Below are 144179 nucleotides of genomic sequence, written 5' to 3'. Positions count from 1 at the left end.
TGGTGTGTAAATACCTCAAAAGGCAAGATGGAACCCACCAAGGTACATGCCAAGTCCCATCCCCTTGTGAGGGGAAGGAATCTCGGGAGATCATCGACCTACGACACCTGACTCTGATCTTGTGCTGGCGGAAGCCTCTCGAGCTCGAGACTAAGTCAGCATTCGTTAGGGTCTTTGCACTCCTTTGTCAATTCAGTGATCTTAAGAAGGCTACCACGGTGCCCAAGGAAAGTGGGATGAGGGGCATTGATAAACGTTGGGGCCCTCGGGTGTCGAAACTCGCCCTTGAGTTACTGTGGTCATTTCTGGTTTATGGTGCTCTTGATATGGTTAGGGTTAATTCCCAGATCTCCATTCAGTGGAATTCCCTATGCTCCAGTTGCTTGGAAAAGATCCTCCACACACACACACACACACTCGCACTCGCACTCGCATTTTACTACTACTATTATTACTCTGCAGGATTTACTTTCTGGTGGCAGATTAGTTGCCTCTTCCTATTGATCCAGCAATAGAAGTGCTAACAGGGATCCCAGTGGAGATAATAGAGCATGAGGGCACCTCATTCTCGTTGCTAGAGTTTGCTTCCATGGCTAGCTTCCAAGCAACATCCTGAATCAATTACTAGGCAGGGCCAGTTGCTTATGCTTCCTGCTCCACTGGCCAAGTGGGGCAAGAGGAAGCACCCCAGTGCTGGAGTCCTTGGCCTTCTTCCTGTAGAGGGATATGGAGAAATGAAAACAGGTGAGCCACAACTCCTTGATCCATCAATTGGTTACCTTTATAGGGTCCAGGTCCTCCAACGATAACAGCATCCTGAGTATCGAACACCACCCAACCTTGGAAGTCACTGCTGAAGAAGCCGCTTGCAGCCTCCAGTGCCCGATCTGCACCTTCAGCCGCTTCCTCATCTTGTTCTCCCCCAACCTGCCCAAGCCAGGGAGGAAGGGTATGCTAAAATCTGCATTCCCCTCTAGCTGCAACGAGTGAGGAATTGCCTGTCAAGCAATTGGGTAACGTCTCAGTAACAGCGTAGAGTTGGTTGGGGGAAGTTCTTTGTAATGGATACTTCTTTCCTTTCATCGTCTCTCATTTCGTTGAAGTTTGTATCCTACCCTCTGGACTTGCCGAAAAGCCTGGTGCTTGCATCAGAAGTCGATGCTATGAAGGAGAAGAATGCGCTTGAAGTTGTCAGAGTGTTTTCTAGGCTTCTACAGTCTGCTTTGATTGGTTGAAAAAGCGACTGGGGATGAAGACCAGTTATAGGCTTCTTTTCCCCGAACAACTTTGTTCTACAAACTTTGAATTGGATGGTGAGTGGAAGTATCGTTTATGCCGCCTTTGCAAAAAAAAATGAAAGCTTTTTGTGGACCTGAAGGATGCATATTTTCAAGTAATGATCCATTGGCCTAACATGTTTACCTCTCGCCAAGTGTTTACATTTGTTCACACTCTTCTTGCCTTGGGCCCAATCGAAAGGGATTAGTCTTCAAAGTTTCAATATCTCTATGATTGGCTGATCCAGTCATCTTCCAGGTTGTAGTTCCAGGATCAAGACTGATTGATATCCTTTAGTCAAGATCTGGTGATAGTGATCAATTGGGAGATGTAAAGTCTCAAGCCCAAGTACATAAGAAAATACCTGGTTTTGTTGATGAACGCAATCTTCCGATTATGTCTTTCCAATGGATGACCATATTGGCAGTCTCAGGGTAGCCAGCTCGACCCATTTCTGAATGATTGAAAACTTCTGGTTCAACAGTCTTAATGTCTTCTGGGAAAGCTTTGTTGTTCAAGAAACTAGTTCCTCATGAGTGCCTCTACTAGCATGCGATACAGTGGTTTCAGAGACATCACTGGTCACCAGCCACCAAACTGCCCCTACTTTGGTTTCAATGGAACAAGCAGCTCAGGAGGATCTGGTCTTGTGGCTGAATGACGAAACTCACCACCTCCAGAGATGCTGCTGTTCAGAGGTATCTAAGGAGGGGGAAGGCACACACCCCAGGAACCAGACCATTTTAGAAACGTGGTCCACGAAAGAAAAGCATCCTGCTGGAAATCAAAGCAATGCTTATAGCAGTACAAGCTTTCTGACAGTTAGATAGGACACCTGGTATTGTTGGTGAATGACCTCATTACTGTGGTAGCCTACATCAACAAGCAAATGGACAGTGTTTCATAGTTCCTCTGTGAGTTTGTAAAGCAGGTGCTCACTTGGATGTTCAACAGTGCAGTGTAGCCATCAGCTAGAGTAATACCATGCAAGAATAATCCCTCTACAGTGTTTTTGGGTCTTTGGACTGCCCAGATAATACAACATGGGATCCTTCTCTGATGACTTTCCTTTGCCTACACATACACTGAATAGTCTGGCCTATTCTTTACACGTTCTTTCCTCATACACCGAATAGTCTGAATAGTCTGGCCTATTCTTTACAAATCCTCCTTTCCTCGTATACCTTGCATCAAAGGTAACCACAAAATTCTTCACTCAGTGTTTTAACTAATGCACTGTAAATTTTCAGTAGGTACTTCCCACTTGACAAGGTTAAAGACTCTCTTTAGATATGGTGAGCAGCTCTTTTAGGAGGACACTCCAAAATCAAACCAAACCAATATTTTCTAATGTTGGGTAGTGCCATAGCCTCTGTCCCATGGTCTTCCACTATCTTGGGTTAAATTTTCCATATTTCCTTTCCTCCCTGGGCCATTTTCTGTGTTGGAGCCCTTGGGCTTATTGCTTCCTGGTTTTCCAGCTAGGGTTGTAGCTTAGCTAGTAACATTAAAGATAGTGGCCCCTACATCCCTGCCTGGCAAAAAGACTTCTTATCCAATGAGGTTTCCCATTGTCAGAGTTTTCTCCACCCAGCAGAACATGAAGCTTATAGTTTTCTGCTCTCTGGTTCCAGGACTGTATACTGTACTGGAAGATGCCCTCCAGCATCCCTGGGACATGGATGCTTATGTCTTTCTGCCCTTCTGCTTGATTCATAGATTACACAACAGACTATATTTGACATTGAACCTCGGGATGACCCTGCTGGTTGTCAAGTGGCCTCACTCTGATTGTTATTCAGACCTACTGATGCTCTTTATCGAGGTACTGAGAGAACTACCCTGATGTGCCAACCTTTTCTCAGTCCCATCTGCAGAGGTACCACAACTCGTGCATCCATGTCACGTCATGGGTTGCGACTATCCAGCATCTCCTCTGAGCGACAGTATTTTCTTGAGGCATTGCACAGAAAATGTCTGTATAGCTGTGAAGATGCTCCGCAACTGTTTACTGTGGGAAGTGGGCCATTTTATGCAATTAATATCGTAGAAGGGATACTTCTGTACTCCAGTCGGAGCCTCGCTGTAATTGATTGCTGATTTTCTTGTCTAGTTTCGTCGAGAGAAGCTCCTCTCAGTTTCCGCTGTGCTAGGGGGTTATAACCAGGTTTTCAGACTGAAGGCCGTAGACCTTTCTTCTCAGAAATTCTGAGCTCATGAGAAGCTTTGAACAGGCTTGTCCTCCCAAAGAACTCTTTCCCAGAGTAGGAAGTCACTTGAGTGGTCGGCTCTCTCATGTGGTCTCTATAAGAGCCCTTAGGAAAGTCTTCATAGGAAGCAAACCCTCAACTGTCTTTCTTGAGTTTTGATCTTGGCAAAGAGAGTAGGCAAGTTTTGTGGCATTTCTTAGGTTGGTCAAGTCATTCAGAAGGATAGAATGCAGTCTACTTCTCATATTTCAAGAGTTATTGGTCAAGAACCAGATCCCAGCTGTCCATAACTCTGTTCAAGCCCTTCATCTCTTCTCTCCAAGATGAAACTATCTGGATCAGGATGATATGCTTCTCTGTCCTGTGAGAGTGCTGCAGTGTTACCTGAAGAAAACTGCTTCAGGAGGAAGCACCAGTGTGACTTATTCAGCACTGGTAGGGTGAAAAAGATATCCAAAAACAATGTTGCTTTTTGGTTTTGTTAAACAATCAGGCATGGTTACCCTGCAACTAGTGAGTGGATGGAAGAACATCCATAATATGAGCTCGCAAAGTCTTGTATTGGATCTACACAAGCCATTAGGAAGAACCTGTCGGAATCTCAAATTTTTAAGGTAGGAGTCTGAAAATGCCAGGCAACCTTCCCTGCCCACTATCTTCAGAAGTATATCTGCAAATCATTGGAATGACCATACATTCGGACATCATATCCATAGGGAATATTGGTTTTTCTTTGAATGTGTGTTGGCCTCCTGGTAAGGACTTTTCTAACATCTTAATGCTCCTGTCATTAGGAAGTTGACAGGATTCATCACCTTCGGTCCTCAACCGAACAAAAGCGCATTTGACGTATCCTGGTTTAGCAAACCAGCGAGTTTGGATATTGGGATTTCTTGCCTTAAGTCTCCTATTAAAAGACGAGGGTTTGTGTTCATGTACGAACAAATCTCAAATTTTAAAAGGAGGTTTTATTTTTTTATAAATAAACAAACCCTAGTCCTTGAACACTGCCTGGCTCAACCACCCTGCAAGACTTAGGCTAAGGTCAAAATGAAGGTTGCTCTACCTGGCTAGTGGACGGGGCATACCCTTTGCCCACCAGCAACTTGACTTGCCTCATTAAAAGTTAAACAGCCATTTCAGCTTCGCTGAAGTCATACTCCTATTAAAGGACTCTGGTGTGTATAGTTGAGAAAAAATTAAAGTTATTTTTTAGATTCAGTTATTAAGACCTTGAAGCACTTGATAGTATTTGTAGGATGTTCACTACAGCCCAGCCCCATTATTCTTTAATAGTATTTCGTATATGACATACTATTTTCGCCAATTTTTTTTTTCTTTTCTCAGGGTAACACATTACCTCTTATGTTGTTGTGACTTTTCAGCATTAACAACTATCCTACGTTGTACTTATATTAATTTTTTATAGTAATTCTATTGGTGTGCCAGCACTTTTCCAAAGGGTATCTTTCTTGGTGTTGTTTTTTCCTCATTAATAGACGTAATTTTTATGATCAGTAATTGGGTCTGTGATCCCCTTTAATCCTACAGGGTTATTGCAAGACCTCCATTTCTTACTTGTTTTCATCCATTTTGGTGTCCAACCTCCAACCTTTACTTCATGGTGCAATTGCATTTGTGTCAAATCTAGAAATTAATTTTCTTCATATGATTTAGTTAAGGGGATGGTTTTAATGTTATGCATATGCTTTGTTTCATTTGCTTTAACTGTGCTATTTATTTGGTATTGTAGGAACGTGCTAGCAAAGGTATTTTCTTCATTAATTTGGGTACTTTAGTTCTTGCATTTACCATTTACCTAAGATTTGAATGCTGGTTGTTGGTGCAAGTTGTCTTTCATTAAATGTATTTCTTTCTTGTTTGTGTACTTTTGAAGTGGTGGTGTTGTTAGGCCCCCTGGCAATTATTTGTTAAATTTAACCTTCCTTCCTTGGCATTCCACCATATCTGTCGGGTTACCTGACATAACTTGTGGCTGGTTATAGCGATACTACTGGAATAATAACCTTTACTGGTCAATTTTGGTTAAGGCCAGCAATGTTCATTAAATATGATGAGGGACATATGCAGAGTCCTTGCGTGTGTCCTTTTCATCTGCTGCCCCTTGTCAAGGAACATGATCAAATGATGCTGCTGCTTTTGTGATGTTGCTTTTATGAGATAAGATACTGATGTTACATGGGGAATAGAAGACCATATCTCCCTCATTCAAGTTTCTTGAATGCCTTGAGTGATCTTGCTGGCTGTCAAAAGTTTGCTCTCCCTTTTAGTTTCTGCCTCTGTTGCAGTAGAGATGCCTGTATCTGCTCCCGTCTCGGTGTTCCCATCTTTGTGGCCTCCCCTGTTGCTGCTTCCACAATGTCTGCAGAATGGCATTTCTTTCTGTTTCGCATGTGTTCATGCAGTCTAGTTAGCCAGACATTGTGTGTTTTTTTTTTTTTTTTTTTTTAACGGTTTGAAAACCAATTGTGATATTCACCAAGATTGATTTTTAAAATTTTATGATGGTTTGGAACATTGAGTATTGGTTGTCAAGCCCATTGTTTTTGGTGTGTACTAATAGGTTATGTCCTCTTACCAATTGTCAACTGCATTATTGCTTTAACTTCTTTGCCATCTGTATGGGTGTTAGGTTCCTCTGGGGATGACCTTTATCTTGTTCACACTTTTCTTCATTCATCTTTCATGGTTGCAGGACTCTTCATTACTCTTATTGGAATTGCAATTGGGGCAGCGCAGGCTTAATGGGTTTGTGATGAACATTTTTTTAAAGAAATATTGTGTACTGTATTAGAAGAAAACTTGGTCATTACCCAATTCGATTCCCCCCTACAATATTTTAATTCTTGCTTAGCATCATATGAGGTTCTTGGCTAGTGGCATATAGTAGTGTTTGTCTTTCCTGATAGAACATTGAAATCAAACGCACAAGATAAGCATCTTTGTTCAGGAACAACAAGCCTGGGCACATTTGCCCAGGCATGTTCTAATACTGTACAAGCCAAATGCTGTAAACAAAAGCTCGTGGCGAGTTGAAAAATAACAGCGGCAGTCAACTAATCACAATATAGTATATCATTTGTAGATATAAAGTGTAACTCGTTGATTTAAAACACAAAAATGCGATTTTGAAAATTGGAATAAGATTAATCAAAGATTAAACCAGGAAGCAAATTTAAACCTGTATAAATCAAGTAAAAGGCTTTGACCTTAGAGTGCAAGAAGGGATATTTGAATCGACAGTAGTTGAGTATATCATTTTTTAACCTTTTAATATATGTAAAAGGAAAACTTTATGTAATCTTAATTATGTAAATTTGTAAATGTCATTTTGGCACCTATATTCAAAAGCTGATGTGCACTAATAAGATTTAATATAACACTGTAATTATCTGTAAATATTTTTTTTCAATTGCAAGTGATTAGAAAGTACATTCCTTTATTTGTCTTTTGCTGATATTAATTCAGTTATGGAAATATATTTATCAATGAACCGCCCCTGTTGTTCATATTGCTTCTCTCTCAAAGCTTGGCTTATATCACAGGAATGAAAATGCTTTCTTTTCACTGTTGGCTACAATGTGTATCTTCACGCTCTTATCAACATTTTGACCGTTTCAAATCACAAAGTGCCCACAAATGGGTAGTCAGTGTGATTCCATGAGGTCAAAAGGTACAGCAACGTGGTACTGTACCATGAGGTCAAAGGGTGTCATGTGAGGCACAGCTGTAGTTGGTAGAACCTTCCCAGCACTGGAATTTTTGGTTTGTAATCCATTGGAGAATTAGATATACAGAATTTTGGATGAAGGATTCTAAACCTGTATTAAGATAAATACTGTAAGAGAGATTTTCAAGATATAGGTATAGTACTAAAACATATACGTATGGTGAAAGTGTTGCATTTCAAGATTTTGAAGGTATTTTGATTAAGGATCTCACGGATACGAACTTTGTGACGTTCAAAGGCTAAACGCACCAAGTAATTGAAAGCTTTTGTAAAATGCAGGTTTTGTAGGATGGTAGGTTATATCTCTTTTAGCCTATATTTAGAGCTAAGAATGATATTAAGACAAAAGGTTTGCCTCAATTTTTTCATAATTCCCTTTTTAGACTAGAAGTTTTTATTTCAGAATAGATTTCTTTTTCCTTTGAGAATTGTTTAAGTATCATTTGGACAAGACTCCAGTTATTAGGAGTATGTTTCCAATTGACTTTGTGGGGTTATTTCAATTTATCCTTGGTCCAAATATATTTCCTTTCTTGTTAAAAGTTTGGTCATAGAAGCTAGCAGGGCATTGGATCAAAGTCGAATGAAAGAATCGAATGTCAGGCTTCATATTAAAAATGCAGTTAACTCAAAATTTTTGTAGGGTTCTTTCTTTGGAAAGTCTTGGCAGCAGCTGTGGCATACCAAATCAGGCTGCTTAGCATTATCTTTGAAAGAGTTTTGCTTATTGTAATTGTTGGGCTTTAAATGCTGGGGATATTCTAATATTTTTTCTAATTTAATTTTAGGACTAATTTTTCATCTGGTATACAGTGTTGGATAGTGTTTATTAGTCATTAGGATGGAGGGGTTGTTTTTGGGTATGGCATTTTGAAAATAAAGTCAAAACAAACTTATTATTTTAGGACTTTAAATTTCCTATATCTATCCTTCACTGCCCTCAGTGAGTTTGTGCAAGTCGGAATACTACTGTGATGAGAGATTCAGTGAAATAATGGAATTTTAGTAATAGAATTTTTCCTACTTGCTGGTGTTCATATGCAGTACTCACTGACTTGAGTACAAAGAGGATAGACAATTAGTTTCGACTTGAACAGAAGGACAAAGCATCAATGGTGTACCCAAACGTAGGTATTTGCCATCACTTAGATATTATCAATACTGCACTAAAGCCTCAGCCTATTGAAATGATAAAGGAAATATTTAGTTTTGGGGGTAAACATCAATATAAGCCAGGCTTCGAGAGAAAAGCAATATGAGCATCAGGCTTGTATAGAAACATTATTTTGTCTTTTGATTTTGATGCCAAATTGCTGCTTTGGATACTGCGCTATACTGTACCATATGGCCTAATTTTCATTAATCCAGTAGTGAAGTAATAAACATTAATATTTCTAGTCAGAGTAACAAACAATGAGCTACAAGGTCTGAGGCTGGAATCTTATTCTTTTGATAGTGATGTAACATGGAATTCTCAAGTAAGACATACAGCTCCAGTTGAAGTTTCGAACTAGATGGTGCATTTTATTAAATCGTGACGTCCTTGCTGTGTAGATGTTTGTTATTGGGAAGTTTAGAGTTGCAAGGATTTAGAGTAACATTTTATCTATTATAGAAAGAATAATGGAATGTACTTCATCACTGTAAATTGATCATAGTAGACAGAAATTAGCAAAATAATAATTCTGATGCTGCATAGATTATGAAGTTTACTAATATTTCCAATTTTTATATAGCTGTCCATAAATAAGGATTTTTTTAGTGTATTTTCAGGCTGTTATTACATTTTTAACTGTTGTACATGCAGTTGTTTATTATTAAGTGCCTGTTGATTTATTTTTATGGTTTTGTTTTGGTTAGATTTGTGTGATTAAACAGTGTCCTGAGACTGCTCTCCTGCGGTGCAGTGGTTAATATTTATCTTGTGGCAGAAAGGAAAATTAAAATGTTCCACTTCCTGTTACATAGGTGAAATGATGCCTGAATAAACATGTAAAGCTATTTCTTGCCTTGCTAGTTGCACAGATAGTTTAGGTAACTGCACATTTTTTAACTTGTATATTTGTAAAGTCTCGAGTCTAAAGCTTTTGTAAAATAATAATCACTGCTCTTGCTGTAGGGTGCTCTGCTTTGCACTATTAGTAGTGTTGAACAGTAGAAACTAGGAACATCCACCACATACAGGTAACAGACATTCAACAAGAAACTCGGATATTTACACTTGAAGATTCCGTTTCATCTAAGGTGTTATACTTAATAATTGTATTTTAAAGTCATATGTTTGGGGGAGCATTGGAAGTGTTGCTGAAGTGGTTTTAGATTATTGTGGTAGTAGTGACAGGACTCGAGTCTATTGCTGATGGTTGGGTTGCTGGTAATGTCTGCTAGTGCTGTCTTGAATTTGAACTGGAATAAATTTTATTTTTAGCAATGAACGAGTGTTAAAATTTTGAAAGGAATTTTTTATATTGCAGGATTTTTCAGATGAGAATTAAAAAAAAAGGTAGTCACTCAATTGTGTAACCATTATGGCGTAGTTTTGGTCGATTATAGAATAATTAATTTTTTTTTTTTAAACAGTTGAAGGTTGCTTAAACATGGAAATGTTTTTAATAGTAAATAGTTAATCATGAATTTATGTTAATGCTTGTCCTTGTCAGAACCTGATTTTTTTTATTTGATAAATGATATATTGGATTTGTCGCAGATTTAGTGTTAACTACAGCCTGGCAGGTTGGTCAGTAGGGATACCAGCACATACAATAGATAAGCAGATAGCTTTGGATCCTCTCATTTCATGAGGGTTATTTGAAATAGGTAGGCTGCACGTCATCTCGAAATTAAACCAGTTTTAGGTACATTTAACAGTTGCATAAAATGGGCTAGAATCTGGAGAATAGAAAAATAATGGGATATAACATACCACAGCTATTTAGTCTTTGGTTTAGTCAAATTATCAAGCAATGCTTTGTAGGAGAGGTAAGTTAATACAGGTTTTCTTGGGGGGGTTATGGACAAGATGAATCGTTAAGATGATTTATTCAGTATGGTAAGTCTTGTTCAAACTTTTGGTTAGTAATGATGTGCGTGGGATATTTATCTCTCTAAATTATATCTTGCTTGGTGATGGGATGTAACAGGTCGAGATGGTCGTGGAACTGTCAAGAAGAGCCTCAATCGCTTCTCCAATCTTGCTAAAAGTGGTGTGGAAGACTTCCTTGTAGGTGAGTAATATGATTAATTTTCTGTTTTTAAATTTGCTCAAGTTTAAATTTTGCATGCAGTAGTGTGTTTTATATATTGTACCATGATATGATGTTTGTACAGTGGTGCTGTATCTATACACTTAGTTTTTTTAGAAAATCCTCTTGTTATAGTTTGGTATGCCTTAACTGCATTGTATCTTATCTGGCCAGTTACCGTAAGTGCACTTTTGAAAGGGTAATTAAGATTATTTTATACACAGTTCTAGCACTGAAGTATAATTTCTTTTGAACAACAGAATCAGTCTGGTATTTCTTATGTATTCATTGGTGTTGGAAGATATTTTCTTCATTATTGTAAACCAGTCTTTGCTTATTAAAAGTTGACACTTGGGAAGCAGAACATTACAGTATCTTGAAGAGTAGTTTATCTTCAATTTTTTTTTTTCTCAAGTGTAGCAAAACCCAGTGTATTGTATATTAAGAAAATGAATGTCCCCATGTTTATATTTACCTCACTTACACCTGCTTATGCTTGCATTTAATTCATCACTTCCATTTTTTTCTACTTTTTGCGATTGCTACAGTAAGGAATTTACTAAGGTAAAAACTCTCATAGGTCAGTTGATATATGAACCTTCTTAATCGATAGCACCCTTTGCTGCTGCTGCTGTACGTGTATCCATTTTAGTCTTGTGCAATTTACTCGATTGTTTCCTCCACAGTCAAGAGTTACCCTCTTCTACTTGTTAGCTTTTACTGTAGGTAAAGTAAAGTCATATTTTTTATATACTATACATACATTGTTGTTATTCATGGTTATTTTAGTTTTATAACTAGACTTAATATAAATAACTAAGTTTTGAATTTATTTTGCATCTTAATGTTTCACTCTTATATAATTTTATTGTAAAATAAATTTGGAAGATGTTAAATGTCACAAGCTGGAGGCAAGTTTGTCATCACCAATTAAAACAATCCTTTTATGCATTACTGTAATTGATGGATTATGTAAAGTTTTTACTTGCCAGTTCCAGGATAGAAAACAAAAATGAAAATTAAGAGAAAAAGGAATTCACATGAATTTTTGAAATCTTCGTAAATAAATACAGTACTGTATGTGCTTTTCAAATAGGAGTAAGTTATTAAAGATTTACTTAATATGCAGATTACAGTAGAACCTTTGTAACTGAGGATTCACCAACTGCTTATGCTATTGAAATTTTGTGCATTCTAGATGGTAAAGATTTTGCAATTATTTTAGCATTTATTATTCATGTTTTTATAAACCTTGACATATCTCTTTCCTCCACTGGTGACACACCTCCAGTGTGTGAGTATCAGAAATATGAATTTCAGTGGAGGTTCATAGAAATGAAAACGAAAAGTACATGCCCACCTTCCTCCCTACTTGATATAAAGAGGATGGGGAATAGTTTTGCCTTTGAGACTGAAGACAAAGTAAAGATTGATTGACTCATGGCATCAGTAATTGCCATTAACTGCTTAGTTGTCTTATTACTTTACTAGAGGCATAAGTATAGTATATCGAAAAGAAAGAAACTATTTTTTTTTAGAGGGAAGAGAAGGAGTGAGTATAGAAATGACAAATTTTATTACAAACATTTGGTTCTTTTAGATGTTGTTAGTCATTTCTGGAAAGATAAGGTGAAAACTATCACTGCATCATTCTTGGTCTTTTCTCCCTTTGTGTTGTGACACACACACACACACACACACACACACACACACACACACACACACACACACACACACACACCCCTCCTCTCTCTCTCTCTCTCTCTCTCTCTCTCTCTCTCTCTCTCTCTCTCTCTCTCTCTCTCTTTCTTTTTTCTGAACAAAACAATTTACTTCACTTTCCGCTACTTTTTTTTTTATAATTTCATGTTCTTTTATCAATTTTCATATGCATCACTTTGCAATTTTTTTTTTTACTGTACAAAACAATTTGTTTAAAAATCTTTCATTCTTTCGCAATCAGGTTGTTACCTCTTATTTTATTTTATTGTTATCCATTTATTCCTACTCAGATACAAACTTCCGAGTCGTTTATATGGGGTTACTACTAATCATGTGTTCTACAACCAACCAATAGATATTTTGGTTGATTTCCTCGTGCTTTGTGCTGGATAAGCACAATGCATGCGCAAGGAGCAAGCAGGAGGTTGCTCGCCGCATCTCCTCACAACACTGCTGGTCGGGAAGTGAAGAGGTTGTTCTCACTCAATCTCTATGATCGAACCTTCGCATTCATCTCTTTTACCCTTTTTTTGTTTAGGTCTCTTGACTAGCGTTTTTTCATATTTCACAGTCCTTTGAGTGACTTCAGTAAGTGCTTATGTACAGTAAATCTTGGTATTTATTTTTTGCCCAGGACGGGACAGCAACTATTTTGGTGTCCTTTTGAGCTGGACGGACATACACGCACCCCGCGTCCATTTTGCCTAGCCAAGAGAATATCCATGTAATACTGCAAGGAGTGGACTCCCTCCCAATGGGAGAGATTGTTTTTATTATCTTAGGAAAGTTTACAAGATTTCTATGTTGTGCAGTCTCCCCCAACCTTCAGTTTTTCATATTTTTCACAACTGAAATCATCTCCTTGTTCCGGGAGTGCCTAAGGTTAAGCCTGTCCTTCCCTCTTGTACTGAGGCAGCCTTATTGGAAGATCCTAATTACCAGTCTCCAGTTCTATGCTAATGTGAGAGGCCAGCGTCATTCACCTAGGGGTCCTTGGCAGAAAACTCCTCTAAAGAGAACACGGAATGAATCTTGAGATTTGTCATCTCTCTACCAAAAGGTTGGTTGAACCGCTTTGGCTGTTTCTTCCCCCCCACTAGATAACAATGACTTCATGCTCAAAGCAGGCCTCTTCTCCAAGCCTAATTATGCTGTGAAGTAGTGTTACTATTCTTGCCCTACCAAGAATTTCTTCGAAGAATACGGTTACGCTGAATGTTCAGATTATTAAATCTGAACACTCCGCAGTATTTAAACTGGGTAACGTCAATGCTATGATCTCGGTGCGTAATGAGCACCATTCTTGCTGCGAATGAAGAATTTTTTTTCACGTGCAAGACAAGCTTACACCTCTTAATTCTTCACGCGCAACAACTTGTCCCAGGGTATTCCTTGCAAGAACTGGTCATATGCTAGCTTTGAGTGGCAACTTTCCTCCAATGCATCAACATTGAGCCATCTTCCTAAAAATTCTGGAATAACAGGATTAATGATCATAGAATGATCGTCTGCTCAGGATTTCCCTTCATGTATCTTGAAAGGTGAAGATAAGACAAGCCTTTTTCCCTACCCCTGCTATGGAATTCCAGTCTGACCAAGAGTCAACCTGACCAAGAGGCGGAGATGAAATGGGGCTTTTCAGTTAATTAGTTGTTAGCTTGTAATGTACTGGATCTGGAAAAGTACATAATTCTTCTGAACAGGTGAGATGGGAAAGAAGTTTCCTCACCTACATCCACCTCTTTATCTCGCCCGAATGTGCTTATGGCTGGAGAAAGGAAGGACTTCAAAATGAATTAGGCACTCCTTATAATCTTGACAGCTGGATTAATGCTGAACGAAAGGAAGCCACCGCTGGGAGCACTTGCACCAACCTAACAGAAATCAACCCTCTCGGAATCTCAAGCTGGAAGGATTAGGAACTTATTCTTGGCTAGATGACGCGGACATTGCCCATGCCCGTAGACGTTTTATGTGACAGAAGTTTGGTAACACTCGCTCGCTTCGTAAACTAAACTCTTGAGAGAGACTTCATTTCTCCCACCTCGCATTCAGTTGCTAGAGATGAAAGTTCTTAACCGGTAGTGAGCTGGACTACTTCCGTTCTTTTTCCACCTCCTTTTCCCGTCACAATATAAATGATGTAAGGGAAAGGAATGATGTCCGAGGAAGACTTGAGAACTCTGTTACCGTTAAAATGGAACAACCAAATTGATATCATAATTAATGACTCTCTAGGGACCCTACATGCATGCGGGTGAACTAGCTCTGCTGATGTACCCTAACCCCCTTGAGGTCCTGATCTCAAGCTCAGAAGCCTTGCACTTTAATAAGATTGTCAGCCTCGTTTGATATTTGGATAATTTGGACGAGCCTCCTCGTATGCAAACTGCTAATAGGTGGTACACCATTGACTCTTATGGTATGGGTCTCAAAGCCCCAGATACAAGTTTGATGTGGCACTCTCAAACCAGACTAGAGATATGTTAGAATTTCTGAATACAGTATGCAAGTCACGGCATCAGTGGCTCCTGCTATTAATAGATGTGTACCCGGACTTATTTGAAGATTTGTCAAGAGGGCCAAAAATCCTATACTGTAATTCCTTTTACTTCAGACCGTTCCTCTATGTGAGAACTGTGCCTTGAAAAGACCTGACATAATCTTGGCCAGATGCTCCAGGTGCTGGAGAGGCGTTAAGTCTGAGAAATTCGGATTGGTGAATTCCCCTTATCTGTTCTCCAGATAGAATTAGAGTCGGCTAGCTAAGATCATTAGATGGAAACAAACTACTTCAGGAAGAACTACTATGGCTAGTAGGACTGTTGCTCAGTGTCCACAGAGAGAATTGTGAGAGATTCAGAATGGCCCATTAATTCAAACTACTCAGACCAAGGGATCGAGTTCCTCTCCCCCTGAAGACACACAAAAAAAAAAAAAAATTCAATAGCTCCTACTAGCGGAGGAACGTGCCTGGATTTACCTTAAGTAGGTAATGGATGTTATAGTCCGGAAGGAAGTAGTAAAATTGGTCAAAGTCCACTCTCTGAACATTGAAGATAACATGTTCAGGATATAGGCCTCTCCTTTTTTCCCTTTACCTATCATAGTTAGACTAGATGCACCTCCTCTATATAGGTGTCGAGGTGGGCATCTATGGCCTTGTTAGCCCTGGTATTAGATACAGTATTCTCTTTCTCAAGAGTATTCTAATACCAGGTGTGGGCCAGGAAAAAACCTGATGCAAGTTCTCCAATTAACCCAGACTTACAGTAGGAGAGGGATTTCCTTGTATCTTCCCCCCTTCCTTTTAATTTTTGTAATTGGCATAGCAGTTAGTTGTTTGTCAGATTGTTGGTTACCCGAAATAAGTACCTCACGCAAATCCTACCAGATCAACCTCAAGGAAGATTTTCAAGCTTTTACCTTTTGAGAGGAAAAGTACCGTTTCTAGCCTATACCCTATACTCAAAGATCGTGACAGAAAGACTAATCAATGAAATATGGGCCCTCTTCCCTAACTTAGGGAAGGTAGCTGGCCCTAACCGGTGACGGCCTGATGTCTGGCTGTAAACCTTCACTACTTTTCTGTTTCAGAAAGAATTTTTATCCCCAAAACCAGAATTTAGGTGAAAGAACCCTTTCTCTTGGAAAAGATTACCCATCCTGAGAAGCAAGATCTACTCTAGTATCCGTGGTGGGAGGGATGTATAGCGTCGGTAGCGTCTGAAGACTAGAGTATGTTGAACCTCTTGCTGGTCAAAAGAAACTTTTGTTTCCCATTCCCCTTGGAGGGATGCGACGCCCTGAGAATATACCCACTGGGAAGTCGGAAGTTGCACTCCTGTTTTTTTTCCCCCTGTCCATTGGTTAAACAAGACTGGTACTTCCTTCCTATTGTAGAAAAGCTACAAGCCTCTCTAGGAAAGATAAAAATCACTCTAGGAAAAAACAAGAACATAAGAGCAGTTAATCTTCTCTAGTCCTGTCAGGAATCCTGATAAGGTTTACAAAGAGGCCTAGTCCAGTTATTCCCAAGGAGTAAAGACATCTATTGAGTAGAAGCAGTCGTGACTATGAGTATGACCAGGAGAGCTATGCTCTCCATACCTCCTAACAAAAGTTGGCTTTAAATGTTTCTCCTGCCATGAATCATTTAACTTTGCCAGATCACTTGATAATACAGTTTTCAGCCAGTACTATGGTAATGCCCAGCATCCTCCTCCCTCACCTCCGGACAATAAGACTAGGAGATACAAGGGAGTCGGACGTACATTTTCACTAATTAGGAATAAAGAAGCTCGCTCTTTGATCAGTTGCAGTGAGCTTGCTTGACACGTCTCATAGAATCCTAACTACCTTTAATGTCTTCCATGAAAAGTTATTAAACTAACGAGGGCCGTGCAGGCTAAAAGAACCCTTGCTAGGCTGATTCTAGTATGGTGAGTGTTCCAAGACCTTGTCACGTTGGCTAAGGGCTGCTTGATAATCTTGAAAACTGTTCCTTTAGCTTTCATGAAGGTTCAGATCTAGTTATACATCTTGAAGTAGGTTTTCTCTGATATTCTAGAATTTCCTGCACGAAAGAACTACAGTATCGACGTTCTTGTTACAAAGGCTTCTGGTGAACGGAACTATATCATAGGAGTAATCCTCCCTCTACTATTGAGTAGGGAAGAAGGGTTTTACATAATATCTCCAAAGATTATCCTTGCAATCCCAGTCAGAAGGGCCTAAGTCAAAAATCTAACAACCCTTTACTCCTGACTTCATCTTCCAGCTAAGTAAACAAAACTATTTGCAGGGTCTCCTTCCCCCGGCAGGCCAATGCAGAAAGGCTATATTTCCTTGAGGGTGATGATATTCTCCTTTTAGAATGAGTATGAGAAATGGGGAATTTTTTCTTTCACTTTTCTCGAGGTTGCCTCTCAAAAAGTCCTAGGTTGGACAGAGCACTTCAGCAGAGACTTGTTCACGAGCTTGTCTCTCAAGAAGCTGAGGGATGAACAGAGTGCTTCAACATCCCTGCCCAAGGATACCAAGGATGTTCTCTTGTGGATGCCCTCATTATTATTATTATTATTATTATTATTATTAGCTAAGCTACAACACTAGTTAGAAAAGGAAGATGGTATAAGCCCAAGGGCTCCAACAGGGAAGAATAGCCCAGTGAGGAAAGGAAATAAGGAAATAAATAAACGATATATGTAGTAATGAAATATTTTTTAAAAATTAACATTTTGAAAACATTAACAACATTAAAACAGATATTTCATATTTAAACTATAAAAAGACTTATGTAAGCCTGTTCAACATAAAAACATTTGTTGGGAGTTTGAACTTTTGAAGTTCTACTGATTCAACTACTGATTAGGAAGATCATACCACAACATGGTCACAGCTGGAATAAAACTTCTTGAGTACTGTGTAGTATTGAGCCTCATGATGCAGAAGGCCTGACTATTAGAATTGATTGCATACCTAGTGTAGCGAACAAGATGGAACTCTCCAGGAAGATCTGAATGTAAAGGATGGTCAGAATTATGCAACATCCATAATTAAGTAATTGAACAACGGTGCCAGAAGTAATATCTAGATTAGGAATAAGAAATTTAATAGATCATGAGTTCGTGTCCAACAGATCAAGATGAGAATCAGCAGCTGAAGACCAGACAGGAGAACAATACTCGAAAGAAGGTAAAATGAAAGAATTCAAACACTTCAGAATAGGTTGATCACCAAAAATCTTGACTTTCTCAATAAGCCAATTTTTTTGTGCAATTGAAAAGACACAAACCTAATGTTTAGAAAAAGTAAATTTGCTGTCGAGAATGTGTCTAACTTTCATACAAGTTAAAGAAACTTTATCAATGCTGAGATTTGGCTGTTGATCCGCCATGGTCCTTGAGCTACTCACAATCATACTTTTGAGTTTTGTTAGGATTCAACTTCATACCCTATAATTTGCACCATGCACTAATTTTAGCTATATCTCTAAGGGATTCAGCAACCCTAGATCTACATTCAGGGGATGGAATTGATGCAAAGAGTAGCATCATCTGCATATGCAATAAGCTTGTTTTTTTAGATCAAACCACATGTCATGTGTATATAGTATGAAAAGTAATGGGTTAAGAACACTACCCTGAGGAACACCTGATATCACATTCCTATACTCACTATGGTGCGATCTATCACTTAAAAATTCAATAATGATTCTAAGAAACGACCTACCCACGCCCAACTGTTTGAGTTTGAAAACAAGGGCCTCATGATAACATGGTCACAGGCAGTACTAAAGTCATGGCCAATCATACAAACTTCCTGACCACAATCAAGGGATTTCTGTACAGCATTGGAGATTGTAAGAAGGGGCCTCACATGCTCCAAGGCCTTTACGAAAACCAAATAGCAAACTACGGAACAGATGATTACCTTCAGCAAACCTATTAAGACATTTTGCCTAAAGACATTCAAAAACTTTAGATAATGTGGCAGTTATGGAAATTTGGTGGTAATCAGTTGGACTTCAGCTCCCACAAACACATTTTCATAGTGGAGTAACATTACCAATTCTCCAACAAGTACTAAAAGCTCCTTTTCTTGCCAAGTAATCCATGGCGATCAGATCAAAAGCAAAGTTCTTCCTGTACATGGACACCCTGTTGGCTAAGGCCTAACATGAAATTACCATCTCCAGGGAAAAAGTCGACAGGGACTCACCGGTGATAACATATCAGAAAGCTTGTCACCTTGTCCTGTCTCTGGTTCAATGAGCAATCTTGTTTCAAGCTAGAAAAGATCTCAACTCTTTCATGATCATCCGAACAACTATTTATTCTATTCTGTAGCGTTAGAGTTTCTGATAAGAGAAAAATGGCGGGGACGTATTGCTCCCCCATTTTGTTCAAGAGCTCTGGCTGCTGTGGAAGAAGGTATCTAGTGACACTTCCTTTCTCCAAGTATAAAAAATATCGGAAGAACCTATGCATCTCAGGGGAAGCGTCACTAGGGGAACCCCCCCCCTCGAGCATATGATCTAAATAGGCTTGCCACAACCACTCGATTATACTAGTCTCTAAAACTATGTTGTTTGTGAGCTTTGGAACGTTCTGTTAAAATATTTTCAGGAGCACTATCATGAGAGCCTATTTATCTCCGGGGAAGTATTGCTAGGGATCCCCCCTCAAGCACCTAATACATGTGGGTTTGCCGCAACCTGTTGGATAGAAAGAAAACCCACCCTTGGACATTTACCCTAAAGAACGCACATGAAAGTCTTTTAGACATTATCTCAATGGGCATCATGGTGACAGCACTTATATATGACCTTACTGACAGTTCTCACAGGATGTGTGCCAGTGCCAATTCCAGCCCCAGGCCTCATTACTCCGACATTCTTGGCTAGAAAAATCGCTGAGGCCGATAATGATCTTCATTGGACTTAAAGCCTGCCCTGGGGTATTTCATTCCAATGCAAGTAAGTGTGCCTCAATTTCTTTAATATTTATTGACACTAACACATTGCCCATCTGTCTAATATGTAACACTTGATGTTCATACCACTTCGCCCCTGTCGGACTACCTTTTGGGAATGAACGAGTAGCCTTGAATCGTTATGAGCCGGCTATTTCATTCCCTGGCGGTTCTCTTAGATCACTTGCTATTATTATCACTAACTATATTAGAAGTTTTTTTTTTTGTTTTTTTTATCTGGAATCGGATGTTTGGCCTAGTCTCTTTATGAGCTGATTACACTAACTTCTGAGATTCAAATTGATCTCTTACTATTGTTTCTAGTAAAGATTTCCCAGAGAAGAATGGTTTACCTCTTCACTTCACGGAGACGTCCTCCTTCCTAAGGAAGACTCCTATATAAATGACTCCGAAGTTTGTATCCGCGTAGGAATAAACTACAAATCTTATCTAAATTCTATTTTTTCTTAGCTATACAAACCAGAGTCATTTACCAAATGTCCTGCCTCAACTGCCCTGCAAGTCTTTGACCAGGTGAGTATTGTGAGATGTGGTGAGCAGCCTCCCGTTTGCTCCTTGCGCATGCACTGCATTTACCTAACGAATCATGATGCAATCAACCAGAATTTTGATTGGCCGGTCATAGAAAACATGATTAGTTGTAATCCCATATATATTACTCAGGTTTGTGTAGCTAGGAAAAATAAAAATCCCATAAAATTTATAGTATTACACTACTTTCTGTAAATATATATAGTGTAGGTTAAAATGCAAGGAATTCCAAAAGAAAAAATATAAATAAAAAAACATCTTGCAACTCTGTTATTTATTATAGCTTTACTTTAGTTACTAGATCACATTAAATATTCTCTTTTTATTGTAGAAACCCTGACAAGATTGCAGATTACTCATTACTTTTAAAACCAGGAAAGATAACTGCCTTGGTTACTGCATAAATAAATAAATCTGGTGGTTTCACCTTTGGAAATGACAAACTTACCTTGTATTGTAGTAAATTTAAAAAGATGTCGATTCTACAGGTTTTCAATTTTGAAAATTAAATCTCTTGAGACTCCTAGTCAGTACTGTATATGTTTGAGGATACATTTTCTTGCAAGAATAAAGCAAATAAAATAAACCCTCAACAACAGAAAAGGGTTTATTATTGGGTCTTCGTTGAAAAAAATGGACACAAGTTTTGTGCCTAATACGTATTTGGAAAGTAGAGTAGCAACTTTAGGAGACTAATACTGGCACAGGTAGTCACAGTCAACAGTAAACTTTACCATTAGATTTACTGTATAGGGAGGGATATTTTGTTAGCCTTTAGAACATACTCGCCTAGCATCAGTGAGGTTTATTAATGTATTTTGCTTCTATTGAAAAGTGCCCTTTTTTGATGCTTGATTTTTCAGGTGCTGGAAAGGCTTCAGTCGACGAAAAAGAAAAGGTTTTTATAGAAGATTTTGGCAATGGCCCTTGCTGGCGAGTCAATCAACATGAATTCACTTGTGCTATTTCGTCTCCAAAGAAGGAATCAAAGTTCCATGGGATGAAAAGTTTCATTGCATACACAATTATGCCTTCAGTGAGTATTGATATTCCTTTGCCTTTTTGTTTTTTTTAACACTGGTAAGAAAGTTCTTGCCCTTCCTCTTTCCAAACAATTGAATAAGAAGCTCTACATAGATGGCCATGTATATTGTACATTTTGTTTCTGTTTCAAGTTTCTCTGCATCATGTAGAAATTCAACTTGGGTATAGTTACAACCCAATGATGATTGTATTCCACATTAGTTTCATCGCGGACCAATGTTTGCGTTCACCCATCATTTGCGGTAGCAAAGTAAAGAAACATTGTGGATGTGCCAACTGGAAATTGAGGGATCTAGTCATTCAACTGCCACCCAATCTTGTTTGTGCATGCTGTTAACAGCCAAGTGGTTTTCCCCTTATTGTTTTCTATGCATACTTTGAGACATTCGTTATCTAATTTCTCATGGGCCTTTCAACTTTTTATAATTAATTCGTTATTGTTTATACTTGTTAATTTTGTTTGTTTAGGTGGTTTTTGTCTTGAAGTTGATTGATTGGTGGCTGCTTTTTGAAGTTGTTTATTTGATAATCACTTTAGATTAAAGTATAATTTTTTTATTTGTATCATCTAGATTAAAGTATAATTTTTTTATTTGTATCATCAATGATAGTAGGTTAAAGAGATTCCTATTAATTTATATACAGCTTCCCCAATGTTGGTACTATAATGCTTTACTATTGAAGCCTGGTTCTACATAGACTAAAAATGTTTATGCCTCTAGCACAGTATTGAGATAATTTGTTATGGTGATAACCTATGTTGGGGTAAGACACAGCCCCTTTTTCTGCCTCCTTGTGGTTTACAAGTATTGATTTGTGCCTCTTCCAGATTTTGTGATTCAGGTTATTAGCAACAAATATGTCCCCTGGATTTGTTAGTAATTCCTCTTAGTTGTTTAATGAAGATTTTACTGGTAGATCATGATCCTTTCCCATGCCAGAATATTTTTATTTATTTATGAAGAAAGTGATTGCTTACTCTCCTCTTATGAAGGAGTGTTTTCAGTTGGTAGATCACCATTTTAAGAATTAGGAATGTAAAAGGAAATAATGTCAAGTTAAGGAGAAAATTGATTAAGTTGAGGAGGGGGAGGATAAATGCCTTATGCCGTCAGTGAGCTTTCAGTGGTTGATAGTAATAAACCTCTTAAGATTTTACTACTTTTACTTTGTTAGTTGAATCAAAGACCAGAGACCCATTGGACAAAGAGTGATTGTAGCCTAATCTGCCCAGTTTTTAACCCTCGGCTAACTTCTCAAAATGGTGCTAGTGCACCATTCAGCAAGGGTTCTGATGGCACATGGTGCCGACTGTGCTGGTCAGCTCTACATTAGCTTCACATACTCTATTTATTTCATGTCCTGTTGCTGAAACTGTATTTCGTTATCTGGTCTGCTCTTTGACTACCAGATTCAGGGATAATAAGGCTAGAATTGAGAGACTGGGTCCTAATCTCCTGCTTGTTGAAGTAGTTGCCCATGATCAACCATTTATATTAATGATATGAAATATTGCATGGGTCCTGTAAGACTGGAAAGATGATTTTTAGATATATATTTTAAAGCTTCAGAGGGTCCTAAACAGTTTAATAATGTTCGAGACAAGTTAATGATGTTTCAGATGAGTGACTGTTTGAAGTCGGCTTGGCCACTATCGCATCTTGTTTTCCCTAGCGTCATTAACATAGGTACTATTACCTGTGCTGACTTGACTAGACCTTTGCCTCATGCAGGTGTAAAGGTTTCTGTTAGAAATAAAAAAGACAAGATAGAATGGCATTTCCGAGAGTACTCCCAAGCAAGAAAACTCTACCCAAGACAGTGGAAGACCTTCGTACAGAGGCTATGGCACTACCTAAGACTAGAGAACAATGGTTAGATTTTGGAGTGTCCTTCTAGAAGAGCTGCTTAACCATAGCTAAAGTCTCCCTACTGACCTTACCAAGAGGAAAGTAGCCAATGAACAATTACATTGCAGTAGTTAGTCCCTTGAGCAAAGAAGAGTTGTTTGGTAATCTCAGTGGTGTGTGTAAAGAATAGGCCAGACTATTCAGTGTGTGTGTGTGTGTGTGTGTGTGTGTAGGCAAAGAAAAAGTGAGCCGTAACCAGAGAAAGGGATCCAATGTAGTACTATTGGGCCAGTCAAAGGATCTAATAATTCTCTAGCAGTAGTATCTCAACTGGTGGCTGATGCCAAAATAAGTTCCTTTTAAGGTTTGATACTAAAGTCATTTCTTGGTTGTCCTATAAGATCATTTATACTTCGTTTTTCCTCATTTTTATAGATAATAAATTATTAGCTTAAAGTGCTAAGGAAAGTTTATCATTCAGTTCCCAATTATTGTTAAAACCTTTTTGTCTTCAAAATGATTTGAAGTTTTAAAAAACAAGTAGTGTAACCTTGTTATTGAATAGTTATTTCTTTAATTTACCGTTGATGTAAACAAAAGAAAATATACTTTTTTATAGCTAAATAATTAAAGAAATTTATTTTGGTGATAAAGTGGTGAAGAAACTTTTTAAATTCTTATGAAAGTGAGGTTTACAGTTTAATAATAATTTTTCATTTAGGATTGCTTATATGTTTTTTAAATCAACTATTTCAAATGGATTTTCCTAGACTCCATTAGCCTTTGTAAATTTTGTTTTTAAAGCTTCAACTCCAAACGGCACAAAGCTTGTCCATCAGACGAAAGGTTTCAAAGGCTGAGGAAGGTAGCACAGCGGTTCCTCAGGCAAGAAGAGCTCCCAGCCCAGAGCTGGTTGTGTTTGCTCGGCCATCTACTTCTCTGGGCCGTCTAGTTCCCAAGGGGCGCCACAAGACGAGAACCCTCCAGTGGCGTCTCAAATTCTAGTGGAATCGGTCCATCAATTCCCGGGATCGATCTCCTAGTCCACATAGGATGAGAGGTACAGACAAATCTCAGATGGTGACTAGCAGATGAAAATCTCTGCAAAGGAGTCTATCTTTTCGTTCCTTCCCCCGAATCGATGCTCTTTTCAGATGTATCAAAAGAAGGATGGGGGCCCACATGCTGCACCACTCCATTACCGGCCAGTGGGATAATCAAAAAGGTATCAGCATGTAAATCTTTTGAAGATGAGGGCAGTCTTCCTTGCTCTCCAACAGTTCCACTAGTAACTGGCGGGGCACTCCGTGGTATTGATGAGCGACAATACTACAGTCGTAGCTTGCCTAAACAAGCAAGGCGGCCCCTTATCGCAGCCGCTGTGCCATCTACCAGTAAAGATAATCAGATGGGCTGACAACAACCGAGTGACCCTATCTGCTCTCTTCATTCTAGGCAAATGGAATGTCGTTGCATACAATCTGAATAGAGCGACTCTGATGGTGGGGTCCAAGTGGTCTTTGAATCATCTAGTAGCCAACAAAGTCTAGATTTTGTGGGGTTCCCCAACTGTGGACCTGTTCGCAACGGCCCTGAACTAAAGGCTCCCGCCGCACAGTACTGTTCCCCAGTCCCAGTTCCCCAGGCTGTTTCGCAAGATGTATTCCAAAAACGGAGGAAGAACAGAGATTTGTACGCATTCCCCCAGTTCTGTCTGATGAGAAAAGTCCTCAACTAGGTCAAAAGAAACAGAAACCTATCAATGACCCTAATAGCTATGCTATGGCATTGTATAATGATTTCTGGAACTTCTGTAACTCCGCACAGAGATCCCAAGGGAGCTCCCTCCACATCACGACCTGCTCAAACGGCCACATGCCAACATCCACAAAGCCGTAGCTTTGCTTCGACTTCACACCTGGAGGCTGTCCAGCACCTCTTCACACAGAAGCTTTTCGTAATGAGTTGCGCAAAGAATGGCTGGCCACCTTAGAGACACTTCAGTGTTAGTTTACCAGGCGAAGTGGTCTGTTTTTTGTGGCTGGTGTCGTGGAAGGGGTATCACTCCCCTTGATGCCTCTTCCAACAATAGTGGAGTTCCTTGTACACCTTTGGAAAGAAACATTTCTCTTTGTTTCGGCAGTCAAAGGCTACCACTCGGCCTTGAGTCTCTCCTTAAAACTGAAAGTAGTAGATATTTCCTCCTCGTTGGAACTTTCCTTACTCATACGTAGTCAAGAGATTACTTGTCCCCAGTCTAAAAACTTAGACCTCCTCCTTGGTACGTGGTTTGGGATCTTAAGTCTGAAAGGTCCCCCCTACGAACCATTAGGCCAGGCAACAGATTGCTACCTTATATTGAAGACTGTTTCTACTCGTTTTGGCTTTGGCCAAGAGAGAGTGTGAGCTGCATGGTCTACTTCTGACTTCTCCCACTCATGAAGAAGGGGGAAGTAATACTCGGCTTTGTCCCTGAGTTTATTGCCAACTCAAAATCCGGGTGTGCTGGATCCTAGATTCAGTCCATTCTGGATAGAGAGTCTATGTTCTGTAACTGAAGGTCCAGGCCAACTGGTTTCTTTGTCCGGTGAGGATTCTGAGTTGTCATCTTAAAAGAACAGCAGCAGCTCGCCCCTGTGTCAGCCAGGGGTTAGGTGAAGAGGAGGGTCACAAGAATAAAATTTCCTCATAAAGAACTTTGAGCTTGTGACGTCGGGCATTGCAACGTCCCTGGAGTTGAAGAAATACTACTGTGGCACAGGTACTGCAAGCGGTCGTATGCAAGCGTCAATGACCTTCACTGCCCACTACCTGCAAAACGTAACCCACAGGAACATCCATTGGTCCTGTGGTGGCTGCACTATAAGTGGTCTAAAACACCTCAAGCTCCTTATAGAGGGTTGAGGGGTGAATGACTAAAGAATGATTGGCTTCCTTCCTCCCCTCAACCCCCCCCCCCCCACCACCACCACCCGGGAATAAAGCACCACTGCACCAAGCACAGCTGACCTCCCCTCTGTAGGTAAGATTAATTTTGCTTGTTTATCCCAAGTATAAAAATATTACTTGTTGAGTCTCCAATACCCCTGAGAGGGAAGCTATTGGGCAAAGTCTTAGTACTCTTAGATTCCTATGAATGAGATCCTATTAAAGTACTAAGACCAGCCACATTACTAGTGTCACAAACACAACTCCTGCATGCTGCCAATTGTGTGTAGCACAACTATTTTAGCGAGAGCAGGATTCCTACAACCTTTGATCTCGTATCGAAGGAGAGAGAAACCAGAGTCAAATGCCAAGCCAGTTGGTACGTCATCCCTATAAATAGCGAAGTGTTTGTATCTGTGTCGGAACAAGGTTTGTATTTTAGGAAATATATAAATTACTTGTAAATTTGTCATGTTTTTGCCCTTGTTTATTGTTCGTATTTAATTTGTGGGTTTAAATTTTTTCCTAGAGATTAGTTTTTCTTGGATATTGCTAGGTATTTTTTTCTTTCTGTCAAAGAAAATTTTATGGTACAGTATATATTATATACGTATAATTCAAGACCTTTCATATGCTCATCAAAGGAAGGAAATATAGTACAGTATTTCGATTGTCTTTCATAAAGACGAAAATCAGTAAATACTTTAGTATTGAAATTAAAAATCTCATATGGTGCCAGGCTAAATATAAATACTACTGTGTTCCTACAGATTTTAGATGTATAACTTAAATATTTTAAATGTAGCAGATTTGTAAACTTTCGAGCTCTCCAAACATTTTGATCCGAGCTTTCCTTGATTTGTGTGCCAAAATAGTGTTTTTTGTAATGAAAAGTTTACAGGTGATATTTTCTTTCTACAGTTTTCAACAAATTCTGTGTCACGAAGGTACAAGCATTTTGATTGGATACAAGCTCGTCTCAGTGATAAATTTCCATTGATACCCATACCTCCATTACCAGAAAAGCAGATATCAGGTGAGTTAGGAATATAGTACTTTTACACCTTTTGATTTTTTAAACCTCCAATGTATATTTAGTTTTGTGAGTATGTTACTATCATAGAAGCAGAGTAAGTGTAATAATAAAGCAATATTACATTTACTAAACCAATTAAAATATCAGCATCTTAACAAAAACATAAGCAGCAGCAAAGCCGGTAAAAGTATTTTATGCTTACAGACCACTGCTTAACCCTAATAGTCATAATTGTGAATGTTTCTCAGTAGGCATAAATCATTTTTAAATTTTATCTTTTTCTAGCAATTCCTTTTACAACTTGAGCCGAACCAACCAGGAAACTAAAAAAGCACTCTTGAGAGTGCAGACCTCCGCCATGGCAACTTATTTATCGAAGCTAGCTTGCCTTTCCCAGAATCAATTTAGACCGTTGACGTATTTGAAGTCTGTGTGACAATCATGTGCAAATTTGTTTTTAAGATTAGGGTTAATTTGGTCAACCTTTACCTTTGACCTTGAACTTGTCCTTTGACCTAGGACTTTCAATATTGAATCACTTCCAAGTCTCAACAATTAATCACAGTAAATTTCATTACTTTGAGTAAAATTGTGGCCAGGAAGGTGTTCACAAATAAATGGGCAAAAACATAAACTTCCAACTTTGTTGGCGGAGATAAAAATGACACTGATAGTTACCATTGCTCCTTGTATCAAGTTTGTTTTTATTTGGTGAAAATAGTTTCATAATGATTATCAGTAAGAGAAATTTTCAAGGTTGGACAAAATTTATGATGATGAATTTACTGGAGAGGAAAGAAGAAAAGATACATTTATGCTGCATTTAAGTGCAAGTATCCACTGAGATTTTCGTGCAGTACAGTGTCACAAACAGTGGTGTCATATCATTTTAGAAATGTTAACATATGAACCATAATATAGTTTGGAATGTATTCCAATTTTTGTTTTAAGGATGAGCAATTATTTTCAAATTAAATTATACTGAAATAATAGAATTGAGGAAACTTGCTCAAATGGACAGTTGTGGAATGGAAATAGTCGGTAAATACATACATACATACATATACCAAAGGCACTTCCCCCAATTTTGGGGGGTAGCCGACATCAACAAGAAACAAAAACAAAAAAAAGGGGACCTCTACTCTCTACGTTCCTCCAGCCTAACCAGGGACTCAGCCGAGTTCAGCTGGTGCTGCTAGGGTGCCACAGCCCAACCTCCCACATTTCCACCACAGATGAAGCTTCATACTGCTGAGTGCCCTACTGCTGCTACCTCCGCGGTCATCTAAGGCACCAGAGGAAGCAGCAGGGCCTACCGGAACTGCGTCACAATCGCTCGCCATTCATTCCTATTTCTAGCACGCTCTCTTGCCTCTCTCACATCTATCCTCCTATCACCCAGAGCTTTCTTCACACCATCCATCCACCCAAACCTTGGCCTTCCTCTTGTACTTCTCCCATCAACTCTTGCATTCATCACCTTCTTTAGCAGACAGCCATTTTCCATTCTCTCAACATGGCCAAACCACCTCAACACATTCATATCCACTCTAGCCGCTAACTCATTTCTTACACCCGTTCTCACCCTCACCACTTCGTTCCTAACCCTATCAACTCGAGATACACCAGCCATACTCCTCAGACACTTCATCTCAAACACATTCAATTTCTGTCTCTCCATCACTTTCATTCCCCACAACTCCGATCCATACATCACAGTTGGTACAATCACTTTCTCATATAGAACTCTCTTTACATTCATGCCCAACCCTCTATTTTTTACTACTCCCTTAACTGCCCCCAACACTTTGCAACCTTCATTGACTCTGACGTACATCTGCTTCCACTCCACCATTTGCTGCAACAACAGACCCCAAGTACTTAAACTGATCCACCTCCTCAAGTAACTCTCCATTCAACATGACATTCAACCTTGCACCACCTTCCCTTCTCGTACATCTCATAACCTTACTCTTACCCACATTAACTCTCAACTTCCTTCTCTCACACACCCTTCCAAATTCTGTCACTAGTCGGTCAAGCTTCTCTTCTGTGTCTGCTACCAGTACAGTATCATCCGCAAACAACAACTGATTTACCTCCCATTCATGATCATTCTCGCCTACCAATTTTAATCCTCGTCCAAGCACTCGAGCATTCACCTCTCTCACCACTCCATCAACATACAAGTTAAACAACCACGGCGACATCACACATCCCTGTCTCAGCCCCACTCTCACCGGAAACCAATCCCTCACTTCATTTCCTATTCTAACACATGCTTTACTACCTTTGTAGAAACTTTTCACTGCTTGCAACAACCTTCCACCAACTCCATATAACCTCATCACATTCCACATTGCTTCCCTATCAACTCTATCATATGCTTTCTCCAGATCCATAAACGCAACATACACCTCCTTACCTTTTGCTAAATATTTCTCGCATATCTGCCTAACTGTAAAAATCTGATTCATACAACTCTACCTCTTCTAAAACCACCCTGTACTTCCAAGATTGCATTCTCTGTTTTATCCTTAATCCTATTAATCAGTACTCTACCATACACTTTTCCAACTACACTCAACAAACTAATACCTCTTGAATTACAACACTCATGCACATCTCCCTTACACTTATATAGTGGTACAATACATGCACAGACCCAATCTACTGGTACCATTGACAACACAAAACACACATTAAACAATCTCACCAACCATTCAAGTACAGTCACACCCCCTTCCTTCAACATCTCAGCTTTCACACCATCCATACCAGATGCTTTTCCTACTCTCGTTTCATCTAGTGCTCTCCTCACTTCCTCTATTGTAATCTCTCTCTCATTCTCATCTCCCATCACTGGCAGTAGTGCTACATACAGTACTTTAGAATATTCTTCATGATTGGAAGAAATTTTTTTTTTATTTAATTTTCTATCTATAGTGGTATGTATATATGATATAAAAGATGATTTGTTCCTACACAAATAAGAGAGACTTGACTCTACTATGGATGTATGTCTTCAGCGAAGCTGGAATCTAGCCATAAACTTAAAATTGAGGTGTCGACAACCCTCCTCTAGTTAGGGCCAGCCCGCTCACACCCTCAGCCAGTGATATAAGTTGCTTATTGTTTTTGGCTCGGTAGAATGAATATGTGATGTCTCGCTCTCTTGTAAATCCCTTCTATTTACCTAGTGGTAAAACTACTATTAAATAACTCGGGTCTGTATGTAGTTAGGAAAGATATTGATTAACTTTTAAAAATGTATATTTTGACATTTTGTTCTGTAATTGTCATCATTGTTTTAGTTTGTGACCCAAGCTTAATTACCAAAAGCTCACGATTGACTGTTTTACTTAATAACACATTAAGCAACTACAGAGTAAGCTCATTCTTTTAAACCAGTCGGTCTGCTTTCCTGATCCTCCGAATGTGATGTGCCAGGCAATACTAAAGGGTGCGACTTGACCCCATTGAAAAGAAAAATTTTCAGGTTGCGATACTTCAAAATCGTACAATTTTTTGTTTCAACCAATTTTTTATTTAATAACTAATTGAAAGATAATTTTATATGCTAAAAGTTGTACATTGGAATTTTTTTTTTTTTATCAAAGTATAGAAGTTGCTTTAAATGGTGACACTGTTTTTCATAAATAAGCGTTTTGCTATTTCAAAGTGAATATTCAAAATTTTGAGGTATAAAATGAATTATACAGTATTTTCATGTTTTTTAATTATAAAAATTGGTCTATATTGAAAACAGGAATGTCAGTTTTTCTCTGAAAATGGCATATTTTGAGAAATGGGGCTTCAAAGTTTTATGTATAGAGAGATTCAGCATTTAGCAGTAATTTTCCTAACCTCTGGGATCATAAGGATATAATTGATAATATTTTAGTAATTTACTAGGCAGTGGTGAGCTCCTTCCCTCAAATCCAGAAATATAAATGCTACGCACACTAGTAAAGACATGGATAACATACGTAAGGTATTGTCGCCCGCTTATTTATCTAGCCAAATTTTACACTTTTGGCATAGTTATCGTATGACACTTTATGCATCTTCAGCATAGTTATGGTTTGAAAATTGTAAAGTATAAAGCAGCAGGCAAGCAACCTTATATTTAAGATTACCTCAGAAAATCTAAGAAAATTGATAATCTATTCCTAAGAAAATAATAGATAACGGTGTTACTATTGGTGAAATACAAAGGTATACTGTATATATTTCTCTGGAATTCTTGAAGGACTTTTTAGCAAAACAATTGGTTTCATTAACATTATTTTAAACTTGAAATAGACATTATCCTTGCCAAAAATTTAATCCTGGGAATTTCAAAAATACCAAGCAGAGATTGTGAGAAATGCTGGCCATATGATTTATTAATTTTGTATATCCAAGGAAAGATTTTACTTAAGAATAATTTTACTCCATACCTCTTGTGTAAATAGTGTTATTATTAAATGTAATCTAATAATGTATTAATTAAGGGCATTTGATTCTCTATTCAGGAGAGCTTAGACACCCCCCCCCCCCTGCTACTTGGTCCTGGATGAGAACCCATATACAATACTGTACTATATAAGTAAACCCCGTAGAGAAGTAATGATATTAATGAGCATCCCACTGTGACCTGTAGGCTTTACTTAGGGTCTCTGCATCATTCCTTCAGCCCCTAGCTGCACTTGCCTTATAGCCTTCTACTTAACCTTTATTCCCTCTTTTCCTTTCTTTCTTATTGTTGTCCAAGCTCTTGTAACTTTGACTTCATTGTGCAACTGAGTTTTTCCCACAGTTTTTTAGGTCATGAATGGGTTAACAAGCCCCAGTGCTGATTTTATAACCCAAAATCTTAAATCAAATCCAATATGGATAAATACATATGAAAAAAATCTAGTTTCTACAGAATTAAACTAATTTCTAAACTCTATAAAACAAAATAATGCATAAAAATAAATAAAAACTCTCCAAAATTTGCCAGCTCTTTACTTTGCAGCTTAAAAAGATTCTATAGTTTGAATAATTAATAGTATCATAGTACATATTAGCATAGACACACCTCCCTGAACATTAGTTAAAGTTAGTTTTGGGGTGTTTGAATGTGCGTGGATGTAGTACGATAGAGAGTAAAAGATGTGAGATTGGAAGTATGTTTAGAAGTAGAAGGATGGATGTATTGGCCTTGTGTGAGACAAAGATGAAAGGAAAGGGTGAAGTGATGTTTGGTGAAATGTCTGGTAGAGTGTCTGGGATTGAAAGGGGAAGAGCGAGAGAGGGTGTGGCTTTATTGTTGAGTGAATGGATGACAGGCAAAGTAGTGGAATGGAAGGAGATATCATCTAGGTTAATGTGGGTAAGGGTTAGGTTGGGTAGGGAATGTTGGGCGTTTGTCAGTGCGTATGGGCCAGGTAGTGAGAAAAGTGAAGAAGAGCGGAATGAGTTCTGGAATGAATTAACTAGGTGTGTAGAAGGACTGGGTAGAAGGAATTATGTAGTTGTTATGGGTGACTTAAATGCTAGAGTGGGTGCTGGAGAGGTAGAAGGTGTCATTGGGAAATATGGCGTACCAGGTGAAAATGAGAGTGGTGAGAGACTGGTAGATATGTGTGTTGAACAAGAGATGGTAATAAGTGCTAGCTTTTTTAAAAAGAAAGATAAAAATAAGTATACATGGGTAAGAGTGGCAAATGGAAGAGTAGTAGAAAGGGCATTAATGGATTATGTGTTGATAACTAAAAGAATGTTTGGAAGATTGAAAGACGTGCACGTGTTTAGGGGTATGGCTAACGGTATGTCTGATCATTTTTTGGTGGAAGGAAAATTAGTTGTAGCAAAAGAGTGGGGGAATAGAGTAGGTGGATGTAAAAGGGAGCTAGTGAGGGTTGAAGAGCTAATAAAACCGAGGGTAAAAAGTAAATATCAGGAAAGGTTGAAAATGGCATATGACGAGGTGAGAGTAAGAGAAACTGGTAATTTAGAGGAGGAGTGGAAGTTAGCAAAAGAAAATTTTGTTGGGATTGCAAGTGATGTATGTGGCAAGAAGGTTGTTGGAGGCAGCATGAGGAAGGGCAGTGAATGGTGGAATGAAGGAGTGAAGGTAAAAGTGGAAGAGAAAAAGAGGGCTTTCGAAGAATGGCTGCAGAGTAATAGTATAGAGAAGTATGAAAAATATAGAGAGAAAAAGGTGGAAGTAAAGCGCAAGGTACGTGAGGCAAAGAGGGCAGCTGACCTGAGGTGGGGTCAGGGACTGGGTCAGTCATATGAAGAGAATAAGAAGAAGTTTTGGAAAGAAGTGAAGAGAGTAAGGAAGGCCGGCGCAAGAATTGAAGAGACAGTGAAAGATGGAAATGGAAGGTTGTTAAAAGGAGAGGAGGCAAGGAAAAGGTGGGCGGAATATTTTGAAAGTTTGCTGAATGTTGAGGATGATAGGGAGGCAGATATAATTGCGGTTCCAGGTGTTGAGGTGCCAGTGATGGGAGATGAGAATGAGAGAGAGATTACAATAGAGGAAGTGAGGAGAGCACTAGATGAAACGAGAGTAGGAAAAGCATCGGGTATGGATGGTGTGAAAGCTGAGATGTTGAAGGAAGGGGGTGTGACTGTACTTGAATGGTTGGTGAGATTGTTTAATGTGTGTTTTGTGTTGTCAATGGTACCAGTAGATTGGGTCTGTGCATGTATTGTACCACTATATAAGGGTAAGGGAGATGTGCATGAGTGTTGTAATTCAAGAGGTATTAGTTTGTTGAGTGTAGTTGGAAAAGTGTATGGTAGAATACTGATTAATAGGATTAAGGATAAAACAGAGAATGCAATCTTGGAAGTACAGGGTGGTTTTAGAAGAGGTAGGGGTTGTATGAATCAGATTTTTACAGTTAGGCAGATATGCGAGAAATATTTAGCAAAAGGTAAGGAGGTGTATGTTGCGTTTATGGATCTGGAGAAAGCATATGATAGAGTTGATAGGGAAGCAATGTGGAATGTGATGAGGTTATATGGAGTTGGTGGAAGGTTGTTGCAAGCAGTGAAAAGTTTCTACACAGGTAGTAAAGCATGTGTTAGAATAGGAAAGGAGGTGAGCGATTGGTTTCCGGTGAGAGTGGGGCTGAGACAGGGATGTGTGATGTCGCCGTGGTTGTTTAACTTGTATGTTGATGGAATGGTGAGAGAGGTGAATGCTCGAGTGCTTGGACGAGGATTAAAACTGTTAGGCGAGAATGATCATGAATGGGAGGTAAATCAGTTGTTGTTTGCGGATGATACTGTACTGGTAGCAGACACAGAAGAGAAGCTTGACGGACTAGTGACAGAATTTGGAAGGGTGTGTGAGAGAAGGAAGTTGAGAGTTAATGTGGGTAAGAGTAAGGTTATGAGATGTACGAGAAGGGAAGGTGGTGCAAGGTTGAATGTCATGTTGAATGGAGAGTTACTTGAGGAGGTGGATCAGTTTAAGTACTTGGGGTCTGTTGTTGCAGCAAATGGTGGAGTGGAAGCAGATGTACGTCAGAGAGTGAATGAAGGTTGCAAAGTGTTGGGGGCAGTTAAGGGAGTAGTAAAAAATAGAGGATTGGGCATGAATGTAAAGAGAGTTCTATATGAGAAAGTGATTGTACCAACTGTGATGTATGGATCGGAGTTGTGGGGAATGAAAGTGATGGAGAGACAGAAATTGAATGTGTTTGAGATGAAGTGTCTGAGGAGTATGGCTGGTGTATCTCGAGTAGATAGGGTTAGGAACGAAGTGGTGAGGGTGAGAACGGGTGTAAGAAATGAGTTAGCGGCTAGAGTGGATATGAATGTGTTGAGGTGGTTTGGCCATGTTGAGAGAATGGAAAATGGCTGTCTGCTAAAGAAGGTGATGAATGCAAGAGTTGATGGGAGAAGTACAAGAGGAAGGCCAAGGTTTGGGTGGATGGATGGTGTGAAGAAAGCTCTGGGTGATAGGAGGATAGATGTGAGAGAGGCAAGAGAGCGTGCTAGAAATAGGAATGAATGGCGAGCGATTGTGACGCAGTTCCGGTAGGCCCTGCTGCTTCCTCCGGTGCCTTAGATGACCGCGGAGGTAGCAGCAGTAGGGGACTCAGCAGTATGAAGCTTCATCTGTGGTGGAAATGTGGGAGGTTGGGCTGTGGCACCCTAGCAGTACCAGCTGAACTCGGCTGAGTCCCTGGTTAGGCTGGAGGAACGTAGAGAGTAGAGGTCCCCTTTTTGTTTTGTTTCTTGTTGTTGTCGGCTAACCCCCAAAATTGGGGGAAGTGCCTTTGGTATATGTATGTAGTAATGGTCACTTAGACTTTTTCTTCTTCTTGGGTTACCCGTATCCTTGTTACCCTGGAGCTCTGCATCATGGACAACCCACCATTCAGTCATTACCAGGTCTTACTATAGTCCTTACACCCTTAGCTATTACCAGAATACATACATAGGCATCCATGAGAGAGTGGTCCACATGAAGAATCTTGGTACCAGCTAAATAATAGATTGTTTCACTAGAATCTTAGTGTTAGTTAGATTCAGCTTCAAGTTAGTGTCAAATGCATGACCTATTGATCAAATAGGGTATAATTCAACATGAGAACCAACACAAATTTCTTCCTGATCAGTACATGTAGTAGTCTTAAGAATAAAATCTTTGACAACGTACATCCTGGTTCTCTCTTCATTTGTACTGATGCCTGCAGGCAGGAAAATTTCTTTCATTAGTACTGGGCATAATAGACTAATAGGTTTAATTTACTTGTACTGTACATGTATACTGGCACCCTAACCTGAGAACATGAATTGGGAAGTCATTTATTTTCATACACATTTAGTGTCTTTTGTGTCTGGTACAATGGTGTACATGACAACGTACCTGGGACATTATTTACAAATATAAACCCTATGGATGCTCTCATTTGTTTATCCTATCAGAGTACTACACATGATCATATCTAGTAATAGCTACTGAGGGGAATTTGGGTGCCTTGTAGTGAAGGAATTAATATGCATTTGATCCTTTCTCCAATGGAGACTGCAACACATGCTTAACTACCCCTTTATCCGATCCTTGGATATAGACAACTTATAATGTATTATACAGTACCATCCTTTTTGGACAAAGTCCCCAAGAGTAGGAAAGTAATAAAATTTTATGAACAAGAAAAAAAAAAATCATAATGTCTCGTCTGTCAATGAAGGACCAGACGAAACCCCTCCGCAAAGTTTGAAACTTCAATATTTACAATATACCAGGTAAACTTATCAAATCCTATAAGGTAGAATGTGTAAAAAATTATTTTCTCCTTGCTTGAAAGGAACGGAACTTTAACATTCTTATTTTATTAAATTGGAAATATGTTTTTTGGTTATTTTATGAAATTGGAAATGTTTATGAAACTAGTGTTATCTTACTGATCATCATTGTCATGAGTTTTGCTTTTGTGCAGGTCGTTTTGAAGATGATCTAATAGAGTACCGAATGACAATGCTGCAGTCCTGGATAGATAGAATATGTCGACATCCTGTTATATCGCAAAGTGAAGTTTTCCACCACTTTGTCACCTGTCCTAATGATGAGAAAAAGTGGAAAGCAGGTAAAAGAAGGGCAGAGAGTGACAAGCTTGTCGGAGCAAACTTCTACCTAGCTATTGAACGACCAGACCCGTCACTGGACGTAATACAGACGTAAGTGTTGAGCTCCTTTACTTTACGGGTGTTCTTTTTGCATACCAGGCATATTATAATACTTAACAAACTTCATCTCTGGGACCTCAATCTTGCCTTATAGCATCGATATTGAATAATTAATTAATATAGTGATAACACAATTAAACCTAAAACCTTCCTTAGAAGAACTGTAAAATTATTATTATTTTTTTTTTTTTTTTTAAAGTAGTACCACTTTGAATCATTGCATTGACCACTCATATGCTACCTTGTTGCTTTCAAAAATATATACTGTATATTTTTATTTTTCCTATGTATTTTTTAATTCATAGTTGCTTATATTAGTTTCTTTGTATTGATTTTAGGGAAGCTAAACTGGAAGGCTATAGCCGCTTCTTCAATAATTTAGATGAAGCTGTCAAGTTGCTTCAGAACACTTGCATTGACCAAGGAAAGAAACATCAAACAGCCTACAAACGAGAGTTCAACAAAATTAGTCATTCCTTTTCAAAGTTGAGTCGAGCATTTGATACTGATCCAGCTAATTGTAAGTTAACAATATTATCTTTATACTCTTTGGGATCTTGATAATCCTTAGAGATGGTCCTGTGTCTAACTGAACAGGTTTAGATATTTGAAGGAATAACTTTGCTAACTAATTTTGACAACTTTGCTCTTAAATGTAATAGTTTGTTTTGACTAGTAGTTATACATTGTGAAATAAATGGTCCGAATAATTGGTAATTTATAGTTAGGAGACTACTAGGAATAGGTAATTACAATTGTTTTTTTTTTTTTTTTCTTTTTTTTAGGTGCTCCTGAATTGACAGAAGCTATACACCGTGTCAGTGAAGCTTACTCTGACATAGGTACTGTGTATGATGAAGAGCCAAAACATGATTGGGACCCTCTATGTCATCTTCTCTTTGAATATAGAGGACTCATTGATGGATTTCCAAATGTAATCTCTGCTACAAAGGTGTGTTCATGTTTGCTTTTGTAAACCTATTATAGACCATATTGTACTGTCCTCAGAACATCTGAATTTCTCTTATTCTTATGGTATTGGTAAATAACTTTATCTTTGGGAATTTAGAGTCTTGTTAACATTTTTAACTCAATGGAAGGGGGGAGGGGCATACTAAAGCAATAAACCTGTTGGCCTTGGTAAGGAAAAGAAATGCATTTGCACTTGATTTAGGGCTGTTATAGAAATTTGATGTTCATGTGACGTCAGGATAATTAAATGCCAAGCTAAGAGATGGAGATTTTTATCAAAATTTTTACCTCCAATTCTGAATTAGTATGAAAGTTATTCATAAATACATAAGAAGATAATTGTCAAATGCCATTGGTATGACCCTGACATTTGAATATTTGCATCCTTTCTACTTGCCTAAAAAAATTGTTGCTTTAGTTTTAAAGCAATTTCTTCATATATCAAAATACCTCATTTAAAAGTAATTTGTATTTTTCCTAGCTATACAAACCAGTTCTGGTGAAAGCTGAAAACAGCTAATGAAGAATTATAGAGGTTCTGGCAACAGTGCTCAGAGCCTTCATTTTGAATCTGCCCAAGACTTGTGGGGTGGGTGTGGCGGGAAGTAAAACCTAAAGGACTTGGATTTACATAGCTAGTAGAAATACAAATTTTATTATTTATTTCTTCCTACACAGAAACAAACCTTTGTCCTTTAGTAAGGGAGTCATCCGTAGGAGGGAAAAAGTCCTGCTCCCCAACTGGCTGGCTATCATCCTGGTATTGTGATGCTCAGTCTAGTGAAAGGCAAAGCAAAGGATCCTTACATCCCTTATCTCAGGGTTGAATAACCTACAGTGCCACAGCCTAGAGTTTTTCATACAGAACCTATCTTTTCCTATCTTCAGTGGGAACAATGATCCTATTGAGGACTAATATAACTACAGTAATACCTCTGTATTTGACCATATTCAATCCAAAAAGCTTGTCGAGCACCGATTCGTTAGAATACCAAATCATTATTTGCAGTTACAAAATAGTATAGATCTGAATAATGAATTACAAGACCCAGTTGATCTGCAAGTAGTGTGACATATTAGCATAAAAAGTGGTTCTTAGGTTTTACACAAACATTATAAATTCTCTCTCTCTCTCTCTCTCTCTCTCTCTCTCTCTCTCTCTCTCTCGAGCTAGTTGATACCTTGGATAATTCGCCGTCATTGAATAAGTGTCATCTTATCAACCATGCCAATTCTTGGCCGATGTATTTGATATGAACCGCTATCTAGTTTCTTGATAATGGCTACTTTCAGTTCCATTAGGCTTGCCATTATTTTACACTTCTACTGCTATCATCACTAATCTTCAGCCATAGTTGTTATTGAAATAGCAAACCCCATTGATTTTGAATGAAGCGGGTTGGTGCTGAACAGCCTAGGTGGTGGCGGCGGCATTGGAAGCCAGTCAGGAATTGCGCTAATTTCAAAATTATAACTCGCAGTTTGAGCATATTATTGACCTGCCGTAACTTGCATTCATAAAGCTGAAAGTTCGCAAATTGGATGGTCGTACCTTTAGGACTGTATAGATGCAAATGAGGAAACTTTTTCTATTTACATTTGACTTCTTGAAGGGATAATTCTAATTATACTTTGTATCCTTGCTTTCCTGTTTATTTTTTCTCTTGCGTTATTTCTCACAGACATTAAGGGGCACAAATGATAGCAGCAGACTCAAGAATTTCCCCTCTTGTGTGGGCATTGCTAGTGACACAGTACTTGGAAAACTTCATAGAACTTATCCCTGTTGTAAAGTTTAGAGACTTTTTACACTTAAATATATTTGTAATGCAACCAGTCTGAAACAAACTTTCTATTGCTCACCAGTCCCAGATCCAGCGTCTTTTATCAAGGACACATTGCAACTCCCCCTGGGACAGGAGGGACGCATGTCTTTCCTTAGTTTTGTTTGATGAGAAGTCCTCAACAGGGTTCTTGCCACACCAAATAACTGGGTAACCCTAATGGCACCAAAGTTGTCCTACTTTGATTGGTACCAAGACCTAATTTCCCTCGTCGTGGAGGAACCTTCAGAGTTACCTATGAGGCTAGATCATCTGTGTCAACCTCATGTGAAAGAATACCACAACTGCTGTCATCCCTGTCTCTTTATCGGTCAGTACTATCCATGCCCTTCTCGGAAAGAAGGGATTTTCGAAAAGAGCTGCAAGAGAGATTGTATATTGCCTCAGTCAGAAAACAATCCTCCATTGCAGTCTACCAGGCCAAGTGGGCAGTAGGGAAAGGACATTTCTCTAGTCTTGGGACTGTGTGTGTGATAGCAGACTTACTGATTTTTTGCCGTATGGACAATTTATCAGTGGCAGCAGTAAAAGGCTACCTGGCAGCGCTAGATCAAGTCTTTCAGATGAAGAGACTTGACCTTGGGGTCTCTAGGGAGATACCCATGCTTATGAGGAGTTTTGAGCAGTCTTGCCACCCAGACAGGTATACTTCTGCCATTCCTCAAAAAGTACTTGTTCGAACCTCAATGGGAAGATACAGACAGGAATCTGACCCTCAAGGCGGTTTTTCTCCTGGGACTGGGGTCGGCCAAAAATGGTATTTCCTACTGTATCTTGCACTCATTGGGTTTGATGGAGATGAGTTTTTCTCTCCTATTAAGTACACATGGTCTTATCACACTGGCAAGAAGAATACCATTTGAGTCTTATGAAGAAGTGGAGAAAGTCATTCAGAGGGATCAGTTAACTCGCTGAGGGATAAGATAGGCTTGACAAACCTATCACTTTAAGCCTAGAAGGATGACCACTCCTTTTCAAAGCCACTCCTCTTGAGGGGAAGCTTGTGTGGAGCAACATCTAGTTCACGCTTCCCTCCTATAGATCTGTCGGCAGATTGGGTTTTTCCAGGAGTTTTTCTCAAGCTAGGTTTAGGTAGTTTCTTCCCTCCTAGCTGTGAGTCACCTACTAGAAGAATGAAGGTTTATACTTAAGGTTTCTTCCTTCCTAGCTGCGAGTCACCTACTTAAATTATGAGGGTTTATATTTGTATTGGAACAAATAAATGTTGGTACTAATTTGTACATACATATACCAAGGCACTTCCCCAATTTTGGGGGGTAGCTGACATCAAACAAATGAAACAAAAAAGGTCTCTCTTCTCTACGTTCCTCCCAGCCTGACAAGGGACTCAACCGAGTTTGGCTTGTACTGCTAGGGTGCCATAGCCCACCCTTCCCCGTTATCCACCACAGATGAAGCTTCATAACTGCTGCTACCTCCGCGGTCATCCAAGCCACCGGAGGAAACAGCAGGGCTTACCGGAACTGCGTCATAATCACTCGCCATTCACTCCTATTTCTAGCACGCTCTCTTGCCCCCCTCTCATCTATCCTCCTATCGCCCAGAGCTTCCTTCACTCCATCCATCCACCCAACCCTTGGCCTTCCTCTTGTACTTCTCCCATCAACTCTTGCATTCATCACCTTTAGCAGACAGCCATTTTCCATTCTCTCAACATAGGCAAACCACCTCAACACATTCATTTCCACTCTGCTAACTCATTTCTTACACCCGTTCTCACCCTCACTATTTCGTTCCTAACCCTATCTACTCGAGATACACCAACCATACTCATTAGGAACTTCATCTCAAACATATACAATTTCTCTCTCTCCGTCACTTTCATTCCCCACAACTCTGATCCATACATCACAGTTGATACAATCACTTTCTCATACAGAACTCTTTACATTCATGCCCAACCCTCTATTTTTTTACTACTCCTTCAACTGCCCCCAGCACTTTGCATCCTTCATTCACTCTCTTGACGTACATCTGCCTCCACTCCACCATTTGCTGCAACAACAGACCCCAAGTACTTAAACTGATCCACCTCCATAAGTAACTCTCCATTCAACATGACATTCAACCTCGCATCACCTTCCCTTCTCGTACATCTCATAACATTACTCTTACCCACATTAACTCCCAACTTCCTTCTCTCACACATCCTTCCAAATTCTATCACTAATCGTCCAAGCTTCTCTTCTGTGTCTGCAACCAGTACAGTATCATCCGCAAACAACATCCGATTTAAGTCCCATTTATGGTCATTCTCGTCTACCAGTTTCAATCCTCGTCCAAGCACTCGAGCATTCACTAAGCATACTAATTTGTATTTTTGCCAATTATACACACCTGAGTCCTTTAAGGTTTACTACCCATATTGCCTCCCCACAAACCCTAGGGCTGGGACCTTGAAGAAGGGCAATTTTTGCCATAGGGGGATCTGATTAATCCTCTTTTTCTCCCTTGCAGTCCCTCTAGTCCTGCACACAGGATGTGTTTGTTTTCCCAGCCTAGTTAGTGAGGCTGTTGTTTACTCCTACTTGAAGGACTCTGGTTTGTATAGATAGGAAAAATCCGAAATACTAAAAATTTATATTCCCTTGGGCTTTGATAGATTCAGCTCTTAGAATTAATTTTTATGATAACTTATACCCCATAATGCCTTTTTGACTGTCATCGACTCAATAGCCTTAAAATATTTAAGGTATTTTCTTGATAGCATGCATAATTGTTATTACTAGTTAAGTTACAACCTTAGTTGGAAAAGCAGCATGCTATAAGTCCAAGGGCTCTAACAGGAAAAAAATAGCCCAGTAAGGAAAGAAAATAAATTACAAGAGAAGTAATGAACGCTTAAAATAAAGTATTGTAAGAACTGTAACAACAATAAAACAGATCTTTTGTATATAAACTATAAAAACTTATGTCTGTCATTTAAACAAAAATATTTGCTGCAAGTTTGAACTTTTTGAAGCTCTACCTATTCAACTACCCTATTAGAGAGATCATTCTACAACTTGGTCACAGCTGGAATGAAACTTCTGGAATACTGTGTAATATTGAGCCTCAATGGAAAAAGCTTGACTGTTAGAATTAACTGCATACCTAGTATTATGAACATTGGTACACTCTGGGAAGATGTGAATGCAAAGGATGGTCAGAATTATGAAAAATCTTAAAGCAACATGTATAATGAGGTAATTGAACAATAGTGCCAGAGATTAATGCTGTATCTAGATCAGTGTCCAACAGATTAAGATGAGAATCAGCAGCTGAGGACCAGATAGGAGAACAATGCTCGAAATAAGGTAGAATGAAAGAATTAAAACTTAAGAATAAATTGATCTCTGAAAATCTTGAAAGACTTTCTCAATAAGGCAATTTTTTGTGCAATGGAAGAAGACAGACCTAATGCATTTTTCAAAAGTAAATTGTTGTCGAGAATCTTGGCTAAAATTTTGACTTGTACAGAGTTAAAGAAACATTATCAATGCCGAGTTCTGGATGCAGAGGAGCAATTGTCCTTGACCTACTTTCAGTCATACTTTGAGTTTTGTTAGGATTCAACTTCATGGCCCATAATTTGTACCATGCACCAATTTTAGCTAGATTTCTATTAAAGGATTCAGCCATCCGAGCTCTACATTTGGGAGATGGAATTGATGCAAAGCGTAGCATCATCTGCATATGCAACAAGCTTGTTTTTTAGGCCAAACCACATTTCTTGTAAATAGTATAAAAAGTAATGGGCCAAGAACACTACCCTGAGGAACACCAGATATCACATTAGTATACTATGGTCCCCATCAACAACTCTTTGCAACCTATTACTTTGAAATTTAGTAATGATGTTAATAAAAGACCCACCCACTCCCAACAGTTTTGAGTTTGAAAACAAGGGTCTCATGATTAACATGGTTAAAGGCAGCACTAAAATCAAGGCCAATGAAATAAACTTCCTGACAACAATCAAGAGATTTCTGTACAGCATTGGAGATTAAGAAGGGCATAACATGCTATAATGCCTTTACAAAATACAGATTGCAAACTAGGGAACAGACGATTATCTTCAACAAACCTATTTAAATGGTATGTATAAAGAAAAAATTAAGAATACTCTTACTAAAGCTGGGTAGGAAAAAAAAAATTAAACTAGATCGCCAGGGATATAGATCATTACTATTTTAATTTTATAATAAACATGTAAATTTGACCATACTATGACAAAGAAAAGGATAAGTCAATAACATCATAACAAAACTATGAGCACCAGCTCTTTAAACAAAAAAGTTGCTCAACTCTTTCTCATAAATTAACCCTTGATGATGGTCCCCTCTAAGCTTTGATTTTATATGGATTCTTTAATAATTTTATTTTTGAAGTCAAAATGATGGATAGGATTGTAACAATAAGAAAAAGAAGACTAATATTCTTTTCTTTTTTTAATAGGGAGCTATTGCTAAGAGGAGACAAGTTGAAAAGGAAGCTAATGAAGGTAGGTTAGACCACGATCAAGTTCCACCAATGATCAAGCGTTCTGATACAATTGCTTATGCTTTACATGCAGAAGTGGCTCACTTCCATCATGAACGAACCAGGGACTTCAAGAAAGCAATGGTCTCCTTCCTGACTGAACAAATTAATTTTTATCAAAAGGTATGTTTTTATATAGTTTTAGTAAGAACTGTCCATTCCTTTGAAGAAATCTGACTTTGTTACAGGTTATTTTTTTCACCAGTATGTTATGAGTTCTGTGTGGAATATATATAATCTCTGATGAGAGAGAGAGAGAGAGAGAGAGAGAGAGAGAGAGAGAGAGAGAGAGAGAGAGAGAGAGAGAGAGAGAGAGAGAGAGAGAGAGAGAGAGAGAGCTTGCCTGTATGATATAAAGGTTTTCCTTATGTAGACACTTATATAAACTTGATTTTATTGATTTTAGTTGGGTTTTTCTTTAAATAATCTCTTAGGTTATAATTAAAATATTTAATTTGGATATTCAATCTTGTTTTACCAGATTACTGACCGATTACGAGAAAGTTTGGAATCCTTCAACGACGTATAATCGATCATCATTTTAGAATGTGACAATTGGAGAAGGAGTCTAATAGCTTCTACTGCTACACAATACCAAGATTTCTTTTGTTGAGGTCTTTGATAACCATTGTTGTTTAATTTTTTTTAAATTGTTGTTAAACAGTAAATGAGTATGGATACTTCACACACAGAATTAATGGGCTTTACTCGAGTTTAGATAGTGTGTTTGCTGATTGATTCGGAATTCATTAAAGTATAATTTTTCCTCAATTTCAATACTAAGTAATTATTGAATTTAATTTTATATTGGTATGTTTCTTGATAAAAAAAAATTAATTCAAGCCATTGAATTGGTTTTTATCTTAATTTTGAAAAATCTGCTGTGTGAAGGTCATTTTCATGGCTGTATATGCTCAATATTTATAATTTTGATGATTGGGCTTCATAGGTATGATTTGTGATTATATCTTTGAAAAGTGTCATTAAACAAGAGAAAGGTGCTGTTCATAAAAAGCTCCCTACATTACTGTACTTGGTCAGCTAAAAGTTATTGTAGGTGTGTTGTGAACCAGTTTGAAGTTTTTAAAATCAAATTCTGTGATGCCGAGTGTCAGTAGCTCAGCTTAATGTTCTCTGAAAAGAAACATGCAAAGCAAAGGAAATTTATTAGGTTCCTCAACAGGAACTGTTGACAAATGATGCAACAAGTTTCCAATCCTAACTTAAATAATACTGTAACCTGATTTGGTTGAGTACTTCATAGAAATTAAATTAAATATATTCGATATTCTATTTTATCACTTCTGAATTCAAGTTGTACAAATCTTATGACTTTTAACCATACCAAGCATTTCTTTTAACAGTAAGAATTTATACTTGTATAAAATAAGGGATAAGGATGTAGATTCCAAATAAGATCATTGGAATTAACAAGAACTTGAATACATTTATACTTGTAATGAGTCATTGGGAGGAAATGAGCCATAGCAATTAGTGTGATTAGTCCTTGAAGTTACTGTTAAGGTGTAAAATAACTTGTTACTACTGAATCCCATCCAAAATGGACATCGAGTTACTTATGCATTTGGTAACAGCAACTTGTTGTTTTCATTGTCTTCTTTATCATAGAAGAAACTCAATTAGTCCTTGAATCTTACAAGTGTGCTATGGTAAGAAGTGCGACTACGAGTGTACCACCCACATTCCTCCATTGACGTGCTCAGCAAATGTTTTGCTCCACTTACTTTATCCCTATGTATATCTAGTCTGAAGATGGGTTAGTTCATGTGCAGCATGCAACATATTAGAACTTTGAGCTTGTCTTGAACATAAACTAAGACACTGTAAATGAAAAATACTCTGCTGGTACCCAGTACTTTAGAAAAACTAACTTGAGGAGGATGTCTCCTATCCAGTCATTTCATATAAGTAGAGATGTGTGGTGGACTGGAGTGTTTTCACTACTTTGGTTTAGTATTTTCAGTATAGAAGAGCTAATTTTAGCATAGTTATCAAGCTAATACCCAATTCACATAAGTGGTGATAGCAACATTGGTCAATGAGAGTAAAAAATAAATTGACATACTTTAGTGCCCAATTTTACTTTTAAATTTGATAAATCTAATCGAAATATTGTTGTCATTCAAGACTTGTGTGGATCAAGTGTTGATTATGATAGTTTTGTGGAAATAAACAAGAATTTTGACATACATGGGACTTGAAAAATGTGAAGGAATTGATTAAGGAACTGTGATTTGTGCAAACATGTGACCTGTCTTAAGAGTTATGATCAGATTTACTTTTTCATTATTATAAATCCTTGTTGAAATAAAAGAAAAATGCACTGTTCCAACAACGTGGTAAATAGTTAATCTTGACATTCAAAGTAATTCTAATAAAGTATTACTATTGTCCCAAATAATCTCATAATTCTGTAGTTTAAGTGTTTGAATTTTACCAGCTTCACAAAGAAGCTTACGACATTTATTTCACATGAAATTGCTCATTTCAGAGAGGAGAAAATAAAGATTATAGAAAAACCGGTGAAAAAATAATTTAATATGAATTTGTACAGTATACAGATTAATGAGGCTTACATTGTTAGGTCATAGAATAGGTATGTGAACCAAAGATGTGTGTGATAACATTCTGAAAATCTTTTATAAAATTAACGGTAGATATTTTAAGCTATTAAAAACATGCCTTAAGCAAATTATTAGAAAATTTTCTAGGAAGTTGTATTGCAAGTCATGTTAGTATTTTGCTGGGCACCCACTTCTAATTCCTGTAATTTTAGATTTGCATATTGAGATTTTGTTTATTGGTTTTAAAACTTCATTCTCTCTATTGTGTTAGTTTTTCTTAATCAACTTTCCCAATTCTGATTTCCATGTGTAGTTGTAGAAACACTTCCTATATACCTTTATGCAGTATTGTATGTCTTGTGAAGTATAGATTTTAGTCAAGTGCCTTAATATTTATATACTTAGCTTTTTTATACAGTCATGAAACTTTCCAGAATGGCTAAGCTTGTGAAAATCTAGTGAGGCTTATATTTATCAGTATTTTATTTTATCTAAATCTGTGCAATCTATAACTGGTTTTTAATTGCAGTACAGTATCTTAATACTTTTAATTTTTTTCACTTGAATCTTAATGGTGGCAAAAGATCTACTGGAGAATTTGGTGTGACATATTTAGGTGTACTGTATTTATTTTACTTTAATGACTGTTGCAGATGGTAGGAAGTTTCTTGATCTTCTGCTGTATTCCTAATGTCATTAAAGAGGTTTTATTATGTTTAACCAGTGTTTATAAGCTGGACAATATTACCTTTGTGATTTTGCTTTGCACCATTTTGTTTCACCTTTTTACTTTTTAGCAATATCTAGTTTATTTCATATTGTACTATATTTAGTGCTGTATAGTGTATGGATGGATATTTAGGGGCCAAGTTCTTTTATAAGGAGTTTAAGGTTGACTTAGTTGATCCATACAGTAACCATACCATGGTTTAACAAAGCTTAATTTTTTATTAATTAGTTATCAGTATCTGTGAGCGTTCCGCAATTACCCGTTGTCAAATATTTTTCACTTGACATTTAGTCTCATGCTAGTTGTAATTGAGCATTTCTTGGCCGAATCTTTATTGTAATATTCCTCACCATATCCTGCAAGGTGAATTTACTGTTGCTGTTATCTTTGAAATTCAGATAACTGATGTGAGTGAAAGTTGGCACATAAACATTTGTTATAGTTTATTAGCCAATATCTCAAATTATTTGGTTTGCTGGCAAGTTCATAATCTTTGAGCAGTACATGCATGACTAGATGAGTTTGGGAAGTCGTGGTGCTATGAAATATACTGTATATATTAGGAATTATCAGTTTATCAAATATCATGGCTACTGTATACAGTACATTAATGCTAAGTAATATGAAAGTTTTCCATCAAAAGCTAGGTTGTATCTATTCTTTATCATTATTTCAAGTACTGTAGTCTTAATTTTTGTCATAGTACGAAAATGAATAGTGTTCTTGAGTCTGTGGCAAATAAGTATAATACAGTACAGTAGTATAAGAATTTATATTTTGGGGTCTTAATTATCTACGATTATTTGCTAGCTTTGAAGTTATGAATTTCAAGGCAATTGATTTTTTTAAAATTAAATACTGAATTTTCCCTCTGGTGACATTTCAACAATCAAGGTGATATGATAATGAAGTTTTCATTCCTCTCGCATTTTTTCATTCCTTCTGTTCTTTTATTAGACAGTACATTATATTGAAATTAATTTTAGACTGTATTATAGATACCTTGGGTGTATTTCCCCCTACACAAGTGTGACTTTTAAGAATAAAAAATGTCGGGTTTTCTTAGCTCTCTCAATTATATTTTTGTGCCTTTCTAGCTGTGTCTTTTACTTGAGCTAAAATGAATTTTCTGTTGCTTTCCTATTTAGTGGGAACACTGTAAAATTTTGTTATTTAGAGACCAAAGCATTGTAGTACAAATCCATTGTTAGAAGCAGTGGGCTAGTCCTTAGTACCTACTTTGTACTGGTCCTAAGTATAAGATTGGTATTTAAATTCACCATCATCAATTTTGCTATGTAAAAAAAAAAAAAAAAAAAAAAAACTACACTATGCAGTTAATGTATGTTAAATATAAATGCGAGAGTTGGGTTTGGACATTTTGTTAGTTAAATGTGCCAGTATGACTTAAGAAATCAACAATGCTTTGTAGTTCTAAGATTGTAAATCTGATTTTTTTTCAGTTATTTAAATTTTAGTATGTACATAATTATATACAATTTTAGTATCAAATTGCTTAGCTTCCCAACCCTTCCATATATTTTCACTTATCTCTTAAAACAATTCAGTGATGATCATTGCAGACCTTCAGGTATGTTTGCCATTTGTAGTTTCCAACCCATTGTTCCTTAGCACTTAAAGGATTATTAAGAATCTTATGAAGATCAGTGCTTGTTTTGACTTTGAAAAAATTGTATGGAAAGTATATATAACAACATTGCGCAGCTAACTGCTCCATTAAAGTTTAATGCCACAAACTTTTAGAATTGATGTAAGTTTAATTCTTTCCAGAATTTGATGTGACCAAAACTTTGCTCATAACACTTGGTATAGTTTGTGGATAATAGTTAAAAACTATAAAGTCTTTGCAATTGTAATATATCAGTGCTTTCTGAATGTTGTGATGCAGGTTGTTAATGGAAATATGCACCATTATATTTGATTCAGTATGAATTCAAGACTTTCTATAATGAATAGCTTCAAATTGTAGGGTTGCTGTAGGCATTGAGTTAAACTATATGCTTTGTTTAATGCGTGCAATTTCTTGTTTGGCTAATTTAGAGCCTGAGAATGCCTTTTTATTATTAAATTTTTTGAAACTATTGAATGTTGGAATACGAATGGTTTTGGTCTGTTTAGCTATGTATATTGCAGAGGGTGTGCACTAGGCTTGTTTTCAACAATTTATGTAAATTCTGTTGATTACCAAGCCACAGTGACTAGTAAGAGCTTTACTGTGATGAAAGAAACCTGAAGATGTACTGAATGAGTCTGTCCAGCACAAACCAGTACATGGTGGTCAAGCAGCTTTTCCATTTTAATAGATGAAATATTTGTGTCAGTAAGACTGCAGCTTTTATAGCTATATATTTTTTTAAAGCAACAATACAGGTTAGAATTTTGATAGCACTATAGATCTTCCAGTCATGTTAATGGTAAGTCTGTTAGATTGCAAAAGAGCTGTGCTGTAAATTATGTAATTAATTTCATCTGTTATATAAGTATGTACTGAGTAAGGATAAAATATTATGCTTCAAAATGTGAATATATGTAATAAAGTTTTGTCACTATATTTTGTCCAAAAGTGTATTTGTGGACCTTTCTAACCATTTTCAATATAATTTCTTCTAAACTTTTGTGGTCATGTGATTTATGGCACAGAAAATATGAAATGTTCAAGTGATTTATGGCACAGAAAATGAAATGTTTCAAGTTTATTATTAACTGATTAGTTTATTTTACTAGCAAGACAAAGAAAGCATTTGTTCTTTAATCATGAGAAGGAGGGAGCCATAGTAATGAATCCTGGCAACTTCTCAAGAACCTAGGCGTAGAGATGTCACGGTTACTAGGCTAATTGGGTACCAGGTGATTAGTAGGTTAGGGAAGAACCCAAATATTTGTCTATGATATACAGTCTGAATGTAAAGTCATTTGAGAAAGGGGGTTGTATTATCCATCCTTTCCTTGTCTGGTAGGATAAAGGGTTGCTTTTAAACAAAACTCGTCTGTAAATAAACGTTGCTCAATCGCAGGCCGCTTACCTGCAGCTAGTATCCTATGTACAACTAATAAACACCCAAAAGAGAAGGAAAAAGGCCAGACATTCTTACCTCAAATTATAAGACATTCGTTGTGACCACTATCTTGAATATTCGAGATGCTACACTGCACAACCTGTTGAACAGCTACCATCAGACAAAGGGTAAAGGCACCCCTGTGGGGGTATATACTGCATACTTACATAAGTAAAAACCTGTCAAGGCTGTATGTCGTTTCCAAACCCCTGCTTTCAAGACTTGTGCCACTGATAATTGCTCACTGAATGCCAGGTTAATTCAGATACCCAACTTCATTTGCATGAGCTCTCTATAGTGCTGACGTTCTGTTACTGGTTGCAGGACAAGTAAATCGTGTAGCCTCTGGTGCCGAGAAATTCTGTTACTCTGGTCTGAAGCTCTCGAGTCCTCTTCAAGTAGGGCCCTAACAGGACAAAGAAGGAAGTCGCCCTCATCTCTGCTGGTTACCACATGCAAGAGGTGGCGAATGACAGGTTATGAACAGTTGGGTTCCATGTCTTGCTATGAACTCCCGAATAAAGAGTGAAAGCCCTTCTTCCACCCTTTGATATATGATCTGTGACATAAAAAATGCTGAAACTCTCCCCATTCTGCAGAGGGCAAGGCTTGAAAGAAGGGAGAGTTTTGAAGATCCAATCCCTTTTTGAAGTCAAGTCTTCTCAAGGGCTCTTATGAAGCCCACTTACATACTCGAGACTCGAGCAATGTCGCGGGATGGTAGGCCGAGTTCCCTGGGAAGAGACATAAAATGACTAATTTTTATGTTTTTATTTTTCTTTCTTGATACAAATCTAAAGCTCTTTATAAGGAATATACTTTCAGAAAAGCTGAAAACTAGCTATAAAACTTTTAATTGGGTACAACCAACCACCACTAGTTAGTGGGGAGGGGTGCACCCCCACCCTTGTGCTATACAGCCAACTTTGATTAAAGGGGGATAAGTGATGGCGGAATGAATCTGTTTAAAAGAGTTCAAGGTTTCTATCGTAAGAAAAACACCAATTGCTTCAAAGTTAGTCATTTGTTCCGACAAACTAAACAAATCCTTTCACTCTTTATAGGGAAAGACTTGCCCTTAAGCAGGTGGAAGTCCTAACCAACTGGCTGATATTTGACCCGGAGTACTCGTTTCTCCATGCTTTGCCCAAGCTTTATAGAGAAACGCCCTGACACAACGCCAAATTCTCCTATGTCTGTGCAAGTTACGACCTGGGCAATCGGTGTGATTGTATGATAAATAAGCAATGTGACTTGTCCAGGCAAGGATTCTTGGAGTAGAAGGGCTCCATTGAACTAACCATTGGACATTGCCTGATTCCCACCTCGCTAGAGGAATGGGGATGCCCCAAATATATATAAACATCAGGTTACAAAAGGGAAATGGTTCGTACCTGCAGAAGGAAGAGGTCAGCTTGCAGCATACCGAAGGTGCCATACCCCCAAGAGAGGAGAAGGAAAGAGGGCAGTCACTCATCATTCATCCCAGATTAATCCCGGGTAATGTCTGCCTTCAACCGCTTGCTACTTGTCCAGCAAGGGAGCTTGAGGTGTTAAGACCACATGTTGAGTAGCCACCACAGGACCAATGGAGGAGGTCTCCGTGTTCCTGTGGGTTACGTCTTGCAGGTAGTGGACTGTGAAGGTCGTCTGACACGTCCACATTCTCACTTGAAGTACCTGCGCCACAGATGAGTTCTTTTTAAGTACTAGGGACTTCCTGATGCCTCTAACATCGTGAACTCTGGGGTTTGTGCCCCTGTGACTCTAACAAACTTTCTGTTAACTTAAGGGCAAGCTCTTTTAGTTCATTTGAGGTAACATCTTGGTGCCCTTACTGAGCAGAATAACAGTTGATCTGGGTCATTGGTTACAAAATGAAGACACTCGGTCCAGAAGGGCCCAGATCTAAGATCTGCTACAGCCGGATTTTGAGTCTTGACAACAAACTCAGGGATGAAACTGAGCACTACCTGTCCCCATCTCCTTGAATGGGCGTCATTGTAGGAAAGACAATGTAACACTAACTTGCCAGGGCAAGCAGGAAAACAGTCTCAAAAGTTGAGTAAAGATCCGATGCAATGCCCAAAGCAGCGGTTCGTAAAGCGCTCCTATCAGGGACTGTAACGCGAACTATGTTTCAGGGAGGCGGTCTATCTTCCGGCTGAAGACAGGTACAGTTAGAATTGTATGAGGAGAGGGAATTACCACGAATAGAAATATCAACTCTTCAGTCTAAAGGCGAGGCTCAGGTATGAGCGGTAGCCTTTTATCGCCGAGATTATAAGAGTTTTTCCTCCCGAAGGTATAACAAATTACGCTATCACTTAAATGAAGGCGTTGAGAGGATCGATACCACTTAAACGACACCAACTACAAAAGATTGCCACTTAGCCTTGTAGACAGCAAAAGATGACTTCCGGAGGTATCCAGATATTCTCTTGCAACTGCCTGCGAAAAGCCTCTTTTCGAAAGGAGATGCTGGATAACCTCCACCTCCAGGCATGAAGTCGTAGGGATTCCATGGCTTTGTGATAAATCCTTGTGCGGGACGTGAAGGGAGCTCCCTTTGCACATCTTTGTGAGCAGATGTAGAAGGTCTGGGAACCATTCTGCATGGTACTGTGAGGGTCATCGATAGACATTCGGAGGCCATCACTTTGTTCGGTATTCTTATCACCCAGGAAAAGGGGGGAATACATTGACATTGAAGTTATTCCACTGGTGTTGGAAAGCATCTTGCTAAAGAGCTTGCGGATCTGGTACTGGGGAGCAGTACATTGGAAGTTTCTTGTTGAGAGGTATCATTAACAGGTCTAGTGTCGGAATACCTCACAAAGTCAGGATTTTATTGACTACATGACAATCCGAAGATTACTTAGTCAACTAACTGAGTCGCTCTGCTCAGATTGTCTTACAGAATGATTCTCCTGCCTGGGGTGAAATGAGCTGATAGAACTACTGGGTTGCCTCCCATTTATCTTAGCATTTCTACAGCTAGTCGACATAGGTGCTGTGAAAAGGTACATCTTTGTTTGTTTATACAGTACTGTATATGCCACTACTGTGACAACAACACCACAGTGTCGTGAAAAGAGCCGTTGGAACTGCTAGAGGGCCATAAAGGCTGCCCTCACTTCCAGGAGGTTCATGTGGAAATGTTGCTCGGACTCTGACCATTCAGAGTCAGGAGGCTGTGTGCTGCAACATATGAGGGAGGCTCCCCTCCCCTTCTTTTAATGCACTCTGGGAGAGGAGAGAGATATACTCCCATGAGGTAGTTGGCATCTGATACCTACCACCTCAGGTCTCTGTTTTGCACGGGTCCCACTTAAACCTGAAAGTTCGGGGGATCCTTGTGCTGAGCCCAGCTGGACCTTCAGCTGCCACTGGAGAGACCGGATACGTAAGCACCCATTAGTCACCAGGTGTTCCAAAGAGGTTCGGTGTCCTATTAGACGAAGCCTCTGAAGGGCCGGAAATGGGTCTTGTAACATGAAGGGCTGTGCTGCCCTCTTCAGTCTCTATTCTGCTTTCAGACAGAATAGTTGGGTGTCTATGAGCATCCCTAGGTATGTCGCAGCTTATCACATCCCCAGATCGCGGCAAAATTCGAGAATCCTGTCTCAGTGTAGGAGAAGGGTCGCTCCCAAGTCTGCTAGAATCAACCAGTCATCTAGGTGTCTTAATAGACCAAAGTTGTTCTTGTGTGCCCAGGATGACACAAAGGAGAATACCCTTGAGGAAAACGTAGGGTGCTGTGGACAGGCCAAAGCACACCACCTCGAACTAGTATAGCTGATCATCCATGATGATTCTTGGTTACTCTTTTAATGACGGATGGATTATGATCTGAGAGAAGCATCCTTTAAATCCAGTGTTATCATGAACTCTTTGGGTCTTGATGCCTGTCTGCCATCTCCATCCTGAATGGGGTTTATTGAACACTTTATCAGGGAGAAGTCGATGACTGATCTCCACCTACAAACGCCTTGTCTAGAAGAAAGAGTCGACTGTAGAAGCGTGTAGACCTTTCTAAAATCTCTTGGAGAGCCCAAAGGGCCTGTCCATTTATGGATCCCTTTGTTTATGACTAATGATGTGTCTGGGTGACAAGTCAAAGGAGGAAAAGAGAGAGTGAACGAGATGTGGTATCCTACTCGGAGTGCAGAGACTGTCCGAGGTTCAGACCTTTGTGCCAACAACCTCTGCTACCGTCTCTGTAGGCATCCACCCACCGGTGGACAGGCACAGGCAGAAAAAATGCCCTCCCTAGTAGGATTGTCCACATTTACCTCCTCTTTGTCCTCTGCCTTTCTTGCCCTGACCTCTGGCATGATAAGGCTTCCTACGGGTCTGTTTCGTTGCACAGGAACCTTTCGATTTCTCCAGAGGTCTTCCTGGGGGAGGTCTCTGTGCTGGTGTGACTTGTGTAGGAACGAGCTGCCATTACCCTCTAGAGAAGGGAGTCCTGGCTTGGCTACTGCTTCAATGTCCTCAACATTAAAGAGAAAGGGTCCTTCCATTGACGAGTTGCGTAGTTTGAGAGCTCCCTTCCTCAGCAACTGTCTGTGGAACATATCGATGACCGAGTCCCGTCTCTGTAGGACCCAGTTTAACCACAAGTTGACCATCAGGTGGGACAGGAACTCAACTGTCCTGATCCCAGAGAGCAAGAAGGTCGACATAGTGGGGTACAATTTAGCCCAACTACAAAATAGTCTCCATTGTGTACTGTACTTACCCTCTCCATGTTTACAGTATCACTTGCCGAGAACGTGATAGGTGGTGCTGTCAGTTTTTGGAGTGGTATATTACGTCTAAATGACAGTATCGCTAGGTCAAGTGGTAGAAAAGACGAGGCCTCTTCCCCTGTTTTATATATGGCAGAGGAAGTAGTTATGATGAGCCTCCGGTGCGCAGGGATTGGAAAACTCCTGCGACTTGCGCATATGCCCTCTTTCTGCCACCTTTAACCCCCCTAGACCAGGGCAAAGTTGAGTTCGTCTTGGCAGATCTCTGAGTGACATAGAGCAGGCCCAGGACGGTGTCTTTCCCTTCCGGGGGAGCACGATTTGGATTATCTGATGCGCTAATTGCTCTAATATAAACAAAAACCTGCAAAAAGGCATAATTTTCTTCTCTCTGCTCTAAGGCCAAGATTTTAGGGCTTGCCACCCAGGCAGTATATCTTAATGAACTGAGTAGGGATCGGGGGAATCTTTCACCCACGAGCTCGCACCCATAGTAGTTCGAGGTGGGTCGTAGATGTGGTCGGTGCGTATAGCATTCTCTAGAACTCAAGGGAGATCCCTTTCCTCTGGTCTTTCCAAGGGTCGGGCTGAACTAGGAATCCTCTTTCCTTGGTCCAGCGCTCCAGCTCTCAAGGACAAGTTCTTCAGGATGGTTTTTATACCCTTCCTTTTTTTTCCAAAGAGATGCAAAACTAGTGAGCAGTGAGCTCTTCCTCGTGGTCTCCTTTGGTTTGGAAGACTGGTGGTACGAGAAGGGACCGGTCAGATGGAGCAGCCTGTTCGGCTTGGATGATCTCGATTGGTGCAGAGTGTCACTCAGGGGAGGTGTTCCTTGTCTTGCCACCGCTTCTTTTGAGTCATCAATGGAGCCATCTTCAGCTTGTCCCATTCCAGTTCTAACTCATTGGGTTTAGGATGTAAGCGATCCCAATCCCTGGATGACTGATAGGCAAAACAGTAAGAGGCACAGAAGTCTGTCTAGGAACAGCGCTCCTACATCTCGGGTCGGTTGGGGGAGAGACGTTCACTGAGGAACTAATATTAATCGAGTGTTCACTATCGGTACAACTGGAGTTGTTCGACCTACTGATGGTAATTGGCTAGAACCAATAACTTCTTGCTGGACTGCCTTGATATGTCTATGAAACCATGGAGTGTCCCTTTAGAAAGGACTCTCACAAGGGCACCGTGGGAGTGCTCGGGAGATTCCCTGGGAGAAATGCGTTAGGCATGGAAAAAATCGTAAGCTCTGGCTTGACCAATCAGAAAAAGTTTTGCTGTGTCCTACAGACAACGGTGAGGGACTGAGATTGAACACAGCCTTCGGACCACCTTATCGTCTTGCTCCAAAGAGCCATGCTCCAACAGGCTAGAAAGAGGCATGGTGAAATTGAACACTTTTCCTCGCACCGCGTGGAGGTTACCACTCAGTGGGAAGATCTTACTTACAAACGAGAGAGGTGCTCAACCTTGAGAGGGGCAGCTAAATACATCAAACTTCACAGACCCTCATCATCTTGTTGAGCACACTCAGGCTGAGGGAAAGCATCGTAATCCGCAAGCTAAGGAGCAGGACCAAAGTCAAGCTCTGGGTTGGCTGCATTTAGCCTTCCTGACTGATTCTGGCAGTGCATTACCTTCAGAGTCTCTGGGAGGAGGACCGAAGTTAACAACAGATAAGGCAGGTGTGCACTTCCTCTGTGCCCCTAACTGGATCAGCTCCATCACCCATTCCTTAGAAGGAGGACCCAAAATCCCTAAGGAAGGCCACAGTTGACGGATATCGTCAACGGACAGAGACTTTCCTTCGGCAGACGGCGGCGCCACTTCGCTAGGGAAAAGCTCTAACACGAATGTTCTCTTTGGGAGACCAAATGAGCAGAGTTACAATGAAGGAATCGAGGCAACAAAAAAGGAAGCTGGGGTTTCTTTGCCTTCGAGGAAGACCCGGAGGAGAGGAATCGCTTTTGGACTACTACTTACGCCATCTGCCAAATCTCACCCACTGGCAGGATGGCCATTCCCAACATTCTTTACAAAGTGATCACTTCCTGCTTACAAGAGTTACCTCTGCAACCAGGACACAGGGAATGATGATAAACATTTATGGCAGACATGAAGGTGTCGCATTGGCACCTTTCAGGCCCAGAACAAGTCCTCATAACGATCCACAAGAGAATATAACCACACCTGAAAAAAAGAAAAAAAAACAAGTTAGTCAAATAGCCAGTTATTATTTTTGGTAAAGAGATAGCCTACTATGTCTGCACTCCACTGAGCCAAAAGCAAAAGTGGCAGTAAAGCACAGGTGTGTGTCTGAGGGGGGGTAGCTGTTGCTTCCTACCAACCCCGCTAACGAGCGCAGTGGTTGTACCTTATTACTGTACACGTCTTATGGCTGGTTTCCAAATTCGCCAAATGTATATTTCCTATTGAGAGCAAAATGGCTAGTATAGTGTGTCGAAAAAATTCCAAGTTCTTCATGAGCATAGAAAATTTGGAAGTATGGTCTTAGCCATGGCTTTAGGGTGTGCGATAACCTTTCACTGTGGAGACTGAGATGAGCTCCAAAGGTAGACAAATTGGCAATCCATTGTAGAGAGGCATTGAAGGGTGCCCCTGGCTTATAGTATTCTGCTTTTCCAATTAGGGTTGTAGCTTAGCAAGTAATAATAGTAATATGACAATAATTGCAGATTACCCCCTTCTCCTTTCCTCTGGTATATAGTTGCAGAGGCTCTTCACAGGTAGCCAGACATTAGTGAAGTGTCTCACAAAAAGCCTTATGCTTCGGGGATATACTGGATAATTGCCATGCATAAAGAGTAACGAAAACTATGGAGGAGCATTAGCTATAAGGGTAATTCTCTTAGTACCTCTATGAGAAGCATCAGAAGATATTTATACTATTCGATACATGATCACTTTAGAGCTTCCAGTGTCATCCTGAGAAAGGCATACAGATTCAAATTGTTCCAGAGGTTTTAAAAGTATTCCTCTAATGTTGCAGACTGGTCTGGAACTGGCCAGTAAAATACTGTCTCCTCTTAGGGTGGGTTGGAGAAGAAGAGAACAAGGATCTGACTTTTCCAAGGGAATCCTAGGTGTTGAAGCCACTGCTGACTTCTGCCTGGAAGGCTGTGCTGGAGGGACAAACTTCTGTCCCTGCTGAATCGTATCCACAACAGCCTAACAGACAGCCTTGACCAAGGTGTTAAACCACGATAATGGTTTCCAACAGTCGACAGGTCCGGAGTGTCCTTGGGGAGGCCTGTGGGTGGATGCAGTACCTGGAACTGAGGAGAGGACTGCTTACCTTGGTCAATCAGAACAGGCATCTGAAGATCCTCTTGTGTGATCTTCTGGGGACAGTCTGGAGTGATAGGGACACCAGCAAACCTATTTGGAGATTCCGAGTATGAGAATGGCAAGGAGATCATTGGTCTCTGGAGCTGAAGGTCTGTTTCCTGATGGAGGGCAAGGGCGAACATCTGGACGAGCTCAAGGGACTATGGTTCCTAGAGGACGAAGACATCCTAGAATGGTGATTGTTCCCATCATCAGCAGAAGGTTAGCGTTAGGATGGTGAGCAGACGCACTGGTTTCATCAGCACATAGGACTAGCAGACGCAGGAGAAGGCCTTACAGACAGCAAGAGCGTCAGTCACTGCACCAGCTGGTGAAAGGACTTCCACTTAAGAATACCTCTCTGGGCCCCGCCCTGCAGAAGTTCCACCAACACGTCCTTTGAAGGTGGCCTTGCAATACCCAGCGACAGTCAAACCTGCAAAATATCAGAAAGAGAGGACTCTCCCGAGAGCAGGGACAAAGCTGCTTCTCTAAGGTAAGCAGCAACATCCCCGAATCCTCAAGGTTTCCCTGGAGTTAGCTGGTCTACGCTCCTACTTGACCGACCCTCGAAAGAGGTCAAGCGAGCAGAAGCTTCAGGAAGAGACTGGGGGGTCAAGGAAGATGTCTGAGGCTTCTTCGCCCTCGGGAAAGACCCTGAAGGTGAAGAATCCGTCCTGGACTTCTTGCACTGACGCCCAAATCTCTTCCACTGGGAGGCAGACCACTCCTCGCAAGTGTTACCCTGGTCACAATGCCATCCCCTGCAGGTCGGACACAACAAATGGGGGTCAGTCTCGACAAAGGACATGAAGGTTCCACAAAACTTCTTGCAAGCCCCAGGCAAGTCCACATGAGGACGGAAGAAGGCACACACATCTGAAAGAGAAAAAGAATCTGAAAGTCAATGGCCAAAAGTCTTTTGAGAGAGCAGAGAGCGGATATGTCCGATCTCCTCAAAGCCAAGAGAAAAAGTGGCTTGAATACACTGGTGTGTGAGTGAGAGGGGTAGCTGGCAATCCCACTACCCTTCACTAAGCCCTCGCCCCTTCCCGCTGATTAGCGGGTTGGGTAGTTGCCACCTCGTTTTAAAGTCTTGATGGGTAGTCTTCCAGCTTTGCCAAAAGATAATCCCTAATAAATGGCGTAGGGTTTGTAGTAGTGTTGGAACAACATATTTTTACAACAATTTAGAGATATCATAGATGACGGAAAAGACCAAAATACTAGCCAGATATGATATAGTCAACACGTTACTTCTGGAATCGTGGTTACATTAACTTTCGTAATCCTGAAAAGTAGCGTTCCTGAACTACGAATACAACAGTAGTCTAAGGTTTTTTCCCAATGGTGTTCTCGCTTTTAACGTCACCATTTCCGCTTTCCATGTTCAGATGTGTAGAATATGCACCCTTAGTAAAGATGGGAAATTACTAAAGATGAAACTGGAGAAATTAAAACTGAAAACAAGCACAGGAACAATGGAGTCTGAATTCTGAAAAGCGGCTGAGTAAAAAGAATGAATGGGTAGAGATTGGTATATTAAAAAACTAATAACAACCTAATGCAAGTGGTTAAAAATGGCCCTTTGAGTAGATAAGAACAATGTAAAAGGGCAGACCCCACACTTGATGAAGAGCATCTGAAGATCCTGCTATCCATTACTTCAGTATATCATATGAACACCTGTTTAAGGAAGCCAAGATCAAACATAGATGGAAAAAAGGTCTTGCATTAATAGTATACAAAGGTAAACGAGATACTAGTGTGTGAAAATCACAGGGTAATTGAACCTAATCTTTGTGCTAAAGGAAAGGCTCATAAATATCGTATAAATTGATAGCTTTCAGTCCTGTTTTGTGACACCATTGAAACAACATTTGTGGTGTGGTGTGGCAATTACAGAAAAAAAACATTCAGAGAAAATAATTTGAGAGCATATAATATTTGTGAATCTTGAGAAGGTTTTCGACAATGTACTAGCAAATAATTATAAGGGCAGTGGATACCAAAAAGACATTTCAGATTGGGATGTTGTGGTACCAGCGCAGTATGTTCATAGTGATGGTAGTGAAAGTATCAGAATAAAAGCAGTGTGTTTATAGTGAGGGTAGTGAAAGTATCAGAATAAAATAAACAGAGTCCATCAACGGTCAGCACTGATGCCTTTACTACTGTATACATATATAGAAGAAACTAAAATAAAAAAGAGCACGGGTGGTGGAGGGAGCTTTTGTAAGCAGATAATCTAGTGTTAACAGCAGAATCCAAGGCGTTCTGCTAGAGATCGAGTCCCACTTAAACTCGAAAGTAGTGTTTGCATCCTCACCATTCTTGTGAGCTAAGGTTTGACGAAGCCTATAGGTCTACCTGCTGAGTCATAAGGAGCCATTGCCTGGCTCTTTCTGGTCCTACCCTGGGGGAAGAGGGGGGGCTCTGGTGCTGATCATATGGATATATGGTCAGTCTCTATGGCACTGTCTAGTTGGGGCACTGTCACTGTCCCTTGTCTCTGCTATTCATATGCGACATTTAAACCTTTAAAGGTAGAAATGAGAGGAGAGAACTGAAAAACGTTATAGGTACATGGAAGCTTATGATGACTGGAATGGAAGCAAAGGAAAACGTTGAATTGGGAAACTGTTATGATGTTGCGGAAAAGGTGTTTGTGTGAACTCTGCACTCTAAGCTGAACACGACTTGCTGAGAGATTCTAGATGCCTGAAAGGTATACTGTAAAACAAAGCAAATGGGAAAGATGAAGGAGTTAAGAGTCCTGTTCTGATTGATGGGAAGTTAAAGAGGTACGTGTGGCTGATAACTCGACAACAGAGATAGTTGGACCGTATGATGAGGAACAGTTAGAAAAGGTGAATATGGAAGAGCCAGGACAAAGAACCGTAAGGGAAAAAAAAACGCCAAATTACGGGAAATGGTGATTAAAGGAGCCTTGGGCCCTCATGGGAGTCCACAAAGACAGGGTACATTATATGATGGGAGAGACTGAAGATATCAATTAATGTCAAGCCTCGGACAGGGAAGTTCTGATGAAAAAAGAAACGGGCAAGATGATCAACGCTTACAAGAAATGAGTGATAAAAATTGTAGAGGATTTCTATACATTGCTATATAACAGTAATATAAGAAGTAACTTTGCTAATAGAACTAATGAAACATCTGAGCCAGTACCAATAGTAACAGTAGGAGAAGTAAAGAAATAATTAAAAGGAATGAAAAGAGGCAAAACAGTAGAAGAAGATGACCTAACAACTGATTTATTAGTATATGGAGAAAATTACATAGTAAAACTCGCTGGACTTTACAGAAAATGTCTGTAAAAATGCTTTACACCTACAGCTAGGAACATTTTTATCATTATACTATTTCATATAAAGGGAGACACGAAAGGCCTGAATAAAAGTTTACTCAGTATTATATAATATATTAAAAAAATCATGCTAGGTGGAATAGAAAGACAGCTAATAGGCCTTTACAGTATTTTGTCTTAAATACTGAAATAAACTCTTTTATTCTACTACTGCGAAGTCAGCAATAATTACATCATGCATATATGTAATGTCATATAAATAATTTGCTATTCCCATTAGAGGGTAACTTGAAAATAGAGGCGGTAGCTTGAAACCGGTTTCAAACTACCTCCCCGGTAATCTGAAACCTTTACACCGGTGATGAAGTGTTTCCCTGCGACCATCTTTTTTTTTTTCTTTTCCTTTTTGAGGGGGGGGGGTGATTTTCTAGTTTCATATTTTTGTATTTTAGATCTAGTTCTGAGGAATCTTCTTCAGAGAATACAGCATACTAAAAAAGGTCAGACATGTTTGTTCTGCCTTTGTCCACCTGACAAAGAAACAGTACAAGTGAATCTTCATCAAGTAACAAAGCATACTAATGCCAGTCAGACTTCTTCCCACTGCCGAGTCCATTTTGTGGAATATCCCGTTGGTATTCAAAATAGATTGGGAACAGTCGCCATCTTGTTTCCGTGCTGCCATTTTTTTTTCTTTCTTTTTTTGATTTTCTAGTTTCATATATTTTTTTGTGTTTTCTATATAATTTTGGTGAATCTTCTTCAGAGAACATAACATACCAAAAGAAGTCAGACTTGTTTCTTCTGCATTTGTCCACCTGACAAAGAAACAGTACAGGTGAATCTTCATCAAGTAACTAAGCTTACTAGAGCAAGTCTGACTTCTTCCATCTGCTTAGTCCCTCGTGTGGAATATCCTTCAGGTATCCAGAATAGATTGGGAACAGTTGCCATCTTGTTGTTTCCCTGCGTCCATCTTCTTCTTCTTCTTCTTCTTCTTCTTTTTTTTTTTTTTTTTTTTTTTTTTTTTTTTGAGGGGGGGGGGAATTTTCTAGTTTCATATTTTTGAATTTTCGATCTAGTTTTGGGGAATCTTCTCCAGAGAATACAGCATACTAAAAAAGGTCAGACATGTTTGTTCTGCCTTTGTCCACCTGACAAAGAAACAGTACAAGTGAATCTTCATCAAGTAACAAAGCATACTTATGCAAGTCAGACCTCTTCCCTCTGCTGAGCCCATTTTCTAGAATATCCTTTAGATATCGAGAATAGATTGGGAACAGTCGAAATCTTGTTGTTTCCCTGAGGCCATCTTCTCCATAATTCTTTTGGATTTGCTAATTTCAAATGTTTTTTTTTTTTTTTTTTTTTTATGGATTTTTTAGCTTTCATATATTTCCTTTTTACTTTTTTATATTTTTTTTCCTGGATATTTGTAGTCTTGAAGGAGCCCATAGACTAAATCTGTTTATTCTGACTTTTCATATTTCAGTATTTAATTGTATTCTGGATAAAGCTGCTTCCTTAGCATCTCTTTTTAGAACCTCTCTCAGTGCCACAGATTCTTCCACATCCATCAGTCTGATATTCACATTTTCTGTGATGTTTCTAGTTCTCTCAAAAAGCTCTATTAGTTCTTCAACTTGACCTTTTTGAACTTTTACAGTGCCCTTTTTCTTCTTCCATATTCCTTTTTCTTTTTTTTTAACTTATTCTCGTACTTTTGAACGAGTTCATCAACTGTTCCTCTCACGTGTGATCTCTCGTATTCCAAAATTCCTTTATTCTAGCTAAGGCTGAGTCCTTTGCATCTCTTTTCAGAATTGCTCTCAGTACCACATCCATCAGTTTGATATTCATATTCTCAGTGATATCTCCAGTTCCCTCAAAAAGCTCTATAAGTTCTTCCACTTGGCCTTTTTGAGCTTCTACTGGACTTTTCTTCTTCCATATTCCTTCTTTTTTTATCTTATTCTCGTACTTTTGAACGAGTTCATCGACTGTTCCTGTAACATGTGATCTCTTGTATTCTAATATTTCCTTTATTCTAGCTAAGGCTGAGTCCTTTGCATCTATTTTCAGAATTTCTCTCAGTACCACATCCATCAGTTTGATATTCATATTCTCAGTGATATCCCCAGTTCCCTCAAAAAGCTCTATCAGTTCTTCCACTTGGCCTTTTTGAGCTTCTACTGGACTTTTCTTCTTCCATATTCCTTCTTTTTTTATCTTATTCTCGTACTTTTGAACGAGTTCATCGACTGTTCCTGTAACGTGTGATCTCTTGTATTCTAATATTTCCTTGATTCTAGCTAAGGCTGAGTCCTTTGCATCTATTTTCAGAATTTCTCTCAGTACCACATCCATCAGTTTGATATTCATATTCTCAGTGATATCCCCAGTTCCCTCAAAAAGCTCTATCAGTTCTTCCACTTGGCCTTTTTGAGCTTCTACTGGACTTTTCTTCTTCCATATTCCTTCTTTTTTTATCTTATTCTCGTACTTTTGAACGAGTTCATCGACTGTTCCTGTAACGTGTGATCTCTTGTATTCTAATATTTCCTTGATTCTAGCTAAGGCTGAGTCCTTTGCATCTATTTTCAGAATTTCTCTCAGTACCACATCCATCAGTTTGATATTCATATTCTCAGTGATATCTCCAGTTCCCTCAAAAAGCTCTATAAGTTCTTTCACTTGGCCTTTGTGAACTTCTACTGGGCTTTTTTTCTTCTCCCATGTTGCTTTTTCTTCTTTTATCTTATTCTCGTACTTTTGAACGAGTTCATCAACTGTTCCTTTCACGTGTGATCTCTCGTATTCCAAAATTTCATCTATTTTAGCTAAGGCTGAGTCCTTAGCGTCTCTTTTCAGAATTTCTCGCAATGTCGCATATTCTTCCACATCAAGTTTGTTATTATTAGTTTGATGTCCGACGACATTAGGTTTTCCTTCGAATTCTTCAGCCATTTTTTTTACTCTATCTTTTTTTTCTTGTATAGGAATTCTCTTTTTCTTCCATGTTTCTTCATGGCTTTTCAAAATAGATTCGTATTTTTCAAGCAAACCTACAACAGTCTTGTTTCTATTATAGGGTTTTCTCTCTTCCACCAAATCTTTTTCTAGTCCTTCCTTTTGGGCGTTATAAGATCGTGATTCTTTCTGGGATATTCCTCTCGCATTTGAAATAAATGTTCCGGAATCCAAGATGGAACAATAGTAACAGCATAAAAGCTTCCTTTCTGAAGCTCCAATAAGATCCTGAAGATTTTGTTCCATTCCAGAAACAACTTTAGCATCCAAACCTGCACAATAACAATTACGTGTAAAACTATCCATATTCAAACTAACTTCTTTCAACCCATAACCACCTTTAGTTGTAAAAACCCAACGTTTTGGACAGAGTCATCACTGGTCTGCTGAATGTCTTCACAACGAAACCGAATCTCTGATACTTCTGGGATCTGACGAAAGATTTTAGATTTTTTCCTAATTTGTACTTAAATATCAAGCAATATATATATATATATATATATATATATATATATATATATATATATATATATATATATATATATATATATATATATATAACAGTAGACTATCTTAATGGGGTCCAAAAATCAAAGACAAAATCTCTCCGGACATACTGAAAACTACAGCGATCTGGACGGAGTCATCTCTAGAGTCTCCTGAATGTCTTCACAACGAAACTGGATCCTGGAGACATCTGGGAATTGACGAAAGATTTCAGATTTTCTTTTATTAATTTATATTTGAAATATCCAGCAATATATATATATATATATATAATATATATATATATATATATATATATATATATATATATATATATATATATATATATATATATATATATATATATATGCAAAAGTCCAAAAATCTTCGGACATACTAAGCTCCAGTTACTTTTTAGGATAAGTAAAACTACATTTACTTTTATCCATTTATTATTTGGTGTCGACACACATTTCGAATCACTTTTCCACTTGACTCTTCGTCAAAAATTAGAATGCGTTCTTGCAACGGGAGTGAAGTCGGTTCTTCAGGAACGCCTTCTCTGGTCAACGCAGAACGAATTGTGATGCTTGCTCGCCCCCGTCATAAGTCTAGGTTTGGATCTGCGGTTATCTCCGATTCGATTTCTTTTGGAACGGCTTCTTTCCGTATGACGTTTCTGCAACACCCATCCACGCAGTCCTTGAGTTTCCTCTTCATTCTCCAATGGAGTTCAAGATTCCACGGTTAGGAGGGGGTTGATGCAGTTTCACAATTTGTCTTGCTTGTGCAGCGCAGTTTAGGATGTGGGGCTTTCTCACCATTCCCCATCACAATCTTTACACTTGAACGCTACGTTGATCCATAGGTCCACTTCATCTGGAACGGCCTCAATCCCCGAAACAGCTAATAAGGCTTGTGGCTTTCGGATTCTTCGGGAAGTCTTGGCTTTCGGATTCTCCGGAAAGTCTCACGGCTTCGGCGTTTTCTTTCCAATGAAGAATCCTCTGCTTTTCCATTCCATCCCCGTAATGGCGTCCAAAGAAGCGAAGACAGGATCTCTCTGGACAAACTGATCTTCAGTAAGTTTCTCCATTCCATATTCGGTGTCTTCAAAAGGATGCGTCATCTTCTCGAGGCGCTTATGGAGTGCCGTCAGGAATTCTTTGGCTGAATGATGCTTGCTTGCTTATAGATTGCCTTGCCTTATGCAAGACGCGGGCTCTTGCGTTGGCAGCCCCTAAGTGAATTTACTTTAGATTTAGATTAATTACCTTTGAGATAATGGTGGAATTGCACTTTAATATAAAGGCTGTTGCGGTGAAAATCAAAATTTCAAGTTAAAAAATATTCCGATATTCTGAAATTAATTATCAAATATTGATAAATGAAAACTTTTGAAATACAAATGATTTTCGTAGTTTCGCAGTTTCTTCAGGTTTTCCGGCGTGAACCCTCTGTATTTGTATACATACATACATGTATGCATATATGTATGTATGTATATATATTCATTGAAGGCGAATGCCATAACGGCGTAAATGTATTAACTACAGGAATCCTCGTATTTTCTCAACTTCTTCAGATTCTGAAGGTGTAAGCCTTTGGTTGCAGAACTGCGAATATTTATTTTTCTGTTTTAGTTATTTTGTTCACTACAACACTGTTCAACTGTCTTTATCAAGTGCTTATTGACATAAATTTACAACTCCTTCTATATATGAGGTTCATCTAACACACCACTCACACACAGAGGTATAATATATATATATATATATATATATATATATATATATATATATATATATATATATATATATATATATATATATATATACATATATATATATATATATATATATATATATATATATATATATATATATATATATATATATATATATATATATATGCGTGTGTGTGTGTGTGTGTGTGTGTGTGTAAATAAACAACATGCAGCCGTTTCTAATCCACTGCAGGACAAAGGCCGCAGACACGTCCTTAGTCATATCTTGGATTAGGTCTTTTTTATCACCACGCTAGTCAGTATGATCGTTAACAACACACCAACCTAGTATGGATAGCCCTCACTGGTACAACTTTGCTGATCATGGCGATACACAAACCCTTTCACCTCCTTCAGGTATCCCCACTCAGAAAGGGTCTAGCTATATATATATATATATATATATATATATATATATATATATATATATATATATATATATATATATATATATATATATATATATATATGTATATATAATCAGCACAGTTGTACTAGTGAGGGCTATCCATATTAGGTTGGTGACCTGTTGATGATCATAGTGGCTAGCGTGGTGATAAAAAGACCTAATCCAAGATTTGACTAAAGACATGACTGAGGCCTTTGTCCTGTATTGGACAAGAAAAGGCGGCATATATTCATTGTATATATATATATATATATATATATATATATATATATATATATATATATATATATATACATATATATATATATACTGTATATATATATATATATATATATATATATATATATATATATATATATATATACTGTATATGTATATTTATCTATATATTTATATATACATGCTGTATATATGTTTATATATATCGATATATAAATACATACACACACACACACACACACACACATATATATATATATATATATATATATATATATATATATATATATATATATATATATATGTATATATAGATATATATAAATATATATAGCATGTATATATAAATATATAGATAAATATACATATACAGTATATATATATATATATATATATATATATATATATATATATATATATATAAATATATATATATATATATATATATATATATATATATATATACAGTATACATATATATATGAATATATATATACATATTATATATATACATATATATATATGTATGTATATATATATATATATATATATATATATATATATATATATATATATGTATATATATATGTATATATATAAAATATTGTTATTGAAGGCCATTCCAAGTTTTTAATCTTCCAAAGGAAATAATGATGTATAAGACAGTCTAGTGTTTAGAATTAATTATTATTCATCTTTATGCTTGTATACTATTACTACTCAATTCCAATTAATCTTTTGAGAATAATTAAAGCATTGAAACTTCATGTTTTATACTTTACTTTGAATTCACTACACATTAAATATCAAAATTACCGAAACTTGACCACCATTTTACTGTTGGAGAAGTGTTTAATTCACCATGTGATTTTATCATTTTGGATTTTGGTATTGACTGAAATTTTTGAAATGGAATTCAAATAGATAATAATTTTTTTTTTCCATGAACAAAATATTGAAAAATGGGGAGAATGGGGAAGTTAGTTTACAAGGAGAGAGATTGAAAAGAGTTGAAAATTTCAAGTATTTAGGATCAACAGTTGCAGAGGATGGTGATCTGGGGGCTGAAATAAACCACAGAATACAAGCAGGATGGAAGAATTGGAAAAAAAGTGTGTGGAGTACTATGCGACAGGAAAATAGGGGTTAAGTTGAAAGGTAAAGTACACAGGACAGTTGTGAGACCGGCAATGATGTATGGAGCGGAGACGTGGGCAATAAAGAAGACAGAAGAGAAGGAACTGTATGTGGCAGAGATGAGAATGTTGAGATGGATGTGTGGGATGACAAGAAGATATAAGATACGGAATGAGGTAATTAGGGTTACCACAGGAGTTAGAAAACTATCAGATAAGATCCAAGAAAGTAGACTGAGGTGGTATGGTCACGTCATGAGAAGAAATGAGCAGTATATTGGGAGGAGATCGATGGAAATGGAGGTACAGGGAACGAGAAGGAGAGGGAGACCAAAGCGAAGGTGGGTGGACTATATCAAAGATGACCTTCGATCAAAGGGATTAACCGGTGATGAGGTGTGGGACAGAGGTAGATGGAGAAAACTGACCAGAAACATCGACCCCACATAGAAGTGGGAAAAAATGTAGACAAAGAAGAAGTCTGCAAAGTCAGCTATAATACATGATGCTCATATGTACTGTCATATAGATAATTTTCTATTCAGATGAGGGGGTAACTAGAAAACAGAGGGGGTAGCTTGAAACCGGTTTCAAACTACCTCCCCGATAATCTGAAACCGGTTTCAAATTACCGGGGGGTAGCTTGAAACTGGGGGTTGGCCAGGGCACCAGCCACCCGTTGAGATACTACCGCTAGAGAGTTATGGGGGTCTTTTGACTGGCCAGACAGTACTACATTGGCTCTTTTTCTCTGGTTACGGTTCATTTTTCCTTTGCCTTCATATACACACTGAATAGTCTGGCCTATTCTTTACATATTCTCCTCTGTCCTCATACACCTGGCAACACAGATTACCAAACAATTTTTCTTCACCCAAGGGGTTACTGCACTTTAATTGTTCACTGGCCACTTTTCTCTTGGTAAGGTTAGAAGAGACTCTTTAGCTATGGTAAGCAGCTCTTCTAGGAGGACACTCCAAAATCAAACCATTGTTCTCAAGTCTTGGATAGTGACATAGCCTCTGTACCATGGTCTTCCACTGCCTTGGGTTGGAGTTCTCTTGCTTGGGGTACACTCGAACACAATATTCTATCTTATTTCTCTTCCTCTTGTTTTGTTAAAGTTTTTATAGTTTATATAGGAGATATTTATTTTAATTTTATTCTTCTCAGAATATTTTCTTTTTCTTTTTTTTTTCCTTTCCTCACAGGGCTATTTCCCCTGTTGGAGCCCTTGGGCTTAAAGCATCTTGCTTTTCCAATTAGGGTTATAGCTTGGCTTATAATAATAATAATAATAATAATAATAATAATAATAATAATAATAATAATAATAATAATACCAGGGCACCATTCCTCGATAAATGAGTATATGACAGTCGAACAGACTTACAGGTCCTACAAGATTAGTTTGTAGTATACAATCCTAGGTATATAAAGTATCACGCGGCGTATTCTGCGTTAATTTTCCAATCTAAATAATCGAAGCCTATAAAAAAACAATAAATTCATCAATTTTTAAAGTCTTTAAGGATAAACTGAGGTTTGAGATTTCCCTAGACTAGAATTTGATTAATTTCATATGTTCTCATATCGAAATGATTAACTCTAAGGTCTTTAAAACAAAATAACCAGAGAATTCTAAAATTTATGTACATTTGAATGATCAAATCCAAACGTATTTGTGATTAAGCCACTTTCACTGTATGCTCTTTAAACTATTTTTTTCTTATTTAGTTGTTTCCTATTAACACATTTCCGCATATTTTTTTTTTTGCTTTACGTTTTTTTAAATTTATCGTTGAACTAAAACTTGCATCATATTGTAAATTTTAATTAAATCGGTGTTGCTATTTTTTTGTCTAAAAATGGCTAAATTAAAGAAAGGTTAAAACATACGAGTGAAATTAATACAGTCTGTTTATTCTAATTATCTCTTCTTACTTAAATTACACAAACAACGATAACACCAAGCATCGACCACACCTGCATAATATAAGAAAGGTGGTTTCAACTATGCTTCTAATATCACCATAATCTGGTTTTTGCTTCTGTCACGCACATGACCTCTTTCCAACTCAGTTTTGACAGATGTTCTACGTCAACTTGTGAAAAAAAAGTTCCCTTAGCTATATTCTTCCCTTGCCACATAGTTTCACAAGAGCATCGAATATTATTCTCGATTGTAATACGATTCTTAAACTAACATTCTTGACGGCACTCCATTTTCTACAGCGTTATAGAAAACGGGTGACCCCATGCACCACCACCAGACACTCCTACCTTACCAGAACAGGACCGGGTCCGGGTGACGGGCTTCAGTATAAGTGAGAGCCGTGAGAGGTTAAAGTGCGTAGGTTGGATAACAAAAGTTCTTAAGACACAACTGCCGTAAATGAGCCGCCATGGTAAGAATTGATTCTATCTCGCACGTTTTAGTTTCTAAGTGAAATTCCCCATAAGAATAAAAGGCATCATCCAAATGCTAAGAGCGTGTCTCGACTGAAGGAATAGGGCTGCAGGTAAACCACTCTTCCAGACTTGACTCATCACCAAAAGTCAGGTGTAATACCACCCGCTTTTAAATCCACGGTGGGCTAACTCTCCTATGGTCATTTAAATTCCCATGGATAACGATTATCTACTCATACTTTCTCTCTTTTCGGATGGAACACTTGCATCTAACATCTCGGGAAGAATGAGGGGCGTGTGGCATACATCAAAGTTCTTACAGGGTCTTGCAAAAAAAAAAAAAAAAAAAAAAAATCTATCGAAGGAACTTATAGAAAAGAAAACAAATAGTTACTTAAGATAATGGAAAGGTAATGAGTAAGTATCGAATACAGGACAAGTTTCGAAATCTAATAAGTGAAAAACTTTAAACCACAACAATAATTTCATCAACACCCGTGTTTGTAGAAGAATTGTTTTACTTCCTACGCCTCACCTGTTGACGATGCTTAATGGGACCACGACCAAAAATAACAATGTAATCTAACTAGAATCAAATTAGAATTTTAAATGTGTCAATACTACAGTATTTACTATTATTATTATATTATTCATTTGAATGTACCTCCATCGAGTTGAATATTACCTGGGTATCCAGGTGTGGTTGAAATTATCCGCGAAAGAACTTAACATTTAAAAATAAGACGAAATATTTGTAACAAGGAATAAGTTGCCAATTAATCTTTTTGTGTGTCTGTGTACTTGTTCCAGATATATCCAAGATACAATACGCTCTTTCATTAGTACACATTCAATGAATTTATTTTGTTTACCAAAATAGCTTAAAAAGGCTATCGTATCATTTATTAGCAGACGAATGAGCTGTGTTTACGGACAGGCTTAAGACGGCAACACCTGTTCGTCTATCGGCATGAAGTCACTCCCGTTAGGAGAATGGACTCAACCCAAAATATATTCCAGACATCCTTTGGGAGATGATGTTTCGGGAGGCTGAATCATACATTCGTAAAGTTTTATTAAGTATTTTTTTTTTTACCGTTTGGACGGTTTTAGGACATTGTTGGTTTTAAAAGCTAACGTAATGTATGAAAGTAAAATTATCCAGTGTCCCATTGCGAATATACTGTAAAATTTCTAAGAGACGCCTTGTAACCTATCATTCACGGCTGTCTTCATCCTTACTAATATTATTATTGTCCCTTTTCTTAACCAATTCATGTGTTGGCACACGTTTGGAGTTTTTATACCTTACATTTTGAGAAAGCAAACGATTACTCATTAAGTCTTCATAGAACATTTAGGGCCCACTAAAAACCAAGGTTTTCTAATCTTAAAGATGAATATAAAACCAAATTTCAAGTAATTATTATTTTGTTATGGGTCCACGAAAAACCAAGGTTTCTAATCTTAAAGATGAATATAAAACCAAACTTAAAGTAATTATTGTTCTGCGATTCACGCAATACTGGTTCATTCCTGTGCGTTTTATAATAATGAGTTCATATAAATTTTCCATAATCAAAATAACAGAGGTCGGTGCTGTTGTAACTTCTCAACGCGTATTACACAAGTCTTTCGAAGTTTTTCGATGATTTTCGAAAAGTGAATCAAACTATAATCGAACAAGTACAATTACGTTTCGAAACTATATTATCGCATAAGCTTCAAAATAAAGCCTGGAAAGAAATCGTAGTTTCGGTAATAAATGTGTACTTGATAGCATAAAAAAAATGCTTAGGCAAAACTTCCCGTCCGGTACTAGCTGGCGACCGGGTATTCAGCCATTTCTTTCACTTCCTATCCTAAAGGTTGCAAAGATAAGGGTCAAAAGGTCATTCAACCCTTGACCACATCAACATTTCATTGCTAATAATGATAACAATTCGATTATAAAGTCAAATGGCACTCATATTTTTAAGGAGACCCTCTCTCTCTCTCTCTCTCCTCTCCTCTCTCTCTCTCTCTCTCTCTCTCTCTCTCTCTCTCTCTCTCTCTCTCTCTCAGGTGAAATGAGTCATGAAACTTTTCTTTCGCCTAAGACATACCTGGCAATGTTACACCCGTAGTTTTTAATGGTCGGACATTATATCTTCCATATTGTAAGGTAAAGTAATACTGTACAGCCTACTTCCCTACATATGGCTGTAAAAAAAATTATCTTATTTTGTCTTGTATGGGCTACCACAGGAGAGAGAGAGAGAGAGAGAGAGAGAGAGAGAGAGAGAGAGAGAGAGAGAGAGAGAGAGAGAGAGAGAGAGAGAGAGAGAGAATAAATTCTCTTCTAACGTGTACTTTGCTTTTTATAACTAATATTTTCCTATTGCTAAGTTGGTTTTAATTTATTACAATAATTATTATGAACTCCCCCAAAAAGAGCTAGCCTACAGCTTTCATGCTTATTGTCTCATCCAGATTGTCACATTGAATGAAAAGATAATTTTACAGGTAGATTTGAAGAAAAAAAAAATACTGTCATAAAGGACATGCAAATCGCGTAATCCGCAAAATGGAATATGCGGATTAATTCTAATTCACATGAACGTATTCTAATGCACATGGGATTAAATACACACACACATATATATATAATATATATATAATATATATATATATATATATATATATATATATATATATATATATATATATATATATATATATATATATATATACTGAAACATGATCATTCGGAGAGTATGCCAAAGTCCTACTTCAGTGATATTCATTCATACGGAAAATATCACAAGGAAAAATAGCATATTCAATCACTGATAAAACAACTGAATCTTACATGATTTAATATCCGAGTGACTAAAACGTAACAGCTGATGACAGGCGTTTCTTTAATAAAGAATTCAAAAGTTAAGAAATGAAAATCCACTCACAGTTGTTTCCAGCGGCGAACGGTTTCACTATCGCCATTTTAGGAGTGCAGACATCCTAGCGGATATCAGTGTGCTTTCGCCCTTTTGGAGATGTGATTGGCCTAATGGCCTCGAGGATCAGGAAACTACCCATCTGGAACGAATACCAAGTAAGGTTTCAATGGACGAACAAACACTAAATCATGAAGTCAAAAATATATTTTACATTTTGGGCCTGCAAGTTAAAAATTTCTTAAAATAATTTCAACTAGAAAAAGGTAAACTAGTTATCAGGACATCAGTTCCTTTTTTTTAATATAATTTACCGCAATTTTATCCTGTCCCAGGTCAATAATATTCATAAATAGTTGGCATAGTACTTTCAGTTTTCTTAAAACGACAGATAGCCCTACAGACTATCAGAATTCGATAATTAAATTAACTTTCCCCAGAAAAAAAAGCCTAAGTTTAAAGCGTGCATGAACCTAGAAAATACCCGCTTCATTTCTCAACGGTAAGTATTTACATATAAGATAACCTATCATATTACCTTTACACAATAATCTTGTGTAAGATTATTGTGTAAAGGTAATATGATAGGTTATCTTATTTTATGTAAATACTTATCGTTGAGAAATGAAGCTGGTATTTTCTAGGTTCATGCACGCTTTAAACTTAGGCTTTTTTTCTCTGGGGAAAGTTAATTTAATTATCTGAATTCCAATAGACTGTAGGGCTATCTGTCGTTTTATGAAAAATGAAAGTACTATGTCAACTATTTATGAATATTATTGACCTGGGACAGGATAAAATTGCTTTAAACTTAGTTTTTTTTTTTTTTTTTTTTTACTGGGGGGCAAGCCAGCCTCAACTTGGTGCCGGTCCCAAGCCCGGGTAAATGGGGACGGTTGGCGGCAGGTAGGGCATCCGGCCATGAAAAATTAGCCAAAACCAATATGACCAGTGAAGATTGTGAGATAAACCGACGATGAAGTCTGGGACAGAGGTAGATGGAGAACACTGGCCAGAAACATCGACCCTACATAAAAGTGGGAAAAGATGCAGACCAAGAAGAAGAAGAAGAAGATTACCTTTACACAATAAATGAAATATGACCCATAGGGCTGCATGCAGCTAACAAGAGTAGGTGTACAGAATAGCAAGAAGTTTTTATCTGCAAGACCCTCAGTATCATTATTATTACAAGACAAACTACGACTTTATTTGGAAAAAGGAGAATACTACTAAGAGCCCAAAAAGGGGAAAACAGTCCTATCTGTCATAGGTTGTAGGTTGGCCAAGACACTAGACACCCGTAGAGAGATTGATTGATTTAAAGTTTTCAGGCATTTTTCAGGCATCCTGACATCTAAGGTCATTGACGCCGGCCGTAGAGAGAGAGAGAGAGAGAGAGAGAGAGAGAGAGAGAGAGAGAGAGAGAGAGAGAGGAGAGAGAGAGAGAGTTATTGGGTCCTTCAACTGGCCAGACAGTAACACATTGGATCCTCCTCTTTGGTTACGGTTAATTTTCCCTTTGCCTACACATACATCAAATAGCTTGGACTATTCTTTCTACATCCTCTCCTGTCCTCATATACCTGACAACGACGAGATTCCCTAAGAATTCTCCATCCCTTAAGGGGTTAACTACTGCACCATTTGTACAGAGACTACTTTCCCCTTGATAAGGGTAGAAAAGACTTTAGCTATAGTAGGCAGCTCTTCTATGAGGAAACTCCAAAATACTTAGGTAATGCCATAGCCTCTGTACCTTGGCGTTACGTTGTCTAGCGGTAGAGTTCTCTTGCTTGAGGGTAGACTGGGGCACACTATTCAATCTAATTTTTGTGTCTCTTATTTTATTGAGTTTTTAGTTTATATATGGAAGATATGTTGTTATATACTGTTTTTTAAATATTTTATTTTGTTTTTTTCATTACTTTTCATGTAGTTTATCTATTTTCCTTGTTTCCTTTCCTCACTGAGCTATTTTTCCTTGGGGGAGCCCTTGGGCTTATAGCATCCTGCTTTCCCAACTAGGGTTGTTAGCTCACTTGTAACTTAGCTAATAATAATAATAATAATAAGCAGCCATTGCTTTTGGCTTCTCATTCGTTCTTCCTTATTATAGCCACACAACACCCAAAAGCTGTGATGCTGCAATTTCACCCTTCATTTACATGCAACTTCTCTAAGCCAGAAGAGTATATTCAAGAATATCTTTTTTTTTTTTTTTTTTTCAAAACTACATCCATAAACATCTTGACTAAAAACCACAAAATTGATTGTATAAAAACATGCGACTGATTTTGAGGAAGTCTGCTTATGCAGGGAGAATCGGGGAGAACAGATTAGCGATAGTAATATGCACTGGGTCTATTTATTTTCTTTTATTCATTGGACGAATAACAGAAGACAGGCGGGGTTATGAAATGCATTAAAAATTGAAGATATCTTAAAAGGAAACATAAATACGCTTGCAAATAACTATATTTCAGTGTAAAATATAGACAAACTGTAGACGCAATACAGCCAGTCATCCGTGAACGATATCTTGTTCGGTGGTCGAAATCTTGCTAACACGTTCGTTCGCTCAGATTGCCCGGCATTTACAGCCGAGCAAGGGTACATTACACGGACTCCTCTAATGCTGACATTTGCAATCACAGAAACACCAACTAAAGTTAATTCTTTTTAGTGAGGCACATTTGCACAGACTCGCAAGGTTGCCCTTTTAGCTCGGAAAAGTTTCCTGCTCGCTGATTGGTTGGACATGATCATTCTAACCAATTAGATAGCAGGAAACTTTTCCGAGCTAAACGGGCAACGCTGCGACTCGGTGCAAATGCGCCTCATTAAAAAAAATTGAGTATAGTCAGCTGATTTTAAATCCCTTCAAAACTTTGTGCTGCCCTATTAGATTGTACGCTCCAACTCCGGCAATGATCGACAACTCACTCGATCAAGCAATTGAAATGCATATCTAGTAACAACAATCAATAGTTCTTATTTTAAAGAACATTTTAATGCTATGTTTAGAGGGAAACAGAAAAAGAGAGAAGACTTTTAAAAGAGCTTGTTAATGCCATCTTGGTTTGCTTTGCTTCACTTTTTTCTTTCTTTCTGTTCATCACGCTGGCCCTTCTCACAAATGATCGTTGTCAACAATCTCTTTGTCGATCTAGCAATTTACAAGATTGTAATAATTCATTTCGACTTATATGTGTATTTACGCGGCGCTAATGCAAAAAAGTTCGATCAGTGACGCGACGTTAAATTTACTTCATCTGCGATATCCGCATCTAACGTCACTCGAATCCACGGTCCCTGATAGGAATTCCTATACTGTATCCTATTTGTACTATTAATTGTTGTTACTGGATATGCATTTCATTAGCTCCCAAAATCCACCTTGTGATGTTTGCTTTTTCATTGATAATGTAGGATATTGTTCAATGATTTTTTAAAAATTTTACACTTATCTTTAAAACGATAGTACTGTAGTTTTTTTTTTTTTTTAATTAGGTTTAAAGTCTAGCAATGATACGGCGTTTTAGTCTCACCTTAGCGGTTATTGTTGTTGTTATTAATAATTCATTATTATTATTATTATTATTATTATTATTATTATTATCCAAGCTAAACCCTTAGTTGGAAAAGCAGGATGCTATATGCCCAAGGGCTCCAACAGGGAAAAAAATCCCAGCTAGGAACGGAAAAAAGGAAATAAATAAACTACAAGAGAATAAATGGATAAATAAAGCATGCTAGCAGTGTTTTCTGTAACTAATGGTAAACAGAGAGAGAGAGAGAGAGAGAGAGAGAGAGAGAGAGAGAGAGAGAGAGAGAGAGAGAGAGAGAGAGAGAGAGAGAGCGCTTGAAGTCTAAAAAAAAAAGCTGAGACAATCACGACATTTCGAGAAGTAAACGAGTAAGCAACAACTAAATTAAATTCTGTGGCTCAAGCAGCAGGTCAAAAACGAATCACATTTCTATTTTGGTTGTTTAGTTCTTTCTTTATCAGGTTCTGGATTCGCACAGATTGTCCTACTTATTCCTCTCTCATTTTCCTACAAACATTATTTTGTGAATTCATGAAATCGAACTAAGAATCCCACAATATAACAGCATTTAACTACGAGAATAGGGTTTATAAATTAAAATGAATCATAAGATGCCAGTGCTACAAATAATCTCAAACTAAAGGTATAGTAAACTTACACTTAGATCGGAAACATACAACAAATAGTATAAACTAATATGGCAATGCGAATAAATTCTATGACAAACATGTTCATCATTTGAATTCAAAACACTGTCGTCGGAAGAAAAACTGATGTTTCACCACACTAACATGTCAAATATTAACCAAAGAAAAACTGATACTTCGCCACGCTAATAAGTCAAATATTAACAAAAGAAACCCGGATATTTCACCACACTAATAAGTAACTAAAAACATATATATTTCACCACTCTAATAAGTAAAGAAAAACTGATATTTCACCACGTTTAATATGTCAAATATTACCTAAAGAGAATCTGATATTTCACCACACTAATATGTCAAATATTAACTAAAAAAAGACTGATATTTCACCATACTAATTTGTCAAATATTAACTAAAAAAAATTATATTTTACCACACTAATATGTCAAATGTTAACTAAAGAAAGACTGATATTTCACCATACTAATTTGTCAAATATTAACTAAAAAAATGATATTTCACCACACTAATATGTCAAATATTAACAAAATAAAAACTGATAATTAACCACACTAATATGTCAATTATTAACCAAAAAAAAAACTAATATTCAACCATATTAATATATCAAATATCAACTAAAGAAAAACTGATGTTTCACTACACTAATATGTTAAATATTACCTAATGAAAAAACTGATATTTCACCACACTAATATGTCAAATATTAATTTAAGTAAAACTGATATTTCACCACACTAATATGTCAAATATTAACTCAAGTAAAACTGATATTTCACCACACTAATAAGTAAAATATTACCAAATGAAAACCTGTCATATCACCACAAAAATATGTCAAATATTAGCTAAAGAAAACCAGATATTTCACCACACTACCATGTTTCATAACTAAAGAAACCCTGATATTTTACCACACCAATATGCCAAATATTAGCTAAAGAAACACTAATATGTCAATATTCGCTAAAGAAAAACTGAAATTTCACCTCATAATATGTCAAATATTATCTAAAGAAACCCTGATAAATGTAGAGCAAAGCTAAAGAATGAATGGATCAAGGAGTAAAGATGTAAATGAAGAGATGCTGTATGACTTGAATGAAATCGTAGGCCGATGAAGTTAGCATTTTTTATATTTGTTAAATGTAGAAGATAGAAAAGCGGCAGAGTTAAGTGATGCAAGAATTGAAAAGGTGTTATTGAGAACTTGGGAACGGAAATTATAAGAAACGTCACTTACAGTTCACATGATTATTTAAGGGGTTTGAAAGTGAGAAAAAGATGTATATGACATACATGAACGTAGTAAAAGCTTCATGATAGTATTGGTAGCAACACAGTGTACAGGGTGTCGAGAATGTCTGTTATAGATGACAGATGCTGAGAACAATCACATATTTATAGTGAAAAAGCAGCATGTGAGTGTACATAGGCAAGAGAATGCCTGGTTCTATGTGAAAGGGGGTTTATGACAAGGTAGGGGTTATGTCTTAATGGTTGTTCAACTTCTTTAAGGCTGGGGGAGGGGTGATGCAAGAGGCTAGAGAAAGGATATTGGTTGAAAGTAAATGCTGTGGGATAAGAAAGTTAGTTGTGAATGAACTGTAGAATAGTTGATGTTGGCAGATCATGAACTGCTGATTGGGAACAGTGAATAAAAACTAAAGAGGCTTGCAAATATTAAAGAATTTACTGAGTAAAGTGTTTACAATGAATGTGAGAATAAATAATGTTGCGAGGGAGAATTTAAACATGGATACTGGAGCAAAGAATGTTCTTAAGGATGATAAAAAATTTAAGTTGTTGATTTTTTTTGTAAGCATTTGTTGGATAAAGGTAGGATGAGAGAAGAGGTGTGTCATGGAATATGTGAAATAAGGACAGCTGTAAGATGTGTTAGACTGTAAGAAAACTTAAAGTTTGTAAGGAAATTAAGCTTGGAATATATAATGGAATTCATGAACCATTCCCTCTTTATGGAAGTGAAACATGAATGAATGCAAATGTAAGAAAGAATGTTGAAGTTGTATAAATGAAATTGATCCAAAGGCCAACATGTGGCTTTACAGATCAAATGTTGAGGCTTTCAGTCGTGGGAAGAGTGGAAGATGATAGATTTGTACAAACAAAAATATGTAAAATTCAAAATTGCTTGAAGGAAGATGATCTAGAATGTGCTAGCTTGAAAGAGGAGTTTGAAAGGATGCACCTTAATATTCAGAAAGTGTAAGTTTGTACAAGATAGGGGCATATAACCAAGCGTTTAAAGAGGTAAAATGAATTTACCGTGAACCTGTTGTTATTTATAGTACTAAATTGAGTTTCTCTTTAATTTCAGGTGATGAAATTCATCATCATCTCAGTGGCACTACTTGCCTGTGAAGCTTTACTCGATGAGACGAACTGTCCTGATAGCTTCAAAAAGAGGTGTCATTGTGGGATGGCCCGTTCAACCTATGATAATTTTGATAAACTGAAGTTTACTGTCAACTGCACAAATACTGGGTTCACTTCAGCTGATATGCTGATGTCTCTGCCTGAACAGTAAGTTGCATGAGGATGTTTCAATGTTTGTGAATTAATGTAAGCTGGTCAAGGAGTTTTTAAGAACTACAAAGTACCTACAGTATTTCCATAAAATGTATTTTTCATTCTAAGAAATATCATTTCAATGTGAGCCTAGTAATCTTTTGCTACACCAATTCTGACCCTCAATTCTAGAGAAAAGAAAGAAAAAGTTCTTTTATGGGCTTCACACTAGCCTGCCCCAGTGCCTTTGCACTATCATTGTTAGCAACTCACAAACAGTATTTGCTTATTCACACATGTCAATTAAATTGTAGGCACCTTAAATTTTGGGGAGGTGGGTGGGTGAATATGAACACTGTTTTGGGAAAGTAATGAAATTATTATGAAACATTGATTTATTTCAATGAATTTAACCTTTTACTTATTTGCTGATCATACACGTCTAAAAACAGGGACAGTGATCAACTTGACAAGTAGAGAAAAAAAAAATATTGACGGCTTCCAAGCGAGTCTAGATATAAGTATAGTACAGGAATCAAACACTAAAGTAGACTCGGTTGAAATAGTTAAAAAAAAAAAAAAAAACACCAGTGAGTAGTGACATAATGGTTTATAAAAATGAGTAAACTCAATAGCAGAGCAATAGTGATAGGTTAAGTGAAACAAGTTAGAATTAGTGTCTCATGATCCACAGGATGTCTGAAAGATGAAGGAAAAAAGAACGATTCACGACAGATTTTGAACGGGCTCAAACTTCCGAATCTCAGATTGCAAATCAAGAGACAATATTACTGTACCAGGCTACCATAAGTCTTCAAGTATGATTCTCAATTAGCTCTATAGCCTGAGGACGAGTAAGGAATAGTCACACCTTATTTGTAAATTATGCTAGGTTACATTTCTAGAAGTAGCTGCAAAGTCTTTGCTAGAATTAACATTGTTATCTTCTACAGGGATGTACAAAAAGATAGTATCAGAGAATTCTCTGAAAGATAATCATTTCCTGGAGGAAGATGATTTTCCTCCCAGAAGATGGGTTTTGGAAGATTTGCAAAACCCATGGTTCTAATTATAAAATTTTCCTGTGCGGTAGGAAGAGAACAGTCTCCCTCCCATTTGGGACTTGAGGGGTTGACTTTTCATATGGCTGGCATGCGAGAGGCTGCAAACTTTTGTTAAAGTTTCCATCAGAAAGAACCTTATCGTTTGCCATGACAAAAGGGTTGAGGACTGAACTTATGACTGGGCATAATTGCCCTGTTTTACTGCAAAAATGCTCTGTTTAGGCTGAGGAAGTTTGGTTGGAGTTAGTATGGTCCATCTGCTCCCCAGAAATAGACTTATGTCATGGGACAGAATAAACTTTCTCTCCATTTGGTATAAAAAGCTTCATTGGTGCTCTCAAAATTTTTACTGTTAAGACACTCGATAAAACCATGTGTTTGGGAACTGAGAGCCTCAAACCAACTGGGAGCCTAAAACCAAGTGAGAGCCTAAAATCGTGAGAGATGGCATATTGCTCTCTCAGGATGATTCTGTGTACAAGAATGTCTTGATGACCCTATTTAGTCAGATCCAAGTACTGTAAAGTAATCTCTATGATATTTGTTACTGTTTTCCTTCTTCAAGCGTTAAGAGGAAGAAAGCCAAGACACGGATTCAATGGAGAGTTTAAGAGAAGCTAACAGTTGAGTTTTAGTCAGAATCCATAAAGTTTCAGTCACCAAGTCCTATTCATCTGCATGAGAAAAGGCGTACACATCGACGTTGTCCCACCGTTGTTGGAAGGTATCCTGCCAGAGAGCCTTGGGGTCCGGGACTGGGGAGCAGTACAGCGGGAGCTTGGTGTTCAGCGCCGTAACGAACAGATCCACCGCCGGGGAACCCCACAGTCAGGACTTTGTTGGCTATCTGAGGATCCAAAGACCACTCGGTACTCACTATCTGCTCAGACTGTCGGCGAGCACATTCCTTTTGCCCGGAATGAAGCGAGCCGCTAGTGAAATCGAGTGGACTTCGGACCATCTCAGGATCTCTACTGCAAGATGGGATAGCTGTTCTGAAAAGGTACCTCCCTGCTTGTTGATATAAGTCACTACCGTGGTGTTGTCGCTCATCACCACCACAGAGTGACCCGCCAGGACTCGGTGGAACTTCTGAAGTGCCATGAACACGGCCTTCATTTCTAGCAGGTTTATGTGAAGGTACTTTTCTGATTCTGACCACAGGCCTGAGGTCCTGTGGCTCAGAACGTGGGTACCCCACCCTTTGTTTGATGCGTCCGAGAACAGCATCAAATCTGGGGGAGGGACGAGAAGATCCACTCCCTTTCGTAGATTCTCGTCTGCCACCCACCACCGGAGATCCGTCCGTTCCGCAGGACCCATAGGGATCAAAGTGTCCGGAGAGCCATGGCCTTGACTCCACCGGGATTTGAGTCGCCACAAGAGGGATCTCATTCTGAGGCGACCGTTGGGAACGAGACGGGTCAGGGAGGAGAGGTGGCCGAGGAGACGAAGCCACGATTGGGATGGGAGTTCTTCTCGATTGAGGAAAGGTCTCGCGACCTTCCTCAGCCTTGCTATCCTTTCGTCTGATGGGAAGGCTTTGTGGAGATTGGTGTCTATGACCATGCCTAGATATACCAGTTTCTGAGAGGGCTGCTGGGAGGACTTCTCAAGATTTACCACGATCCATAGATCCTGGCAAACTTCGAGGAGCTTGTCTCGGTGGCGAAGAAGGGTTGCCTCCGAGTCCGCTAGAATCAGCCAGTCGTCCAGATAAGGAAGGAGATGGATGCCGATCCTGTGGGCTCATGAAGAGATGAGGGTGAATACTCTGGTGAACACCTGAGGGGCTGTGGAGAGACCGAAACACAGCACCTTGAACTGGTAGATCTTGTTGTCTACGCAGAATCTTAGGTACTTCCTTGAAGACGGATGGATTGGGATCTGGAAGTACGCGTCCTTCAGGTCCAGTGTACACATGAAGTCTCGTGGTCTCACCCCAAGTCTGACTGTGTCTGCCGTCTCCATGCTGAACGGAGTCTGCTTGACAAACCCGTTCAGGGTCGAGAGGTCACTGATTAGTCTCCAGCCTCCAGACGCCTTTCTCACAAGAAAGAGTCGACTGTAGAAGCCTGGGGACCCGTCTACAACCTCCTGGAGAGCGTCCTTCTTCAACATGGTCTGGACTTCTGCCCGAAGGGCCTGCCCTTTTGCCGATCCCATGGCAAAAGAGCTCAACGACACTGGATTCGCTATCAGGGGAGGTAGAGAGGCTGTGAACGGGACGCGATAACCTAGAGTGATCACGGAGATCATCCAGGCATCTGCCCCGAGTTGCTGCCACCTTGTCGTGCAACTCTGTAGGCATCCCCCCACTGGTGGACATGCATGGGGGTTTGTCAACCCCAGCGTTTCCGGCCTCTGCTGTTACCTCTAGGGTTCTTGCCTCCCCTGGAGGACTTCTTGCTCCTTCTGCTCTTGGCAGGAAAGGGCTACGACACCTTGGGCTTCGCTGCGGTAGTCTTCTTTGTGTCCTTAGCTGGACGGGGCTGCTGGACCGCTGGAAGTTTGTAGGGCCTCAATGTCAGGGCCCTGTGGATGAGGGAATCCTGGTTGGATTTCCTCCACCTCTCAGCGGTGAGCTCCACGTCCTTAGGCTCAAACAGGCTCTTACCGAACACGGAAGTGTCTGAGCCTGCTAACCTCTGAACTGGGGACCTTCTGATGGAACCTCTCGGCCACAGCGTCCCGACGGTTGAGAATCGTATTGGCCCACAAGCTCGAGATTTGGTGGGCCAGAAACTCAATGGTCCATGTGCCCAAGAGTAAGAAAGTCTCCAGTGCCTTCCTGGTGCTTTCTTTGGAGAGGTCCTCAAACCGCACCAGGATGCCCAGAGACCCCAGCCAGATGTCTAGCCACGAAGTTGCCTGCATGGCACACTTGGTGACCTTCTCCTGGCTCAGGATCTCAATGGCTGAGAAGGACACGTGCCGGTTGGAGAGTCTCTCAAGAGGGACTCCCCCTGTGAGTTCTTCCACAGAGTGGTGCAACGGAAGACTCAGACAAGACTCCTCAAGGATCTCGAAGTACCTCCTCTGATGGACTCGAGGAGGGAGGAGCTTGTTACCGGCACTCGATCTGCTGGAGGAGGCAAGCTAAGAGAGCTGGCCCTCGACCTTGTCCCTGGCACTCTTCATCCCCTGGGACCAAAGCAAAGCTGCACTGGCCCTAGAGGGTTTCTGGGTGCCATAGACGCGGTCCAGGACCGTGTCCTTACCTTCACAAGGGGGAATCTCAGGGTCTGGAATCCCATTGAGGTTCCTCATGAGGGTCAGGACTTGCCAGAAAGCGTGTTCTGACTCCTGGTGCTCTCCTCCTGAAGGGTTGGCAGCGAAGTCTCCCGTCCCCAGTGGCTCTTCCTGGGGGACACGTGGACATCCTCGGCGGCTCTAGATGGTTCCTGCCTGATCCTTCCTGGCGATTTGGGAATCGTCTCAGAGTCCTTAGGCTCCCTCCTGGGCGGGATACAGGACTCGAGCAACGAAGGGGGCAGGCTCTTCTCCACCCCTGGACGAGACGACTTCTCAGGGAGAGGCGGAGCTTCCCCCATTGGTGCGATGGGGGAATGGTCCGGCTCATCCGACTCTCCTGAGGAAGGGTAGTCCTCATCCGCAGGGGAGGGATAGAAGGTCTGGGGGGGAGAAGGAGCCTTGCGCAAGGACCTACGAGGAGACAATATAAGACTCGGAGGAGTTTCCACGGGAGAGACTCCTCTCTTCCTCTTCAGGGGGGAGAAAGCTGCTGCTGGTTTGTGACCCCCGTCAGAGAGGGCGGGCTTAATCGCCTGCACAAGAGCTCTGACTAGGGTGCCGAACCAGGGCTGCTGGCTGACAGTCGCGCTGTCAGACACCCCCTCTGGAGGGAAGGGGATCGTACGATCCCTAGGAGGAGTCGACAAATGTGGGTTCGCCTGTGGGGCTGAAAGGAAAGAGTCCCTAGACCTGTCCAGGAAGCACCCCTCCTCCGGCGAGCCCGCTGGTCTGCGCTTGCGGGGAGGGGAACGAGACGAGGACCTAACCGCCTGACGGCGCTCGCGCTGGGGCTCGTATGACGGGCCCTGGTCAGGGTCACGCGTGAAAGGCTCGCGCGACACAGGAATCTCGCGCGCGCGTGCATCCGCATGGGCGGGGGCGCGCAGGCGAGGATACAGGAGCGAGGGAGCGATGGCGCGCTGGCGATGGAGCGGGCGCGTGGCCGCGTGAGCGCGCAGCAGCTGGAGCAGGCGCGTGGTCGCGAGAGCGCGCAGCGACCTGATGCGGCCCCGGAGGGCGCGAGATAACGGGGGCACCTGAGCGCGTGTCCGGAAGAACCGGGCGAGGGCACGGGATCGCAAGCGGCAGGGATGGCGCATGGCGCGGAGGTTGGCGCTGGTCCGACAGGACCGGCATGCTCGCCTGTGGGCGCGCTGGACGCGCCGATGATCGTGGGCGTGCATGGCGCACATCAGGATGTGGTCGCACCGGGGTGCGCTGCTGCGGCGGCCGCGTAGGCCGCGCGGTTGGATGAGGGCGCTCAGGTGTGCGCTGGAGGGTTACGTTAGGCGCCTTGAAGACAGGAACGGGGCGCGTGACAGGAACAGGGCACGTAACCGGGGCGTCGTGTGCGGTTGCAGCACGTGCAAGCTTGCGCGGTCTGGAAGGAGAGCCCAGGGGCGGCCGTGAGTGCCCATGCGCTAGCTTGGGAGCCTCTTGGGCGATGCGCTGGGATGTCGTAGTGCGTTGGCGCGTTGGTGAGCTGGAGCTGGAACAGCGTGTGGGCGCGTGTCGAGCGTCGCGCGTGTCGAGCGTCGCGCGTCTCTCCAGACGGGCGCGACGAGTCCGGAGGAGCCTGTGGGCGCCTGTGCGCCAGCGAAGGAGCCTCCTGGAATGAGCGCGACGAGGCAGGAACCGGAGGACGCTGGGGCGCCGGTGGGCGCGTGAGCGCAGGTGGCCGCCGAGGCACTGGTGGGCGCATGTGCGCAAGTGAGCGCTGGCAACAGGTTCTGCTGGAGGGCGCCGGGGCGCAGAAGGGCGTGGGCGCACAGGGGGACCCTGGCGCGTAGCAGGAACGGTGGCGCGAACGCGTGAGGGTGAGCGCTGTGGCGCTAAGTCAGGAACAGCGGCAACGGCAGGCACAGCAGCAGGAGAGCGCACAGGAGGAACCTGGCGCTTGAGGGCAAGAGGCGCGGTTTTGCGCTCAAGACCCTTCAGCCCCGAAGGGCCCGGAGACTGCGCAGCAGCAGGATCAGGTGGCGTGTCATGCGCATTAGGAACATTGGATGTTGATGGTCTGGGAGACTTGTCACTATGTCCCGAAGGACGACCATCATCCGAAGGTGATCGCGAACGATCCCCTGAGAGGTCTAGGTTGGTAGCTGGCAGGATCGGTGAACGGCGAGTCGTCTTCTCCGCAGAGGACTGTGGTGACGATGAGCCGAAGAGGCACCTATTAACCCCCTTGTAAGGGGAAAGAAGGCCTCTACGGCGAAGGGGAGGACGAGCCTTCCGCCTTATACGCCCACGAGGGGCCGTGGGATCAGCAAGGTGACCATCAATGGGCCTCCGAAGAGGAGTCTCTGTAAGTGAACTCCCCCGAGGGGGAGAATCACCGGCAGGAGAGACCGTGGGACGTAGATCCTCCCTCGAAGGGTGTTCGGAGGGAGAATCTAAGCCGTCAGCTACCTCAGCCACAGGAACGAGGGTTTGGCTAGACCCACGGGATGACTCCGTCACAGCAACGTCAACCACAGACAAAGGATCTATCTCCGCTGTAGTTGGCGATTGTTTGACGACTGCACCCAGTTTGATCATGTCAAACAGGGCTTCCTTGGAGGGCGAACCCTGCAGCCCCAAGGAAGCCCAAAGCTGATACAAATCACAGTTAGACATTAAGTCCCCCTCCGGGGGAGGAGGGGCAGCCACCTCGCTATGGGAGGCAACTACCTCTCCCGCACCCCGGGATCGGACAACAGCAAAGCAGTCTACGCTACCACTCGCTGGCCTCTCGGAAGAGACCGCTCGAGGGGGAGCTTCGGAGGAGGAAAGGGCAACGGAAGAATAAGGCCTGGAATTTTCTCTCTTCAGAGAAGCCTCTGAAGGAGAAAGATCCCTTTTGGCCTTCTTCTTACGGCGGCGGGGAAACCTCTCCCACTGGGAGGTAGGCCACTCCCTACATTCAATACATACATTGTCACTATCACACCGCTGGCTCCTATAGTGAGGACATAAGGTGTGGGGATCAGTGTCGACTGCCGACATAAAGGTCCCACAAGGGCAGCCGAGAAGTCCAGGGCAAGTACGCATTATCAGTAGAGGCCAACTTCAAGCACACTGCGAAAGAGAAAAAGCAAAAAACAGATTAATATGGCAGTCAAAGCGAGGGAGAGCACAGACAGGTCTGTTCTCTTCCCGAGCCAAAAGTAAAGTGAAGCATTCACAAGTGTGTGTGAGGGGGTGGAGTAGCTAGCTACCCCTCCCTACCCCCCGCTAACTAGCAGCGGGGTAGTAAACCCTCGTTAAAACTTTTATGGCTCGTCATTCAGCTACGCCGAAGTAATTACCCATGTAAATAGCGTGGTTTGTATTTCAGTTACGGAATAAATAAAAAATAATGTGACAACAAAACCACAATAATAATCCTGTGTTCGAAAATAACTAGTAGCAACGGTGGGAGGTAGGCCTGTTGCTCTGGCAAAATAGCTGAAAGTGGCACAAACTAATAGGCAGGTAATTTTAGCATTCAGGCTTGCTAGTTTGAAACCTATAAAAGAAAGCTTTGTTCTTTCTTTTATAGACCTGGTGCTCAGAATTGATATAGCAAATGAAAAATGGTCAAGATCCATTAATCTGTTTTGCAACCAACATAAAACAAGTAGTAACTACATTGTGTCCAAATATACAACTCAAATATTAATAAAGAACAATAACTATAATTATTCACTATGTGTTAGTGTACTACAGACTAAAAAACATGAATAAATTAAGAAGTGATATGTTATCTCCCCGTTTTTTTTTACAGGACTGAGGTGCTAATCTTTACTGGAAACACCATTGAGACATTGCCTGTTAACATTCTGAACAACTTCAAGGAATACAATAACCTGGAGACAATAGACATGTCCAATAACCACATTCGTTTCGTCCAAGGAAAGACATTTCATAAGGTTAGTGTAGTACTTTCATTTACAACCATGATTATCAAACCTAGTGCTTGCACTTAAAGAGTAAAAGACATGCAGATTTTCTCTTTTATATGCAAAATTAAATGCTAAACTTATATGAATTAAGAATTCAATTTGAAATTTGTGGGTGTTATAGAATTGCCTAACAATATGAAAAAAAAAAAAAAACTTCTTATTACAGTACTTTGGAAAGTGAAGAATTGAGGGTAAATTTCTCACGCAACATTAGCTGTAGTGTACAGCTCAGTGTATTTTACTAATTGCAATTAAATGTGTGAAATTTCCAAGAAGAAAAACTCTCTTGTAGTTAATGTCATTATTCTCTCTCATCAACATAATCATTTTTACAGCAGTTCCTTGCCTTTATGTTTACAAAGTTAGACGTGAAAAGGGATTTTGACGAAGGAAAAATCTATTTCTGGGCGAGGAACCTGTGTCGCCCAGTGAAATGCTCCTTAAAGCACCATTTCAAAGGTATAAATACTGCTAAACATACCAGAGAAAAAAGTTGCATGGAATGCTAGGAATATATCCAGCTCGCTCACCCCTAAAGGGTGTCGGTATTAAAACTGGGGCGAGTGATACCACTACCAGAGATCCCTTTCCGATTAGACTTCTCCCTCCTCAAAATCCCCCGTTACTACGAGGTGTCGTTCACTACAGCTACTGCCCCCACCACCACCACCACCACCACCAGCACCAGCACCACCACCACCACCATCACCACTACCTAACCTTCTCCCATCATTCCTTGTTAGCACCCATGTCAAATAGCCCTCCCATTAACAGAAATATAATGAAAAAAATATTCCAGGTGTACAATGTGAAGACATTAATTTTGAACCACAATGACATGGACATAACTGAAGAGAGGGCAAGACCCAGGATCTTCAGCAATTTTGAAAACCTAGAGCGATTACATCTAACAAATGCATTTACTGAAAAAATCAATGCTTCTGAGTACCTATTGAAACTTGAGGACATTTTCTACCAAAGTGACTTGAGGTAAGTACTATTGCTGATTCAATATCATTTAAAAAATCCAGTTTTACAGGATTTGACTGCAGAAACTTTTCATTTTAATTTTCAGGTTAAAAAGTGAATTTGAACTCAAGAAGCTTTTCCCTGTAATTCCTATTAGTTTCATTTAAATACAATTATGTCTACACTTAAAGTATCTGTTATTTGTCCTTTTTTTATTTTGATACCATGTGCATAATTATAAGCATGAAGCTATAATAACAAATGTATATTTAGTTTTGTTTTTATTCAACTTGATTCAAAGCAAAATACCAAAACTTTACTTAACTTGTATACTGTAGTGTTTTGAAATTTGTAATGTCTAAAATTACTCTCAATTTCCCAATAAAATAAGAGTTAAATCTCAGTACAGTATAATGTTTGCATGACCCCCCCTCCCTTTTTCTGATGAACTGTACATATAGCTCTTATTTTGAATAACTCTCTTCACTACAGTATTTCTTTCAGAAACTAACTCTGATAACTAAAATTTATATTCATCCAGATATCTGAAAGTTCTGCATCTTGAGCAAAATGAGATTTGGTCTATTGGAAATAATGGGCGGGTCTTCTGTCAACTACCAGACTTGGAACAGCTTCTTCTAGGGGACAACAGGCTGAAGGATCTAGATTTCCATATTGATTGCCTACACAAGCTACGTTATATTGATCTTGAAAGGAATATGATTTTCAGGTGAATTACTGTTACAATTCAGGCATGTCCTATATTTGTACTATACTAAATACAAACCATTGTCTTGCTAGAAACTACAATTTTGATTGTCAGTGAAGACAAGAAGCTTTTCTTAAGGGGGCATGATCTATCCTAACTCACTCATTTACTCTCTTTCCAATTTTGTGAGCAGTCTACAATCATCTGTATTCTATTTTGTTATTTCTTATTATTTTTCTCAATAATGTTTCCTTTCATTGACATTTTTTCTATTCCTAACCCATTAATATTTGTTCCTTTAGTTTCCCCTATTGTCACCAGTATTTCAATTGCACAAGTGGGCGTGGCCAATGATTTATCCGGACATGAATACAACTCTTCATACTTGTCTCCTTACCATGGTACATGGTAAAATATACTGTACAGTGCATACTTCTGAGACAATAATTCAATTGATCCATAAAATTTTGTTCCACTGTCCATTTTTTAAGTACTATACATTATGTTTAACACTTGAAAACTACAGTGTGCGGGCACATAACACAGCCTGGCTAGTGAGATGACAATGTACATAATTTATCAACAAGTATAACACTAAAAATTTGTTTAAAACACATACTGTATGTCAAGGGTGAGTTGTTATGGAGAATTTATGTGCAATAGGAATCTTCATCTTAATATCACTGCTTAGAACAAAAAATCTTTACAGTAAGAAAGATTTTTAGTAATCTTGGAGCTGTTAAGCTGTAAAGCCCCTTCTACTCCAATTCACATAGCTTTCAAGTTTCTTTCTCCCCATTGCTTTTTCCCCACCTGATATAAATCTCATCCAATTCATGTTTTGGAGCAACAACATTCCTGAGTAGGATTATGAGTCAGGCCTTAGAGATGAAACCTTTATTTCATTTGTGACATATTGGATCATTAAACGAGTAATGAAAAGGTAGAAAGGAAAAAAAGTAAAATTTGTTTTGATACAAGAGTCCCAAATCACCAACACATAAAGAGTCTCTTTTACAGAGCAAAAATCTTATAGGTTTATCAAATACAGTACCCACGCCTTCAGCTTCCACTGGGCATTCGTCGTCAAGTCACAGTTTCTGCATCCAACTCTGAATGAAAGATAAAGCTCTCATTGACAAGAACATCAAATTCTCCATCCTCCCCAACTTCTGCAGGGACGTCATGAAGATGAAATTCTGGTATTTGGTGAAGATGAACCAGTACTCAACTTCTTTGGTCTCACTCACATCAATGTTGCTAAAACAAAGTTCTAAAGCAACCTAACTCCACATTGTCGTCCTGCTGCAACTAAGGCTCAATGTTTCATTTAAGCAAATCCAAAAATTCATATACAGTACATCAAAGTCCTGTAGCTCTTGAAGAAGTACGATAGTGAGCTATGCCATTCTCCGTGGCATGCTAAAGTAGTAGTAACTTGCAATGAAAGGAAATGTATGATAGTGGACCTTTCACAAACTATCAATAGATATATCCTGCTAGAGGTCTACCCACTCTCAAACATCATTGAGTAAGCCAATAACATAGGCAAGAACAAGTTCTATTTGATAGTAGGCACAGGAGAGGTCAATGACACTAAAGAACTACTTCTTGCCTATGTTATTGACTTATATAAAGACTGTACATAGCATTCCAAGTTAGAGGGAGTCTAAACCAATTCAATTGTATCTCAATGGGCATAACAATAATGGAGCAGTGACTTTTCAATAAGTGATGAAGGACATCATATCAGACTACAATCTCAAAGAAACTTATGCATATCGATGATTTGACGATATGTGGTGCTGGCAGGAAAAAATACAAAGAAAATCTAAGGCCTTCTTGAGATGTTGCCAATGCAGTGGGGCTAACATTTAATAAATCCAAATGCAAGTTTTGGTTTGACATCAGTCAATATCCTGGCGTAGTGTGTTATCTAGGGGCAGTCAAGACGGTGACCACATTCCGATCACATTCCAGTGCTGCGTGATCGGATGTCCCATCAATGACTCATTGTCTTATTTGCCCATCATGCCAAATGAATCTCCTTGTACTTTAAGAAGAAGCACCCCCTTGTGGGGGTACCAGCATTTCTCCTGTCTGTTGTTGTTGTTGTTGTTTTTGTTGATGATGATGATGATGATGATGATGATGATTATTATTATTATTATTATTATTATTATTATTATTATTATAATAGCTAGCTAACCTACAACCCTAGATAGAAAAGCAGGATGCTATAAGGCCAATGGCTCCAACAGTGAAAATAGCTCAGTGAGGACAGGAAATAAGGAGACATAGCATAGTTTGCCTGAGTGCACCCTCCAGAAAGATAACCATGGTACAGAGGTTATGGCATTAACCAAGACTAAAGAACAATGGTTTGATTTTGGAGTTTCCTCCTAGAAAAGCAGCTTACCATTACTAAAAAATCTCTTCTACCCCTAGCAAGTGGAAAGTAGCCACTGAACAATTAGTGGCCAGGTGTAAAGAATAGGCCAGACTATTCGGTGTATGTGTCGGCAAAGGAAAAAGGAGTAGTAAGCAGAGAGAGCTATCCAAAGTAGTACTATCTGCCCAGTCAAAGGAACCAATTACTCTTTTAACAGTAATATCTCAACAGGTGGCTGGGAGACAAATGCATCTGACAAAACTAACACAGGCTCGATTCAAGATAATCGCCCCATAGCCTTGATTCTTGAGCGCTTAATAACACTGAAAACAGGCATCATAACATCAAGAAGGAAGCATACACCCTCGTCGAATTCATCAGAATGTGGAGATACTTCCAAACCAGCTACTTCAGTTTACTTATCTACCAACGTACTGTGGCTTTTATGTTTAACATCAGAGCGACTAGCAAAATCAAGATTGAAAAGATCCTAAGATGGATTATCGAGATGTCACCTTTGTAAAAAAAAAACAATAAATTTCAGCCTGGGATTCAACAACATCCCTATTGACCTACTATCTCATGCCTCTTGCATCACCTCGTCAAACTCATTTCTCAAACATATGAAACTCTCTCATCCCTCCCAGCATCAACAGGAAGCTTCACTTTGTACATAGCATGAATCTACCTTACTCTATGGACAACATGTGCTGCATTATTGCTAAATGTAACATCTGTGCATACTGCAAGCCACAGTCCTACAGATCTCCAGCAACTGAACTTATCAAAGCAATGTCCCATTCAAGAGATTTACCATGGATTTCGAAGGACCACTTCCGACCAGTACGCACGGCAACCAATAAATGTTGACTAATATTAATGAATATTCTACATCTCCATTCACCTATCCTTGCCAATATGTACGCTGTAGTGGTTCGTGAACTGTGGCCAGGTGTTGCAAGCAGACTGCCTAGCGTCCGAATGCCGACCACACTCCAATATTTCACTACACAAAAAGAAACGGTGGAATACCCAGAAATCTGGGTAAAAGGTAAAAAATCAAGGATTTACCATAGATTTTGAAGGACCACTTCCGACCAGTATGCACAGCAACCAGTAAATGTTGAGTACCATCGATGATTATTTTACATCTCCATTTGCCTATCCTTGCCAGCATGTACGTCCTGTTATAATAAAAAAATGTCTTACCCATCTGTTTTCAATCTTCGGTATGCCAGTTTCCATACAGTACACTCTGATTGAGGCACAGTTTATAAGTTTGCAGAACTTTGGACATTTCTCATAAACATAAGACTCTCAACAAGCCATCCTTGAAGAGCCATGGCCCATGAAGTTGACTATACAGAGGATCAGGGAGTCCTGCAAAGCAGATCTCCATTTCTTCACCACCACCTGCATGTGACTCCTCAGTGACAGTCATGTGAAAACCCGCATCAAAGCGTTTCAAAGCAACAGTGCTACTTCTGAACCATCTAGTTTTGAGAACCACGAGGCCAGAAAATCCCTTTCTTTAAAAACCCCATTAGCCCACTGCTTTATAGGATATAAAAAATTCACTGTATACCAAACAGCCCAAGTCTTCTGTCCTCCCAAGCGTCAGGAGTTGATAAACCCAATCATCCTTTTGAAGTAAGTAATGACCGGTCAAGCCATGATACTGCTTGAAGAATGGCCATGGCTGAAGCCTCCATGGCCACTAACTCATAGACTGGGTCTCTTCAAGAGAAGACTCTAGTCCATAGAACCTTGCGGCATCAAAGTGAGGGGGTGGGGGGGGGAGATCTCGTTGGACCAACAGGATGTGAGATTTCCTTATCCCACAATTATGATTGTCACCTCAATTCAGGACCAGCTAGCACGATCCAACCCTGGTACCTCCAGAGAAAATCTTGATCACTGAAGGGCACACTGAAGTGTCAGTCAATGACCAAGAACCTACCAGGATCTGGCACCTTAGTCATTACACTCAGTTCATTGCACACACAAATTAGTCCAAGAACCCAAAATGGCACACTGCAACTGGATTTTCTGCTTCCGTTGCTCCTGGGCTAAAGTCCAATACTGTACTTTCGGGAGACGAGAATGGTGAGACTCATCATCCCTTGGAAGGGATAAAGGCTCAGCAGTTTACTCAGGAGAAGATCTTCTACCCACACAAATATGAGTATTCAGTCCCAAAAAGAGAATCAGCAATGTAATTGGAGGCCAATGAAGAGCCAGGCTGGTTTTCATCAGGAAGAAAAAACTCTGGCACCTTCCTAATTATAGACAGGGGTGTATCAAGTAATCTTCCCTCTGTTGATCATGGTGGGGGATAAGTCCCTATCCTGTGCTGTAAGCAGAGGGCCATATCACCTCAGCCATCAATCTGTGACCAACAGCTGTGTGCTTGCCATCCTCAAGAGGTGACATTTTTATCAATTCTGGATACAAAACACATAAGGCAGTAAAACTCCCTAGTCCAGGTAGAAAAGGGAAGAAGGGCACCAAAGCTCCTCCAATTTGCAGCCAACAACAATACAGTAGTGCACAGTCCCCAACCTATAAAACGGCTAAAATAGAAAGGATAAAATTGAGGAGCAGATTCTACAAGCCTAAAGGCCCCAGCAAGGAAAGCAGCACAGTTTGGGAAAGAAACAGAACAGTAAAGAATAAATGAAAATTAGGATTGTACATGAAAAGTTGAAAATAGCAAGAGCCTAGATTCCCCTTATCTTGGAGGATAATGTAGGCCTACATGAAAAGCATAAAAATATATCAAACACCCAACCACACAAATGGATTCGGGATTTTAATTAAAGAGGACATAAGATAACTTCATTAATAAAGTACATGGTGAAAGAGAAATATGACAAATTCGAAGATAATTTGTATTTTTCCTAACCATACAAACCTTAGCTATTTACAAAGGGTTACCTTTTAGCGTAGCTGAAATGGCGAGCCATTAGAATTTAACGAGGGTGTATTACCCCCGCGCTAGTTAGCGGGGGGGGGGGGGGTAGGGGAGTGGTAGCTAGCTACCCCTCCTCCCCCTCACACACAGGTGAATACTCACTTTCACTTAGAGGTAGGACTTGTCTTGGGGGACAGGGCTGGCGGGCAAATATGTGTAAATAGCTAAGGTTTGTATGGTTAGGAAAAATACAAATTATCTTCGAATTTGTCATTTGTTCCGTAACCGGAATACAAACCACGCTATTTACAAAGGGTGACTTACCCCTTAGGAAGGGTGGAAAGTCCCCAGCCATACTGGCTTTGGCTTTACCCGGGGACTCAGAATCCGAGTGAGTCGCACTCGAGAAAAGGAGTCCCTGCACCTCACAAGTTCCTTGCTCCGCAAGGAACCATGTGGCCTACGTAAGCTTGTGTGTGAAGGAAGAAGTGTGACCCGTCCTAGGCAGTTGACCTGGAGTTCCAGAAGGAACTCTGGGTTAGGACGTTCCCAATACCACCTCGTCAGGGTATGGGGGACGCGACAGTATTGACTCAATACTCGGAACACAAGGAAGCATGGTTTACCTGCAGAGGTTCGAGGTCAGCTATGCAGAGACCAGGATGCTGCTTCCCCGTAGAGGGGATGATGAAGAAAAAAGTAAGGGCCAGACATACTTCTTTCGTTCATGCAGACTAAAACCTGATAACAATGCCCTCAACCTTCTGCTACCTGTCCAAAAAGGAGCCTGAGGTTAGACCAGCTGTTGTGTCGCCACCACAGAGCGATAGAAAACATATCGAGACTCCTGTGGGTCACGCCCTGCAGGAAGCGGGCTGCGAAGGTCATTAGACGTTTCCAGACTCCAGCTTGTAGCACCTGCGTCACAGAGTAGTATTACTCGAAGGCGAAGGACGTTGCGATGTATCCAACATCGTGCTGTAGGGCGACGTGATGGGGGAGGGTCTGGAGACAGGTCGAGATGAATGTCCTTGAGTCCGGGCTGAAGAGGTATACTGGTGACTCTCCCCCCATGTCCTCTTTGTGCTCCCAAATCGGCTGCAACTGAGGACAAACTGCAGCTGTTCCCAGCGCTAACCTCTCGATTCCATTACTGGCAAGAAAGAGAAGGTCTTGGGACATCAGACACAGAATGGAGACTCGAAATCTTGAATGAATCGGACCGAAGGGCCAGGACCCCCAGATTCTGAGTCTAGCCAACAACTCAGGAGCGAGCCTGAATGTTGCCTTCCCCTCTTCCTTAGAAAGGGGGGAGTAGTAAGAGACCAAGAAGATTGCTTACACACTGGCCGTGGCCAGAGTGAGCAGAAGACCCAAGGCGGAATACAATACGAGGCCTGTCGTAAAAGGGTCTTGAGAAGATCTCTTAAAGGACTAAAAGTCCGGGCCGTGCTCCAAGTTGGAGGTCTTCCTCCGACTAGGGCAGGGACGATCTTAGCTTCGCATGAACGAGGATAGATCCAGCGGGCAGGAAAAAGTTATTCCTCTAAGCCTGAAGGTCAGGCTTCATTGCCGAGAGCGGAAAGGAGTTTCCTCCCGCCGAAAGGCAATAAGACCGTTATTGCTGGAGAAGAGGCCTCAAGGGAAGAGGTATATCTCCCACGGCACCAACCACCTTAGACTCTTCACTTTGCCTGGGAGACCCCTGTGGATGACTATCGCAGATGACGCGACTTCCGTACCGCTACTGTAGCGGGTTGTCTCTTCTTGAGGAGGAGGCGTAGTGTCTCCAGGCATGAAGCCGAAGCGACGCCCCGGTTCGGGGAGATGTCGCAGTGTGGTTGCTTGAGTAGTCTGTGCCGTGGGAGAAGCTCTCCCGGGAGTTCCGTCAGGGGAAGCAGAGGGTCCAGAAACCGTTCTGCGCATAGTCCCAGTGGAGCTCTCCCATTGAAAGGTTGACAGACAACCTGGTCTTGTTGAGACCCATTGTCCACAGACAAAAAGGAGGGAAGACGCAGGCGTCGAAGTTGTCCCACCATCACCGAAATGCATCTTGCCAGTCTCTCGGGGTCTGAGACTGGGGGGAAGAATAGCGGAAGCTTGAGGTTCCAAGCTGTCGCGATCAGGTCCCCCAGACCAGAACTTGCTGGTTACCCAAGGTCAAAGACCCCCAGGTACATTCTCTCTACGAGGCTCTGCTCGGATAGTCTGAGAGAAACATTCCCCTGTCTGGAATGAGAGAGTCGATGGTGGTATTGAGAGAATCTCAATCATCCCGGTATCTCTACTGCAAGATGTGAAGGTGTGAAAATGCGTCCCCTGCTGGTTAGAATGAAGTCGACGCGCAACGGGGCGACTCGGCAGTTGTAGGATCTGAAGAGGGGCCAGACTAAGGCCCCTAAGCTTGCCTGAATGATGGAGAGGTATCCTTCAGGTCTTGACCATAGGCCTGGACCGGAACATGCCCCCCCCCCCCCCCCCTTTCCTTTGACGAGTCCGAGAACCGCATCAAGAAGGTGGGGAAAGGACGAGAATATCCACTACCATCAAGAGGCTCCATAGGTCAACACCCATTGCAGGTCTAATAGTTCCGCTGGTCCCATAGGGCCAGGGAGTCCGGTTAAACATTGCCTGAAGCCACCGGAACTTGGATCGCCCCAAATGGAACTTATCCTGAGGCGACCGTTCGGACTATAGACGGGTCAATGAGGAAAGGAGAACTAGGAAACGTTCCAAGGTAGGGCTGAAAGCTCTGCTTGACTGAGAACAGGTACTGCGACTCTCCTCAGTCTTGCCACAGTCAACCGAAAGGAAGGCTCGGAGGATGTGGTAACAGAATCTGGCGTCCCCAGGTGGTCACCCATCCAAGTACCGACGTTGCTTAACCTTGCTGGACGGACGAGAAGCGGGGTTTCCAACGTGGTAAGGCCGTTGACTCAATATCATGGCCAGATACTCCAGATGTTGAGGCAGAGGAAGAGAAGGCTCCAAGCAAAATACCATGAGCCCACACTCATGGTAAGCATCCGGAAGCTTGTCCCGGCGCTGAAGAAGGTCGAAACCCGACCCTACCGGAGTTGACCAGCCCTCCAAACAGCAGAGGAGGCGGAAGCCTGCACCTGAGCGGCCAAGAGGAAGGCAGGGAGAGTTCTCTGGGGAAACAAACCTGCTATGCCACGGCGGGATAGCCACACTGCATCATAAGCAGGAATACTTGCAGTCTAGGCTGAATTCGACGAGCACCCTGGAAGATGGATGGAATGGAAACAGAGTACCCGTCATTCCGATCCAGGGTTTAAGGAGTCCTGTCGCCTCGTTACCAGTCTGATCGATTCTGCTGGTCTACGCTGGCCGTAGTTTGTTCGACAAACTTGATCAGGGCTGAGAGGTCGACTATGGACATCCCCTCTCAGATCCTTCCTTACAAGAAAGGATCGACTGAGGGGGCCGGGGGTGAAGCCGTCGATGATCCTAAGGAAGACCTTTGCCTAAGGTATGGATCATTCTGCCCAACCGGGCAACTCTACTGACGCTATGGCATAGAGGTTCAGAGACACTGAATTCGCTGACAGAGACGGCAGGCGCGATATCCTTGGCTAATCACAGAGATTGTGCGAGAATGGGCATCGGGAAGCTGTCATTCGGATGAGTAACCTTAAGCATCCTCCCAGCGAAAAACCTGCAATCCTAGAGTTCGTGAACTCCTTTTAGGACTTTGCCCCCCCGGGGGAGTCTCCCGTGCCATCTGTTCCTGACAGGAGGAAACTGCAATTGGACACCTTGTCCCAGTTGTCGTAGCCAATAACTTAGGCCGACGTGGTTGAAAGAAAAGGGCGCTGGAGCCCTGCAGAGTCTGGAAGAAAGCGCCTTGGAGGAGTGAAACCGGAAGTCGATTTACTCCGCACAGCAGCTGTCTAAGTCTCTGTCCTTGGGCACAAACAAACTCTTCTCAAGGATGGAAGGGTGTCTGAGGTCGTCGACCTCCACAGATGAGACACCCGAAGGAAGCCCTCAGTCAGCGCGTCCAGATGGTACAACATAGAGCTTGTCCGCAAGTTAGATACTTAACGACGAAAGGCCAAGGTGCCTGAGCTCGAGAGGAGGAAAGTACCCTTGATCTTCCTGTAGCTTCCTTGAACCAAACCTCGGGCCGTAACCGAGGAGGGAAAGAACCTGGTAAGCTCCCAGAGGAAGAAGTAAGCAGTCACCCCTTGTCCGATGGAGAAATCTCAAACGGAAAGCCCCCCCGCCAAAAATCCTTCCAGGGAACGACGGGGAAGGGCTAACCCAGGTTCAGGAATAGAGGAGTGTTGCTCAGATCTCCCTTAAGTTTCTCCTATTCTTGCAAGTGCCATGGTCTGTGTTTACGGGGTGAGGCCGTGTTCTGGAAATACGCTCCAGAAGAACTCGCCAGGCTGGTCATGCTGCGAAAACCCCATTGGGAATCGTGGTCGCAATTGCCCTGGAGCTCGCGCGACGGAAATTCCTGGTGGTCAGCGAGCGATAACCCATAGACGAGCAATGGATACTGCAAGAAATAAGCCGACATTTGTGCGAAGAAACACTGTAGGTTCGCGCAACGGAACACCATCCGTCTGCGCGATGAAAAAAACCGTTGGTTCGCGCGTGGGCGAACATTGGAGAGCATGAGCGTAGACGTGCAGGCACATGGGCGTGTGGGCGCGCAGGCGAGTGGTCGCGCGGTTGCACGGGCGAGTGGTCGCGCGGTTGCACGGGCGACCGGTCGCGCGGTTGCACGGGCGAGCGGTCGCGCGGTTGCACGGGCGAGCGGTCGCGCGGTTGCACGGGCGAGCGGTCGCGCGGTCGCACGGGCGAGCGGTCGCGCGGTCGCACGGGCGAGCGGTCGCGCGGTCGCACGGTCGCACGGGCGAGCGGTCGCGCAGTCGCACGGGCGAGCGGTCGCGTGGTCGCACGGGCGAGCGGTCGCGCGGTTGCACGGGCGAGCGGTCACGTGGTCGCGCGGTTGCACGGGCGAGCGGTCGCGCCGGCGAGCGGGCGAGCGGTCGCGCGGGCGAGCGGTCGCGCGGGCGAGCGGTCGCGCGGTCGCTCGGGTGAGCGGTCGCGCGGGCGCGCAGGCGAGCGGTCCTGAGGGTGGGCAGGTGGATGAGAGCGAGTCCGAGGCGGCGAACGCAAGCGTTAGCGCGATGGCGAGGAAACACGCTGCCGCGTGGGCGAGGAGGACCGCTGGCGATATGGATCAACAAGCGATCGGTGGTAAGCTGTTGAGCGCTAACGCGCAGGTTGGCGGTGGCGCGTTGTGTTATGCCGACGCGATGGTCGAGCAGTATGCGCAGGTGAGCGATTGTGCGTTGGCGAGCAGTATGCGAAGGTGAGCGATCGCGAGCAGTGATCAGCATGCGCAGGGTCGCGCAATGGTGATCAGTATGCGCAGGGTCGCGTGATGGTGATCAGCATGCCAGGGTCGCGCGATGGCGATCAGCATGCGCAGGTTGGTGGTCGCGCGATGGCGAACAGCATCTGTAGGTGGGTGATCGCGTGATGGCGAACAGCATACGCAGTTGAGGGTCGCGCGATGGTGATCAGCATGCGCAGGGTTGAGCGATGGTGATCAGCATCCGCAGGTGTGCGGTCGCGCGATGGCGATCAGCATCCGCAGTTGAGGGTTGTGCGATGGCGATCAGCATCCGCAGTTGAGGGTTGCGCGATGGCGATCAGCATCCGCAGGTGAGGGTCGCGCGATGGCGATCAGCATCCGCAGGTGAGGGTCGCGCGATGGCGGTCAGCATACGCAGTTGAGGGTCGCGCGATGGCGATCAGCATCCGCAGTTGAGGGTCGCGCGATGGCGATCAGCATCCGCAGTTGAGGGTCGCGCGATGGTGATCAGCATCCGCAGTTGAGGGTCGCGCGATGGCGATCAGCATCCGCAGTTGAGGGTTGTGCGATGGCGATCAGCATGTGCTAGTAGCTGGCGAACCATGTTCCTTCAGAAGAGAATGTTGGCGTGCCGGCTGTAACACACGTGAGCGATCCGGAGATCGCTGGCGAGCTGATGATCGCTGGCGGGCTGATGATCGCTGACGAGCTGATGATCGCTGGCGAGCTGATGATCGCTGACGAGCTGATGATCGCTGACGAGCAGAAGGCTACGCGTGGAAGCCTGCGCAAAGAAGAAGAGTCCTTGACCCCGACCTGAACCGAAGTTCTAGATCGCGAGGGCGAACGTGGGCGCACAGGGCGCATAACAGGAACCAACAGGAACCGCAGGGAAGATCATCTTGAAAGCGCTGACGAACAGGAGAGCGCTGATGAGCAGAAGGGCGCGCAGGGAAACCCTGACACGCAAAGGTAGAACCCCCGTGGGGGCAACCCTTTGCCCCGAAGGGATCGTTGTCCGCCGGGAGACTGATGTCCGTCGGAAGACCGCTGTCCGTCGGGAAGACCGTTGTCCGTCGGGAAGACCGTTGCCCGTCGGAAGACGAGATCAGACTGCTGTCCATCTGCACCATGGCGGAAGATCGAGAAAAAGGAGTTGTAGGCTGCAAACGGAGATCCAAAAAGGCGCCTCAAGCACCCTTATAGGGAGATGAGAGGCCCTTACGACGAGGCGGACGGTGGGCCTTACGGCGACGGAGGCCAACAGCAACAGAAGAAACCTCCGAAGAGGAGTCTCTATGAGTGTACTCTCTCGCGAACGAAAGAGAAACACTTCGTGGAAGAGACTGGTCAGCCAGTGACCTAAAAGGAGCAATCCTCCGAAGAGGAGCTCCTGCAGTTGCCCAGCCCCTTGAGCGAAACTGCAGGTGCAACCGCTCAGCACCAAGAGCATAGTCGCACGAAAAAAAGGCAAGAGAAGAACCCCCCAAAAGGGGAAAAACTCAAGCCTGGACAGGAAAAACTTCCCTCGGAAGGAAAGTTATCCGCCCAAGGAGGCAAGCCTCCTGAGAGTTCTAAAATGAACTGGAGAGCTGTCCGTCGTCACGGGAGTACTACCAGTAGAAGGAGACACGCCCCTGACGAAAATACAAGGGGGGAGGCAGCAACAGCCGAATCCCCAGGACTCAACCAGACAGCTCACACCGTTGCTATATTACAGAAACGAACTAGATCGGTAACTGTAAAAAAATAAAACAAATAATATTAGTACACATTCATTCCCCCGGGAAGGCTCCGAAGAGGAATCCTGAGGGAAAGGAACAAGAATTACACAACAGGCACGTGCCCTCACAACCACTTACACTCGCGGAAGGAGAGCTGTAACCAAAACAGAATTATAACAATTATAATTATGTAACTATGTAATTATGTAATTTAAAAATGAATGAACACTAAAGAAAGAACGAAAACCCCGAAAGGAATCGTTCTACAAGCTGAAAAACAAAAAACAACTACAATTAGATTCATAACTAATTGAGACAAACGTACGGCGTAGCAACCCCACACACGGAAAGGAAGCTAGGCTACAAGGGCGTAGTAACACGTAGTAAAAGGGTGAACGACCTCAAGAGAGAGAGAGAGAGAGAAAGACATAAGTCAAACTCGATCGCCACCCATAAAATTACGCCGTGGTGGCCTAACTGCCGAGGCCTCCACGTAGATATCGTACACTACACACACACATCTGAAAAGGAAACTTACTTATTTCTATACTCAAATATATATACAAACATGAAAACATGTTTGCATATATATTGAGTAAAAGAAAAGTAAGCGATTAAGTAAAGACAAAACAAACAAACAATGGCTGCCAAGAGAGGACCAAGACAGAGACGTCTGTCACAGTCCGAGCCAAAAGTGAAAGTGAGTATTCACCTGTGTGTGAGGGGGAGGAGGGGTAGCTAGCTACCACTCCCCTACCCCCCCGCTAACTAGCGCGGGGGTAATACACCCTCGTTAAATTCTAATGGCTCGCCATTTCAGCTACGCTAAAAGGTAACCCTTTGTAAATAGCGTGGTTTGTATTCCGGTTACGGAACAAACTGTATTTAACCCAATAAATTGGACTATACTAATCTTATTTACCTTTCCAATTACAATTCAAGGGAATTACTATACATACTGTTAACAATTAGTATATTATAGCCTAGTTTTACTTATCAGAGGTGAAGCTGTCACTACAATATTGTTCAATACTAAGAATTTTTAATTTTCTTGTTCATTCATCCTTTATAAAGACCTGAACAGTCATTTATAACTATTTGAATTCAATAAAACAATTTACTTATTTTTTTATTCCACAAAAACAAGGATGTCCCAACAAGCTATGAAAAGGCTGGACAACTTTGCCAACGGTTCTCAAAAACTCCAAGTAAAACTGAGTGACAACCCTTTCAACTGCGACTGTCGAACAACTGACTTCTACAACTGGCTCAAGTCAACCAAGGTGGAGGTTATTGACTGGGAGAATTACGACTGTATTGACGGATATCCTCAGGAAAATGTGGGAAAGACGTTCAAAGAGGTAAGAGTTAATTTACTAACTACAGCGCACACTGTAAGTTTCCTACTGTAACTGATATTACTATCTCAATATATACCTCATCGTTATGATAAATAGAAATAACAAATGATGGGTTAAAATATAACCTTAAACTTCTAAATGTTTTTATCTTAATCACTCATACTATAATTGCCTTTTGTTGTTATTTAAAGAAATTACCAAATAACCAAGTCTTTTAATGATGCATCTTCTTTACAAATAATTTTTCAGGATTTTACTCATTATGAAGTGGATTGTAAGCTATTAATAAATTAATATTTTTCTTAGAATTAGCCCTCAACCATTATTAATAAAAAATTAGTATCCTTACCTAATATGACAAATTGAAAGTAATTTGTATTTTTCCTAAAGATACAAACCTTGAGCTGTTTATGAGGGAATATACTTTTGGCGAGGCTGGAAGACTAGCCACAACACTTTTAGCAGGGTAGGAGGTAGTACGAGCTTCCCCGCTCACACACACACACACACACCTGTGTTGTCTCTTCACTTTTGCTTGCAGGCAGAACTTGCAGGGGGGATAAGTGCTGGGGGGCCAAATTTGTTTTAAGAGCTAAAGGCTTGTATCATTAGGAAAAATGAAAATTACTTTAGATTTGTCATTAGTTCTGACACTAAATATAAACCATTTCACTCTTTATTAGGGAAGACTCACTCTTAAGGTTGGTGGAAGTCGTAACCAACTGGCTGTTATTTGATCCAGGGTTTTCCCCTTCATGCTACGCATGCATAAAGGGGGAAAACCCTGACATCTTGCTAAAAATCCGTGCAATATCACGCTTTAATGGCCTGAACAATCTGTACGGTTGTGTAATACTAACAATGGGACTAGTCTAGGTAAAAATTATCAAAAAATAAGAATCTTTGAACCAACCATAGACGTTACTCAATCCTACCTCGCCAGGGGGTATGGTGACACTACAAGTATACTGTATTTCTATAACAGGTTACACAAGGGGAATGGTTTTACCTGCAGACAGGGGAAGCTATCTAGCTGAGTACCATAGGTGTTGTTCCCTAAGAGAGGTGAAGATGAAAGAGAGAAGCAGAAAGTCATTCCTATCATTCATCCTAGACTTAATCCTGGGTAACCTCTGCCCTCCACCATCTGCTACTTGTCCATCAAGGAGCCTGAGGTGTTTGAACCACTTGTTTTACAGCTACCACAGGACCAGTGGAAAATGTCTCCAGGTTCCAGTGGATCACGTCTTGCAGATAGTGAGCGGTGAAGGTCATTTGATGCTTCCACACACAAACTTGAAAGGCCTGTGTCACAGATTGGTTCTTCTTAAATGCTAGGGACGTGCTTATGCCTCTAACGTTGTGAGCTCTCGGTCTCCTCATCTATAGAGAAGGATTAGGATTCAAGGCCTGGTCTATGACCTAGCAAATCCATGCAGAGATCTAGTTCTTGGTGATCTTTCTCTTTACCTTCTCCATGCTAACGAAGAGTGCTCTCACTCAGGGCGAGCTCCTGCAGTTCTCGAGGTAGCTCCTCAAGCCCCTCACTGGGCAATACAGCAGTTGATCTGGATAATTGGTTATATCCTTTCCCCATCCCTTTGAATGGGAGACATCGTAGGAAAGACAATGGAGTTCACTAAAGCTCTTGACCGAGGCCAAAGTAAGCAGGAAAACCGTCTTCAGAGTCAGGTGAAGATCTGATACCTGGAGTAATGGTTCGTTAAGGGACCAAAGGACACAAACCACATTCCATGGAGGAGGTCTAACTTCTGACTGAGGACACGAAAGCTCAAAACTCCGTATGAGGAGAGACAACTCCAATAAAGTGGAAATATTAACTCCTTTCAGTCTAAAGGTGAGGTTTAAGGCTGACCAATAACCTTTCACCGCTGAGACTGACAGGAGCTTTTCCCCCAAGGACATACAAGGAACTTTGCTATTGCTGGAATAGTGGAATCGAGGGGAGATATACTGTACCCTTTCTCAACACCAACCACAGGTAGACGGCAGCTGAAGATTCTCAGAGGTATCCGGACATATTCTTCACAATGTGTTGCGAAAAAAACTATGTGTGAGATGTTAGATAACCTCCAAGAGTGAAGATGTAGGGATCCTATGGCCTTGTGGAAGATGTTCACGTGTGGTTGTCTGAGTAAATTGTATTGTGGAGGGAGTTCTCTCAGAACTTCCATCAGCAGCTGAAGAAGGTCCGGGAACCATTCTGCATGATGCCATAGCGGAGCTATGAGGGTCATTGCTAGATTGGAGGATAGTTTCGTCTTGTTGAGTACCCTTGTCATCAGGCAAAATGGGGAAAAGGCGTAGACGATGTTGTCCCACCATTGTTGGAATGCATCTTCCCCAAGGGCCTAGGGATCCGGGACCGGGGAACAGTAGAGCAGGAGTCTAATGGTCAACAACATCGCAAACAGGTCCACTGGCGGGGAACCCCAAAAAGTCCGGACTCTGTTGGCTACTGAAAGGTTCAAAGATCACTCAGAACCCACTATCCAAGTCGCTCTGCCCACGTTGTCCGAGAGCACATTCCTTTGCCAGGAATGAAGCTAACCAACAAGGACACTGAATTGCCTTCTGGCCATTTTAGCATATGTACTGCTAGATGGCAACTGCGAAAAGGTACCGTCTTGCTTGTTTACGTAAGCCACTACCATGGTGGTGTTACTCAACTCCATGGAGGGTCCTGAAGGGAACTGTTTTGACTGCAGGACTAAAGGACAACAGGGGGACCAGGAAACTGCCCTCTTTACCAGAGGTTCATGATATTAGAAATCAGACCAGAGTCCGGTGGCCATGAAATGCCACATGTGACCCCCCTTTTTTTTATGAGACTGGAAAGCATCGATTCCGGGGGGGAAGATGGAAGATCTAATTCTCCTGCGGAGTTTGGAATCTGACGCTCCCCCATTAGTCACCCAGTGCTCCCAGGAGAACAGTGGTTCTCATCAGACTAAGTAACTGAAAAGTTGGTCGTAAATATAGAAAAAAGAAGGTCCTTACCGCCTTCTTCACTCTTTCTAATCCGCTCTCAGAAGGAAAAACTTTACTTGTCTGACGTTAGTAAACATTCCTTGGAATAGTAGTTTTGTGTTGGCTGCAGGGATGACTTCTGGAGATTTCAACTCCACTCCCCAGATTAGGACAAATCTTGAGAAGCCTGACTCGGTCTTGAAGAAGAGATGATCCCGAGTCTATTAGAATAGTGTCATCTAAGCATCTTAACAGACGAATTTTGCTCCCGTGACACAGAGGTGCGACCAATTTAAAAAAAACCGCACCTCAACTGGTATTACCGGTCATATAGGATAATTCTTAGATCCTTCCTTGAAGACGGTGGCACTGGAATCTGGAGGCAAGCATCCCAATTCTATTGTATTCATGATGTCCTCGGGTCTGACTACTTGTCTGACCGTGCCTGTCTTCCCAATCCTGAATGAGATTTGTTGAACCAACATATTCCATGAGGAGATGTTAAATACTGAAGACCAGCTTACCAGCACCTTTCTACAATAAAATTGATTGTAGAAGCTTGGAGACTCTTTGATAAAAGTATAATCATACATTCATGATGTAAAGCCTGTGTTCAGATGTCCATACGGACGTTCGGATTTGCGTAGATTGAGAGACCCGCCATCGGACCTTCACAGATGGATGGGTCTGTGATGATGTGCCTGTCTTTGTAGCCAAACTGCGGTTGTCGCAAATGACTAGTCCATGTAAGCCCTTGCAGAAGAAAACTGTTCATTCGACTTGGATCACCTGTTCACGAGCTGAACTCCCGTGAACATCGATCCTCAATACTCCAGTGGGAGTTTGGCCAGAGGTCCTGTGCGGACCAGTATAAGGATTTGCTATAGGGACCGCTGATTGGATGATTCATGTTGGTTGGAAGAGTCATTGTTGAAGAAGAGATGAGTAAACCTAACTCGCAGACGAGAAAGGTGTTATCCCTAAAGAAAAATGGCCTATGCTTTGGACTTCTCATTCCTTCCACTGGCTGGGCTAATTCAGGTTTAAGGCGAGCGTCATTGTCACTGAGCTGACGAACATGACCCTGGGGGTTGGCTGTATTCAGCCTTCCCGGAGAACCCAGAGGATGTAGGATCTGAGTCTCTTTGCACAAGTCCCAAGGGACCCTGAGCCAAAGGTAACATGGTGATTAGGTGTAAAGTGGAGAGGATTCCTCAAATCTATGTTTGCTATAGTTCGTAAACATAAGCAGAGCAGATTCAATAACCCTAGAAAATTAGGGCTGAAAAAGAATAGCCCCGAGGGGTTATCTCTTATGAGACTGTTGTCCTATGTAGTCATGATGGAGTGAGGAGGAGGTCACAAGGAATTGGGATCTGAAACTGTGTAAGTGATCCGTCATCCAACGAGTTCTCTAACTCGTTAGGAGAAGTTGGAGAAAATGGTCCCAAAGGATTATATTTCTCAAGTCTCATTCCGAATTAAAGGGGGAGGCGGCAAGCGCACGTGATCAGAAGACCACTAATGTGGCAATCTCTGTGTAATACTGTACCTTGTTCCACCTTTCTGGAGATTCCGGCAGCATATGGAAGAAAGAGCATTCATGACTGATGTAGATCTTATCATCCATATATATAAAGATGTTGACTTCGTAAGCTAACAAATTACCAAAACAAGTGCCGAAAAGGTTAGAGACAGGAAGCAGAGGAGGTGACTACTGTAATCGCTAACGTCCACAGCACGTCAGCCCACTAGTAGTAGTAGTAGTAGTAGTAGTAGTAGTAGTAGTAGTAGTAGTAGTAGTGATCCGATGAACGTTCGCAAGTGCTGATGAGAAATGGTGAGCCAATGAGGAAGCTTGCGCATCTGCATGCACATGTCCTTTAAACATCTGCATGACATCTTGTAGTCGTCGAGAGCTCAAGCTCGTAAGAAGATCTAATAAGATGTAATGCATTGTGAGTCCGTTCTCACTGTACTTGTGTGATAACCACAAGTTCCAAGTGACGAGTGAGGTACAGTATTAAGCACCAAGGCTGATAAGTGTGCAGTACTCCTCCCTCCACTGGCAAGTGCTGGGTTAGGTTCCAAGAAAAGTGTGTGTGCTAAACTCCCTCAACTGCCTGTTGTGCAAAGCGCTGCCGAAGTAGCGCAACCTGAAGAAACCATAGATTGAAGTTTTGTGTACTACAGTTGTCAAACACTAATCTAAGTAGAGAACACCTGTGTACTACTGCAGTAAAGTAGCTGGCGTTGATGAGGTACCACTAGCTCTTGCTCCAGACAAAGAGTCTAGCGTGTGTAGTCTAAATGAGGAGACTCACTAAGAGACTCGATAAAGTGATTGCCGAATCGTGCGTGTGAAGATTAGAAAAGAAGAGTTTCGCTTAGAACAGCGATGCTCATGCTTGCAGTGAGGATTGTAGCCGGTAGCGCTCAGGGATTCTCGTCAGAGATGTTCTCTGTCGTACGATGTTGGTAATGACACTCCAAGAGTCAAGACCTCCGAGACTTGTTGTTGGCTGTCGGCAATTCTACCCACAAGCAGGAGGGTTGCTGATGGTCAAAGGCAGAGGCAACTATACCTCAGAAGGGAATGTCGCGAGCTGGGCAAAGCTGTGACACTGAATAGTGGTGGCTATTCTAGGAGTTGTCACAAGCTGGCCTGCAATGGCATGTTGGAAACTTGGTCGCGAGCTGGAACCGGTCATGAGCAGGAACCTGGTCACAAGGTGGACTGTGCTGTATCGTCGTTAGTCCTGAAGCGTGGTAGCAAACAGGGAGATTACGAGTAGAGGAATTGTCAGATACTGGATTGCGGTTGCTGGAATTCCAGGAACCTGGCAGAGAGCTGACGGATGATTGTGAGCCGAGCCGGAACTTGGCAAGGCAAGGAATTGTCAGAAGCTGGATTGCAGTTGCTGGAATTCCAGGAACCTGGCAGTGAGCTGATGGGTGATTGTGAGCTGAGTCGGAACTTGGCAAGGCAAATCTACTGTCCAAGTCGAGACAACTGGGCAAACTTGAGGTGCGAGAGAAGGCTGATGGATGCTGGAAGTGTCAAACTCACTGAGGATGAACATGTTCTTTATGCTCCGATGAGCCCACTCCAAGGGATTAGCGAGAGGCATGAACGAGTCCAATAATCCTCTCTTAGCTCTGCGTGGTGCAAACCACTCGAGTACTGAACCCATGTATGGGAAAGGTGTCCACCATGAGTAGCAGGAACAAGCTTCGGGCTTTGCCCTTCAGGAACTGTCGCAGGCACAGGCGACAAAGTCTGTGACAGGGTAGGAGCAGCAACTTTCACAGGTATTAGGAACATGCTTAAGACTTTGCACTTATTACACTATGTGCAATAAATGAACGAGAGAGTGCGTCGTTGTCTGCGTTAAAGAAGACCACTAGGGAGAAAACCTAACCCGCGAACGGGAAAGGTGTCCCCTTAGAGGAGCAGTAATAGGCTTCACATTTTGCACTCCTTCTGCCGGCTACCATCAAAGAACAAGGGAGAGCTGAAGAAAACCACACAGAAGAAAACCTAACCTGCAAATGGGAAAGAGACCCTACAGGCACCGGAACATGCTTCAGACTTTGCACTCACTCCTCCGGCTGCCATCACAAAACGAGTTAGCGTGTCATCGTCAGCTTTGAAGACAACCATTAAGGAAAAATCCTAAACTGCGAAAGGTTAAGTAGCAGGAACCTGCTCCAGACTTTGCACACCCTCCGCGCTCTGCCGTTGCAGAACGAGGGAGTGCATCATCGTCAGCTCTGAAGACAAACCACTCGGGTGAAAACCTAACCGGCGAACGGGAAAGGTGATCCCCAAGAAGCGTAGGAACACGCTTCAGACTTTGCACTCCCTCCGTCGGCTGCCATAAAAAAACGAGGAAGTGCATTGTCGTCAGTGCTGAAGAGCAAGACTGAAGTCGAGCTCTGAATTGGCCGCAAGCGGCTCTCTCACTGTCAAACTTGCAGGGTACGAGCACCATCTTCTTCAAGACAGTGAAGGAGCATCCACATGAAGAATGACTCCTCTGCGGAGGAGGACAGAGTGGGGAGTCCTACAGCCTAAGGGTTGGCCGGCGTCAAGAGAAAGGGTTTCTCCGCCCTTGATGGACACCCAGCACTCTGCCACATCCTAAACAGCAACACTCACACTTGCGAAAAATGAACAAAAACTAAAAGAACAAATTAGTCAAAGGCCAGCCAAAAATGGTAGGGCGGTGGAGAGGGACGAACGTCCCCTCTCCGCCGAGCTAAAGGTAAAGGTGATGAGAACACAGATTTCTGTGTGAGCAGGGTAGCTAGTACTATCCCCACGCTACTCTAACTAGCGGTTGGGGTAGTTACATCTCGCTAAAATTCTTATGGCTAGTCTTCCAGCTTTGCCAAAAGTATATTCCGTAATAAAGAGCCAAAAGGTTTGTATTTAGTATTAGAAAAAATTTTGTTTTCCTAAATCAACCATTTGGATCTACAGCATGTAGAGTATATACTATGGGTACTTTCTTTATAACGTGTGGCATAGATTACAAATTTGGAAATAATTTGTATTTTTCCTAACTAAGCAAACTTGTACCACTTTACATAGGAGTATTATTTCAGTGCTAGCTGAAACCAGCCGTAAAGGTTTTGTGAGGTGTAACTACCCTCTGCTAGTTAGCGGTGGGTGGTATCGTGGGGTAGACCCACCACCTCCCTCACAACAGCACTAGTAAACAATTGTCACTTTGCAATTGTGGCAGGACTACTGGTGGATGTTGATGATGGGACCAGTACAGTATGTGTTAAGGGCTACAGGTTTGTAGAGTTAGGAACAATACAAATTATTTCCAAGTTTGTCATTAGTTCTGGCACTATAAACAAACCTTATGGTCTTACCTAGAAGACTTGCCCAATAGTAGGTGGAAGTCCTAAAACCAACTGGCTAGAGACTGTTCCGTGGTGCCATTCTGTGCTTCGCATGAGCTGTAGAGAGGGCACCCTAACACCTCATGATCCTTATAGGATGATGGCGTAGAATTTAGCAAAGCTCCTCATTTAACCTGGACATTGCCCGACTCCACCTCCATTGGAGAACGGGGAGATAACAAATATATACATACTGTATATATCAACTTGTAGAAAGAGCATGGTACCCACAGGCAGTTAGAGGAGGTTAGCTTTGCAGAGTTCCTTGGATGCTGAGCCACTCCCATATTCATTTTAATCTTACTCGCGGGTAACATCTGCCCTCGACTAACTGTTACTTGTCCTACAAGGGAGCTGAGGTGTTAATTGATCACGTTTTGCACAGCCACCGCAGGACCTAGGGTAAGCGTGTCTAGGTTCCTTTGGGTTGCCTTGCAGGTAGTGGGCGGTAGCTACTGTTTGCCATTTCCATACACCCGCTTGTAACACCTGCATCGCAGAGAAATTCTTTTGAATGCTGGGAATGTGCTGACACTCCTGGTTTCATGAGTGCGGGATGATAACTGGAAGATGAGGAGCCTGGATGCATGGCTCTCTCAATTTCCTATCTAATCCTTGAAGATATAGTTCTATTTAATCTTCCTCTGGTTCTCTCCATGCCCACTAAGAGCCTGCCGATCTGATGGTAGGCCTTGGAGATTCTTTTAATCAATTCCTCTTTGCCTTCAAAGGACAGAGTAACAGTTGATCTGGGTCATCTGTTACAAAACAAAGACTCTTAATCTGGAAGGGCCTGATTCTAGGAGCCGCTACAGCAGGATTTTGGTTTTGACTATGACTCACGACAAATCGGAGCGTCACTTGTCCCCATCACCGTGAATGGGTGAATGGGACAGACCATGTAGCTGGTTGACTATCTCTTCAGAGAACAGAGCTAGGAGGAAGACTGTCTTCAGGATCAAGTCACGATTTGATGCTTGATGAAGATAGTGCTCGTTTCAGTAAGTGCAACATCTACTGCATTCCCAGGAGCTGGTCTGATTCCCGACTGCGGGCAGGTGCGCTCAGAAATCTGTACCAGGAGAGACTGTTCCATTGAGGAGGGAATGCTAACACCATTTGGTTTAAAACGAGGCTTAAGGTTGAGTGATAGCCTCTCATTGCCAATACCAAACAAATTTTTCCTCGGAGGAATAACAAGAGCTCCACTATTGTTGGTATCGTGGTATTGAGGGGAGCAATATCCTGTGTATGACACCAATCACAAAGGACGGTCAAATTTGCTAGGTCTACTAAAGCAGATGCTTCCACTGAGGTATCCTGCCATTCTTTTGTCCCCGGTCTCGAAAGCCTTTCTTTCCGAGGGGTTGCTGGATACCCTCAGGGGTGAAGTCGAAGCGATGGAATCACTTGATAGAAATTCTCCATGTGGTTCTCTGAGTAGATCGGTAAATGTAAGGAGCTCTCTTGGTGCCTCTGTGAGCAAATGCAAAAGGGCTGGGAATCATTCTGCATGTTGCCACAACTGAACTTCTAAGGTCATCGAGGGATCTTGCGTTGCCCTGACTTTGTTTAGAAGCCTCCTTACTTTGTAGGAGGAAGGAAACATGTAGACTTTTGTCCTGTCCCACGTATAATGGGAAGGCATCTTGTTAGATTGCCTGGGCACCTGGTACTGGCAAGCAGTACACTGGAAGATTCTGGTTTAGGGACGACGCAAACAGATCAATTGTCGGCAAACCTTACAAAGTTACTTTGTTGGTATCTGTCATCTCCGAGACCATTCGGAGCCTACTATCTGATCCCCCTGCTCAAATTGTCCTCAAGCATGTTCTTTTTGCCCGAGATGAAAGACTACCGAGCTATTCTCCGTCCCTCAGATGATTCCACAGGTAATTAACAGAGGTGCCGAAAAGTACCTCCTTGCTTGTTTATGTATGACATCACTGTAGTGTTGTTGTTCATCATTACTATGGAGTGACCTGAAAGGAGCTGATGGAATTGTTTGAGGGTGAGAAAGCTGTCCTTATTCCAGGCAGTTTATACGGTACTGTCACTCGGATTCGGACCAAAGTCCGGATGCCATGAGGTGCGACAGGTGAGCCCCAACCCCTCCTTTTGATCGTCTATGAAGAGCCAACAAATCAGGGGGATGAGGAGAAGGTCTACTCCCCTGAGCAGGTTGATGTCTGACACCCACCACTGAGGTCTCTCTTCGCCTCTATACCTACTGGCACTGAGGTGTTAAGGGGACCGAAGTGCTAAGACCAAAAGGTGGAACTGTTTGAGGATGATCGGTCGATCCTGAGACTGCGTGCTTCACCGCCTGGACAAGGTCCGGGAACCAGAGGGTGTCTCTCAAAAATGAGACTGTTCCCAATTGGACTCCACTAGCCTGTTTCCTTGGCTTAAGTGGAGTGCCGAGGAAAGGGAGGACACGGGAGGATTTCACCTCATGCCCTTCCTTGCAAAGGAACCTGCTGTTTCTCTCGCAAAATAGACCAACTGCGAGGAGAGTGTTGGCAAGGCGAGAGCTAATAAGGGGCGCTTATGCCAGCATACTTCTCAGCTCACTGGTAAGGTGTAGTCCACCCGTGCACGGCTGTCTACCTACGCGCAGCGCACTTGCAAGATAAAACTCTCTTTTACAGTACTCTAGATGATGCTTCTTGCACGCATGAGTCTTGATGAGAGCGTTATGCGTAGCAGAGGTGGAGCGCACACCTTCATCAGTTAGTCAAGCTCACCCGTCCACCTTACTAGGTGGTAGGATGCGCTATGCTGTGCGAAACTCGTACGCTATCTTCCAGATAGTGCGTTTCCATGTGGATCCCTTCATGTAGTACTCTTGACATCATCAGATGTAGGGTTAGCTATCACTTGACCTCGTTGATTATGGAGACCAACCAGGGTTCAGCCCCATGAAGTATCCACCACTGCCTTTAAAATAACCTAGATCGCACGCAACCTCCATCAGGCGGAGGAGCTCGGCCAATCACCTCGCTAGTGCACGATGAATGGATGCACAACACTGTGCAAGACACCCTCACGAGACTCAGGTCTGTGCTCACACCCAAGTACTTTCTTCGACCTGTTTCCCAATAAAGCCTGGCGGGTAGCGTTATGGGCTCCCACAGGAGGCGGCATTTGCTCGTTAATAGCTATTAAGGCTGCGGGAGACGGGTTGTACCAGCATTATCTGCAAGGACACTTTGATCATCGATTTATAAGAAAATAGGATGGGCTCTGGGCTACATGGCCGGCCAACTACCCAGTAGGGTAGCTAACATTTCCCAGGAATTATGACTGTTGCTTTCCCCCAACAAAGGGATGGCGAGTTCCACTCAGAGGAAGGAACCTTGACTCTCAAGAGAAAAGTTAATTTTCATCGGCTACTCAAGAGGGGCCAAGAGATTACCTGGCAAGTAAACCTCTAAAGTTGATTGATATCGGGACCTGCAACCAGTTGCATGCAAGCAACTGCTCTGTAGGGGAGAGGGGGAAATCCTGTCCCACCCAACTGCCTTCAATCCAATGGGAGTTTGCAGTGTAAGTATGCTCACAGATCGGTAATACCAGAGTAGCTAGTACTCCCTAGAGGAAGATGGGATTACAGCGAATGTCCTTAGCAATCGCTGTTGAGTGAGAGACCAGTCGCTAACGACTGATTGCCCCTCAACTACTTCTGAAAGACAAGATTAAGATGTATCTTCAATCCATTGTTTGACAGGTAATTTATGGATGAACAGGTAATTCCTGCCTAAGTCCATCTATGAATCAGTAACACAGACTTGTGAGGCGGGACGAGCATATGGGCGCAGCCTCAATGATTCATTGCGTCCAGAACTCGAATGGAAAACATTAATCAACGTTCCCAATCGAAACCCTCCTCCTATGACCTAGATCCCTTATAAACAATGAATACGTTCATATTTTTTTGCTTCCGATTGGCAAAACTGGCATACGTTTCGAATGTTAACCCCCCCCCCAAGGCCCCCCCCATGGAACGGATTCCCTTATGCAAAGTTCCAGAGCCTAAGTATTCTAAATATGAAGATGGCCAATCCAAAAGTTAATTAGGAACTGGCTGGAAAGAAGGAAGAGTCTATTCGAGGGTAAACTACAGCACTTATGTCTGGTTACGGGAAGATAATGCATAACCTAGCTGCTCATAAGGAATATAACTACGAAACTAATGATTTACAATATTAGAACGAAATTCTAATTGTATGATAGTAACTAGTCATTGTCGGTAGAAAAGATAGTATGTCCATATGCGGTTGTGCAAGCATAACTTCTTTGCTTCCAGGTAAATGTTCGAAAACAAGACTGAGACCGTTTGCAGGAATAATGTATATGCAACGAATCGCAATATCATTGCTCAAAGGAATCTGTTGTCGACTAGCTGTAGTATTGTTTAACATGCTTATGCATGTGTGCTGCAGCTAGCGCAGTGATCAAACTTACGTCAGTATTAAATATTTATCTGCCTCCCTTGTGGGTGGGACAAGGGTACCCGTAAGTGTATACTTGCTTGTTATCTTTCATAAACTTAAGCAGAAGCTGACACTATTCCCTTGGGATTAGAGGCTTTCAAATTATAACCTTCCAAGGTTATATCTCACTAGCCCATTGTGTGAGTGCTCCAACGAGCTCTCCACTCCATAGGGAAACAAGCCCAAGAAAGTAACCCAGAAGTATTACGTTCCACGAAACTCGGCGTCTAACGAAATTCGCTGTGCCCTGATGGCACAATGACAGCATGCGACAGCCGCAAGAGATCAGCAGTAAACCGTATTTGCGGCAATAACCTAGAGGTTTTGTCTTGGCGGGTGAGTATGCGCAACTAAAAGAGTTTGTTTCAGCCTTTATGTGGTATTGACACCTATAATTGTTTAAAACACTAGGCAGGTTTGTCCAAGCTTGCTAGCAAACGCTAGTAAGTGCCTCCAAATGCTAGCAAGCACTGGCGAGTATCAGCGAGCCCTGGCCAGTGTCAGCGAACGCAGCAGGCATGTATCAGCGAGCGCTGACAAATATCGGCGAGCATTAGCGAACGCTGGCCCCCATCAGCAAACACTGGTGCCCATCAGTGAGCTCTGGCAAGCATTAGCAAACGCTGGCACCCATCAGCAAAAAACTGGTGCCCATCAGTGAGCACTGGCAAGCACTAGAAAACACTGCCAGTCAATGGCAAACACAGGCAGGAAGAGTGTTGACTCTTACCTGTAAGGATGGATATAGGTAACGTGAATAAGTGTGCATTTGTGCAACAGTAAACTGAAGCTCTGCGCGCTACTGAAGTAGCCCACACTTGCACGCTGGCGAGTATGGTCTCGCAAACTCACCATAGGTACTAAGGCAACCATCCCAAGTTGCTCGCTAGAGTTGAGTGGGTGGGTGAGTGTGCAACACTGCACATGACTTCTCTGTGAAACTAAGGTCTATGCAAAGTACTCGTGCTCATCCTAACTCCCCCAGGGGGCTGGTGAGTAGTCTTATGTTGTCCCATCGGAAAGGAACAAAAAAGGCTCTGCTGGATCTGAAGAACAGCCGTTTCTCCCTCGTAAGAGGTTAAAACTATGAGGCACAGATCTCGAAGGACTTGGCTTCAAAAAGCTCTAAAAACTTTGTTGTGCCCAAAGGCAGAATGCTGGCAATAACCCCAAAGATGTAAAGTAAAGCCTACAGGACTCGCTGATGCGAGAGGCGGCAGCCGCAAGGGATTGAGAGTCGTCATCTTCTGTGGCAAAAACCCTAAAGGGAAGTTACAAACGAGACTCGTTTTGTACCCTGTGGATACGATGGCGATGAGCAAGACCTGCAGCCAGTAACCTAACTCCGTCCCCCAGCTCCAAAGGGCTTTGCTCCGATGAGCAAGAGCGGGGCATAGACGAATCCAATTCCTGCCGGAGGAACCGCCGATGGAGAAACCACCCAGGCAAAGGCAGTCTCTCCTGTGGGCGGGAAAGGCGACCAACCCCTGTTGTTGTTGTTGTTGTTACTTGCTAAACTGCAACCCTAGTTGGAAAAGCAGGATGCTATAAGCCCAGGGGCTTCAACAGGGAAAATATCCCAGTGAGGAAAGGAAAGAAGGAAAAATGATATTTTGATTATAAAATAAATTTTTGAATATACTTACCCGGTGAATATATAATAGCTGACGTCTCCGACGGCTCGACAGATTCCAAAAACTCGCGAGCGATCGCCGTGAAGGTTGCGGGTGTGACCACCAGCACCGACTATCGGCCAGATACCGCATATACTTGTCAATTTCTCCAGTTCTTCTCAGTCCGCTGGGTCTCTATCGGGGAGGAAGGGAGGGCCTTTAATTTATATATTCACCGGGTAAGTATATTCAAAAATTTATTTTATAATCAAAATATCATTTTTAAATATTAAACTTAGCCGGTGAATATATAATAGCTGATTCACACCCATGGTGGTGGGTAGAGACCAGTATTAATACAATAAAGGCGCATATGCTCAAGAGTTTTTTGACAATATTTCATAAAAAACCAACTTAAGTATAGGTACCTGGTAAGGAAGCTGACTCTGATGATTACTTTGCCTCATTAGTCTGCTTTCCTCACGAAGCCCAGCCATCCTCTCAGGATGCTGAAAGACTCCCAGGAGCTGTTATATCCAGGGCGAACACCCCTATAACAGGACCTCATCAATACCCTTAATCTGGGCGCTCTCAAGAAACCACATTTTGACCACCCGCCAAATCAAAAAGATTGCGAAAGACTTCTTAGTCTCCCGTACAACCCAAAATAAGAATAAAAATGTCAAGAGTAGATTAAAAGTATATTGGGATTAAGGGAATGTAGTGGTAGAGCCTTCACCCACTACTGCACTCGCTGCTACGAATGGTCCCAGTGTGTAGCAGTCCTCATAAAGAGTCTGGACATCTTTCAAGTAATATGAAGCGAATACCGACTTGCCTCTCCAAAAGGTCGCGTCCATAATACTTTTAATGGATCTATTTTGCTTAAACGCTACTGAAGTTGCTATCGCTCTGACTTCATGAGCCTTGACTTTAAGTAAATTACGATCCTTCTCACTTAAATGAGTGTGTGCCTCCCGAATCAAAAGTCTAATAAAATAAGACCACGCATTCTTAGACATGGGCAAAGAGGGCTTTTTAACGGAGCACCATAAAGCCTCTGAACAACCTCGCAGCGGTTTAGCTCTGGATAAATAAAATTTAAGAGCTCTAACGGGGCACAGCACTCTTTCAACTTCATTTCCCACAATCTCGGAAAGACTGGGGATATCAAATGATTTAGGCCAAGGACGAGACGGAAGTCCATTCTTGGCCAAAAAACCAAGTTGAAGAGAGCATACTGCTTTATTAGTGGAGAAGCCGATGTTCTTGCTAAAAGCATGTATCTCACTAACCCTTTAAGCCGAAGCCAAGCACACCAAAAAAAAGTGTCTTGAGGGTAAGATCCTTCAGGGAGGCTGAATTTAATGGTTCAAACCTGTTTGACATAAGGAACCGTAGGACCACGTCCAAGTTCCAAGCAGGAGTCGAAATATGACGTTCCTTGGAAGTCTCGAAAGACTTAAGCAGGTCTTGGAGATCTTTGTTATTAGAAAGATCCAAACCCCTATGCCTGAAAACAGAAGCTAACATGCTTCTGTAGCCTTTAATGGTGGATGCAGAGAGGGAGCGACGGTTTCTCAGATAAAGCAGAAATTCTGCAATCTGCGCTACAGAGGCACTTGGAAGAGGAAATAGAGGAGGATTTGCACCAGTCTCTAAATACCTCCCATTTCGACTGATAGATCCTGATGGTAGAGGATCTTCTAGCCCTCGCGATCGCTCTAGCTGCCTCCTTCGAAAACCCTCGAGCTCAAGAGAGCCTTTCGATAGTCTGAAGGCAGTTAGACGAAGCGTGGGGAGGCTTTGATGAAATCTCTTTACGTGAGGCTGTCGCAAGAGATCCATCCGCAACGGCAGACTTCTTGGAACGTCTACCAGCCATAGAAGTACCTCTGTGAACCACTCTCTCGCGGGCCAGCGTGGAGCAACCAACATCAACCTGGTCCCTTCGTGAGAGGTGAACTTCTGCAGCACCTTGTTTAGGATCTTGAAAGGTGGAAAGGCATAAACGTCCAGGTGAGACCAGTCCAGCAGGAAAGCGTCTATGTGGGCTGCCTCTGGATCCGGAACTGGAAAGCAGTAAGTCGAGAGCCTCTTTGTCAGAGAAGTCGCAAAAAGATCTATGGTGGGTTGACCCCATGTCATCCATAGCTTCTCGCACACAGTCTTGTGCAACGTCCACTCTATGGAGATGACTTGTCCTCTTCTGCTGAGGCAGTCCGCCAAGACATTCATTTTTCCTTGCACAAATCTCGCCAAAGGAGGGATGTTACTTGCCTTAAATGGAGTTCCTTCAGATCCGTGGACCAAAGACCCGAGCATTCCAGACTGTCCAGTGGAGCTCCCTAACCCAAATCCGATGCATCTGAATACAACACATGGTTTGGGTTCTTGATCGCAAGAGAAAGACCTTCTCGAAGTCTGATGTTGCTGTCCCACCAAGTTAGACATGTCTAGACTGAGTTGGAGATTGGGAAAGAGATACTCTCTAAGCCCTTCTCCTTGTTCCAATGGTTTAGGTGAAATTGGAGAGGGCATAGGTTGAGTCTCCCCAGAGAGATAAACTACTCCAGCGATGAAAGAGTTCCCACAAGGCTAGTTCAAACTCTTACAGAGCAACTGTTTTTCTCTTGCAAGTGAAGGACTTTTAACAGAGCTTGTTCCATTCTTGTGGGAGATGAAAAGGCCCGAAAAATCAGACACTGTATCTCCATTCCCAAATAAAGAATAGTCTGGGATGGGGTACTGTAAGTTACGACTTCTCTACGTTCACTATGAGACCTAGCTCCTTGGTTAGGTCTAATGTCCATTAGAGGCTCTCCAGACAGCGATATAATGACGACGCCATGATTAGCCAGTCGTCAAAATAAAGGGAGGCCCTGAATCCTCAAAAAATGTAGAAAGCTTGCTACATTTTGCAAGGGCCTTGTAAAAACAAGAGGAGCAGGAATGAGCCCGAAGTACAGTGCACGAAATTGGTACATTACTTTCCCGTCCACAAACCTCAGATCTTGTTGAAAGTTTGGATGAATCGGGATGTGGAAGTATGCATCCTGAAGGTCGAGAGAGACCATCCAGTCGCCTTCCCTTACTGCTGCCAAGACAGATTTGGTAGTCTTCATCGTGAAGTTTGTCTTGACAATGAACACATTGAGCGCATTTACATCTTAAGTACTCCTGCAGTGAACGTGGCAGCCAGATCATTGGAGCCATCCCTGATAGCCTTGTTCCTGCAGTGAACGTGGCTGCCAGAACATTGGAGCCATCCCTGATAGCCTTGTTCATGCATGACATAATTGTACAGCAATACATTGACAGCTGGAGAGACCTTCTTACTTAAGGCTCCCAGGGACCAATCCAACAAATAAAAACTTCAAACGCTCGAAAAAACTCCTAACAGGAGATGGTCTAGCTCTGAAGCCGACCATAAAATCTTGGAGCGTCTCATGGCTAGACGACGATTAGAGTCCACAAGGCTTAAGAAGTCTCCCTGGGCAGAGGCAGGTACTCCCAAGCCGAGAACTTCTCCTCGAGCTTCTCCTGTGTCACACCAGATGCCCGAGCGAGAAGCTAATTAAGAAGGAGGAAAAGCAAAAGCAGACTTTCCTAAACTTCTCCTGGATTCCAACCAGTCTCCCAGTAAGAGCATGGCCCTCTTGGAAGAACAAGAGAGAACTGACTTCGTAAAAGTAGGCGTTGAAGAAAGTCTAGGACAAAATTTCACTAAAGAAATTCATAATTAAAATACAAGGGATTGTTGGACCACCCTAGGTTACTCCTCTTCTGAATGACTCCCCAAAGGTACATTAGTCGAAAGGGGGTCATCAACTTTTTCAGAAGGCACATCATCTGATAAATCTAAAGTCTTGCGAGAAGGAGATTTATATTCAGAATGACGTGAAGGAAAAGCCTGACAGGCTGCATCAACTTGTATATGAACAGAAGTTAAAGTTGGAGGGTCGATGTCACGTTGTGACTGCAGAGAATGTTATTCTACTACACGTCGTGACAGAAGTAACTGACGTTCAAACGTCCCGTAGTAACAGCGGTGACTGCTGTTCGATGCTATATCGTGACTACGATGACTGACCCTCGACGTCACGTCATGTCTACGGTGTCTACCGCTCAACGTCACGTCGTGTCTGCGGTGTCTGCATCTCAACGTCACGCTGTGACTGCGGTGGCTGACGTTCAAAGCATCAAAGTTACATCGAGATTTATGCTCCGCATCTCGCTTAACAGCAAAGCTGTCACTAGAGATAACGTCAGCGTGGCGTAACAAAGCTCGTCTAGAAGGTTGAAGACCCGAATCACGTATCCCAGAACCGTGACGTACAAAAAGCAAAGGATCCTTTCGCACAGGAACAGGATCGAAAGCTTCTATTGAAGAAGAAAGCTTTAACAGCATATCTAACTTCGGATCAACCTGTGACTGCAGTGGCTGACGTTCAAACGTCACGTAGTAAAACAGCAGTGACTGCTGATCGATGCTATATCGAGACTACGGTGACTGACACTCGATGTCACGTTGTGTCTACGGTGTCTACCGCTCAACGTCACGTCGAGTCTGTGGCAGAAACGTCTGTACATGAACGTCATCGCTATGAACGGGACTCTTATTATGACTACAGCTAGGACGTTGAACTTGTTCTGAAGGAACTAATAAACGTTTCAACCGTCTCGAAACTTTACGCCCAGGCTTTTAAAGAGACGAATCATCGGAAGACGAGGAGAAACTTCGTCTCTCCTGTCTTATGGCAAGGACGTGCTTGCCGAGCAACGTCTGATACCTTTGAGGGAACGTCTGTTCGTTGGTTTACACTTCTCACTCCCTTAGGTCCTACGACATTCCTTCTCCCTGGTGCAGGGGAGCCTGAAAGAGGTCTCGGACTAGGCAAGTGACAAGCACAAACAAACGAACCCTCCGCAACACAGAACATGTTTTTTGCACTTACTTCACTGATATCGTATTTTTCAATAATTTCACATTAGACATGAATAAAACTGATTTCTACCTGAAGCACGCAATTCTCCCTTACATCAAAAGGTTAGAATTGCTAAATGAGTCGTATAATGTAAGCACATTAGTAAAAAAATGAAACACACATGCAAAAATCAATAAACATATACATATATATAGAATAAAACGGAAATATATAAAGTTAAAAAGATCAGTGACTGGGGAGGAGACTAAACACTAGTTCACTAAGGACTACGTTTTCAATCTCTCACCGTACAGTGCCTTGGGACGAGAATAAAAACTAAAACGTTTTATCCTCTCTCCCCGTACAGAGACTTGGGACGAGAGTAAAAAAAAACTGAATTGAGAACAACGTTACTCGCTCCCAAACTCCTTGTACAGAGACTTGGGACGAGAATAAAGATCGATCCCGGATCGTTCTCTCTCTCTCTCCATCTCTCTCTCTCTCTCTCTTGTCACTCACAAGAGAATGGCCCACTCACCCTTCGTCAATAACAGGTTATTTGACTACAGTGAACCCTCGCTACTTCGCGGATTTTTTCCATAACCCATATATATACAGTAATATATATATATATATATATATATATATATATATATATATATATATATATATATATATATATATATATATATATATATATATATATATATATATATATATGTATGCATGTATTTATGTATATATGTAGGTATGTATATGTGTATACATATAAATACATATATATATATATATATATATATATATATATATATATATATATATATATATATATATATATATATATATCTAAAGTAGGAAGATGTGATGTAGTTCTAAGGGAAAAGTATGGGAAATATGTCTGGGTAATAAGCAAAGCTCTACCTCCAGTTTGTTTCTACATTATGATCAGAGATAAATGTAAACAAAACATTGGTTGCCATTTTTTATCGTGCTTTTTAGCATGTTTAGGAAATGCATGATATAAAATCACCTTTAATATTTGTGCCTGTTTTAGTTTAGGGTACTGTAGTACATGCATTAAGTGTTCTGTACATTAAAGGGTAGTTTGTTAACAGTACTACGTACAAGGGAAGGTTTTAAAAGTCTGAATATACATGTTGAATAAATAGGTAAATATGGTGTCACTACTTCGCGGATTTTCACCTATCACGGCCGCGACTGGAACCTATCTACCGCGATAAACGAGGGTTCACTGTAAAGGAAAAAACTGAAAGGACTAAGAAATTGAAAATTAACAAGTTCCTTTAAATTAGTATCTAAAACACTTCAGTTTGAAAGAAGAATGAACAAAACGTCAAAATCGATTTACTCTTTCTGCAAAGTGAAACCGTGATTCTCTCTTTCTCTATCATAACGATAGAGCGCAAACTGCGTAGCATAAATAAACCAAACGTTAGTTCATCTTTGAAAAAACAGCACGAAGACTATTCAAAGAATATATTTCTTAAAATATTTTCTAAAAAATATTCATTTCATCACTCTTACAGAGCAACTGTTTTAAACTAAACAAAAATAAAAGTTGAATGGGCTCAACGTTGTTTAACTTCGTTTTCCAAGTTAGGACCGCCTACAGAGAATAGGTAAAGGCCGCATATAAACAAAAACATAAAATTTATCTTGATGTTTAGTATAAATGGAAAGCTAATCGAAGAGGCCTAATAAAGGCGGGTGAGATATAAAATATAAAATATATAGAGGTAAATCTATAAATATCAACAATAATTTATAAAGTGATAAAATAATTACTAAAAGCCTTTAACACACTTCCGTACACTGAGGGAAGGGTCGGCCATCTTTTCTCTATGGAAAAACCAGAGATTAAAAAAAAAGCAAGGGCAAAACACTTTTCCTCTCCTTTCAAAAGCATTTCTTTTGAAGATAGTATTGAATAATCCAACACGGCGAAAGCAATAAAACCAAAACCAAGTACTTCACCAATTCGGTCGAAAACTCGAGGTCATAAAGCGAGCGGAACCAACTTGTCGACAAGACCGACAGAGAAGAACTGGAGAAATTGACAAGTATATGCTGTATCTGGCCGATAGTCGGCGCTGGTGGTCACACCCGCAACCTTCACGGCGATCGCTCGCGAGTTTTTGGAATCTGTTGAGCCGTCGGAGACGTCAGCTATTATATATTCACTGGCTAAGTTTAATATTTAAAAATAAAATATTTTGAGAACAGTAACATTAAAATGAATATTCTCCCCACAAGCAGGAAGATTACTGAACACGTCTGGTGGGGGGTAACAGTCTCCCTCGGAATGGAAAGTTGCCCAACACCTGGTGGAGGTTAACTCTCCCTCGGAAGGGAAAATTGTCCAACACCTGGAGGCGGACCTCCGGGTAGCGTTCTCTACTTCCCGTTCACGAGCTGAGCTCAAGCTGAAGTTCAACATCGAGTGCTGCCTGTGAAACCCAGCGGAAGCTAGATTCTGGGTCCAACCCATAGGGCTCACCCCAACTGGAAAACCTCGAAGGGAACCAGTCTGCCACTGGTGTCGTTTCTATGCCGAAGCTGCAGGAACAAAGGTGAGTAGAAGGAGAAAGGGCTGCTGTATACTGTAACACTCTCGTAACCATTCCTTAGCAAGGAGACTCTAAAGCCTCTAAGGAAAGTAAGAGTTACTGCAAGCGGGAACAGAAGAGACTTCCCTCGGAGGTGAGCATCTTTGCTTAGCTAAGGGAACCAATGGAGTTTACACAAAAGGGAAGTCCGGGTCACCATCTGAAAGGAAAAAGAATTTTTTAAACTATTTGGCCTGTTGCTTATAGTCGTAAACCGGTTAAAAGCTTTGACGGTCCGAGCCAAAATAAAGTGATGATCATTTACTACCCACGCTAACCCCTTCCACAAACTAGCGAAGGGTAGCTACAACTCGCAAATGTTTAACGGCTAGTTTCAGCTAGAGCTGAAATAATATTCCTATGTAAAGAGCATAAGGTTTATCTATAGCACCGGAACTACTTAAAATTATACTTTTATTTTTTTACTTAAGTAATATTTCATAATAAAAGGTTATTGATTATACAGTACAGTATAGTGTATATTCAAGATCTCTGTAATCATTTATGCTAATTAAAATGATGTCAGAGTTATAGTTATATCTAGACTTTGCCATTTACAGTTTGTGTTTTATGTGCAGAAACTAGAAAATGGTGAGGTAAGTTAAACGTAAGATTAATGTTTTCCTAGAATAGTATAGTTATTATGTAAACAATTACTACTTTACAGTACAACCTTCATAAATTAACCATAACAAAAACACATACATGGTACAGTGTTAGATATAAGATGGGCATAGTGAGTACAGGAATGTGATATCTGGTGTTCCTCAAGGGTAGTGTTCTTGGTCCATTACTTTTCATACTATATACACATGACATGTGGTTTGGCCTAGAAAATGAGCTTGTTGCATATGCAGATAATGCTACTCTCTTTGCATCAATTCCATCTTCTGAATGTAGATCTGGGGTTGCGGAGTCCCTTAATAGAGATCTAGCTAAAATTAGTGCATGGTACAAATTATGGGGTATGAAGTTGAATCCTAACAAAACTCACAGTATGATTGTAAGTGGGTTAAAGACAATGGCTTCTCAACATCTGGATCTCGGCATTAATAATGTTTCTTTAACTTTGTATGACTTTTTTCTTTTAAATTCTAGGTGATTCTCAACAGCAAATTTACTTTTGAGAAACACATTAGGTCTGTGTCTTTAATTGCACAAAAAAATGTTATTTTCATTAGTAAAATAAATTTTTGAATATACTTACCCGATAATCATGTAGCTGTCAACTCCGTTGCCCGACAGAATTCTACGGAAGGGATACGCCAGCGATCGCTATACAAGAGGGGGGTGTACTCACAAGCGCCACCTGTGGCCAGGTACTGCAGTACTTCTTGTTGACACCACCTCAATTTTTCCTCGGTCCACTGGTTCTATGGGGAGGAAGGGTGGGTCAATTAAATCATGATTATCGGGTAAGTATATTCAAAAATTTATTTCACTAATGAAAATAACATTTTTCAATATTAAACTTACCCGATAATCATGTAGCTGATTCACACCCAGGGAGGTGGGTGAAAACCAGTGTACATGTATATCAAGAAGCTAAGTATCCCGTATTTCATATTATCAGTTATTCAAAATAACAATGAAATTACAAGTACCTGGTAAGGAAGTCGACTTGAGCCATTACTCTGCCTTAAATAAGTTCGTCTTCCTTACTGAGCGCAGCGTTCCTCTTAGGAGGCTGAACAACTCTAAGGTGCTGAAGTATCAAGGGCTGCAACCCATACTAAAGGACCTCATCACAACCTTTAACCTCGGCGCTTCTCAAGAAAGAATTGACCACCCGCCAAATCAACAAGGATGTGGAAGGCTTCTTAGCCGACCGTACAACCCATAAAAAGTATTCAAGAGAAAGGTTAAAAGGTTATGGGATTATGGGAATGTAGTGGCTGAGCCCTCGCCTACTACTGCATTCGTTGCTACGAATGGTCCCAGGGTGTAGCAGTACTCGTAAAGAGACTGGACATCTTTGAGATAGAATGATGCGAACACTGACTTGCTTCTCCAATAGGTTGCATCCATAACACTCTGCAGAGAATGGTTCTGTTTGAAGGCCACTGAAGTAGCCACAGCTCCCACTTCATGTGTCCTTACCTTCAGCAAAGCAAGGTCTTCTTCCTTCAGATGAGAATGTGCTTCCCTAATCAGAAGCCTGAATAGTAAGAAACTGAGTTCTTAGAACTTGGAAAAGAAGGTTTCTTGATAGCACACCATAAGGCTTCTGATTGTCCTCGTAAAGGTTAAGACCTTTTTAGATAGTACCTAAGAGCTCTAACTGGGCAAAATACTCTCTCCAGTTCATTCCCCACCAAGTTGGACAGGCTTGGGATCTCGAACGACTTAGGCCAAGGACGTGAAGGAAGCTCGTTTAGCAAAAACCGAGCTGCAAGGAACATGTAGCCGCTTCAGATGTGAAAACAATGATCCTGCTGAAGGCGTGGATCTCACTTACTCTTTTAGCTGTTGTCAAGCACACGAGGAAAAGAGTTTTTAATGTGAGGTCCTAAAAAGAGGCTGATTGGAGAGGTTCAAATCTTGATGACATAAGGAACCTTAGGACCACGTCTAGATTCCAGCCTGGAGTGGACAACCGACGTTCCTTTGAGGTCTCAAAAGACCTAGGGAGGTCCTGTAGATCTTTGTTGGTGGAAAGATCCAAGCCTCTGTGGCGGAAAACCGCTGCCAACATACTTCTGTAACCCTTGATCGTAGGAGCTGAAAGGGATCTTACTTTCCTTAGATGTAACAGGAAGTCAGCAATCTGGGTTACAGTGGTACTGGTTGAGGAAACTGCATTGGTCTTGTACCAGCTACGGAAGACTTCCCCTTGAGACTGATAGATTCTGAGAGTGGATGTTCTCCTTGCTCTGGCAATCGCTCTGGCTGCCTCCTTCGAAAAGCCCCTAGCTCTTGAGAGTCTTTCGAAAGTCTGAAGGCAGTCAGACGAAGAGTGTGGAGGTTTGGGTGTACCTTCTGGTTGACGTAGAAGGTTCACTCCTAGAGGAAGAGTCCTGGGAATGTCGACCAGCCATTGCAGTACCTCTATGAACCATTCTCTCGCGGGCCAGAGCGGAGCCAACCCACGTCAGCCGTGTCCCTTTGCGAGAGGAGAACTTCTGAAGTACCCTGTTGACAATCTTGAACGGCGGGAATGCATACAGGTCGAGATGGGACCAATCCGGCAGAAAAGCATCCACGTGAACTGCTGCTGGGTCTGGAATCGGAGAACAATACAACAGGAGTCTCTAGGTTATCGAGGTAGCGAACAGATCTATGGTTGGCTGACCCCACAGGGCCCAAAGTCTGCTGCAAACACTCTTGTGAAGGGTCCACTCTGTGGGGATGACCTGACCCTTCCGGCTGAGGCGATCTGCCATGACATTCATACCGCCCTGAATGAACCTCGTTACCAGCGTGAGCTTTCGATCTTTTGACCAGATGAGGAGGTCCCTTGCGATCTAGAACAACTTCCACGAAAGAGTCCCTCCCTGCTTGAAGATGTAAGCCAGGGCTGTGGTGTTGTCAGAGTCCACCTCCACCACCTTGTTAAGCTGGAGGGACTTGAAGTTTATCAAGGCCAGAAGAACCGCCAACAACTCCTTGTAATTGATGTGAAGTGTCCTTTGCTCCTGATTCCATGTTCCCGAGCATTCCTGTCCGTCCAAAGTCGCACCCCAGCCCGTGTCTGATGCGTCCGAGAGGAGACGGCGGTCGGGTTTCTGAACAGCCAAATGTAGACTTCCTTGAGAAGAAAGCTGTTCTTACACCACGCGAGAGAAGACCTCCTCTCTTCGGAAACAGGAACTGAGACCGTCTCTAGCGTCATGTCCTTTATCCAGTGAGCAGCTAGATGATACTGAAGGGGGGGGAGGTGGGGTCTCCCTAACACGATGAACAGGGCCAGCGATGAAAGTGTCCCTGTTAGACTCATCCACTACCTGACTGAGCATCGGTTCCTTCTCAGCATGCTCTGGATGCATTCTAGGGCTTGGAAGATCCTTGGGGCCGACGGAAAAGCCCAAAAGCTCGACTCTGAAGATCCATACCCAGGTAGACAATGGTCTGGGATGGGATGAGCTGAGACTCCTCAAAATTGACCAGGAGGCCCAGTTCCTTGGTCAGATCCATAGTCCATCTGAGAATCTCCAGACAGCGACGACTTGTGGGAGCTCTTAAAAGCCAGTCGTCTGACGGAGCCGGACACAAGATCATGGTACTGCTGCACAGTCTGTGAACTGTCAACCATGGGGAAGCGAGGAAGTACAGTGACAACCCGAAGCTGTCTAGACTGTCTGGGTCGTACAGACAACTCCTTATCGGGTTGCTGAGGTTGCCGCACTGCGTCACAACAAGTCACTTCTGCTGGTTGTTGAACGTCTTCCCAGTGACACACTGACTCCGTAAACAAAAAAAATCCTCTAACAAGGACTAAGCTTGGACTGCATGTCTTGCAACACAGCTCAAGGTCTAAGGGAGCAGGTGTGGTAACAGACGGGGTTAGCGACTGAAGTGGAACCATTACCTTCCCTGGAAGCATGTTATGCTTAAATAAAAGTCCATAGGAGGCTACGCAGCTAAAGGCTCCTCTCCAAATGACAGAGTCCTCAAGGGAATATCAGAAGGAGGGAGAAAAGCACTTTCTCATCTACAGGGACCATATCTGAGAAAAGCTAAGTTCTCTCAGTGAGGGTTTCACTGGTGCAAAAGCAGCAGACTAGAAGGCAACGTTATGAAACTGCTTGACAGTCTAGTGAGTTGGCAACAACCAAAGATGTGTGACTGAGAAGCATGCGGTAAGGTATGCAGAGCATGCTGTATGCAGAGCATGCTGTATGCAGAGCATGCTGTATGTAGAGCATGCTGTAAGAGAAGCAGAGCATGTTGCATGGCGTGTAACATTTTCAGAAATTCCATGACCAGTGCTAGATTGAGTAATATCGCATTACTGTCCATTGAAAGTGCACGTGCCGAGGGAATTGATTTAGACTGTTTTGTTGATGAATTTGATAGCCGGCATGATAATCGTAGAATTAAGCTGCACTAAAAATACGATCTATAATCTACTTCACCTCAGGACAGGGAAACTCGCCCTGTTGGCAACACTGCATTACTTCATGCATGCTTGCATGGGGTTTTAATATCAACATAATATTTACATTACATTCATAACTCATGATTCATTTTTCTTTTGAAGATATTTTGCCATATTTGCGATTTGTTAAAAATATATTGCAAGGAATACATATATATTTTTTTATTTAAGTAATACGAATAACCTCCATTATCATAATGTTTGTGTAGGCATACATGTATATGATCACAAATGCAAGTTATGAAAGTAATGAGGTGTTATTATTGTCATTTGTTATTTCAAAGTTGAATGGGAAGAGGCTCAAGTTGAGGAGAAAGTGGCAGATGCATGCGTTGAGGTGGCTGACTCATAGCATGAGGTTCCTGCCTCAAGAGTTGCGCTTGCCTCAAGGGTTGAGGTGGCTGCACAGAGAGAGGCTCTTGACTCACGAGTTGAGGTTCTTGAGGTGTGAGCTGCGAGAGTTGAGGTAGCGGCTGCGCAGAACGCAGTTCCTGTCTCACGAGTTGAGGTTCCTGAGGAGCTAGCCTCAAGAGTTGAGGCTCTCGCCTTGAGGAAAGTTGAGGTAGCAGCTGCGAGAGCTGAGGTGGCTGCCTCAAGGATGGTAGAGGTTGTCGTACCTCAAAAGGTTGTAGCCTCAAAGATGGTCTAACTGCAAGAAAATCTTGCCTCAAGGCATAAGACTCCTGCTCCCATTGTTGAGGTTGCCTTAAGGAAGGTTGAGGTTGCTGCACAACGCTGGTAACTGGCAACTCCGAACTCGGAGAGGTAGCTTGAGGAACCTCAACTTCGTACGCCTGGCAGACTGGACTGCGGTGAGGCGGAGCGCTCGCAGGAGGAGGTGTAACCTTCTCAGCTTGAAACTCACGCATTAAGACCGCAAGCTGCGACTGCATGGACTGCAGCAAAGTCATCTTGGGATCAACAGACGATAAGGTCTGTTGAGGCAAAGCCTTAACAGAAGATGAGGTCTGTTGAGGCATCGCCTTACCTCTCTTAGGAGGTGTGCAGTCACCTGATGACTGCGGAGAGTCAGAGCTAACCCAATGACTGCATCCGGGTTGTTGAACTCTAGAGGTCTGGACTTTACGTTTAAGAGGTCTTGAGACCTGAGTCCAGCGTTTTCTCCCCGAAATTTCTTCTGCAGACGAGCAAAATAAGGGCTCAATCGTCTGCGGGTGGGAGTGACGGTCTCTGTAAGACACGCCCGCAACCATCGAGGATACTTCTGTGCGCCGATCAAGGCCTGCCGAACCCTTTTGCCCTTCGACATTGCTTCTCCCCTGGGCTTGGGAGCTTGCAAGAGGTCCCGGACTGGGAGGACGACTGGCACGCACAGAAGTACCCTCACGCACAACACTGACACACTTTGCGCTAATCACTTATCACTTTGATTTTCTGTTTGCACTTATTTCACTGAACTCGAAACTTTAAGTGGTTTGTACCTGAAACACGCAATTCTATCCTTCCTTAAAAGTTAGTAATTGCGAAAACAGAATTACAATGTAACAGAAAAATCTAATGAAAGATAAATAATTCAGTGGCTGGAAAGAGACTAAACACTAGATCAAATAAACTACGTTTAAAATCTCTCACCGCATAAAGCTTGAGAACAAGAATAAAACTCTAGAAACGTTTACCTTCTTCCCCTAAAGAGACTAGGGAGAAGAGCAAAAACGATAACAACGTTACTCGCTTGAACGAAACGTTTATCCAGCTCTCTCTCCCTCCGTCTCTATCTCTCTCTCTCTCTCTCTCTTGACTTAAAACCTGAGAGAAGAGCCCAATCATATATATCGTTAAAACATATTATTGTTAAAGGAAAAAAACTGAAATATTTCCCAAATAAAAAGTTCCTTTATTAGAATTAAAACCATTAAGCTAAGAAAGAATGAACAAAACGCTAGAAACGGTTACTCTTACTGCAACGTGACACCGTGAAAATTCTCTCTCTATCGTAACGATAGAGCGCAAGTTGAACGTTCTGAACGTCAACAACTGCAGAGACAAAACAAAACGTTAGTTCAACTTTGCAAACAGTACGAGACTATCAAAGAAATTCTTTCAAAAACATTAAAATAGCATAATATGTTAACAGGAAAACCGAAATGACGGGCTCAATGTTAATTAACTTCGGTACCAAGAAAAGACCGCCTACTATTAGGAAAGGTCGAATATAAACAAATATAAAAATTAATTTTAATAAGTTTATAATAAAAGGAAGTTAATCGAAGAGGCCTATAAAAGGCGGAGAGATATAAAATAAATCTATAACTTTTGTTAAGCAAAATTAAGAAAGAGAGTCTATACTCTCTTAGACACCAACACTTCCGTCTAAGGGAAGGGTCGGCCATTTAAAGGTGAAAGAGAGTTCATACTCTCTTCGTCACCATAATTAATCAAATTAATTCCAAAAGCTAGCTAAGCTAATAATAAAACTTCCTGAATAGCGAAAGCTGAAATCTTAGAGCAATACTTCACCAAAAACCGTGAACAAGACTCCAAAATTATAAGCGTATCCATGAACGTCTTGCCGGAAGCACGACAGAGGAAAAATTGAGGTGGTGTCAACAAGAAGTACTGCAGTACCTGGCCACAGGTGGCGCTTGTGAGTACACCCCCCCTCTTGTATAGCGATCGCTGGCGTATCCCTTCCGTAGAATTCTGTCGGGCAACGGAGTTGACAGCTACATGATTATCGGGTAAGTTTAATATTGAAAATTGGCTAATTGAGATAATCTTCTAAGATTTTTGGTAATCAATCTATTCTGAAGAGTTTTAATTCTTTCTTTCTACCTGGTTTCGAGTATTGTTCTCCTGTCTGGTCTTCAGCTGCTGATATTCATCTTAATTTGTTGGACAGGAACTTACGGTCTATTAAATTTCTTATTCCTGATCTACAGTACATATTAATCTCTGACACCGTTGTTCATTTACAGTAGTTCATTATGTATGTTGCATAAGATTTTCTATAATTCTGATCATCCTTTACATTCAGATCTTCCCGAACAGTTCCATCCTTTTCGTAATACTGTCCTAGGAATGCAGTTAATTCTATTAGTTAGACCTTCTCCATCATGAGGCTCAATACTACACACTACTCAAGAAGTTTTATTCCAGCTGTGACCAAGTTGTGGAATGATCTTCCTAATTGAGTATTTGAATCAGTAGAACTTCAAAAGTCGCAGCAAGTGTTTTTTATGTTGAACAGTCTTAGATAAGTCTTTTTATAGTTTATAACGCCTCTGCCTAGTGTTTGCCAGACGGGGGTTCGAGTCCCACTCAGACTCGGTAGTGCCTTTCGTGTCTGCAACCTTACAATCCTTGTGAGCTAAGGTTGGGGGGTTTGAGGGAGACTATAGGTCTATCTGCTGAGTCATCAGCAGCCATTGCCTGACTCTCCCTGGTCCTAGCTTGGGTGAAGAGGGGGCTTGGGTGCTAATCATATGTACATATGGTCAGTCTCTAGGGCATTGTCCTGCTTGATAGGGCAATGTCACTGTCCCTTGCCTCTGCCATTCATAAGCGACCTTTAAATCTGTTTTAATGTTGTTAAATGTTTTTGAAATATTATATTTTATTTTATCATTACTTCTTATATCATTTATGTATTCCCTTATTTCCTTTCCTCACTGGGCTATTTTTCCTTGTTGGAGCCCTTGGGCTTATAGCATCTTGCTTTTCAAACAAGGGTTATAGCTTAGCTAGTAATAATAATAATAATAATAATAATAATAATAATAATAATAATAATAATACTAGAATTTTAATTGTATCAGTCACACACAAATATATACTTGTGCTGACAAGTTTCAGTAGTCATGGTTCTTAGACTTACTGCTTATGCATTCAACGGCTTACTAGATTTTCAAGAACATAAAACAACAGTAACCAAGGAAATATTTTGTTGTTCTTACGGGTTTCAAGAGGGACAGGTGACTTGGCTTCGTGCTATTCAAGAATTTCACAATACTATACCATAATGTCCCTAACCGTTTTAGTGGTAGAGACATTTACTTACAGAAGTTGCATGTTCCATACCAAATAGGGTTGTTCATTTGTTTACATTATAACTATGCTATGCTTTCCTTGAGTCTGTTGTATACATAGAGTACAGTACACGAATACAATTCCCAAGTCAATTACAGTAGCATGCTGTTGTCCAATCTGTTTTGTTTCTGATTTTACATATATCTAAAACAATAACTGAAAGGATGAAATAAATTAGTAGTTTTACTTGATTCATTACAATCTAATACACAATCCCTGAAGCAAACTTTGAATTTATTAATCATTACATATACAATTGGTGATAAACTTTCATTTCCTGATTTCTTAATCCTTTTACTACTAAATGACTTATTGCAATATAGTTCTATGCAACATTCATTATTTGAATTTAAAAATCAAATTACTTATATTTATGACAAAGTATCCTTACACAAGCAAATTTCTTTCCAAAGATTCGTGATCTTCGGTGTCCAGAGAATTCGACGCTGGATAAAGAAAAGAAAAATTTTCAAAACATAGTCACTTCGTACAAGGAAGGTAGCGAGCCCATCCCTAGACATTCGTCTGTCACTATTGGAGTTCTGGCCTTTTTGTTGGTGTTTACAACATCAATGCTACTGGCTGTAGCATATTTCCAGAGGAAGAAGATGAAAGGTCTTATTATGCCTTACTGGGATTTCATCACAAGGAAGATTGGGTATGTTGGGATCTCAAACGAGGAAGCACCTCAAGAGGTTAATGTATAACTACTGTACTGTACCTAGAATTTGAAAAATCACTCTTTGTTATTTTTTATTCCTGTTTCATAATATGTTGTATAGCTTTTTACTAATGGCCATGTCAGAAAGGATGGGATTTGAAGTGATAAACATGTATATATCATATTGTGAATTCCTATAATATTCTTATTGGATAATATTTATGGTAACCAAAGTTCTTGAAAATACAAAACTTACAACTTTTATTTTCATAGGAACTTGAAATCTTGTTTAAATCATGTTTGCACTGACAAAATATATTTGAGAGAGAGAGAGAGAGAGAGAGAGAGAGAGAGAGAGAGAGAGAGAGAGAGAGAGAGAGAGAGAGAGAGAGAGAGAGAGAGAGAGAGAGAGAGAGAGAGAGAATATCTCTTTCAAAAAAAGGTTGTGTTTTTAGTACTGAAATGCATACCATACAGTTTATGTATTTGTTAACAAAATAACTTGAGTTTCTGATTAAGATTATTAGTTATAGTAAACGCTAATGTAGTACTGTATATTGTGTTTTCCAATATAATCAAAGGTACATAAAAAATATCTTAGGCTTTTTTCTAGTATTTGTGAAAACAAGAGAGAGCCTATAGACTATCTGGTTTTAAGGGCTGACTCCAGGACTCAGCTCTGTGCTATGTATCAAATTTACCTATAAAAATGACTCTTACACCAGAATATGATCTATCAACTTATTTGTACATAATAGATCACTCCAGAACCTATTGGATTTGTTCTTTAAATATCTATTACAAAAAATATATATTTTTTTTTAAACATTCTGATGGTACTGGATTTTTTTTTTAATTTCTGATGGTACTGGATTCTTTTTTTTTTTAAATTAAATTTTAAGATTACCCAGCCCAATGAGTCAAACTTGACTCTTACAGATCTGACCTTTGTATTTTGGTAGTACTAATTATGATTTTAATAAATATGTTATTTTCATTAGTAAAATAAATTTTTGAATATACTTACCCGGTGATCATATAGCTGTCAGCTCTGCTGCCCGACAGAAAAACCTAAGGACAAAATACGCCAGCGATCGCTATACAGGTGGGGGTGTACATCAACAGCGCCATCTGTCGAGCAGGTACTAAGTACTCCAATGTCAACAAAGAACCAATTTTCTCCTCGGTCCACTGGGTCTCTATTGGGGAGGAAGGGAGGGTCCTTTAATCTATGATCACCGGGTAAGTATATTCAAAAATTTATTTTACTAATGAAAATAACATTTTTCAATATTAAACTTACCCGGTGATCATATAGCTGATTCACACCCAGGGGGGTGGGTAGAGACCAGCATTATATGTTAACATTAAGAGCTAAGTATTTTGTATTTCATTTTAGCAGTTATTCAAAATAACAAACATAAAATTAATAAGTACCTGGTAAGGAAGTCGACTTGAACAATTACTCTGCCTTTTTAAGTACGTCTTCCTTACTGAGCCTCGCGATCCTCATAGGATGCTGAGCGACTCCTAGGAGCTGAAGTATGAAGGGTTGCAACCCATACTAAAGGACCTCATCAAAACCTCTAATCTAGGCGCTTCTCAAGAAAAGAATTTGACCACCCGCCAAATCAACCAGGATGCGAAAGGCTTCTTAGCCTTCCGTACAACCCAAAAAACAACAATAAAAACATTTCAAGAGAAAGATTAAAAAGGTTATGGGATTAGGGGAATGTAGTGGTTGAGCCCTCACCCACTACTGCACTCGCTGCTACGAATGGTCCCAGGGTGTAGCAGTTCTCGTAAAGAGACTGGACATCTTTAAGGTAAAATGATGCGAACACTGACTTGCTTCTCCAATAGGTTGCATCCATTACACTCTGCAGAGATCTGTTTTGTTTGAAGGCTACTGAAGTTGCGACAGCTCTAACTTCATGTGTCCTTACCTTCAGCAAAGCAAGGTCTTCCTCAATCAGATGGGAATGAGCTTCTCGAATCAAAAGTCTGATATAATAAGAAACTGCATTCTTCGACATAGGTAAAGAAGGTTTCTTAATAGCGCACCATAAAGCTTCTGACTGTCCTCTTAATGGTTTAGTACGTCTCAAATAGTACTTAAGAGCTCTTACAGGGCATAGGACTCTTTCTTGTTCATTTCCAACCAAATTAGACAGGCTTGGAATATCGAACGATTTGGGCCAAGGACGAGAAGGAAGTTCGTTTTTGGCTAAAAAACCAAGCTGTAAGGAACATGTAGCCGTTTCAGATGTAAATCCAATGTTCCTGCTGAAGGCGTGTATCTCACTGACTCTTTTAGCTGTTGCCAAGCAGACGAGGAAAAGGGTCTTCAAAGTGAGATCTTTAAAAGAGGCTGATTGAAGTGGTTCGAACCTTTCTGACATAAGGAATCTTAGTACCACGTCTAAGTTCCAACCTGGTGTGGCCAACCGACGCTCCTTCGAGGTCTCAAAAGACTTAAGGAGGTCCTGTAGATCTTTGTTGTTGGAAAGATCTAAGCCTCTGTGACGGAAGACTGCTGCCAACATGCTTCTGTAACCCTTGATCGTGGGAGCTGAAAGAGATCTTTCCTTCCTTAGGTATAAAAGGAAGTCAGCTATCTGAGTTACAGAGGTACTGGTTGAGGATACTGAGACCGACTTGCACCAGCTTCGGAAGACTTCCCACTTCGACTGGTAGACTTTAAGAGTGGATGTCCTCCTTGCTCTAGCAATCGCTCTGGCTGCCTCCTTCGAAAAGCCTCTAGCTCTCGAGAGTCTTTCGATAGTCTGAAGGCAGTCAGACGAAGAGCGTGGAGGCTTGGGTGTAACTTCTTTACGTGCGGCTGACGCAGAAGGTCCACTCTTAGAGGAAGTGTTCTGGGAACGTCTACTAGCCATTGCAGTACCTCGGTGAACCATTCTCTCGCGGGCCAGAGGGGAGCAACCAACGTCAACCTTGTCCCTTCGTGAGAGGCGAACTTCTGCAGTACTGTCAAACGTCAACCTTGTCCCTTCGTGAGAGGCGAACTTCTGCAGTACTCTGTTGACAATCTTGAACGGGGGGAATGCATAAAGGTCTAGATGGGACCAATCCAGAAGAAAGGCATCTATGTGAACTGCTGCTGGGTCCGGAATCGGTGAGCAATAAACTGGGAGCCTCTTGGTCATCGAGGTTGCAAACAGATCTATGGTAGGCTGACCCCACAAGGCCCATAGTCTCTTGCATACATTCTTGTGAAGGGTCCACTCTGTTGGGATGATTTGACCCTTCCAGCTGAGGCGGTCTGCCATGACATTCATGCTGCCTTGAATGAACCTCGTTACTAGCGAAATGTTTCGATCTTTTGACCAGGTGAGGAGGTCCCTTGCGATCTCGTACAACGTCCTCGAATGAGTCCCTCCTTGCTTGGAGATGTACGCCAAGGCTGTGGTGTTGTCGGAGTTCACCTCCACCACCTTGCCTAGAAGGAGGGACTTGAAGCTTCTCAAGGCCAGATGAACTGCCAGTAGCTCCTTGCAGTTGATGTATAACGATCTTTGATCCGCATTCCACGTGCCCGAGCATTCCCGACCGTCCAATGTCGCACCCCAGCCCGTGTCCGATGCGTCCGAGAAGAGAATGTGGTTGGGAGTCTGAACAGCCAGCGGCAGACCCTCTCTGAGGAGAATGTTGTCCTTCCACCAAGTCAGTGAAGACTTCATCTTCTCGGAAATAGGAATCGAGACCGCTTCTAGCGTCTTGTCCTTTCTCCAGTGAACAGCTAGGTGAAATTGAAGGGGTCGGAGGTGGAGTCTCCCTAACGCGATGAACTGTTCCAGTGATGAAAGCGTCCCTAACAGACTCATCCACTGTCTGACTGAACATCGGTCCTTCTTCAGCATGTTCTGGATGCATTCTTGGGCTTGACTGATTCTGGGGGCCGACGGAAAAGCCCGAAAAGCTTGACTCTGAATCTCCATACCTAGGTACACTATAGATTGGGATGGGACGAGTTGGGACTTTTCCATATTGACCAGGAGACCCAATTCCTTGGTCAGATCCAGAGTCCACTTTAGATTCTCCAGACAGCGACGACTTGACGAAGCTCTTAGAAGCCAGTCGTCCAAATAGAGGGAGGCTCTGATGTCTGCTAAATGTAGGAATTTGGCAATATTCCTCATCAGTTTCGTAAAAACAAGAGGTGCCTTGCTTAGGCCAAAGCACATGGCTTGAAACTGGTATACCACCTTCCCGAAAACGAACCTTAGAAAAGGTTGGGAATCTGGGTGGATGGGGACGTGAAAGTAAGCGTCCTTTAGGTCTAACGAGACCATCCAGTCTTCCTTCCTGACCGATGCTAGAACCGACTTTGTCGTCTCCATGGCGAACGTCTGCTTTGTGACAAAGACATTCAGAGCACTGACGTCTAGCACCGGCCTCCACCCGCCTGTCTTCTTCGCCACTAAGAAGAGACGGTTGTAGAAGCCCGGGGATTGATGGTCCCGGACTTTGACTACCGCTCCCTTTTGTAGTAAGAGAGACACCTCTTGCTGCAAAGCTAGTGTCTTGTCCTCCTCTCTGTACCTGGGAGAGAGGTCGATGGGAGTTGTTGCTAGAGGGGGCTTGCGCAAGAATGGAATCTTGTACCCCTCTCTGAGTAACTTCACAGATTGTGCGTCTGCGCCCCTGTTCTCCCAGGCCTGCCAGTAGTTCTTGAGCCTGGCTCCCACTGCTGTCTGAAGAAGGTGGCAGTCAGACTCTGCCTCTAAAGGACTTGGAACCCTTCTTCTTGCTCCCGCGTTGACCTTCGGCACGAGCACCTCCTCTGCTGGCGGCTCTGCCACGAAAGGGCGGAATGAATCTTGACGCTGGAGTGTCCATCCTGGGTCTAGGCACGGAGGGCAAAGGGGTGGCTTTGCGTGCGGATGACGCAACCAGGTCATGAGTGTCTTTCTGGATCAAGGAGGCGGCAATCTCCTTGATCAACTCCTCAGGGAAGAGGCACTTAAGGAGAGGAGCAAACATAAGCTCCGACTTTTGACATGGGGTGACTCCAGCTGACAAGGAGCAAAGGTGATCCCGCTTCTTGAGGACCCCGGACACGAAAGAAGCCGCAAGCTCACTAGAACCATCCCGTATGGCTTTGTCCATGCAGGACATTATGAGCATGGAAGTTTCCTTGTCAGAAGGGGAGGTCTTCCTGCTCAACGCTCCCAAACACCAGTCCAAGAAGTTAAAGACTTTGAATGCTCGAAATACTCCTTTCATAAGATGGTCCATATCCGAAGGAGTCCAGCAAATCTTGGAGCGTCTCATAGCCAGCCTGCGGGGAGAGTCTACCAGACTTGAGAAGTCGCCCTGGGCAGAGGCAGGAACTCCCAAGCCGAGAACTTCTCCCGTGGCATACCAGACGCTAGATCTGGAAGCAAACTTGGCCGGGGGAAACATGAAGGCTGTCTTCCCAATTTGCTTTTTGGACTGCAACCACTCTCCCAGTACCCTTAAAGCTCTCTTGGACGAGCGAGCGAGTACGAGCTTCGTAAAGGCAGGTGCTGCTGACTGCATGCCTAAAGCGAACTCGGAGGGAGGCGAGCGTGGTGCTGCAGACACAAACTGATCAGGATATAAATCCTTGAACAGCGCAAGCACTTTCCTAAAGTCTAAGGAGGGAGGCGTGGTCTTGGGTTCGTCGATGTCCGAGTGTTGGTCGTCAAGATGTGCAGCGTCGTCATCATCAGAGAGTCCATCATCTGAATGTTGAGGAGGAAGCGGCAAAGGAGTAGGTAAAAGCTGGTCGGCTGAGTCCGGCAGCACGGGTGCATGCGTGGCTGCACTGGACCCAACGTCATGGAACTGTTGGTCAGTCTGTGAACTGGCAACAACCATAGCTGAGTGGGGACGCAAAGCGTCTACTCCTGACTGTGGTCGGTTAGCGGAGACCACCGTGGGTTGCGGAGGTTGACGCACCGCGTCAAAACACGGCAACTTAACTCCACCCTCCTGTTGTTGTGGTAGCACACGAACGTCAACGGAGGGTGCCGTGCGTCTGTGAACGTCAACATGCGTCTGGCAGGGTCGACTGCGCATGGGTGGTGGAACTCTCACTGTAGCTGGAGTGCGGGAGCAGGCAGCCTCAGCGTCTACTGGGCGCACAACCGTGGTTGGTTGTAGGCTAACGGGTGCAGCGTCAACCTTCTCCGCACGATACTCCTGCATGAAAGAAGCTAACTGAGTCTGCATAGACTGTAGCAAAGACCACTTAGGGTCTACAGCAGCAGGTGCGGCAACAGACGGAGTTACTGCCTGTTGCGGTACCACTTTGCCTCTCTTAGGAGGTGTGCAGTCGTCGGAGGACTGCAGCGAGTCCGAACTGACCCAGTGGCTACACCTGGGCCGTTGGACTTGCGCGGAAGGGACCTTGCGTTTAAGAGGCCGTGAGACCTTGGTCCATCGTTTCTGGCGTGAAACCTCTTCCGCAGACGAGGAATGAACGGGCTCACTCGTCTTCTTGTGGGTGGGGCGATCTAGGCAAGATACGTCCGAAACCACGGAGGGAACGTCTGTCCGCTGATTAAAGCCTGTCGAACCCTTTGGTCGTACGACATTGCTTCTCCCCTGGGCTTGGGAGCTTGCAAGAGGTCCCGGACTGGGAGGACGACAGGCACGAACAGACGCACCCTCATGCGTAACACTGACACTTTTCACTGCACTAACACTCACTTCACTTCCCACTGCACTCTTACCCTTCAACTCCCTGACGTCAGCCATGAGTTGATTGCGGTCACTCGCCAATGACTCGACTCTCTCACCCAGAGCCTGGATGGCACGCATCATATCTGCCATCGAAGGTTGATGAGAGCTAGCAGGGGGGTCGGGAGCAACCACTACAGGGGAAGGAATAGGTTGTGGGGCATGGGGAGAGGAAAAATCAACTGAGCGAGACGAACTCCTCCTGACTCTATCTCTCTCTAGCCTACGTGCATATTTCAGGAATTCTTGAAAATCGAATTCCGAAAGCCCAACGCATTCCTCACATCGATCTTCCAATTGACAGGCTTTACCCCGACAATTGGAACAAATGGTGTGAGGATCGATAGAGGCCTTCGGAAGACGCCTTGAACAGTCCCTAGCGCTACACTTCCTGTACTTGGGGACTTGAGAAGGGTCAGACATCTTGAATTAGTCAAAGGGGGAATTCAAAATCTATCCAAGTCGTCAACAAATAATCCAAAATTCAATAAAAGAATGCAAGGAAGTATTGAAGATAACCTCTGCACAGCGAAAGCTAATAACCAGAAATGAATACTTCACCAAATAACGTGAAAATCAATCCAGAAAGCAACAGCGTATTTAGTAGGTCTTGCCGGTGGCACGACAGAGAGAAAATTGGTTCTTTGTTGACATTGGAGTACTTAGTACCTGCTCGACAGATGGCGCTGTTGATGTACACCCCCACCTGTATAGCGATCGCTGGCGTATTTTGTCCTTAGGTTTTTCTGTCGGGCAGCAGAGCTGACAGCTATATGATCACCGGGTAAGTTTAATATTGAAAATTATGTATTATTTAAATACAGTTCAGAGTCTGTAATATAACTTGAATTTGATTTTCAAAACCTACAGAATATTCATTATATCAAAATTTTTACTGTAATTTGAGTGCATTACACCACTATTCACACAGGTTAGGTGCTGTTTTATATTTTCATTTTTAATGAGGAAATTATCATACTTTTTTGTCATCGCCAATGATAACAGAACCTTACTCTTTTTTTCTTTCTTTCTTTTAATTCCGTCCTTAATTCAATAGCAACAATATATCCATACATAAAAATGAAAACTCAAGATGAATAGGCTACATGTAATTTATAATTTTCCATCAGGGTACACAATATTTCACAAGGAGTTGATCCTTCAGATTGTATGTAACAGTGCCATAATACTTAAGACTATTTTCTAAATAAACAACTACAGTAATCATCACATACACACTTCCCCAAAACGTCTAATATTAATCGAGTTGGAATGGACAAGTTACTAGT

At 41.5% G+C, this 144179-nt stretch overlaps 2 protein-coding genes across 6 annotated transcripts in view; both read left to right on the top strand.

The window, feature by feature from the left end:
• The window catches only part of LOC137625897 (sorting nexin lst-4-like), a 97824-nt gene extending 47809 nt beyond the window's left edge, over nt 1-50015 (top strand). For 4 of the 5 annotated variants that reach the window (XM_068356862.1, XM_068356861.1, XM_068356864.1 and 1 more), the window contains 8 exons: nt 10380-10463; nt 21095-21267; nt 26975-27089; nt 36524-36761; nt 37109-37290; nt 37556-37722; nt 44045-44251; nt 44610-50015. In XM_068356862.1, the coding sequence (XP_068212963.1) occupies nt 10380-10463; nt 21095-21267; nt 26975-27089; nt 36524-36761; nt 37109-37290; nt 37556-37722; nt 44045-44251; nt 44610-44657 (1214 nt within the window). In that variant the 3' untranslated portion in view covers nt 44658-50015. The remainder of the gene's footprint in view (nt 1-10379; nt 10464-21094; nt 21268-26974; nt 27090-36523; nt 36762-37108; nt 37291-37555; nt 37723-44044; nt 44252-44609) is intronic. The other variant, XM_068356863.1, reaches the window with a different exon arrangement.
• A 21273-nt stretch (nt 50016-71288) lies between these two features.
• Nucleotides 71289-136578, top strand: LOC137625898 (phospholipase A2 inhibitor). The gene is made up of 7 exons (XM_068356867.1): nt 71289-71424; nt 80926-81131; nt 89181-89325; nt 90158-90348; nt 90869-91057; nt 104570-104783; nt 135914-136578. The coding sequence occupies exons 1-7, from the start codon at nt 71422-71424 to the stop codon at nt 136205-136207; spliced, it is 1242 nt and encodes a 413-aa protein (XP_068212968.1). The 5' UTR covers nt 71289-71421; the 3' UTR covers nt 136208-136578.
• Nucleotides 136579-144179: the final 7601 nt, after the last annotated feature.

Source organism: Palaemon carinicauda, chromosome 33 (assembly GCF_036898095.1).
Source record: "Palaemon carinicauda isolate YSFRI2023 chromosome 33, ASM3689809v2, whole genome shotgun sequence".
Classification (NCBI taxonomy): Eukaryota; Metazoa; Arthropoda; class Malacostraca; order Decapoda; family Palaemonidae; genus Palaemon; species Palaemon carinicauda.
This window is presented reverse-complemented; position numbering and strand designations above follow the sequence as displayed.

Coding starts and splice junctions, on each gene's coding strand:
- LOC137625898 (XM_068356867.1), top strand. Junction 81,132..89,180: donor CTGATGTCTCTGCCTGAACA/GTAAGTTGCATG, acceptor TTTTTTTTACAG/GACTGAGGTGCTAATCTTTA. Junction 90,349..90,868: donor TTCTACCAAAGTGACTTGAG/GTAAGTACTATT, acceptor ATATTCATCCAG/ATATCTGAAAGTTCTGCATC.